This window comes from Chionomys nivalis, chromosome 4 (assembly GCF_950005125.1).
Source record: "Chionomys nivalis chromosome 4, mChiNiv1.1, whole genome shotgun sequence".
NCBI lineage: Eukaryota > Metazoa > Chordata > Mammalia > Rodentia > Cricetidae > Chionomys > Chionomys nivalis.
In genome coordinates this window covers 89,412,192-89,533,435 of record NC_080089.1, presented here as the reverse complement: position 1 = coordinate 89,533,435, position 121,244 = coordinate 89,412,192, and the positions used below count along the sequence as shown (strand labels likewise).

The 121,244-nt window shown below is 38.8% G+C and overlaps 2 protein-coding genes and 1 pseudogene across 3 annotated transcripts; all 3 read right to left on the bottom strand.

Moving 5' to 3' along the window:
• Positions 1-25,957: 25,957 nt before the first annotated feature.
• LOC130873332 (40S ribosomal protein S15a-like) lies at positions 25,958-26,405 on the bottom strand. Its single transcript, XM_057768121.1, has one exon. The coding sequence runs from the start codon at positions 26,387-26,389 to the stop codon at positions 25,997-25,999; it is 393 nt and encodes a 130-aa protein (XP_057624104.1). The 5' UTR covers positions 26,390-26,405; the 3' UTR covers positions 25,958-25,996.
• Positions 26,406-29,806: 3,401 nt separating this feature from the next.
• Positions 29,807-88,711, bottom strand: LOC130873558 (phospholipid scramblase 2-like; annotated as a pseudogene).
• Positions 88,712-90,178: 1,467 nt separating this feature from the next.
• LOC130873021 (phospholipid scramblase 2-like) lies at positions 90,179-115,704 on the bottom strand. 2 transcript variants are annotated; one of them, XM_057767514.1, is made up of 8 exons: positions 115,525-115,704; positions 106,701-106,781; positions 102,621-102,856; positions 101,191-101,233; positions 98,835-99,055; positions 98,558-98,719; positions 93,905-94,066; positions 90,179-90,641 (listed from the first exon to the last, which is right to left on the bottom strand). In XM_057767514.1, exons 2-8 carry the CDS (start codon positions 106,777-106,779, stop codon positions 90,612-90,614), a joined length of 933 nt encoding a protein of 310 aa, XP_057623497.1. In that variant the 5' UTR covers positions 106,780-106,781; positions 115,525-115,704; the 3' UTR covers positions 90,179-90,611. The 2 variants fall into 2 exon arrangements, with proteins under 2 accessions (XP_057623497.1, XP_057623498.1); XM_057767515.1 differs by lacking the exon at positions 115,525-115,704 and adding an exon at positions 108,047-108,173.
• Positions 115,705-121,244: the final 5,540 nt, after the last annotated feature.

Sequence of the window (121,244 nt, the reverse complement as noted above, 5' to 3'; positions counted from 1 at the left end):
CCATTTCTCTTAAAGAAAAAGAAAAGGCCTCCCAGTGATATCAACTGAACATGGCATAAGAAATTACAATAGGACTAGGCATAAACCCTCATATCGAAGCTGTATGAGCAACCCAGTGGGAGGAAAAGGGTCCGAGTGCAGGCAAAAAGTCAGAGACACCCTCACTCCCAATGTTAGGACTCTCACGGGAACACCAAAGGACACAATCCTAGCGAATATGCAGAAAACTTAGCTCAGACCCATACAGTCTCCGTGATGGCTGCTTCAGTCTCTGTGAAGACCAGGAGCCCTGCTAGTTGATTCTGTGGGTTGAGTTCTCATGGTGTCCTTGATCTACTCTGGCTCCTATAGTCCTTCCTCCTCACTTCTGCTGAGTTCCCCAGGAGCCTCCTAAGGTTTGGTTGTGAGTCTCTGCATCTGTTCCTATAGTTGTGGATGATGTCTCTCTGATGACAATTGGGCTAGGCACTGATCTATGAAAATAGGGAAAAATCAGAATATCATTAGAAATAATTTCATTGACTTTTTCCCTTTTTTTTTTTTTTTTTTTTTTTTTGCCGGGGGGAGGGTTAAGTCCATCCTGGATCTCTGAGCTGTACAGCTACATTCAACACTGGCCATTCAGGCAGTGTCAGGCTTGGACTCCCTTTAGTGGTGTGGGTCTCAAATTGGACCAGTCATTAGTTGGCCACTCCCACAAATTTTGTGCCACCCTTACCCAAGTAAATACTGAAGGCAGGGCAGATTGCAGGTCAAAGGTTTTGAGGCTGGGTTGATGTCCCAGTCCCACTGCTGGGAACCTTGACACAGAAGACACAGAACACTGATAGTGCAGGTGCAAAGGAAAACAAACAATAAATGGAGCAAGTGTAACCGAAAAGCTTCAGTAGGTCAAAAGGCACCATCAATAGGACAAAACAGCAGCCTACAGAATGATATAAGATCTCAACCAACCCCACATCTGACAGAGGGCTAATATCCAGAATATATGAAGAACTCAAGAAACTAGACAACAAACCAAGTAATCCAATTAAAAATGGGGTACAGATCTAACCAGAGACATCTTAATAGAGGACTCTCAACTGGTCAAGAAACATATAAAGAAACGTTCAAATCTTTAGCCAGTAGGGAAATGTAAATCAAAACTCCTTTGAGATTCCATCTTATACTTGTCAAAATGCTAAGTAAGAATAAAAAAAAAAGCACAATGACAACTCAAGCTGACAAGAATGCAGAGTGTTCACTACGTTGCTGGTAGAAGTGCAAATTTGTAGAGACACTATGGAAATCAATTTGGCAGTTCTTCAGAAAATTGGGAATCAATCTACCTCAAAACCCAGCTATACCACTCTTGGTCATATACCCAAAGGACATTCCATCCTACCACAAGAACACTTACTCAACTATGTCCATAGCAACTTTATTCACAACAAACAGAAACTAGAAGCAACCTAGATGTCTCTCAACCAAAGAATGTATAAAGAACGTGTGGTACAATTATACAATGAGTGTTACATAGCTGTTAAAAACAATGACATCATGAAATTTTCAGGCAAATGGACTAAATTACAAAATGTCATCCTGAGTGAGGTAATTCAGACGGAGAAAGACAAGCATGGTATGTACTCTCTTATAGGTGCATTTTTATTTTTCTTAATAGAAGAATATTTTCACTATGTAAATATACCATGTTCATTATTCATTCATCAGTTGATGGACACAACTCTACTCCTAACATTTCCTGGCTATTGTGGTGAGAACAGCAAGGAACATTAATCAACAGGTTACAGTTATAGTAAGATGCAGAATTCTTTGAGGATATGCCCAAGAATGGCACCACTGGGTCATGTGATAGATCTATTTTTAGGTTTTAGAGAAACTGATTTCCATAGAGTCTGCACTAATTTGGACATAGTGAATAAATGTTCTCATCTCCTCAAACCACACCCATGCCAGTATTACTTGATCTTAGTCCCTCTAACTGGAGTAAAATGGAATCTCAAAGATTTCCTGATTGTGGAGTGTGTGTGTGTAAGGCATAACTTTACTCTTAATCAAGGAAGAACAAACAAAATAAGAGAAGTGCCCATCCCTGCCCCCTCAACATAGGTGGTTACTGAGCCTTTTCCTCATTGACTGGTGTCTAACCTTATCATCTTTTGAGATTTAGTTTTAAAATAATCAGTACAAAGGGTATAAATGGGGACGAGGGCAGGAGCCATTGCTATCTGTGGCATCCTGAAAGAGTGTGTATTATTGACATCGTGTATGGCCATGTCAAGCACCCAATTCCTCAGGCTGATGAGAAACTGTCAAAGCTTTCACCATAGGCCTGGCTCAGCAGTGGCTATGCCTTACTCTGGTCCAGGTACAAATATTTATGACTGAAAGGCAATGTGTGCAAATACTACAACTGCAGCTTTGATTTGCTGCATGCTTATAGCCTGAGTCTGCTCGCTGCTGAGACAAGCTAATTTCTCCCTGTGTTCCACATAATAAATAAGCTTAGGTTGCAGTGGTAGTTGGTACCCCTTAATCAGAGTGCTCGCACCCCTCCTGACCTCAGCTTTTCTGCGTACGTGTCTATGTAGACACACAGCCCTTTCTTAATTTCCTTTAAATCCCAGCCAAGTTTCCAGAGCCAAGCTCTGCAGGTCACAGTACAATACGACAAGGGGAAAAGGACCATCACATTCCTGGAAAAGAGTAGAAGGCTTTTGAGCAAACAAAGGTTTTAATAAGTGTCCTTTTAAGTTGTTTCCTTAACTGTCAAGAACAAAGAAAACATTTAGAAGTTCCATGTATTCAGTGTAAACGGTTAATGAGAGCAGTGGGTAATAGAACTGAATCACCTGACTGTGCAGAGCCATAGAGATATGTTGACCTCTATCCAGAGATGATTGATGAGGTAAAAAAGAGGCAAGACACCTGCATCAGATGCAGCCTGAGGAAGATTTTCAAAATCCAAATCAGCTAAGGCTTTTCCAAGCAGAGGAGAATGAAAGCCAAGTTATCTATGCATGAGATGCCTAGCCAGTGGGATTATCCAGTTCAGTGAACATGACTCTGTATTTGTTATGGGGCTGTAAGGAGCCAGAGCATGTCTCCTGTGGACCTAGCAGTCCATGAAGATGCTATCAGGTACTTGTGGATGAGACAAAGATGTGTAGGGAGGATTTACTGTGGAGCCAACACGCAGTCAGTCAGCACATTTACAGAGTCCTCTCTTACAGTTCTAGTTATTTCCTTTGTTGAAGTCTTGAGGTTTGTTATGGTTTGTCTCTGAAATTTGCTTTAAAAGTCATGCTGAAGGCATGGACTCCAATGTAACCACGTACAGAGTTGGGGGTCCTGATGGAGATTGGGTTATGAGGGCTCTAACCTCATCAATGGGTTACATGATTGATCAGTTCACAGCTTAGGGACTATTACGAGATGGGGCCTAGTTGGAGGAAGTAGGCTTTAAGTTGATTTTCTCACTTATTTTTTCACAGCAATAGAAAGCTGGCTCCCATAGGGTTGGAAACGGTTTCTTCCTTGCTCCTGTAATACCAATTACTTTGACTTCCACAAACCACAAATGTTTTCAAGGACTTTGAGAACAGTGGATTATTTCCAGAAGGTTTTAATCCCCTATCTATATCTCTAAGAAGAATCAATACCTAGGGTAGCTAAAGCCAAACAAAAGGTGATCTTCACAGCATTCGATGTAAAAGTCAGAATTACTCCTTAGACTGCAGAATGTAAGTTGTATATGGAAACAAGAAAAACATTAACCTTATATCTTCCCATTTTGTGTTCCTCAGTGACCAAGAGAATTATCAGTTGGTGGTAACACTCTCAAAGCAGGCTTTCTTCTGAGCAATATATTTCAATGGTTAATATGTGCAAATCTTTGCTCTAAATAGATGTGCTCTCATCCAGGCTTGGTTTTTCCACTTAGGCAGCGTAGGCACATTAAACTGATTATAATTTTTGAAGTCTTGAGGTTTGTTATGGTTTATCTCTGTCATTTACTTCCAAACTTGTGTTGAAAGCTTAAACCTAAATGTACATAGTCAGGTCCCTAAATGGTAATCAGGTTGTGAGGGTTCTACCCTCATTAATGGGTTATTGGTTGTTGGGGGAACTGTGGGCTGTGTTCCTGCCACCCCAGCTCCTGGTCACCTAACAACACACAAACTGTCTTCTTTTAAACACTGCTTGGCCCATTAGCTCTAGCCCTTACTGGCTAATTCTCATATCCCGATCAACCCATCTCTAATAATCTGTGTAGCATCAGTTTTACTGGGAAAGATTCAGCATGTCTGACCTGTTGGCTTGCTTCATTGCATCTTGCATCTGCCCTGGAGCACAGCCTCATGGCGTCTGTCTCTGAGAGGAGCTGCCCTGCATCTGAGCTCACTTCCTCTTCCTCCCAGCATTCTGTTCTGTTTACTCCACCCACCTAAAGGCTGGCCAATCAACTGGGCCAAGGCAGTTTGTTTATTGACCAATGACCTTCCTCCATCATTTCCCCTTTTTCTGCTTAAACAAAAAAAAGGAAGGCTTTAACTGTTTATAAATGTTCTTTTACATTTAAAGGGGGATATGATATAGATATGAATAATTTGCATTGGTATGGATTTGACTTTATTGATATAAATTTAAGGTCAATTTTGTTATATGTATATGCATTTCTGATCTTGATTAAGGTATTGTGATTATGTAGTTCATGTAAAAATGTAATGTATATAGGTTGTTAATGGGTAATTATCAATAATATTCAAGCTTGTAGTCATGTTAGTTAGATTTTCTAGATGTACATAGATATATTTTAGAAAGGCATTCTTCATATCTTTCAAAGATTATAAAATATGGCATTTTAAGTGTTTTAATAATTTAGGGTTTTTCATGACAATGAGATATGTCTGCTCCTGGCAGCACCAATCTACTTCAAGAAGAAAGAAGATGGGCATTGAAGAGGCACCTTATGGAGTTTGATAGCCATTTGGGCAAGAAACTGCTCTTGCCTGGACTATTGTATAAACTGGACACAGAGAACCCGCAGAAAGAGGACTACTGAACTTGCCTAAAGGTGAGATGATCTTTCGGGGTTCCTGATTCATGAAAGAGTCTGCGAGACATTCTGCAGGACACTGCAGATAGTGACTGAACTGCCTTTGAAATTTCCTGCTTCATGGAAATGTCTGCTGGAAACTAATGTAGGCCGAAGATGGATGCCCCAACGGTACAGAGGAACTTTGGGTGACTGACCAGGCAGCGAGATGTCTCTGTCATTTCTAGAGTTTGAAGTTTCTTATTTCTTGTTTACTTAGGTAATATTATATCCTTCTGGAGTCTTTGATGGAGTTGAAGAATGGTTAGTTATAGTTATAGTTTTCCATTGTTATGATAAAAGATAAAATAGATGTAAATATTGTAGCTGTAATTTTTACTTGATAACTGTTTTGTTATAATTGGTTGATCAGTTCATAGTTTAGGAATTCTTAGGATGTGGGGTCCTTGAATAAGGCTGGGTCATGATGTTCGTCAGTAGGATAAGTCCTAAGATTTTTCATACTAGAAATCATTTGTTTATACTTCAGTTACTGATGCGTTAGTCCTATATCATTTAGTCTGCATGCCTCTGGGACAAAATGCTTGGCATAAGTATTAAGGGAGTAAGGCAGCTCCATCTGAAGTTAGAATGAAAAAAGGAGATAAATAATTGAAGTCAGATGCCCTACAACTATCCTAGTGTGTAGAAGATTAAGGCTGAAAGACTCTGGGCCAAGACCAATCTGTGTGCTTTGGGAGACCCTTTCTCAGAGAGGGGAAGAGGGAGCAGTGTGAGACAAAATGGACCCACAGAATTAAAGTTAGTAGCCATTAAGCCGCGGAAGTTTAAGAGTAGAGGAAGGAGGACAGGATAGGAGTGTCTCTCTCTCTGCTGTCACTTACCTTAAGTCAAGCTCTGGGTATGTCTCACTGGAGTCACTTGCATGGATGTAGCTGCAGTTCGTCTTTGGGTCCTTATATACCTGTCACAGGTTCATATTCTTTCCCTACGTGCCCAGCTGTGGAGGCCCACAGATGTGGATCTGTTCCATCTTTACTAAAGGTCAGAGGGTTCATACCTATTCTTGCTCCTTAAAGGTTATACAACAGAATGTTTTGAACTTCAAAGACCAGCCAACAGGCTGTTTTGACTCAGAGCATGGTTACCAGGCATTTGGAGATGAAGGATAGTAATTATGTTTACTTGTTCTTGGAATCAGCAAAGTCTTTTGCCTTTCCCCTCTTGATTGAGGTATATAAGAACTTTGAGTTATAAACTTGGAGCTCATCACAGTATTAACTGTATGTCCTCATGACTCTATCTTCTGTTTTTCAGCTATTTCTTTCCTCAACCCACACTCCCCTCCTCTGGAACATATGGATCTATTGGGCTGGACTCAACACCTAGCCAAGAGGGCATGGGCACACAGTCCATCTTTGTGCCATCCATTGTTTGAGCATAGGTGCAATTTGTCTATATTATTGCACATTTTCTTCTCTGGCCCCTTGAGTTGGTGCCCTCCAACGGAGACCAAATCTTTGTGGTATTCACTTTCTGTATTGATCTTTGTGGATGCTGCCCTATAACCAGAGCATGTCATTTTCGGGTTGGTTGGTCAGTTTGATTGCTCCAAATGTCTTTCAGTCTCTAGGTACTGGACAGACAGAGCTCTTCTGTGGGACAATGATCTTTTATCCTGTCACTTGTATTATTTTTTAATAAAATGCTAATTGGCCAGTAGTCAGGCAGGAAGTATAAGTGGGGTGACAGTCACCAGGCAGGAAGTAGAGGCGTGGCAATGAGAATTATGGGAAGAGGAAAGTTTCAGTCTGCAGTCATCTCCCAGACACAGAGGAAGCCAGACACAGAGCAAGCAAGATGTGACTGCCTCACGGAAAATGGTACCAAGCCACGTGGTTAATGCAGACAAGAATTATGGGCTAATATAAGTTATAAAAGTTAATAAGAAGCCTGAGCTACTAGGTCAAACAGTTTATAATTAATGTAGACCTCTGTGTGATTTCTTTGGGACTTAATGACTGTGGAAACAAGGCAGGACAGAAACCTCAATCAATAGAGCTCTCAGCTTGCCTGTTTGTGTATATTATTATACCCTATGACCATTAAGCAATTGCCACTGCTCGTCCTTTTTCTGGTGAGTCAGTGAGTCAAACACCAGTCTATAGTTCACACCAGTTGTCCAACACATAGGACACTCTGTAGTTATGACTCAGTTAGACTATCTCTCGGGAAAGTTAACTTTCTGGCCCGGTCTTACTGTATAGTTCTCTGATATTTGCCTTATTTGCCCAGAATGAGCTGTGAGGGGAAGGACTTTTACCTTTGGAACCTATGAGACACCAAAAGCAGAAGTCTTTTGATAATGGCTTCTTGCCACTGCTCTAATGGAGTATTGAAAGGGAATAATTTTTGCTATACCTACATGGCACATGAATTCCAGGATTCCTATCTGGTTGGGCTGTAGAATTGTTCGATAGTAAATTCAATGTTGACAGTGTTTTTGAATATTTGTTCTGTATTATACTGAGACTCCCCCACCTCTCCAGTCCAATTATGCTCTCTAAAGTGCCTAAAGTTTTTGTGCCATTTTAGGTGTCATTGTGTCTGTAAGACATTCTTAAATACTACATAAATGGCATATTTTTAAAAAGTAAAGTCAAATGAAGAAAAGCATAGGAAAATCCTACAACTATCCAACAGCTACGTTTGTAGAGAATTATGTAATTCTAAGTGATTATTGTCAAATGCTATTGGAGAGATTTATGCTAATGGCTACTCACTTTATCTCACAGTAAGATATTAATTTAATAAGTTACTTACTTTCTTTTTACTTAGAACGTTAACTAAATCACTTTGGGAAAATAAAACCTAGAAGCAGAATCTAATTGGAAACACTGTTAAGCAAGGAAGCACTCCTGTATCTGTTGAGGGTTTCATTATGCTTCAGGTGGGGGAAGTTCCATAAAACCCACCTGAAGTCTTCACAGTTCTAGCTAAAATTCATACTTACTAAAGTGGAAGAACGAACCTGGAATTTTACTTCTTTTATTTCAACAAATAATGCATTAAAATTTTCACTAAGTTCCCGGGATCCAAGAATATAAAAGTCAATCAAGCTTGTATTCAAATGCTTATGGAACCTAGCCAGGGAAGTATAAAGAGTGCCTAAGAACACGCTTGCTTATTTATTAAGAAAGACTGTACCATAGAAGTTAAAAAAAATAGACTTTCCAGAGAAATCCTGAGATGTTTTACCAGAAGCAAGAATACTTAAATAAACTTTTTAGCTCAGTGAAAACTAAAAGTGGAATATTGTTTGTTCAAATATTACAAAATTTCCAGGGTAGAAACAGCAGCCCTAATCTGACTCCAGGTCCATTAAGGAACTGAAGATCCAAGAAGTCAATATTGACTTTTCTTTGGTGATATTGCCTTATGCATTGTAGGAGCTGCAATCTTTCTCATTTGGTCTAGAATGGGAAACTACAAGTTTTGAGATATAGTAAATGCAGATCTAAATCCCAGATCCACAAATTACTTATTGCTGGGCAGAGGATAAATTCTAAAATTTACCATTTTCTCTTTGAAACGTGGTCATGAAATTTAAAGTTTCCACCTAAGTTCCATTTTACATAGGAATTCACATACATGTTATCTTCTGATGAAGATGAAAATTAACAAAGAATTGCATTTTAAAAACATGGTTGTGAGCTGCCACATGGTTGCTGGGAACTGAAAACTACCTGATCATCTCATTAGATGCTGAAAAAACCTTCACCAAAATACAATATCCCTTCATGATAAAGGTCTGTACATATCTATCTGAAGGACTCCAAGTCAACATATCAGAGATGCTTGCACATCCATGTTTATTGCAACATTCTTGAGAAGAGCCTAGTTATGCAATCTACTTCACTCTCAACAGATAAACTGATACAGAAAATGTGGCACATGTATGCTCTAGGTTTTTAATCACCTGTGAAGAAGAATAAAATTAGGTTGTTTTCAGAAAAATGGACACAACTGTGAACATCACATTATGTGAAATAATGCTCACTCAGAATGACAAATATCAGATATCTTCACTCATTTGTGGACGCTAGATTTTATACAGATTCACAAAATCATATATATATATACATATACACATGAATATATGTGTACATACATACATATATAAATATATAAATCTATATATAATTTACAGGGGGAGCAGAAGTAAAACTGTGTGCAGAAAGATGAGATGGGAAAAGGAAAGGGGGAAGGTGAGGGAGGTAAATATAAGGAAAACACAGGATGCACTTGAATGAGTGTGCCTTTATGCACGGTATCACTCTAGCAATGAATATATACCAGTTAATGCCCCAGAGAGGAGTAAAAACATGTCCCATTGCAGCCCTAAAGCTGCTGAGCTCTAGTAACTGCTGTCCATTGCATTTGTGGTCAATGGCTCCTTGTTTTGTTCTGTTTCTTGTTGTCATTGTTTTGTTGTACTGAAAGACCCCCAGAGCAGGGAGACTCTCACTCAAGTCTCAGGATAACATGACCCCCCCAGGAACTCACGAGAGACCGTCCTTGCTGCAATCACATGAGGGACGAGTTTTATTGAAAGGACAGGAATCAGTGCACTGGGGCCAAGACTCATATCCCACACAGGGGAGGAGTTCAACCCTGAGTAGCTGGGAGAAGGGGTATGTAAGGGAAGAAACCCTAACCCAGTAATCCAAAAGGGGTAGGGAGGGCGTCATTGGAAAATTCCAAAAATGCCAGTGATAATCACGAGGGGGTAACTCCCCATTTCTCAAAATTATTCTCAAGATTATAATCTAAATTTATGGTCAGCTAATTCCTGGAACAGAGTCACTAAACTGGCTAAACTAGATATTTTGCTCTTCTCTTCCTGCTATATTTTTGGCTCTATTTTTCCTGCTAGAGGGGTCTGGATTTATCTGGGTCTTTTAGTACCTCAAGCTCAGGATCCATGTATGCTCATTTGTTTTTGCAAAAGATCCTGAGAATGTAATAACAGTCTTGAGTGAGCCCGATTCAAAAATTCAAATAGACTTTTGAAGATACCTGGGGACTGTGTAAAATCTTTGCATAGAGGTAGAGGGAAAGTAATGGTGATCATAGAGCAGCCAGAGAGAGAAGGCAGGAAGGGCAGGAAGCACATTGTTTTGCAGGACTTAAAACCATGAGATTGAGTGCAGTTTCAAACTAGGTAAGTAGGAGTTGTTCTAGTTTTGAATGAACATTCAGATGACTTCATTGCTCCCTTGGTGTCACAGCCATCACATGTAAAAAGCTTTGACTGGTCTTCTAGGTGATGAAAGGTCTGTGACCTGTTGTCCCTTCTGCCCTGGCTACAAACAGCTGCATGAACAAGGCCTCTGGGTGAGCTAGTGCCAACCTGTCAGCTGACTGCAGACACACCACGAAGAAGTCAGAACTGGGCTGTAAAATCTTGAGTTGAATATAATAATCACTTACTAAATTTAATGTGGTTTATTTTTTAAGAAAACATGATACTAATAGTTTTTGTGAAATAAAAGTTTAAATATTATTGACAGAGGCTGCTTGTTTATTTCCTGGCCACCCTGAATATACCCAGGCTGAAAGAGATATATAGAGAAAAGAGGCGGAATCAGGAAAAAGCCATGGGGCTTCCAAAAGAGAAAGACCCAAGCCGGAACTTTGCCAGTAGACCACAAGCCTCATGGGAGAGATGGCTTAGTGGTTAAGAGCATTGCCTGCTCTTCCAAAGGTCCTGAGTTCAATTCCCAGCAACCACATGGTGGCTCACAACCATCTGTAATAAGGTCTGGTACCCTCTTCTGGCCTGCAGGCATACACACATATAAACTATTGTATACATAACAAATAAATATAATTTAAAAAGAAAATAATAGAAATTGGTTAATTTAAGATACATGAGCTAGCTAGCAATATGTTTAACTGATTGGCCAAGCAGTGATTTAAATAATATAGTTTCTGTGTGATTATTTTGAATCAGGGTGGCCAAAAAACAAACGAGCAGCCTTCACCAATAAAATATATTTAGATAAAATACTTTAACTTCTTAAAAAAAGATAGATAAAACTTTATGCCAGTAATCATCAACATACTACTTCTGATTAATTCTTAGGGCCAGAGTTCTAGATACATTTAGTCCTAGAATGAAAATTTTAAAAAAATAAATGCAATTCAGTTGATCTAAGAGTACAAATAGACACAGGTGTCAGAAAATCTTTCAGGTTTGTGCTGTAATTACTGTGTTTATTAAAGTTTAAAAACAGAATTCTGAGGATCAAAGCTTCAAGATTCCAACTGACAAGGAACTGTTCTGTTCCTCTAAACCATAAAAGTAACAGTACTGAGTTTAATGGTCCTTAAAGAACAGCAATGATTCACATATATGCATACTTTCATGGATATTCTATTTTAGAAAATTGGGGGAAAGAAAAAAGTTATATTATTCTTGTCCTTAAAAATTAACATTAATATCTTGTTTCTAATTCTTTCCATCCATGATCACTTGATATTTTTACATGTTTTCATGTTGTTACTGTCACTGCAGGATAAAATAGACCGAAGACTCAAGTCATTAAATTTCTTCAAATATTATTATTATGAATATTTGCTAGTTTGTTTTATTCTGTTTAACACAGTGTTTTAGAAATGTGTCAGACAAACTTCAGAGTATTTTAACTTTTTTCTACTTGAGAAACATTTGCTGCATAGGTTTTACATCCGTATTTACTGTAAAGCTTATGAATATTTTTGATCTGCATCTGAAAGGATATAAATATCACACTTCTGGTGTTGGTTCTCAATGTATTTCCTGAAGATTGTACTTGTAGCTTATGGGCATCCAATCCCATCTTCTTTCTTCTGCCTTGAAGGTTCATCATTAGAAACAAAACTACTCTGCACCATAGGTGAAAGGGTGTTCAGTCTTCTCTCTTTTCTTCACTTTGTCAATGGAGATAGTACCATGCTACGTAGCCCTGGCTGGCTTGGTACTATCATTTAGCCTAGGCTGACCTCAAATGCATGGCAATCATTCCTCATGTTTCTGAATACAGGCATTAGAAATGCTTTGCTATTCCTGAATGCCAGTTGTTTTCTTTATGATCCTCTTTACGTAGTTTGGATTCTTTTTCTTATCTTTATAACTTATTTGAATTATTATATTATCTGCCCATTAATGTCAGGAATTTGCTTTTCTGTCTTCTTGTGTAAAATTTGTTAGAATAAAAATTGTACCTCTTGGTTAATTTGTAGAATGCATTTTACCTGTTATTTGCTTTTTAATACTTAATGTTGAGATGTGCTTGGAAGTATAGACATTTAAATAGTGGAATGCAAGAGTCTGTAAAGCATTTTTTTAAATTCTCTTTGGAAACGAAACCATCTGTTCTGTCTTCACTTGGTCAGTGAGCCAGTATTTCCTTCTTTATATTTCCTTTGAGTTGATCCTTTTATTTACTTTTAATCTTTAGCTAGTTAGTATTACCTCATTAATTTTCTAGTTTTCTTCAATGTCAGTTATAACTATAGCCTTTTTGTCTTTAGGAGTTCATCAATAATTTCAAAAGGGAATAATTTAAAATTTATATATTTTGATATATTTAATTTTTCCATTAAGTCATTTTAATTCCTGAGATACTGGCATGTCTTCATACACAGAAAGCATTTAAAATATTAATTTTTATTAATTTTTAATATACTTTGTGACAACTAATGTTTGAATGATACCAGTTCCCAAAAGTTATTGACATGTTTCCTGGCCATCTACGAGATTTGTGTGTGTGTGTGTGTGAACGATGCATGTTGGAAAACAATTGATGTTATTTAGTTGTTTTGTATAAAGTTATATGTATGTTCTCTAAGTCAGTGTTGTTAATTTTGCTGTTCAAACTTAAATGATTTAATATTGCATATCTTTTCTCTGATGAAACCTAAAGATATAAGCAAATTTCTAACTATATTGACTTTGTCAACTCGAACTCCTCAACATCTGTTTTCACAATGCGGACAATGTTAGGGACATGTTTATTTAGAATTACTGTCAATTCTTTTTAAATGGAATGTTTGCCACAAGATGTCTAAAGTAGTTGTCTCTGTGCCTAGGTATTCTATCTCTTCTTGTACCAACCAACAGCTTCTATATTTTTCTTGCCTATTATATTTTAGGACCATTTTTTTTCTTTCAATATTTTGATCATTGATGGAGGTGGGTCATCTTTCTATCTGTTGTTTCATTGGTTAAGTAATAAAGAAACTGCCTTGGCCCCTTTAATAGGACAAAAAATTAGGTAGGCGGAGTAAACAGACAGAATGCTGGGAGAAAGAAGCCGAGTCAGAAGTCGCCATGATTCTCCCATTCCAGACAGACGCAGGTTAAGATCTTCCCTGGTAAGCCAGCTCATGGTGCTACACAGAATATTAGAAATGGGTTAGATCAATATGTAAGAGCTAGCCAATAAGAGGCTGGAACTAATGGGCCAGGCAGTGTTTAAAAGAATACAGTTTCCGTGTAATTATTTTGGGTAAAGCCATGCGGGCAGCTGGGTGCCTGGGACACAGCCCCGCCGCTCTTATTTCAACATAGTGGCACCCAACGTGCTAATGAACTCCACGTAAAACCTGAGAGGGCTTAAAAAGGACACAGAGAGAATTTAAGACAGCTTTTTGCTGTTTGTGGGTTACGTGTGGCAAGGAAATTGTCCTGACTCAGCAGCAGGAATAAACTGACTGTTTTAAAATGCCGGCTTTCTGGGCTGTGCCACCATTGCGATCTCTGTCTGACTCCTGCTGGAGACAGAGCTTTTAAATAGAGCATTTGAAGTAAAGTGCTATGGCTTGCTTGATGGTAATGTGGACTGCTGTGTTCCTGGAACTGTGTGTGGCTCAGGGGCACCAAATGGCTCTGAGGCAGAAGGGCTCAGCTCAGCCATGCTGAACTGTGCTGGTCTCAGGCAGGAACTACCATAATTACCGTAATAACAGTGCAGTTAAGGTTTAGACTGGCTGTAAACAGGCAGTACTGTATTACCCGTACATGATACAACTTAAGTTTTTAAAAAGTGCTTAACATTTTAAAAAATGCTCCTGGATAGTAAAAAAATTACAAATTCACAATAAAACAGATTCAGACATAAAGGACCACAGTGTTGAATAAATGTACATAGGCTTAAAAAAATATATAAAGTTAATGGTTAAAAAAAAGGGTAAAGTCTTTAAAGAGACAAAATACAAATAGTTATAAATTAAAAAAAATAAAAAAATAAGCCACATAAAAATAAAAAATTCACAAAAAATCTAAATTCTTTATATTATTATGTTTTCTTTAAAATTTTTAACTATAAAAGAGCTAACTACAGAGAGACATTTCATTATATGGGCTGCCAAGCTAAACAAAAATAAATATAAGGATATTATAATTTCAAAATATAGGTCTAAGGATATGATGCTTTGGAGAGGGTCTTCTTTTGTTTTCACAGAGGACGAGACCCTGTTAATTGCTTCTATCCCAATATGGTATGATAGACCACGCCCTCCTAAAAGGTTACTGTAAACACCCTCAAAAAATTGCTTCACTCAACTGCCCACTGAGATAAACCTGACACACAGGTTATACCGTAAAAGCCCTAAATAACAGCGCCCCCATTTAACAAAAACCAGTTTAAAAAAAAAACTGCGCCCATATTCCCAAATATTGTTTATAAATGTTCTTTTACATTTAAAGGGGGAAATGATATAGGTATGAATAATTTGCATTGGTATGGATTTTAAGGTCAATTCTGTTATGTGTATATGTATTTCTGATCTTGATTAAGGTATTGTGATTGTGTAGTTCATTTAAAAATGTAATGTATAATTAGGAAATATAGGTTGCTAATGGATAATCATCAATAATAGTCAAATTTGTAGTCATGTTAGTTAGATTTTCTAGATATATAGAGATATATTTCAGTTAGGCATTCTTCATATCTTTCAAAGACTGCAGAATATGGCATTTAAATGTTTTAATAACTTAGGACTTTTCATGACAATGAGACACGTCTGCTCCTGGCAGCACCAATCTACTTCAAGAGGAAGATGGGCATCAAAGAGGCTCCTTATGGAGTTGGTTAGCCATTTGGGCACAAAACTGCTTTTGCCTAGACTGATGCATGAACTGGAAACAAAGAACCCGCAGAAAGAGGACTGCTAAACTTGCCTAAAGGTGAGATGATCTTTCGGGGTTCCTGACTCATAAAAGAGTCTGCGAGACATTCTGCAGGACACAGCAGAAAGTGACTAAACTGTCTTTGGAATTTTCCTGCTTCATGGAAATGTCTGCTGGATTCTATGGACCTGTAGGCTAAAGATGGATGCCCCAACGGTACAGAGGAACTTTGGGTGACTGTCCAGGCAGCGAGATGTCTCTGTCATTTCTAGAGTTTGACGTTTCTTATTTCTTGTTTACTTAGGTAATATTATATCCTTCTGGAGTCTTTGATGGAGTTAAAGAATGGTTAGTTATAGTTATAGTTTTCCTTAGTTATAATAAAAGATAAAATAGATATAAATATTGTAACTGTAATTCTTGCTTGATAACTATTTTGTTATATGTAATCTTACTATGTTAAAGTGAAAGCCATTTTTTGTTTAAACAGAAAAAGGGGAAATGATGGAGGTGGGTCATCTTTCTATCTGTTGTTTCATTGGTTAAGTAATAAAGAAACTGCCTTGGCCCCTTTAATAGGACAAAAAATTAAGTAGGCGGAGTAAACAGACAGAATGCTGGGAGAAAGAAGCCGAGTCAGAAGTCGCCATGATTCTCCCATTCCAGACAGACGCAGGTTAAGATCTTCCCTGGTAAGCCAGCTCATGGTGCTACACAGAATATTAGAAATGGGTTAGATCAATATGTAAGAGCTAGCCAATAAGAGGCTGGAACTAATGGGCCAGGCAGTGTTTAAAAGAATACAGTTTCCGTGTAATTATTTCGGGGCATAAGCTAGCCATGTGGGTGGCTGGGTGCCGGGGACGCAGCCCCGCCGCTCCTATTACAACAGATCATCTTTTAGACATCTCTTACACAGAACCTGTACAATAAAAACAGACTGCTAGGGGCAGGGAGCTGGGAAGATATCTCAGAAACCAAGACCTTTTGTTGCTCCTTTAGGGAACTAGAGTTCGATTCCCAGTAGCAACATGGTACCTTAAAAACCATCTGTAACTCCAACTCCAGGGCATCTGATGCCCTCTTTGACCTCCATAAGTACCAGGCACACAGTGTACCCACACATACAAGCAGGGGAAATATTCATAGGTGTAAAATAAGGCTAATTTTTTTTTGAAAACCTGGTTTAAGGACAAAGATCCCAACATTGATAGGAAGGAGGTCATGAGGTCCTGCTTTGACTAAGAAGTTATTCACAACTGATGGTTTCTGGGAGAGGAAAAGTCAGCTTTCTTCAAGGTTATAGCCTTTTAGAGGCTACCTCCATCCAGTAGATGGCTCTGCAACCGTGTACACACTAGCAGCACTATGTGGACTCGGTGGTTTTAAAAAGGAACACACGAAATTAAGCGGAAATAGCAGTGGGGGCATAGGGAAGCAACTGAGTGGAAGAGGGAAAGGGACTATTTGATCAAAACACATTACAAGAATGTATGAAATGTTCAAAAATAAAAAATTCTCGCTAACAATTGCTATCTACAAACAACACTTTTAGAGGTATGACCTTTAGAAGGTGATTAGTATATAAGCCTTGAGTTCAGTCTCCCTCAAAAAAGAATGGAGCAGGACTCTAAAAATCACCTGCAGTGGACTGACAAATGTGTCCTTCCCACCCTTTCTGCCATTATGTGGACCTTGTGCTAGTTCTTTGAGGAGAACATAGTTTTCATGATGCTGCCAGAGAAGCAAAAGTCAGGTTCCCACTAGACACTCCCCACCCACGCCAATCTTGGACTTTAAGGAGCAGACTAACTCACCTTGATCTGTAAACTGATTGTTAGTGTCTGTCCAGTCAGGACAGAGGAATCTCAATGTCATCTAACATAGGAAACGTATTACAAAGAAGCATGAGCATGTCATTGCAATAGAAAAGTATTGTGACACTATAAAGAAAAAGATACCAAAGGGTGAAGAAGATAGAGGAAGAAGGGGAGGAGGAAAGGAAGAAGGGGAAGAAAAAAGGAGGGAAGGCAGAGACTGGATAATGTGATACTACAAAGACTGGCATTCAGATTTCCTGGAGAGTGTGTGGTAGCAGCTGCCAATGCCAGAGAAGCTGACTGAGTCACACTAATCTGCGCTTGGCAGGGAAGGCAACAAAACATCTCTGCAATGCAGGTGAGCCCTTCTTGAGAGTGGGACTCAGTAAGTAATCGCATTCCTCTGTGGGTATGAGGCTTAAAAGATGCCACACCATATGAGAAGGACTGAGAAAATTATGTAAGTATGCCACAGGTTGTGAGCGCCCTGCAGAGAGAGCAGTAAAGAAGAATTTCCCTCCAATTCCTCTTGCCTGAGTCGTGGCTGACTAGCTGTGTAGGCATCCGGGGATTTACGCTAGAGTTCTTCCCTAGTTCTACACCCAGGCTGTAGAGCACCAATGGAGCCATGCATACCTGGCCCTCAACCATCCCAACAGGGCCTCCTGATGTGGTCAGTGTATTTCCCAAAGCATCCTTTTTTTCACATCAGTCTAGCTGCTCTTGACCTGTGCTCATGAGATTTAACTGCACTCATGTTTAATTATTCTCCCTGAATGGATATATGGTTGATGACACCCCACGCACATGCCCACAATCTATGGTGTACTTACCTTAAAGGATGATTTTCTCTCCTTTCCCCTCTCCTCTCCTGTCCTCTTCTCTTTTCTCTTCCCCTCCTCTCTTCTCTCTTGTTTCTCCCCATCACCTGCCTGTTCCCCCTTTGCTGGTGTGCTGTGCCCTCTGTTGTCCTTTTCCTTATTGCTTCATGATGCTTTTGTACTATAATCTCAAGATTCTTTGTAATATCTTTCCTATTTTAGATGACATTGTTCTGACTGCACATATGCTGGCTAGCCCCTTAATGGTTACCTCAATCAAAACATCTTTTTCCTTGCTCTCCCCTGATGGAGGAATTACTTTCATTTAATAAAGAAACTGCCTTGGCCCATTTATAGGCCAGCCCTTATTGGCTAGCTCTTACATATTGATCTAACCCATTTCGAATATTCTGTGTAGCCCCACGAGCTGGCTTACCAGGAAAGATCTTAACCTGCGTCTGTCTGGAGTGGGAGAATCATGGCGACTCCTTACTCGGCTTCTTTCTCCCAGCATCCTGTCTGTTTACTCCACCCACCTAAGGGCTGGCCTATAAATGGGCCTAGGCAGTTTCTTTATTATTTAACCAATGACCTTCCTCCATCACTCCCCCTCTGTCCTTTTTCCATTTCTACTATCCTGTTCTCAAGTTTTCCTACCCCTCTCCTCTCCTTCCCTTCCACCCTCATTTCTTCTCCCACTACTATGCTCCCAATTTACTCAGGGTATCTTGTCGATATCCCCTTTCCCAGGGGGAATCCATGTTTGTTTCTTTTATGGTTCTCCTTGTTACTTAGCTTCTTTGGGCTTAATTTCCTTTGCTTTATGTCTAATATCTACTTATGAGTGAGTATATGCCATGCTCATCTTTCTGGGTCTGGATTACCTCACTCAGGATAGTTTATTTTAGTTTCATCTGTTTGCATGCAAATTTCAAGATGTCATTGTTTTTTTTTTTTTTTTCCGCTGAGCAGTACTCCATTGTGTAAATGTACCACATTTTCTTTATCCATTCTTTGGTTGTGGGGCATCTAGGTTGTTTCCAGGTTCTGGCTATTACAAATAACGGTGTTATGAACATAGTTGAACAAATGTCCTTGTAGCATGATTACGCACCCTTTGAGTATATGCCCAAGAGTGGTATTGCTGGGTCTTGAGGTAGGTAGATAACCAATTGTCTGAGAAACTGCCATGTTGATTTCAAAAGGTTGTGTTTAACACTAAAAATCCAGCACACACACACACACTCATATACATAGCACGAATATAGGCATACACACCCATATACACCCATGTACTTATTAACACACATGCACACTAATACACATACACACATTCACTCACTCCCCACATATGGACACTGACACACACATATACTTACAAACATCTAGACATATACCAAACATATGCAAATGTGTATATATTTTAAATGCATACACCCATGGTAGAATTTGATGGCAATTTGTTTTGATATTTAGCAGTATATGGAGACACCTGTGACCGTGCTACAGAACTGTAGCATACCTTTAAGTAACTCCATAGTGTTAAATTATATGGCAATGGCATATAATTTATATTATATATGTAATTATATATTTATATATATGTGTGTGTGTTTGTTTTGGAGAGACAGAGAGATTCCCCTCTGTATGCTGTGAATACCATTGGTTAATAAAGAAGTTGTTTTGGGCCTGTGATAAGGTAGAACAGAGCTAGGCGGAGGAAGCTAACTGAATGCTCAGAGAAAGGAAGCAGAGTCAGTGAGAAGCCAAGTAGCCCTGCTGTAGACAGATTCCAGAACTTTATCCAGCAAGCCACAGCCTCATGGCAATACGCAGATTAATGGAGATAGGTTAATTTAAGATATGAGTTAGCCAGAAATGCATTTAAGCTATTTGCCATGCAGTATTGTGTATAATATGATTTCTGTGTGATTATTTTGCGGCTGGGTAGCCTGGAAACAAACAAGCAGCCTCCTACTATATATATATATCGATCGTGAAGTTATAAATGTTAAGCCTGTATCAGAATAACTTGTGCATTTGATCAAGTGGTTTTTCTGTGACGGGACCTCATGTTTTGGTTTTAGCTCTATGCTTGTGGCTCCTTAAATTATTAGTGATTACTGTTATTTCTCTCTTTTGGTTCCCTATGACTATTGTTTACTTCTCTCCCAACTTTTATGACTCCCAACTACATAAAGTTTTTTTTCAATGAAACCATTGCTCTATTTCAAGTAGTTTTAATATCTAATGTAGACTCTTGATGCATCAGTATAATGACAATTTACCATTTTTTAATCATTTTTAATTTATTTTACATACCAACCAGTTTTCCCTCCTTCCTTTCTTCCCTCTCCCTCCCCATACCGCTGCCCTACCTTCCCATCCACTTCTCCTCTGTCTCTGGTGTGGGAAGTCCTTCTGTTTATGTGTTGCTTTTATTGGTTAATGAATAAAGAACCTGCTTTGGCCTGCAGCAGGGCAGAATAGAGCTGGGTGTAGAAACTAAACTGAATGCTGGGAGAAAGAAGACAGAGTAAAAGAGATGCCATGTAGCTGCCACAGGAGACAGACATGCTGGAATCTTGCCAGTAAACCACAAACATCATGGTAAAATATAAAATAACAGAAATTGATTAATTTAAGATGTAAGAGCTCTCTATAAGTATGCTTAAACTGTTGGCCAAGCCATATTGCAAATAATATTGTTTATGTGTGATTATTTCAGGTCTGGGCAGCTGGGAATGAATGAGTAGTCTCCACCAACACATCTCCACTTAGATGAGGTAAGGCCTCCCATGGAAATAAATAAAATATGGCACATCAAGCAGGGACAGGACCAGAATGGTCAAGTTGTGGGTGGCAGAAAGTCAGAGAGTGATGGTGGACATATATTGATAGAGGGGGTCATTTTGGGATTAGGGAGAAGCCTGGTACCAGGAAGGCTCCTAGGAACCCACAAGGATGACCCCAGTTAAGACTCCTAGCAAGAGTGGAGATTGTGCTTGAACTGGCCTTCTCCTATAATCAGATTGAATACCCTGTGATCATAGACCCTTCATCCAGTGCCTGATGGAAGCAGGTGCAGAGATCCACAGCCATGCACTGGGTCGAAGATGGAGAGATTGTATGAGCAAGGGAAGGTGAAAAGCGTCTTCAACAAATGGTGTTGGCATAACTGGATGTCAACATGTGGAAGAATGCAAATAGATTCATATCTATTCCCATGCACAAAATTCAAGTCCAAATGAATTAAAGACCTCAGTATAAATTGGACCACACTGAACCTGATAGAAGAGAAAGTGGGAAGTAGCCTACAATGCATGAGCACAGGAGACCCCTTCCTAAATATACCACCAGTAGCACAGACATTGAGATCAACAATAAATAAATGGAACTTCCTGAAACTGAGAATCTTCTGTAAAGCAAAGGGCACAGTCAATAAGACAAAAAGGCAGCCTACTGAATGGAAAAATATATTTACCAACCTTACATCACACAAAGAACTGACCTCCAAAATATATAAATAATTCAAGAAATCAAACGTCAAAATACCAAATAATCCAATTAAAAATGGGGTACAGACCTAAACAGAGAACTCTCAACAGAGTAATCTAAAATGGCTGAAAGACACTTAAGGAAATGTTCAACATCCTTAGCCATCAAGGAAATGCAAATCAAAATGACTCTGAAATACCATCTTACAGAAATTAGAATGGCTAAGAACAAAAACACCAATGACAGCTTATGCTGGAGAGGATGTGCAATAAGGGGAGCCCTTCTCCATTGCTGGTGGGAATACAAACTTGTATAATCACTTTGGAAATCAGTATGGCAGTTTCTCAGACAGTTGGGAACCAACCTACCTCAACACCCAGCAATACCACTCTTGGGCATATACCCAAAGAATGTTCAATCATACTACAAAGACATTTGCTCATCTATGTTCATAACACCATTATTTGTAATATCCAGAACATGGAAACAACCTAGATGCCCCACAACTAAAGAATGGATAAAGAAAATGTGGTACACAAAGGAGTACTACTCGGTGGTAAAAACAATGACATCTTGAAATTTGCATGCAAATAGATGGAACTAGAAAAAAAGAGCATCCTGAGTGAGGTAACCAGACCCAGAAAGCTAAGCATGGTATGTACTCACTCATAGCTGCATACTAGGATAATGAGCCTAGAGTCCATGACCCCAGAGAAGCTAAGCAACAAGAACCCTAAGAGAAACATATATAGATCCCCTTGGAGGGGGGAATACACAAGGTCTCCTGAGAAAATTGACAGCATTGGAGTGGAGGGAGAAGGGAGGGCAAAAGGGGAGAAGAGGAGGCGGTAGGAGAACTTGAGGGAACTGGATAGTAGAGAGGAAGGACAGAGATGGGAGCAAGGAAAGTGATATCTTGATTGAGGGAGCCATTATGGGGCTAGCAAGAAACCTGGCACTAGAGAAATTTCCGGGAATCCACATGGATGATCTCAGCTAAGACCCTAAGCAACTCTGGAGAGAATGCCTGAACTTGCCTTGCCCTATAGTCATATTGATAATTATCTTAAATGTCATTATAGAATCTTCATCCAACAACTGATGAAAGTAGATGCAGAGATCCACAGCGGAGCACTGGGTTGAGCTCCCAAAATTCAGTCAAAGACTGAGGGGAGTGAGAATACGAGCAAAGGGTTCAAGACCATGATGGGGAACCCATCAAAACATGTTACATGAGCTTTTGGGAGCCCACCAACTCCGCGCTGGCAGCAAGGCAACTAGCATAGGCCCAAAGTGGGCCCTCGGAATGAGAGTGACAGTTCTATGTTGGGGCAGACTATGGGGCCACTGGCAATAAGACCAGCACTTATCCTTACTGCTTGTACTGGCTTTTTGGAATCCATGCTCTTAGGAGGGATACCTTGCTCAACCTAGATATAATAGGAAAGGCCTTGGTCTTGCCTCAAAGCAATGTGCTAGACTTTGTTGACTCTCCATGGGAAGACTTATCCTCTCTGAGGAATAGATGGGAGGTGGGATGGGAGGAAGGTGGAGGGAGCAGGAGTAGGAGAGGGTGTAGGAACTGAGATTGGTATGTAAAATGACAAAAGATAATTTTTTAAATAAGTAAATTAAATTTTTAGAAAAAGGTGATGATGGGGAAACCTGCAGAAACAGTTGACCTGAGTTTGTGGGAGCTCACAGACCCTGGAAGAACAGTGAGCAGGCATGGGACCTACCTAGGCCCTCGGCATCTGGGTAGTTTGGTCTTTTGTGGGTGCCCTAGCAGTGGGACCAGGACCTGCTCCTGATACATGAGCTGGCTCTTTGGAGCCCAGTCCCTATGGCGGGATGTCATTGATGTGGGGAGAAGGGGTGAGGGAAGCTTGGCACTTTAAGTTTATTCAACTCTTACACTTCAGACCAAGACCATCAGGGTAATCGCCAGGTCGGGCTCTTTGATTCTTTCAAAATAGTGAGCTTATGCATTGTTCATACGCTCCTCATTGTAGGAATATTCTATAATAACTGGTCAAATCATTTTAGCATAACAAAACAAAAATAATCACATTGTTTTATAATATACTTAAATTAAAAATCTGCATTAAATGAATTTATAAATGCCTACTACTGTCTTAAACATCTAATGCATATCAAAGATCATCAATGTTTTTTATTTTCATTTATTAAAGTTTCTTCTTCATGAAAAATACTTTTTAAATTAAGTTCACAGAAGGATTAAGAGTTGAATTGCGAGTAACATTTTTTCAGACTTGGGGATGAAACTGAACTTTCTGAACAGTTGCCTGTATTCTGTTTCTACTCTCAGATATCTAGAATAATCCAGACTCATTATTCTTCTGAAATACCTGTATTTGAAGAACTTACATGGGAATCTTATGTCAGGAGTCAGGCCTGTGGATCACATCTGAAGTTTCTGTCAAACTCATCAGTTTTGACCTAACTACAGAAAAGCATTTTGCATATTGAAAACTGAGTATTTCAGTGTATTTAGGTACATGCCTTCCACATCCAAGTTCTTGTGTACTATTAACTGATTTACCTGTTACGAAAGAGAAGTGCCATGAAGCAATCAAACTAGATTTAAGGAGAACATTAGCACACACACACACACACACACACACAAAAAGGATACCCATGTTTAAGATGTTTAGAGTAAATGAAAAATAAGTAATTTGTATAACTTTTGTCACATATCCTTTACAGGATAATATTCTAAAATGAAACTTAAAAAGTTTACCATATAAATAGACATATGCAAACTTGTTGGTTTATCAAAGGTTTTATGTTTTATTTATTTGTAATATACTCAATATGATGGATAACCAATATTTACTAACATATTTTAAATATTATTAGAAATTATTTTGAACTTTAAATAGAAATGTTTATTGCATATTTGAAGTGATCAGCTTGAAATAGTTTTTATCTAAGTCATAAAAGATTTTTTTATTATACATTCTTGTTTTCTAAGGAAAAAAGTTTTCTTTGGCCCACAGTTTTTGAGGGTTCCAACCTTAGTCCTTGTTCTTGTGTCTGTGGAGAAGTAAGCACAACCTGGCAGACAGTGCTTGATAAAATAAAATAAAGCCACTCACCTCAGGGAAAAAAAAAAAATGAGAAAACAAACAAGAGACTATGTCTCACAGTCCTTTGGAAGGCCTGTCCCCAGTGGCCTAAAACTGCCCCAAGATTCCATGTTCTAAAGGTTCTACCTCTTCCTGAAAATGTCACAGGCTAGGGACGAAGTCCTTTTTGGGGAATTTCAGGTACAACTTACAGCAGCATTATGAGTAAAACTATTGGCAATATTCGTGGGCATGTTTTTATGTGGACATGTTTTTGGCTAATTAGATTTTAGATCTAGGAGTTGTTAGTTAAAATTTATATTCATTGTTACAAATACATCATAATCTTTTGAGAGCATAAACAACTCCTTCACCAAGGAAGATTTCATTTTATTAAGTAGTATAAATAAGTTCTGGCCAGTGACTGCAGACATCAGAATTATCTAAGTTAATTACTGATGCTATCTCAGGAAATTAATATTAATAGCATAAACAAACAGCAATTCAATCTCATACAACTCACTGCAGGATAAGACGTTTTGCTAATATGAGTGTCCATGTTTCAAAGTTCAATATTAGGCTTCTAAGACCCAAGTATCAAAACAGCATGAAACTGAACTAGCATTTGTAGAGTTATCTTTAGTTACATTCTCAAAATGCAGTCTATACATTTTTAAAAATCATATTTTTAAATAAATTTCACTACATTCATGAAAATGAAAGTTTAAAGTCAAATAAAACATAAAATATTTTGTTAGACCTATAATGATTTAGTATTCTGAAAAGAACTAAGCTATATTTTCATAGATCAAATGACTTCCAAAACACCTTCGTATACTACAGCCAGATGTTCCAATCCAGATGGATCTTTTCCTGGGTGCCCACAGCCATTGTATTGTGGGTTCTAGATTGTGTGTGTGTGTGTGTGTGTATTAAATTTTATAGAGTGACATAGACTAAATTGATTTAAACATTTAGTTTAAATTTAACACAAACTGAAATAACATGACCAGAGTCAAGAATCAGTGTAAAGATTTTATTTTCTTTTTATGGTATATCATCTATGCTCTATTTAGAAAATGTTCTCCGTGGACATATTTATATTTTGCATTTATATTGTGTACTTGAACTAAAGCCAAAAAAGAATCTTAGGAATACAACATGCTCCAGTTAACCCCATCATTACCAGTTAAGTATATCCTTATCAATATTCCCATGTGATTACTTCAATCTCCATTAATAAAATTGTTTTTCTGTTTCAGAATTATGGGAAAACAGATGAACTCTTTATCCTCTGTAATATCCAATCATAAAGGGCAGACAGGATGACATTTTGTCTAATCAAGAACCAGATAAAACATTTAAAATATGGCTGTGGTAAATATTAACCTTCAGTGCCATTATTCCCATGAATTTATAACTAATCTCCATGGCAACAAGATGCACTATTGACCCTAACTTATGGTTAATCATGCTTTGTTTTTTTTTTTTTTCCACAGTCCATAAAGGCTCTTTATTTATGTTTTACATCTCTAGAAAAAGAATCCCAGGATTTTCCCTCCTGTGTGCTTTCGTCTTGCCTCTTCATGGTCCATGATGCCAGCTGAGGTGGTCAGTACAATGAAGCCAAACTGACGGGACGGGAGCAGGTTGTTCTGCCATTTTTCTAGGTCTTTGAGTTGCACATCAAATCTAGGGCTTATCACTCCACACTTGTTCAACCTGCCTGTGAGGTTCACGACGATCTTCCCAGCTCTGTGGTCATCAATGATTTCAAATTCACTGACGTAACCGTGCTTCATCATCACGGTTAGGAACCAAACGATGACTTTGGAGCAGGGCCTGATGAGGACCTGGCGTTTGCCTCTCTTCTCTGCATTGTTGATGCTTTTGAGAGCGTCGGCCAGGACGTTCATGCGCGCCATGGTGGCGGCGCGGGAAGATGGCCGAAAGCCATGTTTTGTTTTTTTTTGTCTTGTTCAGAATTAGACTTAAGAAATAAATATAGAAACCCAGATTCCAGCTCAATATTTTAGAAGATGATTCTAGCAATGTTCTTACAAACTACTACTAAAGTTTATGCTAAAGTTCTTACAAAATCCACTCTTATAATTTTGGGAACAAATATTGTATGATCAACTCTTTTGCATATTGAAAATTGCAGTCAGACAAATATCTAAGACAACTATGGGTTTTTAAATAAAAATCCCCCCAAAAAGGTTAAACTTGTAAACTTCAGAATTTAGATGCATTATATCATACCTTTTTTTAAAATTTTGCAAACAGAGCAAGAAGCTGCATTAATTTTTTTTTTTTTTTTGTGTGTGTGTGTGTCTAGAATTCCTCCCCAAACTTGCAGGTTTTAAGTGGATTTAGTTAGCCGTGTGGGCTCCAATTTGTTGCAAGGAAACCACTAGTTAGTTGCCGGCTGCTCAGCTCTGAAATAATCACACAGAAACTACATTATTTAAAACACTGCTTGGCCCATTAGCTCTAGCTTCTTATTGGCTAACCCTTACATGTTAATTTTACCCATTTCTAGTAATCTGTGTGTGACCACGTGGCTGTAGTTTACTGGCTACAGTTCTGACATTTGTCTCCAGTAGGGCTACATGACTTCTCTCTGACTCTGCCTTCTTCCTCCCAACATTCAGTTTAGTTTTCCCCACCTACTTCTGTTCTGCCCTGCTCTGCTATAGGCTCAAAGCAGTTCTTTATTAATCAATGGTAATCACAGCATAGAGAGGGAAATTCCACACCAAAACTCATTCACAGCATAGAACTAATTAGTTCAAATCTCTACTTGAAATTAAAGCTCATCTATTCATCCAGGCTATTTGACCAATGAGCTCCAGGAATTGGGATCTCTGCAGGTGCTCTAAATATCTCTATTTCCCTAAATTTACAGGCATGAGCAAGAATACTTATGTGGTTCTTGAGATCTGAACTTAAACACTCATTCTTGAAAGCAAGCACTTTAACTACTAATATCCCCAGTGATAATTAAAAACCTGTAGGGAACCTGAAATGACCCTATCCTATAGCCATACTGATGAATATCTTGCATATCACCATAGAACCTTCATCTGGCGATGGATGGAGATAGAGACAGAGACCCACACTGGAGCACCGGACTGAGCTCCCAAGGTCCCAATGAGAAGCAGAAGGAGGGAGAACATGAGCAAGGAAGTCAGGACCGCGAGGGGTGCACCCACCCACTGAGACAGTGGGGCCGATCTATTGGGAGCTCACCAAGGCCAGCTGGACTGTGACTGAAAAAGCATGGGATGAAACCGGACTCTCTGAACATGGTGGACAATGAGGGCTGATGAGAAGCCAAGGACAATGGCACTGGATTTTGATCCTACTTCATGTTCTGGCTTTGTGGAAGCCTAGGCAGTTTGGATGCTCACCTTTTTAGACCTGGATGGAGGGGGGAGGACCTTGGACTTTCCACAGGGCAGGGAACCCTGACTGCTCTTCGAACTGGAGAGGGAGGGGGAGAGGAGTGGGGGGAGGGGAAGAAGAGAGGAGGGGGAGGGAAATGGGAGGCTGGGAGGAGGCGAAAATTTTTTCAATAAAAAAATAAATAAACCTGTAAAATATATTATCTATTTATTTATGTGCATGCACTCTCATTTCACAGTGCATGTATGAAACTTAAATAATGTTCAAAGTTCTCTTCCTCCAATATGCGTCCTGAGAATTGAACTCAGGTCATCAGCTTTGGCAGCAGCAGATAACTTTATTTGTGGGGTCATCTCATTGGTCCCAAAAAAGCCCCAAAGCTTCTTTAGAGAGAGTAGGATAGAAATCAAGAATAGAGGCAAATAACCAAGAAGATTTTCTACCCAGAATGATCATTTACCATTCATAGATCCTATAGGGGTTAATTTAAAGCTTTGTGGAAACTAATAAATCCAATATTTGTTATGTGAACTATTTTTAAAGCATCTCTGATGACACTTGTGTGTTACATGGATGTATGTTACATAATACTTGGATAAGTCTTATGTTTAAACTACATGGTGAATCTTAATAACTTTGCACATGTGTCAGATTATATATGAGGCTATGGATGCACACACACACACAGAAATGAGGAAGCAAACAGGAATTGGCAGGAGTTGCTTGAGAATTCAGGCTTGGTATGAGCCGATGGGTTCAGTTCACGCAAATCCTTTGGGAAGAGTCATTTTTCTGTTGTTGTAAGCTAGCGATCTGTATCAACTGAGACTCCTTTTTTTAATGAAATGCACATATGGCCCAAACTCCTGGCAAATAGATAGCATAGTCTTCTAATTGAAGAAAGTTGCAGCTGCTCGTAGTCAACAGCAAATACACTCCCATTCTAGACAGCCTTTGGTTTCTCATGCCAGGCATTGTGTTCTTACTCCATGGAGCAAACACTTGGGAGATGGAGAAGAAAATATCAGGAACTGACATGAACAGTAGGCTGCAGAAGATTCTTACTGTATGGCAGAGGGTAATCTGTCAGAGCTCTGTGGCTGGTCTCTTAAGGATCAACATTCTAACCCCATCTCTATCTTTTCCCATTCAAGCCCCGTGTTGTCTAGTGACTTTTAGCCTAGTCCAGATTTTACACTCCCCACTTCAAGGCCTTTAAATTTTTAGGTGTTGAGGGTAAGGGAGGAACATCAGAATGCACAGGAAGCTCTCTTTCTCTTAAAAGGAGAATTAGTGTCTGCCCAGTATTCAGAGTGAATTTGATGCAGATTCAAAGCTACAGAACAGAAATCCTATATTCAAAGTTCTCTTCATTGGCCTGAGCCATTTTCCTGTATTTTGAAATCCCTGGTCTTTACAACGAAGCCTTTTCCCCATTATCTTATATGATTTTAATTTGGGAAACTGCTCATATTCCAGAGCATGCATTAAATTCCCATAGTCCTTACACAGACTTTAAAAGTTTGATATTATTACAATTGGAAAATTTCCTACCAGCAGTTAAGTAAATTAAAGCTCAAGGGTCATCACAGAGCTTGGAAGATAAAGAATCAGGTATGGAAACACTCCTTTCAAGAGTTTTTTTGATGGCAGGATGAGAGCAGGAACAGGAAAGTTTTTAACTCTTATGCTGATTTTCCCAAGGAAAAAAGTGAATATTCCCTATAGTATATGAAAAGGTCTATAATCTAGTGAGCTAGGAAATAAATTATAATAACTTGAAAAGCCAAACACATGATAGTGGAGTTGTGCACATCTTAATTTAATTCAAGGATAGATGCATGACTTCAACAACAACAAAAAATCTTTCCTTTGAGTCTTAACATTCCGGCTTCACATTTTCTAAGGACACATTTATCGATTCATTAAAATAATCATAGTTTTGGTCTCTGGCCTCTACCGGTTTCAAAAAACATGAAGTCCTAGATAAGAAGAAAAGTAATAAAGTCAATTTTCAGCAACAAAAGTGAGGCTACTTTTCAAATTAAGAAAACTGAGGGAATCCAGGAATGAGAGGCAGTAGAGTTTTGAGTTTGATGCCACAGTGGTCTGCATGGTGATAACTTTTCTCAAGCAAAGTAAAGACAAACAAGATAATCAGACAAGCAATAATAATCAAAGTATAAACCAAACCAAAAGGAAATGAAGAATAACCAAGAGAAATGTGGTATGTATACTACAAATGAAATACTTTATATTCATAATAATGAAACCTTTTAATAAACAACAAAATGGATAACCCTGGAAGATGGTATATAACATGAAATGAGCCAGAGAAGAAAATAAAATATAGCATACTCTTCACCTGTGAAGTGTAAAAATGTTGAACTCTTCATTCTAAACAAAGAGAGTAGAATTGTAGCCTGAGGTTGGAAGCTGAGTTGGGGGAATAAGGGTTGTACCAAAGACTATAAATGCTCGTTAATGAAGAATAAATTCTAGTGATTCACACAAGGCACTGGGATTGGAGGTGTATCACTGCACTGTATATTCCAAAATTGCTAAAGAGTAGATATTAAATATTCACATTGCAAAATAAAGACAATCCTTAAGGTGATTGATATTTCAGTTAGTTTGATTATCTCACAACATATACTTTTACTAGAATATCATTTAACCCCATAATTATCAACAGACATAATATTTGTCTGTTGAAGTAAATTAAAATGCTGCAATATTGAAGCTTTAATTAGGAATTAGTTATTGCACATATCTCAAATTTGCGAGAATAGTGTGCTAAATTTAGTGATTGCTAGCCTAGTTTTATAATTCCTAACATGACTATGTTTGGCTAATCTATTATTTCATTTCTTAGATTTTTATGACTTTACTCTCATTATTGAAGAGCAAATTTTTTAAAAATAAAATCTCACCTGTGTTGAAACTCATACCTGAAATTCTAGCACTTAGGAGACTCAGGCAAGAGGATTGCCATAACAGATGCCAGTTTAGACTAAACAAGGATACTTGGTCTCAAAAGAAAATTAAAAGAAAATATGAAATGCCTCGTGTCTTAGGGTTTCTATTACTGTGATAAAACACCATGATCTAAAATTACATGGTTTATTTTAGCTTAGAGCTCACATAATCCTTCACTGAGGAAAGTCAGGTCAGGAACCCAAATACACTAGGGACCTGTAGGCAGGAGCTGATGCAGAGGCCATGAAAGGATGCTGCTTACTGGCTTGCTTGTCATGGTTTAGTTTGCCCTCTTATAGAACCCAGAACCAACACCTCAGAGATAGCACTGTCCCAGTGATCTGGGCCCTCTCACATTTAATTATCAATCAAGAAAATGGATGACTAGAGGCAAATCTGATGGGGGCATTTACTCAGTTGAGGTTCCTTGTTCCAAAATGACTCCAATCTGTGTCACCCTGACATAAAATTAGCCAACATCCCATGATATGTTCCTTCAGATATATATGGACTTCATTAAGTTTATTCACAGCCACAATACCATTGCTGTATTAAAAAATTAATAGTTTATTTTATCAACATATAGCAAGTGTTCATATTTCCCTGAATGCCACACAAAGGTTTCACTAATTTGATAAAATAATCTGTCTCTGTAACCTTTAACTTTGAACACATGGGAGAATTTCCTGTATATTCAACAAACTTCTGATTTTGAGCTTGGAACTTAGTATGGGCACTGAAAAAAATCTTAGGACCACTGCTTTATCCCAAATATTTCCTGTAACATGTTAACTAGATCTAGAGATTTGTTTGAAAGTATATTATTGATGATTACATTTTATTTGTTTGGTATTTAATCAAATAATATGGCAAGATAAAATTCTTTGATTCAGCAACTTCTATTCCATATAAGTATTATTCTTTGAAGTCTCAAGTTAACATTCTGTTTTGTAAAGTCAGAACCTCTCAATAGATGGGCTTTGAATCTTTGATTTGAAACTGTGTGGATTCTTTAAATAGAAGATATGTCCCTGAATCCAAATTTTAAGGAAAACCTGAGATCATCTCAGAGCTGGGGATATACATCACCTCTTCTATAAAACCTAGGAAGTAAGAATGTATTACTTACATTGTTTAGTTTCCTTTTCCCTATTTTTTTTAGAATTGCATACATATATACAATGAAATATAAACATACCCACTTCCCATCTCCCTAACTAAGAAAGAGATCTTTAAGTGTGCAGTTTTCTGCATTATCTCCATATAGTTCTGGGATTCCTTCGGAAACAGTAATCACAAGGATGGTGTTGGAGGTCCTTCTGTCTACATGCTGCTTTTATTGGTTAATGAATAAAGAAACTGTCTTGGCCTGTGATAGGGCAAAAGAACAGAGCTAGGCAGGGAAAACTAAACTGATTGCTGGGGAAAGGAGGCAGAGTCAGGGAGAAGCCAAGGAGCTGCCACCAGAGACAGACATGCTGAAGCTTTGCTGGTAGGCCACGACCTCGTGGTGATGCACAGATTAATGGAAATGGGTTAAATTAAGATGTAAGAGTTAGCCAATAAGAAGCTAGAGCTAATGGGCCAAGCAGTGATTTAAATAATATAGTTTCTGTGTGGTTCTCCCCCTCCAACACAAAGATGGTGCGGGAGAATTGTCTGTATTCTGTCAACCATGTTATAAATAAACGCTGATTGGCCAGGCAGGAAATATAGGCGGAAAAACCAGACAGGAAGTAGAAATGATGTAATGAGAACAGGAGAATTCTGGGAAGGAGGAAGTTGATTCCTCCCACTCCTGTCCAGATAACCTAAGCAGCAGGATGTGATCTACTGCACTGAAAAAAGGTACTGAGTCACATGGCTAACATAGATCACAAAATGGGTTAATCAAGATGTGAGAGTCAGCCAGTGAGAGGCTAGAGCTAATGGGCCAATCAGCTTATAATTTATGGAGACTTATGTGTGATTTTCTTTGGAACTAAACAGTTGTGGGGTACTGGGTGGGACAGAAACACCAATAACAAGCAGGCCCCCTCCATGTTACACAAGGAGTTGACTTACTATGAGGAAACACGCTCCAAGCATCACAGCCTTCATTTTCACATCAAGGTCTAGTGGGAACTGGATCCCAAAACTGTCCACATCTGTTAGTAACTCCTTCAGAAAACCAGACCAATGCTTGGAAATCCTACCAATCACATTTTTTTTGTCGAGAGACGTGATCTGAATTGAAAACAAAAATCAGTGAACCAAAGGAGAAGTTTAAAAAGTTCTAGAAAACTAATAATAAACTACTTTCAGGGATAATATCAGAAATGTGCCATTCAAATCATGCTCTCATGTAACTAAACATTGGAAGGGTTGTTGCATAAAATAGAAATTTTTGGCATTATATATGAAAAATTCACAAGGTTTCCCCAGTATTTTTACTTATTTCCTAAAAGTAAATTGTATGTCAGCTTAAATTTTGTTAATGTTTCTGAAAATAGAAATAATAATAACTTTGCACATATCTAGATGCTTGCTCATATAGATCTAGTTTTACTCCTACCAGTATATAAAGTCTTTGTTGGATGTATTAAATACCCTCACACATGTTCAGACCCTCATACACACATGTTTTGTAAGATCTCTTATAGTATTCATCTGTATTTTTTAGAACTGCTCAGGTTTGTGATTAACCATGCTTTGGTCATTGTAGGCAATGCTTCATGTACACAGAATTGGATTCTAAGGGAAGAATGAAAACTCCACAGTTACCAAGTGTGGGAGACTGCGTGACAGAGTAAACACAGAGACCAGCATTCACTGGCATGGAGAGAGGATTCTAAACATGGAGACCGGGTATCAGGAAGTGGCAATCCTCATCCACTTTAGAGTATTTATGACCGTTCTGTGGAAATGTAGGCCTCATTTGTTTTTAGGTTTTCTGACTTTCAAAGAGAATCAGAGGGTCAAATTCCCCCAGCTTTAAAATGTCCTCCAGGAAGTAAATGTAAAAACATGTTTTCCAATGGACTAACTGAACAGGGAGATCCCAGAGAAGCATGACTGGACAGTAACCACTATACCTGCACTAAGCTTTTTCTTCTAAAAAAAAGATTCACTCATTTTTATTTTATGTATGTGGGTGTTTTGCTTGCATGGAGGTCTATGTAGCATGTGCATGCAGTGCCTGAAGGGTACTGTACCCTTAAAACCCCTTTTCTTTGACCTTGCTTCTTGTCAGGTATTGGTCATAGCAATTTGAGAAGTAGCCAATACAGAAATTTTGGATATTTTTCAGATGACTGCACCTTGTTCTTTAACAGCATCAGCAAGGACCTTTCATTGGACCAGAAAATATTTTTCTGATCACATTATTTCTTTTGAAATGTTTGTACAAAAATCTTTATTTAACACAATTGTAGCTCATTGCAAAATATGTTCTACTTATAAGGAAATGAAGTTCAATAAACATGATCACATCTGTTACCTCAAAATCAATATTTCCTCCAAAGCTGCACGTGATACATGGGCCAGCAATTTTTAGAACAGCCTGTTTTTTCTCATTTTGAACTGTAAATGTTGGAAGACATGGGTGCCAGGTCTGAATAACATAACCTATTGGCACACCAGGAGGAGCTTGGACTTCTATCTAAAAAGAAAAAGAACATTGATAAATGATGTTTATGATCATATTGTCTATTTGTGCCTTCATTTACTAAGAATGGCCCACAGTGTTCCAATCTGCAATGCCCGTTAATTAGATCACTGCTATTTCTTTTCTTAATTCATGGAGGAAGTAACTGTCCCAAAGAAAGATGAATTAAGTTGCATCAGATTCCTCAGCTAATACATAGAAGAAACAAATTGAATGCTTGATAGTTTTCATGTTTCATTTATAAAAATGAAAACTATATATATAAAACTATATGAAACCTCAATAACTTTTTTCCTGTGTTCTTTGTTTGAGCCACACTATAAGGATATTATCGGCTGAATCACTGGGATATGCAGGCAGAACTGGTCATGGGTTAGTGAAATCCAGGCAAGAGCTACCTTCCCTGAAGTCTGTATGCCCTGGTATCTGCTCTAAAAGGCGCCTTTGCAATGATTAGATCACCAAGTAATATGAACCAGACAGCAGGACTTTAGCTGAGGATGTCTCCATCTGGAAAATGTTTACTACAGAGGACATAACTTGCTTTGTTTATTAAAAGAGAAGAAATGAAAAATACAGGAGATGATATTTTTTCTGTTTGTCCCTCAGTGGAGTATTTAAATCATCAGACAAATCATAAGATGAATACATATATCCTTATCCCAGCTCTTCTGTCAATGCACTCTATTTCTGGAAAACTGTTCCAGGACATCCTCAGACATGGAGCTCCATTAGTTTGATCCATACCAGTCATGATCATTTCTGAGAAGAGATGTGACCAAAATGTCTTCCCTTGAACATCAGAAAGTGCTGTTTGAGATATCACTTTGCCACTAAGGGGAGATTAGCCAAGGGCATACGCTTAGTCATTCAACTTCCTTCCTACCATTGAAGAAAGACCAAATATTGCTCATGGGTCACTTTTAAAAATATTAAAAACGTGACAAAAATTCTCACTAAACTATGTTGCAAACTGTGTTGGTAAGTGTTCACAGACCTTTTGGAGGCAGCAGGGGCAGAAACAAGAGCTACATCTTAGTGGTCGATTCAAAAGTATGACTTCGTGACCTGAGTTATCAAGAATCCTTATGGAGAAACTCCTGTAGTCCCCACAGCAATTGCGTGTGAAGAAATTAGACTCCTCCACTGCGTAGTAAACCTTCTGCCCAAGTTGGTTCTGAATTTTGTATTTGTTAGCTGTTTCAAAACCTAAAATGGCTAAAAGAGAAAAAGCATGAAAACATAATCAATGGTGCATTAAAATCCTCAACCTATCCTAGGATCATATAATAGCTAGATATTCTGGGTCTAGATGATATTCTAGATAGCACAAGGAGAGAAAATTGGAAGAAGGGATATATAGACGATTCAGTCTGAAGGAAGGAAAGGCAGAAGAAAAGGAAGAGAGGCCAGCAAACTAAGAAGAAATCGAATAGCTCTGGGAGACACGGAAAACAAAACAGTCATTTTTGATACCGCTATGGTTTAATTCATGAAGGAGACTGTTTCACATGGCAGGCCCAGTGGCTCTAGGTGTGTAGATAAACGTCCACTTCTCAAGCATAGTGTCCATGTATTATAGATAAACTAAAGAAAGGCTGATGTTTTTTAAATCATGTGAGTCAATAAAGCAAATCAGTTGGTTTGAGGCTTTTTTATAAACCGCATTTTTTTTTTTTTGCATTATCATTAAGCAATGGGGAGACTTACTCTTCATGTACCCAGGTAAAATGAGAGCCATTGAAAATGGAAAGGTGAAAAGCAACACAGCACTGAGCCAGGGTCCCCTTGAGGAGGGTAGGGAAATACTGGACAAGGGGTGAGCGTGAGAAAGGTGCATGGCAACTCAGCTCAGATTTCAACTGTCCTATCAAGGTGCCATGTTGTGGGACCACAAAGCCAAAGGCGTCCCAAATGAACGCTGCCTTACTGGTGTTCCTTTCAATGCTAAAAACAGACAGGTTCCAAATGAAGATTCTCAAGTATCATCTAACCAAAGTCTAGCTATAGGGGTCTTCTCTTATTTAGAGACAGAAAGAGTAGTTAATAGTCAAATTTGCCCATAGAAAAATGTCCTTCAGAAGCCCTAGCACTATGGACTCATTTTAGTCTTCGATGAGACTTGAAGATGCCTTGAATTCGGTCTCTTAAAAACTGCCATGGTACAATACCTGCCACAAATATTTTTGTGAAGATTTAAAAAACTGAAAATTATTTTATTTTTACAGAGAGAACATCTGTTATTCAAATAGCGTTCAATTGTGTAGCTTGAACTATACTTGTTGTATTCAACTTCTAGTTTTCTGCCAGCTCATTGGAAAATTAAATCCAACAAAATGAGTCTATGCAGGGCTACAGTGCAGTTCAGTGGTAGCATAATTGCTTACTCTGCAAAAGACCCTAGATTCAAGTCCTAGGAGTGAAAAAAAAAAAAAGATGGAACTCTATCCGTGGCGTCTATTTACTTTTCAATAAGATGAAAGTACAAATGCTGGTTATAAACTCAGATGCTGAAAGTGAACAGAGAATTTATTATCTTTTTATATTATTTGTAATAGTAAAAATGACTCCATTTGAGAGAATAAGTAAAATTTGAAGATGTGGGTTTTTCTTTTCAATCACAAACTGAAGAGCTAGTGAATGTGGATTAATAATACAGTGAGTGTAATTGCTGAGCAAGTAATTTGAAACTTACATATCTAAAATTTAGAAATGTAAGGCTACATAGTATATAAAATCTGACTTTGAGGCTTAAAATTCTCAAAATATATACTGTGGAATTTGAATATTTACAAATATTCAAAGTACAAAACATTATAAAAAAGATAGTGTTAGTTTTCAAAGAAAAACTTGGTTTAGAAAAACATAATATTATACTATAATATGTAATAATATATAATACAATTTAAATGAAATAAGGAAAATTATGTATTTTAATAAATCCAGAAGTGTGCCATACAACACATGACCCAATTTTCCAATGAAAAGTAACTTTGTAGACAGGTGACCATGAATTTAAAAGGTTTATTCTAAATGTCAGCTGTTATCATGTTCTGGTAGATAGATGACACGGTAGCTCACACATCTCCCCACAGTCTCCATCCACTCGGAAATAATCATAATTTTCTAGTAGCTTCTTCAGTTCTTTTTTTGCACCTGGAGACACTGGACCTCTGGAGAGATCTGTAGGCACCTGGCCATGCTCTGCACAGCGTCTCTAAGACAACAGGGCCCTGGGCTGAGCTAGGAAGTGCTGAGGAGCCCTATAACACGTAGATGTCATGGTCTTGCATGGCATTAATAGTGATTTTACAGAACACCGCCACCCTAATTCCAAACATCATTCACTGTATGACCTGAACCATTGCCCGAGGTACTGTGTAAGCCTCACACTGGTTACAACCTGGTAGACAGTAGCTGAGAAACCAAGTAGGGTGGTAAAGCATGGGGCAATTTTTAGATATGAGAGCAAAGGTAAGTTTTTGGTGTTCTTTTTCTTTTTCTTTTTTTTTTTCTTTTCTTTTCTTTTTTTTTTTTTTGGTTTTTCAAGACAGGGTTTCTCTGTGGTTTTGGAGCCTGTCCTGGAACTAGCTCTTGCAGACCAGGCTGGTCTTGAACTCACAGAGATCCGCCTGCCTCTTCGGTGTTCTTTTTCAAATTAGTATCTGTATCATGAGGGCAGTTGGCCATCATAATATTTACCAAGAAATGAAAATTTCTAGACACCACTGCTTGTTTGGAGACTATGAGGAAAGACATTGTAAGCAACCGAGTTCTCCATCCTGCACCCTCCAGAATGCTGTATTTATGGTCTTCAGTGTGCCCTTACTTTCATTGTCTTTCTAGAAATACGAAGAAGAGAACAGAACACACACCTTCCACAAACTCGAACTGCTGGTGAATCAGAATGTGATCTATCTGTCACAGTGAAAAGAAAATGGAGAATTCAGATGCTTTAGCTAACCAACTTTGGATTCATATTTTTAGTATTTATAACCAGCTGCCAACAATTATCAGTATCAAATTCTCACAATTGTTTATATTTTGATAAAACCATATTTAACAACTTTTTCCATTAAAATATATCTACTGAATTAATTTATTATTAATATGTAGAAATTAGGTCAGTTTGGCTTAACCTGAGATATCTACAAATATTAGAAAGTCCTCCCTAGATGATTTTTGTGAAATATGAAAACCTTTTTATCCACATAAAGAGGTTTTTCTGCAAGTCTGAAAATTATTCTCGATATCATTATTTGTGGTACCTGAGGACTTCTATACATCTTATGATCTGTGGCTTTTTGTTGTAGCGGTTTTTCAGGTTTTGAGCAGGGTTTCCTTATGTAGCCCATGATGGCACTGCACTTACGATCTCTCTGACTTGGCTGGATTCAGGGCATGGGTCACCATGGCCTGCATGATGTTGACTCTTAAAAAAAATGTTTCAAAGTATATTTTTTTCAAAATATAAACAAGTACATATTCAGAAGACAGTTCCTTTGCTAAACTCCAGATGCTATCTTGTACAAACACTGAACTGTAGACTCTTATTAAAGCTATCTGACTCATAAAACAAAGCAAGTGTCAACTTAACATTGCTATGTTAAACGACATGCAGTACCCAGAATTTTCTTCTCTTATGGTTGATGTTTGAAACATTGCATGTATCTAATATTAAAAGTGGTCTGAATAAAAGTTGTAATTTTACTAATTACAAAAAGTAGTGGAACACTCCATTCACAGAATATAAATTCATTTTTTTTCAGTACCACTTACTGAATCTGACCTCTATGATTTACTAAGCTGTTTAACACACCAAGACATTTATACAGTATTGTGATTGCGGAGTACAAAATACAGAATCAATGCATGAGGTTTCAGAAGGCAGGTCTGTTTCATAGGCTTATAATGCTGAGCCGCTGAGGTAACTCGAAGGTTTCCACCTATGTAAATGGCTGTAATTATAGTACTTCTGCATCACAAAGGCTCTGTAAAGAAAAAAGAGTTAAGCCTTATAGCCTGTGTATAAGCATGACCCTTCTCCACAGCCATGCCAGATCTTGTCAATTATCTTCTTGAAAGTGGCTCCGGATGAGGTAGAATCTCAAAAATGTTTTTAAGCTATATTTTACAGCTAAGGATAGTGAACACTTTTAGTGATGTTTACTAGCCACATGTATTTCTTCCTTTTGAGAACTTTCTGTTCAATTCTATAGTTTCACTTTTTTTGGTTAGGTGCTTTGTTTTCTTGATGTTTAGGTTTTTGAGTTCTTACTATACTCCATACACTAATCGTCTGTCAAATGTATAGGTAGCAAAGATTCTCTTCTGTTCTCTGGGTTGCCTCTGTACTCATTAACACTTCGTTTGTGATAAGAAGATTTAGTTTCATGAGAAACCATTGGTTAATTTCTGATCTTATGTCCTGTGCAACTGGAGGGAGTCCTATTTAGAAAACCCTTACCATGACTATGTGTAGACGTGAACTCATTAGAAGTCCTATGCAGAAAGCGCTAGCCACGCCTACATGTAGAAGTGCACTCATTACTTCCTTTCCAGCACTTTCAGAGCATCAGATCTTATGATCCTTGGTCCACACTCTTGGCAGGATTGTAATGAATGTAGACACAATGAAAATCAATCTGGAAGTTTTGCAAAAGATTGAAAATAAAACTTCCATATGTTCCGTGTATGTCACTTCTGGACATATACTCAAAGGACTCTACGTTTTATTGCAGGGATGTCTGCACACATATGGTCACTGCTGTGCTTTTCAAATAGCTAAGAAGTGGAATCATCCTAGATGTGCAATAACTGATGCCTAGAAAAGGAAAATGCAGGACAGGCACACAATGGAATTTTATCCATCTGCAAAGAAATGTGAAACAATAAAATTTGAAAGTGAATTGATGGAACTGGAAAATATCAAAGTGAGTGAGGTAATCTCTAATCTGCAAAATCAAACACCATATGTTCTCTCTCAAATGTGAATAGGTTTGGATCTTTATGGATGTGTTTATTTAAATTGTACTGTCTGTAGAAACCCCAAAGAGAGGAGAAGAGGGGCATGGAAGAGCTGTGGGTGATGAAGAAGCCTTACAGAAACTGAGGAAGGTATATAAAAACTGAAGAAATACTGAGAGTGGCAAATTTTAAACAAAAGCCAGGGGTTGAGGAGAACAGGAGGTACAGAGAGAGGGTTAACAGAAACTAAAGATGTATGAAGAATTCACATCAAAACTTACTAATTTATAAGCTTCATTTTTAATTGATTTTATTGACCTATATATTTTTCTCTGTTCCCCTCCCTTCCTTTTCCCTCACCTTCTACTCTCTCCCATAGTCCCCATGCTATTTACTCAGGAGATCTTGTATATTTCTACTTCCCATGTAGATTAGATCCATGTAGCGCTTATCTTAGAAGCCATGGGTTATAAAACTAAAATCCAAGGGCCAAGTGTTGAACATCTTCCTAGGAATTATTGACCAGAAAGTCCCAGAGGTTCCCCAAGCTCTACAGGTTATGACCATTGCTGACTGTACATTTTGATTCCAGAACTCAAGAAAATCATACTTCAATTGAACTGGCAGCTTCCTTCTTGCTGCTAGATTTAATATATTCTCTAACATCATCTTTTCAAGCAAGGTGTTCCTACTGCTGAAATAGCGGCACAGCTCTTCTTTAGGTAAACTACTGCTTTCCTATAGGATCTGAAGTCTGACAAGAGGAAATTCATGCCTTGAACCAGGGACTAGGTTCAAAATCCCATGGCTGGGGAGGTCACAGGCATCAGCAATGAACCTATTATTTTCATTTTGATAGAATGGACATATCATCAAATTTCCTTCAAAGTATTTATATTTATATCAACAGACCAGTGCTGCCCTCAGTCTTGATCAAAGATACTTCTCTCTGCCATGAATGGTGAATTAATGCAGAGACCCACCACTGGCTAAGGTGCTGAGAACAAGTGACTAATGATATGAAACAGCCATGTCTCCATTTCACTGACTCCAAGTCTCAGAGGGCATCACAGAAGATGGGGAAGAGAGGAGGAGCCACACAATGAGAAGAGACCTATGAACTCACAGCAGCTGTGTTTCCCTGGATAGGGTCTACACATTACTGAACTGGTAAACATTTAGTTACAGATGATAAAGTGGTTCATGGTTCTCAACACTTCCTCTGGTCTCAGGCTCTCAGATTGCTGGCGGTGAGGAAGTCATTTTCTTTAGTAATTTAGCCACTAGTACCTTACCCATGCACCTGTTGATAGTGCAATTATCAAGCCCAGGGGTAGGTCTGTTGAAATTCAGTGTTTTTCAAACAAACAGTCAAATACACACACACATACACACACACAGAGAGAGAGAGAGAGAGAGAGAGAGAAAGAGAGAGAGAGAGAGAGAGAGAGAGAGAGAATAAATAAATAAATATAAAGGACAGGAAAGTTGGATGAGGATTTGGCTTGAAAATAGTTGTCAGTGTAGGAGCGAGACAAAAGAAGGTAGGTGGATTAATGTGACCAGAATTTTAATGTAGACATTATGAAATTTTCAAATATCAGTTATTGAGGAATATATTGTATAGTGTATTATAAAAAAAACTAGAAATGTGCTGAATATTTACTAGCATTTGACTATTATCATAAATCACTTCCAAGGTAATAGAAAATACAACTTCCTAAGACATTCACATTTTACTTCATAAAGAAAATAAATCCATAAAAATCAGTGACTCATTTTAGAATAGATATTTTATGGGTCATGTCATAATCTCTACACCTGGAATACTGAGTAAATGAATTAGGAGGAATTCAAAACAGTGGAGCCTAAGCCAGACTATAGCATCGAGTGACACCCTTTGTCAAAAAAAAAAAAATCTGTTTACTGACTCTAATTTTTATGAACCACAGTGATTGCCTACCCATAAGTAAATTAGAAACATGGTCTTGTTTATGAAGCTTTATCTTTTTGAACTTACGTGAATTAAATATTCCAATCCAGGTGGCACTTCCGAAGAGAGGGCGCTAGAATCCATGGGATCACAGCAGGTCTACCTGGCTGGTGAGATTCTGGCTGACTTTGGGTAATAAAGAAGGCTGGGCCTTCATCAGCATAGATGGGTGGTGGGACCGGACAGCCAGCCTGAGGTCCTGAGTAACCAAGATGTCCACTAGTTCCCGAAACAGGAGTGAACCAAATAGTTGTTACTGCACAGAAAAATGGAATAACAAATCCTTTTGGAAATTACCTTAACTAGCTCTTAGTACATTTCAATGAATCTATGAACTTTAAAGTGTCATTGTTATGTTTTATAGCTACTTCAACAAAGTCCATGGGATATTACATCTTCACCTATTTTTGAGAGTTCTGGCTGTGATGAATCAAAAGACAACCTTTCCTTTGGCTCTGTAGCAATTTCCCCAAAACTGACACATTCCTCTCTGGAGGAAAAAGGGGAACTGTAAGCCTGCTTCAGCAAGTAAACAAATCTCACTGATCAAAGAAAGCTGAAATGTACAACAGCAAGGCCCCTCCTCAAAAGTATAGGATCAGTTACCAAAGCCTCTGTGGAGAGACCTCCCTGTTTTTTGGTTTTTTTTTTTTTTTTTTTTTTTTTTTTTTTTTGGTTTTTCGAGACAGGGTTTCTCTGTGGCTTTGGAGCCTGTCCTGGAACTAGCTCTTGTAGACCAGGCTGGTCTCGAACTCACAGAGGTTCACCTGCCTCTGCCTCCCAAGTGCTGGGATTAAAGGCATGCGCAACCACCTCCCTGTTTTTTGAGTTGCCGGCAAGCTGTGCTGAGAGCTGTAGGGATGTACCATGTGTGAGTTGTCAGTCAACAAGGATGGGCTGGGCTTTGCCATACCGCAGTTGCCTAAGAGATGTCCAAGCTCCTATTTGTAATTTTTCACCCACTCTCAGATCCTCAGCTTGGACTTCAGTGAAGTTTTTACTTTGATATGTTAATAGTACCCTCTCTTGAGGGAGAAGACATCTGTTCTTGCCTCCATGGAAAACATTAACACAACAACCTTGCCATTCAGCCTTGAATGTAAAATATGTGAGGCAAAATCATAAATGATTAGAGTTATTTATATGAAGATTTGGCATGAGTTCATGGAAAAAGATGTTAGTGAGAAAACCAAAGCAAAGGATGTAAATTAATATTTCTAGGACCAAAGCATCTTGCGAAAACAAATAATTTGGAAACCTGAACAATAACTTCTCCTATATTCTCCTATATGTATAGAACAGGGGAAGGTTTTCTACTGTAGTGATTGTTAAGTAAAAATAATAAGAAAGGAGGTTCTGCCAGCGCAAGAAATCCAATTAGATCAAATCAAACCAACCCATTTTATTAAGTAAGACGCTCTTGGGTGGCCGAGTGCATGGTGGGGAGACAGGACAGCAGGGAGCCCATGCAGACCCGAAAACCACGTGTTTCTCCTCTAGGAGCCCACTTAAATGCTCTGTGGGAATGGGATGGGGCTGGGCGGGTGGTCAGGACCTGACATGCTGGGATTTGGAGTCTAGACCAATGCAACTCCCAGGCCAGGGGGCTTGGATGGATGCCAGAGGCTGGGGATTATGCTCCCAACTTAACAGTGATATTTGTCAAGGTCTAGAGTCATTTGTCTATTTTTCACAACTTATGAGAAAGGTGGCACTGAAATGTGGTGGGTGAAAGCCAGGAATGCCACCACCATTCCTACTTGCCCAGAGTAACTTACTTGAAAATAAAGAATTCTCTATTCCAAATATTATAGTTCTATATGCAGTAATATGTATGACTGAAATTAAGTTTCACAGGCTTATTTTTATAGTTTATAGAAGAGCGGTTTCTAGGCTCCATGATATAATAGCACTGATAGCTATGGGGAACCTAATCCTCAGAATAGGTAACACATTTAAGTAGAACACAGATGAGGAAATCCACACATCATTAAAAGTAGGGTTGAGCAAAAAGAAAATATATAAATGTCTCATAAACATAGCTTTTATTGTCAATTTCTTCTAAATAAATGAACATTCACAGATGATCTATCATGTGATTGTATCTGTTGTACAATAAAGAGAAACAATCATCAAGAAGATAATTTGCACTTAAGCAACTTACAATTAACTTCCAGGAGAAAGAAAATGTTTCTAAAATAAAGTTTTCAGACACAAGGCAGCCACTTCAGACAGATATAGCTTAAATGGAGAAGGAAATGTCAGGAAGGAAGAAGCTTTACGAGATGCTGGAGGGAGAAACAGTGGAAAAGGAAAGGGAAGGAAAAGTGAGAGCTGATTTAGGATGGGACTCTGGCACGTCTACCAAGAGAGATATCCAAAGAAGAATAGAAAGCTCTGATCGTAACAGGAGCATACAATTTACCTCCAGAAGTGTACTGTAAGGAGTTTTCACTTACAAAGTTTGCTTGACAACGAAAGACTCTGGGGAGAAGGATGAGTTCATGACACCATTTATATCTTAAAAATGTTGAGCATTCAAATTCCCATTGTGAAAAACAAATTGAAATGATAACCTTTAAAAAAAAAGTAACAGATATACCTGAGAAGGGACAAGCTAGCAATTTGCTACTATAGGGAGGAAAGGAGAACAAAACAAAACAACAAAGAAAAACTGTTGCTTGGTGTAGGAGGTTCTTCTGTCTATGTGTTGCTTTCATTGGTTGAATAAAGAAATTGCCTTGGCCTTTTGATAGGGCAGCACTTAGGTATGTGGAATAGACAGAACTGAATGCTGGGAAGAAGGGCAGACAGAGAGCTGCTATGAAGCTGCCAGGTCAGACATGCTGAATCTTTCCTGGTAAGCCACGATGTCATGGTAACATACAGGTTATTAAAAATGGGTTGAATCAAGATGTGGGAGTTAGCCAATAAGAGGCTAGAACTAATGGGTCAGTCAGTATTTCTGGGTGATTATTTCAGGGGTTAAGCTAGCCGGGAGGCTGGGACAAAAAACAGGCCCTCTCTCCCTCAAGAGTTGCTCTTTCTAATTGGTCTTAATAATAAAAACTCAGAGTCAGATATCAGGGTAAATGCAGAAAGAACAGAGAAGTAAAGGAATCAGTTTTACCTCTATGAAGTCCTCAAATCAAGGGAGCAAGATCCTGTATCTACAAGTCCCCAGACTGAATGCCTTGAGGTCCTATCTCCTGCCACTTTATAGTCCTTTCTCTGCCCAGTCAGATCTTGTTCTGTCTTAGAGAGCAGCAGAAACAGAGATAAATTTTAGATAGACAGGTGATCTTCAGACATTTCAGAGATCTACAGAACATGGTGTAGTGATATTTCATTTTTATTTTAACAAATCAAACTTGCTTAAAGATCAGAGAATAAAACAGCCCCATTGGTCAGCCTTACACTCCAGGCAGTGGTGACACACACCTTTAATCCCAGTAGCCATGCTAGTTTGCCATAGAAACTCAGCAGTAGTGGTGCACGCCTTTAATCCCAGGCCTAGAGAGGAATATAAAAGGAGATATCTCTTAGACACAGTCTCATTCTGCGATTCCTGGAAGTAGGATTGCCATTTCAGACTGAGGTAGAGGTAAGAGCCAGTAGCTGGCTATCTTGCTTTTCTGACTTTCAGGTTGAACCCCAATATTTATCTCTGGGTTTTTATTAATCATGCTAATCATGTGGCATTTAAGATGTTTTAATAACATAAGTTCCTTTTCCATGACAGTGAGACATGTCTGCTCCTGGTAGTACCAATCTACTTCAGAGTAGAAGATGGGCATTACAGAAACTCCAAAAGGAATTTACGTTCTTTGTGGCAAAAGTAAGCCACCAGGCAAGAAAGTGTTCTTGCCTCAACTGTTGACAGTATGCAGTCCATATTTAACAAGCAGGACACAAAAGAGAGTGAGTGCCAAACCTTGCCAAAATAAAGAGGGACAGTTCTTCAAATATTCTGCTTTATAGAAAAATTTGTTGAATATTCTAGGCCTTTAGACTGAAGATGGATGCCCCAATATTGCAAAAGAACCTTGAATGACTGTCCAGGCAGCCAGTTGTTTCTGTCATTTCTCACATTTTGGAAGTCGATTGCTTGCCCTTCCAGATTACTTAGTTATTATTATTTCCTTCTCAGGTCTCTGAGGCAGTTGAAGACTAGATAGTTATAGTTTTCTTTGTTCACCAGACTCAGAATAGAAACTCACTAAAGTGGTATGATGTGTATAAAGATGAGAGACACTGAGATAAAGGTTTAGTAATGCAAGTTTGTATAGAAATTTAATTAGGTACAATTCTTTGAACTCACCAAGATATGACCGATCATGGAGTATTTTCTCTGAATTTTTCAAATGCAAAAAGTAGACATTGTTGATATACTTTTTGCCTGTATATATTTTGTACAGTTATTGTACTTATTGTGTATGGTTTTTCTTATATTAGTTATAACTTTTTTTATTTTAGAAAAAAAGTGGGAATTGTGGTGATTTTTTGTTTGTGCTTGCCTGAAGATCAAAGTGTGGAACTAGCAGTTAGTCATAGAGGTCAGGCAGTGGTGGCACACACATTCAATCCCAGTTCTCAGAAGACAGAGAAAGATGGATCTCTGTGAATTCAAGGCTACCCTGGGCTATACAAAATTGCTCCAGTCTAAAAGAAAATCAGAGTCAGATAGTAAGCCCAGTACTTGGGAGCCACACACCTTTAATGCCAGCACTAGAGAGATGGAGATAGAGAGTGATATAGCTGGGTAGAGAGAAGAATATAAAATGAGAGGAGACAGGAACTCACAGCATTCAGTCTGAGGTTTTGCAGAGACCCATTCAATCTGAGGACTTGTAGAAACAGGATACCCCATTCATTCTGAGGTTTTCATAGAGGTGAAAACTAGTGGATGACTGTTCAGCTTTTCTGATCTTTCAGCTTTCACCAATATCTTCCATATAGTCTAGACTTGGGGCTTGATCATCATTCACTTGCTGTTTATTGAAAGGATTTCAGAAGCCCTTGGCCAACCCATGATGGTGACACCTCTTTTAAAAAATCTTTGAAGAATATATACAATAAAGCAGAAATTCAAGAAGGAACATCATAAACCTAAAATCCCAAATGACAGCCAAGGCAAAAACTACAACCGTCACAATCCACACATCTAAAGAAAGTTTTGGCTCAGTTCTCAGCGTTAGTGCAGGGCTCCTGGAGTCATTGAGCAGGATATCAAGAATGGAACTCCAATTGAACCATGATTGTGTCTGGAATTCAAAGACTTGGTCTGTTCAACTCGAGCAGCCATTGAGAAGGTCTGACATCCAGATGTGTCTGATAAAATACCTGCCTTAAATTCTCAAAATGTTTGCCTGGTCTGTTCTCAGGGACCATTTCTTTTTGCATAGACATCCCCAGAAGAAAACTGAATGTATTCTAAACAGTGCTCACTTGTTCATGCTTTCTTGTTTTTTCCTACTTTTTAAACCTTAGATCTTAAGGTACAGTTAGCGAGGACGAGTACCTTCTGGCAAAACAGCTGCAGGATAAATTTTTAGTTCTCATCAGATACACACACACACACACATACACACACAATTTCCCTATATTTTACATAATTATAACATGGCCTTGCCTGCTTACTCAGCCTAGTCCAACATTCCAGAGGCGTGTTTGTTGCCTTTGAGAGCCATGCACATTGCCCCATTTTTAGGCACACAGCAGGTCTATGTCTCCATTAAGCAAGTTGTAGCACTCTGCTCACAGACCCCCATTTAAATGCTTGGTCTTGTGAAAGAGCCAGAGTTTGTGTTGGCAGCATGTCCCAGGAAACTGCCATCTTGAAACCACATGAATATTTTTTCTGCTACTGCTGAGTCAAGAAGACCTCTCTTAAAGAAACCACAGCATGCCGCCAGCAAGCAGAACCCATCTGAAAAAAATGTGGCTAAACTTTGCTTTTTAGTGTCTAGAATTTCTTTCAAGCCCTCTCAGGTTTTATGTGGATTCAGTTACTCATGCTGGGCACCAATTTGTAGTAGGAGGCTGCTTGTTTATTTCCCAGTCACTCAGACTTCTGAAATAACCAAACAGAAATTGTATTAAGTAAATCACTGCTAGGCCCATTAGCTCTAGATTCTTATTAGCTAACTCTTACATATAAATTTAACCCATTTTTAATTAATTGGTGTATCTCAACAAAACTATGGCTTACCAGGTAAAGTTCCAGCATTTGTCTCTGCAGGGGGCTACATGGCTTCTCTCAACTCCATCTCCTTCCTCCCAGCATCCAGCTTAGCTTTCCCTGCCTAGCTCTACTCTTTTGCTTTATTACAGGCCAAGACAATCTCTTTATTAACCAAAGGTATTCACAGCTTACAGAAGGGAATCCCACATCAATTGTTTGTTTGTTTTCTCACTTGCTCAGATACATTCTTATATAGCCCAGGCATACCTGCCAATGGATGACACTACCCACAGTGGCTTAAGACTCCTGTGTCAGTTAGCAATTTGCAAATGTCCTGACAAACATGCTCACAGGTCAGTTTGATGGAAGCAGTTCATGAATAGAGGTTTTCTCCACAGGTAACTATTGTGTCTAGTTGACCCAAACTTCCTGGCACAGTTGACCCCTTGTAAACTTGACACACAAATGCTTCACTGTTCAACCATGTTTCCTTGCTTGTTTGCCCTCAAGATGTCAAGTAATATCACAACATAAGACAGTCCTTGGAACTCGTTCAAGATTTTATGGGTGCTAAAGGGTTTGGGTATCCCCACCTCTCTTACTCTTACATCTGGAGCATACAACTTGTCTTGTAGGCTTGGGTTTTCACCACTCCACACCTGCCTTTGTCTTTGGTACATGTTCTACTTTCTCTGATATGCTAGTGTCTCCACTGCAGCTGAGAATATATCTTTAACAATGACTTCTCAACCTCCAATAGTGCCAAGCTTCAGTTTTTCTTAGTGACCCCTTCAAGCCTTTCAAAACCAGACTATGTGGGAGACTCTTATACATTATCATATTCAACTTCCAGATTGAGATATGTCCTTGGTCACTTCCGTGAGTCACAGATTCTGTGCACTGACCTTGAGGAAATACTTTCCAAAATATTTCACCTTAGTGAAATTAATAAGTGGTCTCTTATTAATCACAATTGATTTTTTTTTAGCTCTAGATAATCACCATCAATAGTCCCAGTAAAGCAAAGATTTCAGTTCAGTTGTGTGGTCACTTTTTAATCATAGTCAATTAGAGACTAGATTATCAGATTATTTCAAATTATCATAAGACCATCCCTCACAGTGTTTAAGGGATTCTCAATATTTACTCTGGAACTCCATGCCCTAAGCCTCTCTTTCATGTAGTGATCCAAGCATTGTCTTCAATGTTCCAGTAATAGCTTACTAAGCTCTAAACTCTCAATGGCTTTTCCAGGCAAAAGCTCAAAATTTCTCCATCATTTTCCATAAAACATTCCAAGGCCTAAAAGTCTGGACAGATTCTACACCAATATGCTATTCTCTAGTAACAGTCTCCACCATGGTTCACTTTCTACTGCTGTGATAAGCAACATGACCAAAAACAATGTTGTGGAAGAAAGGGGTTGTTAGTTCTACACATCCTAATCTTAGACCATCATTGAGGGAACACGGGGCAAGAACTCTGGTAGATGCCAGAAACATGAAGAAAAGCTGAATATCGTCATACTTTACCTGGCTTTTTCTGTTACCTTCCTTATACATTCCAGGTATATCTGCAAAGGTGTGGTACCAGCCCACAGTGGTTCAAGTCCTCACACTTGCATCAGTAATCAATCAATCATTCCATAAAAAAAATGTTGTATACACATGCCCACAGGCCAATCTAATAGAGGTAATTCTTTAATTAAAGTTCTCTTTAATTAAAGACTCTAGTTTCTGTCATGGTGAGAAAACTAACCTTGCCTTTTTTTAAAGTTAAGTATAGTTAAAATTAGATGTATGCAAATAACACAAAATATCTAGGATTAACTCTAACAAAACAAGTGGAAGACCTGTATGATGAAACTTTTAAATATTTGAAGAAAGAAATTAAAGAAGACACCAGAAAATGGAAAGACCGCCCATGTTCTTGGGTATGTAGAATTAACATAGTAAAAAATGACAATCTTCCAAAACCAATTTACAGATTCAATGCAATGCCAATCAAAATCCCAGCAAAATTTTCTTCACAAACCTTGAAAGAACAATACTCAACTTCATATGAAAAAGCAAAAATCCCAGGATAGCCAAAACAATCCTGTACAATAAAGGAACTTCTGGAGGCATCACAATCTCTGGCTTCACACTCTATTACAGAACTACAGTACTGAAAACAGCCTGGCATTGGCATAAAAACAGACAGGAGGACAAATGGAACCCAATTGAAGACCTGGATATCAATCCTCATGCCTACAAACTCCTGATTTTTGACAAAGAATCTAAAATGGAAAAAAAGAAATAATATTTAATAACTGGATATTAACATGTAGAAGAATGAAAATAGATCCGTATCTATCATCATGCACAAAACTCACTTCCAAATGGATCAAAGACCTCAACATAAAACCACCCACACTGAGCCTCATAGAAGAGAAAGTGGGAAGTATATTTGAACACATTGGCACAGAAAACCACTTCCTAAATATAACCCCAGTAGCACAGACACTGAGAAAAACAATAAATGGAACATCTTGAAACTCAGAAGCTTCTGTAAAGCAAAGGACACGGTCAACAAGACAAAATGGAAGCCTACAGAATGGAAAAATATCTTCACCAAGTCCCACATCGAACAGAGGGTTGATCTCCAAATATACAAAAAACTCAAGAAATTGGTGATCAAAATACCAAATAATCCAATTAAAAAATGAGGCACAGATCTAAACATTGAACTCTCAACAGAGGAATCTAAAATGTCTGAAAGACACTTAAGGAAATGTTCAACATCCTTAGCCATCAGAGAAATGAAAATCAAAACAACTCTGAGATTCCATCTTACTTTTGTATGAATAGCCAAGATAAAAAACACTGATAACAACTTATGCTGAAAAGGATGTTGGGTAAGGGAACACTTCTTCATTGCTGGTGGGAGTTCAAGCTAGTACAGCCACTTTGGAAGTCAGTACAGTGATTTCTCAGAAAATTAAGAAACAATCAACCTCAAGACCCAGCAATACCACTTTTGGGTATATACCCAAAGAATGCTCAATCATACTACAAGGACATTTGTTCAACTATGTTCATAGCATCATTGTTTGTCATAGCCAGAACCTGGAAACAACCTGAATGCTCCTCTACCAAAGAATGGATGTGGAAAATGTGGTACATTTACACAATGGAGTACTCACAGCGAAAAAAAAAAATAATGACATCTTGAAATTTGTAGACAAATGAATGGATCTAGAAAAAAACATATTGAGTGAGGTAGCCCAGGCACAGAAAGACAAATATCTAAGTGGCTTTTAGACATAAATAAAGCAAAGAAAACCCAGTCTACAATTAACAGTCCTAGAGAACCTAGACAACAAAGAGAACCCGAAGAGAGAGAGAGACATACCTGGATCTAATCTACATGGGAAGTAGAAAAAGACAAAATCTTCTGAGTAAATTGGGAGCATGGGGAACATGGGAGAGGGTAGAAGACGGGAGAGAAATTGGGAGGGGGCAGAGAAAAATATATAGTTCAATAAAAACAATTTTTAAAAAAGTAGATGTATGGCTCAAAAAGTAGATGTATGGCTCATGGTGTTTAATTCTGTCAACCTAATAATGGTCACAGCATATTCAAACACAATTTCAACCTGATGTCTTCCAGGTTGAGATGAGCATTTGAATATGTGAACTAAATAGCTAGGTTTCCCCATCCTATGTAGATAGGCTTGCTCTACTCTTTTGAGAGTATAAACAATGGAGAAGAGAAATCTCTGAAGCTTTTCTTGGCTTAGAAAATGAGTATTCTGCTCTTAATACTCCTGGTTTTGGGATCTGTAGACCCAAAATGGACTCTAATTCACTGGTTTCCCTGATTCTTGGATAGAATTAAACAATGGAATGCTTTTGGTTTCCTGTTTAGAATTAACTTTGACTCTTAAACTTTGTGTAAAAGTAATTTATAGCTTTGTGTCTCTTTTTAAACTTACTTTTACTTACTTTTAGTGTAATGTATGTGTGCATGTGTGAAAATGTTCATGTACCAAGGGGACTTTGTGAATTTCGGAGGAGAGCTTTAGTTAAACAGTATCCCTCTTCAACATGTGTGCCCTAGGGACCAAACTTAAGTCATCAGGCTTGAGGCCATGAAACCTACGTGCTGAACAATCTCACCAGCCCAACCTCATATCTCAAGCTACATATTTCCCACTGCTCTTTTCTCTAGAGGACTCTGACTAATTTAATGGATCTTCTCCAAGACGTAGCATCACACAGTTGGAAAAATGATTGGACTGTGTTATAGTTGGGTTAATTAAACATAGCCAGATAACTGTTTCCTCATTCTTGTATTTTTAAAGATGCCAAAAGACACAGAAGCATTTATACTTTACGAAAAAATAAAAAAGTCTGAACAAAACAATGTTCACAAATTCATGCTGTATAATTTTTCTTAAGAATGATAATCACTCTAGAACATACACAGAATTTCACATCACAATTTGATTAGCATATGCTCCTTTCCAACAGTTGAGTGAAGTTCTAGGAGTGAGAACCATCACACCTAATATACATTTAACATTTATGTACTCCTTTGTTGAACTCATTCCATCAGAAATCACAAATCAGCTTTGTTACTGATCTATTTAATCACCATGTCCCTTTACTACTAGGGGAAGAAGAAGCTGTGCAGTTGGTAGACCAAGTTGACCTCCTAATTTATATGGATACAGGATTTTGAAAGAGAGAAAAAAATTAATGGTGATTTGAGAAGGAGAAGGAGATTTTAACCACAGATTCTGACTGACACCTCTTTCCAGCTGGGACAGTAGGAATTTGAACACAGTTACCTTCCCAATCCTAAACCTAACAGTTGTCTAGGAATATAGCCAACAACACCCTAGATTCAATACCATGATTAAATGGAACAGAGAAGAAAGTGTTTATTTTGGCTTAGAGTTCCAGAGGTGACACAGTCCATCATGAAAGGAAGGGCAGGAGCAAGAGGTCAATGTGATGGTATAGGAACCAAGTGATCATACTCCATCAGCACACAGGAGACAGAGAGAAAGAGAAAACAGTAAATACAGCTAGGCTATAAAATTTCAAAGCCTACCCCAGTGATATACTTCCTCCAGCGAAGCTCCATCTCCTAAAGGTTCCAGAACCTTCTCAAACAGTCCTGCCAGCTAGGTACCAAGTGTTCAAAATCATGAACCTATGAAAGATATTTTGCATCCAAATCATAACTTAAGGTTTATATTTATACACACATTTAATTATGTATGTGTGGATTACTTGCATATACACAAATTATATAAGACTATGTCAAGTGACAGAAAATTTAAAAGCCTAAGTACTTCAGTTAACTAGCAATATTGAATTTTCATATTATAAATATTCTTTTTACAAATGTTTAGAAAAAATGTATTGTTTCTCAGAGTAAAATTTATATGGACAGAAGAGTAAATTGAAATTCAAGACTTTCAGTCTTACCAATAAAAAAAATAGCACTGGCACATGAGCTGCTGGAGCCAGAAGATTATGAATTCAAGGCCTGTCTCCAACACAAAGAGTAAATCAAATATCTTAAAGAGAGACATTAATAAACGTTGTCTCTAACATAACCTTCCGGAAACGTGAGGAAGTTGAGAGGTTTAATTTCACCTGAGTCATCTTCGTTCACTTGGTTGCAGCATTGTTCAGTATCAAAGCAACTTTCTTGTTGTTGCCTTCGCTTGCTTCTACATCAATGAGAGGGAATAGGGCAGAATAGCTAGAGAGCACAGTAGGTCAGAGAGGCCGTCCGTGACCCCACAGCAAGCAGAGGAGAGTTACAGGCTTGGAAGAGCAGCTGTTTGGCCATTGTCTGTGGTTTGCTTGTTAGTTTTGGAAAACATTTAGCCAATTAACGTTTGATCTGTTGTTTTACGTACAGTTGAGTAAAATACTATATAAAGCTGTCTGTAATTAGTTCTTACCCTACATGTCTTGTTTTTTTTGACATAAAATGTAATTTTTTTCAGGCAGACTGTCTTATAGTCCACTCCACCACAGCAGTTTTGACTTGCGTTCTTCATTTCAGTCTGCAGTGTTATCCGTGACATGGTTGTCTACAAGTTCTTCATTTAACTCTGCCCTTGATCTTGATCTTGGGTTCTAGATTCCTATAATTCCTTCCCCCCCCCCCTTTATTTGAGACAGGAACCAAACCCAATTTAGGGGTGAATATTCAAAAAGGAGGCCTGTAAAACAACCTTAATCTCCTTCATTCATCTGCCATTTACTTATTTCCAGCATCCTTAAAGAGCTTCTGGGTGTCCCCTCCTGGGTGTTTAGTTCTGTTATATCAGAGAACAGGGTACAGCACGCCTACTCCATCTCTCCTAGGTCTGGAACTTTGCCTGTGTTTTTGAAGCTCTGATTCCATTTGTACTATACTGTCTATTAGATATGCATGCACATGCATGAGCTAAGACCTATGCACAAATATATGTTTTATAAAGATTGATTGCAATTCATATGAATTGAAAATATTTGACAGTTGCAGAGAATTATACTTCATGACCTGTATTTGGGGTGAATGTTACATACACAGAGGGAAGAGTTTCAATGAATCAAAGATTGTTTTTCAAATATTTCAGACTTGGTTCAAAAGAGATGGCTTTTAGTTAATAGGTCATAGTGCTCTTGCAGAAGACCTGAATACACCTGTGGAAGACGGCTCTCGAGTGCCTGTGATTATGGATCCAAGCCATCAAACACCCTCTTTCAGTTTCTACAGGCAGCGTCGTTCACATACACTCATGTTCTCCTCTCTCTCTTTCTCTCTGTTTCTCTCTGTCTCTCTGTCTGTCTCTGTCTCTGACTCTCTCCCTCTCTCTCTCTCTCTCACACACACACACAAATACAGACACACACAGGCACACGAGAGAGAGAGAGAGAGAAAGAGAGAGAGAGAAAGAATGTAAGACAAGGGTCGTTCCTAACTATAATAAAAGCTATTTATAGCAAGCCGTCAGCTAACATCAAATTAAATGGAGAGAAACTCAAAGCTATTCCACTAAAATCAGGAACACGACAAGGTTGTCCACTCTCTCCATACCTCTTTAATATAGTGCTTGAAATTCTAGCAATAGCAATAAGACAACATAAGGGGATCAAAGGGATTCAAATCGGAAAGAAAGAAGTTAAACTTTCATTATTTGCAGACGATATGATAGTGTACATAAGCGACCCCAAAAACTCCAGCAAAGAACTCCTTCAGCTGATAAACACCTTTAGTAGCGTTGCAGGATACAAGATCAATTCCAAAAAATCAGTTGCCCTCCTATACACAAAGGATAAGGAAGCAGAGATGGAAATCAGAGAAGCATCACCCTTCACGATAGCCACAAATAGCATAAAATATCTTGGGGTAACCCTAACCAAGGAAGTAAAGGATCTATTTGACAAGAACTTTAAGTCAATGAAGAAAGAAATTGAGGAGGATACCAGAAAATGGAAGGATCTCCCTTGCTCTTGGATAGGGAGGATCAACATAGTAAAAATGGCAATTCTACCAAGGGCAATTTATAGATTCAATGCAATCCCCATCAAAATCCCATCAAAATTCTTCACAGATCTTGAGAGGACAATAATCAACTTTATATGGAGAAACAAAAAACCCAGGATAGCCAAAACAATCTTATATAATAAAGGATCGTCTGGAGGCATTACCATCCCTGACCTCAAACTCTATTACAGAGCCTCAGTATTGAAAACAGTTTGGTATTGGCATAAAAACAGAGAAGTCGACCAATGGAACCGAGTAGAAGACCCTGATTTTAACCCACAAACTTATGAACACCTAATTTTTGATAAAGGAGCTAAAAGTATTCAATGGAAAAAAGAGAGCATCTTCAACAAATGGTGCTGGCAGAACTGGTTGTCAACGTGTAGAAGAATGAAAATAGATCCATATCTATCACCATGCACAAAACTCAAGTCCAAATGGATTAAAGACCTCAATATTAGTCTGAACACACTGAACCTGATAGAAGAAAAAGTTGGAAGTACTCTACAACATATGGGTACAGGAGATCACTTCCTACGTTTATCCCCAGCAGCACAGACATTAAGGGCAACATTGAATAAATGGGACCTCCTGAAACTGAGTAGCTTCTGTAAAGCAAAGGACACTGTCACTAAGACAAAAAGGCAACCCACTGACTGGGAGAAGATCTTCACCAACCCTGCAACAGACAAAGGTCTGATCACCAAAATATATAAAGAACTCAAGAAACTAAACTTTAAAATGCAAATGAACCCAATAAAAAAATGGGGCACAGATCTGAACAGAGAATTCTCAACAGAAGAAATTCAAATGGCCAAAAGACACCTAAGGTCATGCTCAACCTCCTTAGCGATAAGGGAAATGCAAATTAAAACAACTTTGAGATACCATCTTACACCTGTCAGAATGGCTAAAATCAAGAACACCAATGATAGCCTTTGCTGGAGAGGTTGTGGAGAAAGAGGCACACTCATTCATTGCTGGTGGGAATGCAAACTTGTGCAACCACTTTGGAAATCAGTGTGGCGATTTCTCAGGAAATTTGGGATCAACCTACCCCAAGATCCAGTAATACCACTATTGGGAATATACCCAAGAGATGCCACATCAAATGACAAAAGTATCTGTTCAACTATGTTCATAGCAGCATTGTTTGTAATAGCCAAAACCTGGAAACAACCTAGATGCCCTTCAATGGAGGAATGGATGAAGAAAGTGTGGAATATATACATATTAGAGTACTACTCAGCAGTAAAAAACAATGACTTCTCGAATTTTGCGTGCAAATGGATGGAAATAGAAAACACTATCCTGAGTGAGGTATCCCAGACTCAAAAAGAGGAACATGGGATGTACTCACTCATAATCGGTTTCTAGCCATAAAATAAAAGACATTAAGCATATAATGTGTGATCCTATAGAAGCTAAATAAGAAAGTGAACCCAAAGAAAATCATATAGTCATCCGCATGGAGAGGGGGAAGTAGACAAGATTCCAGGGCAAAAACTGGGAACTTGCGGGTGAGGTGGCATGGGGCAAAGGGGAAATGGGATGAGAAATATGAGAAGGGGAGGATGGGAGGAGCTCGGAGGATTGGGATGGTTGGGATATAGGAAGGATGGATACGGGAGCAGCGAAGTATATATCCTATCTAAGGGAGCCATCTTAGGGTTGGCAAGAGACTTGACTCTTGAGGGGTTCGCAGGTGTCCAGGAATATGTCCCCAGCTGGTACCTTGGGCAACTAAGGAGAGGGAACCTGAAATGACCCTATCCTATACTGATGAATATCTTGCATATCACCTTAGAACCTTCATCTGGCGATGGATCGAGGTAGAGACAGAGTCTCAATTTGGAGCAACGGTCTGAGCTCTTAAGGTCCAAATGAGGAGCAGAAGGAGGGAGAACATGAGCAAAAAATCAGGACCACGAGGGATGCACCCACCCACTGTGACAGTGGAACTGATTTATTGGGAGCCCACCAAGGCCAGCTGGTCTGGGACTGAATAAGCATGGGTTGATTCCGGACTCTCTGAGCATGGCGGTCAATGAAGACTGATGAGAAGCCAAGGACAATGGCACTAGGTTTCGATCCTAATACATGAACTGGCTTTGTGGGAGCTTAGCCTGTTTGGACGCTCACCTTTCTGGACGTAGATAGAAGGACCTTGGTCTTCCCGCAGGGCAGGGAATTTGGACTGCTCTTCAGTATCGAGAGGGAGGGGGAATGGAGTGGGGGGAGGAGAAGAGGAGTGGGGATAGGGGGAGGGAAGTGGGGGGAGGGCAATATTTGGGAGGAGGGGAGGGAAATGGGAAATGGGGAGCAGGTGGAAATTTTAATTAAAAAAGAATAAAAATAAATAAATAAGTAAAAAAAAATAAGAATGTAATTCATAAGCACTGTTTTATAAATGTAAATCTGATTCCTGACCACTAGAGGGCTCCGTGTAAACTTGAACTTGACTCCTTTTCTTATTGGATTGAACTGGTTCTACCATTCTGCCTCAGATTCTTTCACTGTGATCTCATTTCTTTAGCACTGATAACAAAGAATAAGGATTTCAGAATGAAGACTGAGTGCTTAGCGTATTTCCTGATCCAGCAGAAGTACTTGGTGACTGTCAGCACTGGCATAATTATTACAGAAAGATCTGCTTAGGGTTTTGTTCATTTCTTATGTCCTTACTATTTTTCACCCATACATGTTTTGAAATAAGGTATTTGCTCTACACTAAATCATTTTCCACCATGGAAAAATTCAATTGTCTGGCATCTTAAGGAATGAGCTTATGCTTCTACAGAGATGCACTACCTGGAAACTTGGCCCAGTGTCATTTGAATGACACTCTTTAAAATCTTTGTTTGGGGGTAAAATTATAGGAATTAGATTTTGCCGGGCGGTGGTGGCGCACGCCTTTAATCCCAGCACTCGGGAGGCAGAGGCAGGCGGATCTCTGGGAGTTAAAGGCCAGCCTGGTCTACAAGAGCTAGTTCCAGGACAGGAACCAAAAAGCTACTGAGAAACCCTGTCTCAAAAAAAAAAAAAAAAAAAAAAAAAGGAATTAGATTTTGAAATGCTTATATAGTTCTGCTTGCTATAATCTAAACGATGCATCCGTGAGATCTGCTTGGTCTTCCCTGATATTAGACTTCTGCTTAGACACTGCCTCTGCCTTCTGATTTTCTGTCCTCAGTGGATTCATTAACTCCTCCCACGGTGGGGGACAGATATGAGTGTGCTCCCCTTTCTCTTATTTATTAGTTTATTTTTATTTTGTTCTTTGTCATGTAGTTTAGAATTCAGAGGTTCTAAATGAGCTGACATTGATTAAGTCAAAAGAATCAAGCTTAGACATTTTCAAATTGACCCTTTCAGCTAATTGAACTCCTTAGGAGTTTTGAACCCATATTTAATGCAGATCCTAATAGATGCAGCCATGTTGATCATTTCAGGGTCTACTCACAATTATTCACAATCAGATGGGGTAACAAAAGATATTACTCAGCATTAAATACTTCCTGTTTCTGTAGGATTTATTTCATTCATTGCCAGGGAATAGATGCAAACAATAAATAACAAATACACACACACACATATATGTATATATTTTCTGGAATGGGCATCAAGTTGACTTTCAGTGGGAAAGTCACTTGCAGGCTTCCTTCATAATCAAGAGTCTATGAAAAGCTTTGGTTTTCACAGTTTAAAAGGAGCCCTGGTCTAATGCTGGGAAACAGAAAGTGTGGACAGAGGCTTGAAAGAACATACTGGCATGAATGAAAAGTGACCTGTTTACGTCGGCTCCCTGTAGATTACCATGGTAAAGTCAAGGTAACCTTTAAAAACTGAGTATAAGTTACACTTTTTGCCCCTTGTTTGTGGCTAGTTAAGGATTTCAGCTTTTGAAAATTGCTATGCATATTTTGGAAAATTTTAAGAAATTTCTATCTTGTTTTCTGCAATGACTACACACGAAGAGTGTGCCAGGCTTCCCTTCTCTGCACATCCCTGCCACACCTGCCATTTTCAGTCTTCTGGATAAGAACAGCTCTTGCTCGGGGATTAGACGTCTCTTACTGAATCCTGGGAGCGATGCTAGCTCCACTGAATAGGCTGGGAGGGGTTCATCCCTCTCAGACTTCTTTTTTAAGAACTGCTGTTATTTTTAAAGAGACTTTAGGATATGATCACATTTCACTATATACATGTTCAAAAGCACCAAAAATAAATTTTACTTAGAAAGTTTTTAAAAATTTGTTTTGGAACCATCTGGTCCTTAGTTTCTCTTTGTCAAGGAATTGATTCAACCTACTATTGCTACAAGTCTATTCAGACGTTTATGTCCTTCTCGTTTCATTTGTATAGGTCAAACATGCCAGAATTTTATTTATCACTTCTAAATTTTCCAGTTTGTTGCACACAGGTGTTTGTACCAATACCTAATAAATGATGATTTTCATTTCTGTGGTATTAGTTTCAATGTCTACATTTTCTTACTTAATTTTAATTATTTGAGACTATTTTTCATTTATTATGGTATCCCTCCCTGTTCCTCCCCCACCTCCCTTTAATCTGGATCCACCCCCTTTCTGTCTCTCATTAGAAAACAAACAAGATTCTAAAGGATAACAATAAAATAATAAGGTTAAACAAAAATGAATACATGGGAATAGGACAGAATTAATATCCAAAAGGAAAAGAACCCAAGAAAAGGCACAGGAAATAGTTATAAACTCGGAAATGCACTTGTTCACACACTCAGGAGTCCCCTAAAATTACTAAACTAGAAGTCATAATAAATATGCAAATGACTTATAGGGTAAAAAAGGTGTGTGCATATATATGTATATATAATATATAATAAGATAAAATCATATAAAATAAAATATAAAAAAAAACAAGATAGAATTTTTTTTAAAGAAATGCCCTGGCACAATATTATGGGACAAGGTAAGATGCCATTGAGTTTGTTTTCTGTTGACTGCCTACTGCTGGGCATGCAGCCTACCCTTAAGAGTAGTTTGTTTCCCTAGTAAGCCTCCTTTGTGGAAAATTGGATTTTCATTTGCAAGTGGCTTTCAATTGGCAATAGCTTCTGGGTTAGGGCTGGGGACATTATTTTCTTTCAGACATTCTTTTCTTTTATCTTGGTGAGTCTGACTAGCGGTTTGCCAATTTTGTTTGTTTTTACAATAGCCTACTTTTTAAGTTCATGTTTTATTTTTAGTATCTTATTCTCATATTTTTGCTTTTTTCTGTTATTTCTTTCCTATTACTAATTTGGGATTTGATTTATTCCTTGTTATCTATTTCTCTGAAATCAGTTCAGTATGTTCTGTATCTGGAATCTTTCTATTTTTGATACAGGAAGTTACTGCTATACACCCTCCCTCAGTAGGAACTTGCTGTATCCTGCAAGTTTTCAAATGTATTTTCATTTATTCTGGGAACTTTAAAACATTAGATTTGTTTGGTTGGTTTTTTTATGATGATCAATTGTTCTTTCAAAAATATGGTGCTCATATGTTTGGGCAATTTCAAACTTTATATCGTATTGTTGACTTCTAGTTTTATGAATTGGGATTAAAACATTTCCTGGATGTGTCAAGAAATTGGGTGTGGCATGATAGCATATGTCTTTAATCCCAGTACTCAGGAGGCAGAGGCAGATCTCTGTGAGTTCAAGGCCAGATTGGTCTACAAAGAAAGTTCCAGGCCAACTAAAGATGCACAGAGAAACCCTGTCTCAGAAAACAAAACAAAACAAAACAAAAAACATAAAAAAAGAAATTGAATGAATGTCTTAAACCCCACTCATGACCTAATATATTCTGTAGTCTAGAGAAAGTTACCTATGCTAATGAAAGCCATGTGAGCTCCAGCCACTGGCTGTAATAAATGTCTTATCTATTTAAAGTTTAACAATTTCTCTGCTGAAATGTATACTGATCAAAGTCAGATGCTGACCCCTCAATTATTTTACATTGGAGCATATTTCCCCCTTTCAGGTTAAAGGTTTTGTTTTATAAAGTTAGGCATATCCATATTAGATGGACACAGATATATGTCATTATATCTTCTTGCTGAACTGATCCGTTGAACATTATGCAGTAGTCTGTTTTTTTCTTGAAGTTTGACCTAGAAGTAGAGCAGAAATGTAGGTATTTCAGGGTTATGTTTTCTTTGAATATCATTTCCCATTCTTGTATTTTCTGTACATGGTTTTCCTGACTCAGTGTGTAATTTTATTGCATTGCTAGTTTTTTTTTCTTCATCTGTTAATTGAGCCTGGGTAATTTCACTTCAGAATTTTATCTATTTACATTCAATGTATTATCTATATAGAAAGATTAACTTAGGGGGCAATTTTCTTCTAAGATTTTTTTCCCCTTTTCTATTGTTGTCATATGTGGCTTGATGGTTGTCTGGATAACATTTGATACTTTGTATTTATATCCTGCCCAACTTATTTCCTGGTGAGATGTTTCAAGAGCTTTGAAATGTTATTCAATATCCTCTGCTTCTAAATACAGTATGCTTTCAAGTATATGTTCTAAGCTCTTTGCTGATCATGGATTCTCAGATTTTGTTTTGAAAGATCTTTATTTACTAATTATTGTTGATACTTTCCCCCCAAATAGTATTCTTATGTGGTAGTTATTTTCCTTCAGCATTTTATAATATATTTTTAAATTTTCTAAACCTTTGTGTTCTTTGTGGTACTAATCTAATGAGGATATCCTCAGTGTGACAATGTTTTGATTTTTTCCATTTGAGAACATTTTATCTTGTACTTTGGAGAATTTGACTGTCACATAGTATGATGAAGATCGTTTCCATTTTATCTTTTTGTGATCCTATGGGCTTTTTGTCTAAGAATATCCATGACTTTCTCCCCAAATAAGAATGGTTCTGTTATTTCATTGAATAGGTTTTAGATGTATTTAATCTTTAAATCTTTTCCTTCAGTATTCCAAAAATGTAGACATTTTATATACTAGTGTGGGTTTGAAAGATCTGTTCAATTCTTCTCCTTTTCTTCTTTCTCCTTCCTTCTTTTCTTCCTTGTTTTCTTTCCTTCTTTCTTTCTTTCATTCTTTCCTTCCTTCCTTCCTTCCTTCCTTCCTTCCTTCCTTCCTTCCTTCCTTCCTTCCTTCCTTCCTTCCTTCTCCTCCTCCTCCTCCTCCTCCTTCTTCCTCTTCCTCCTTTTTCTCCTTCCTCTCCTCCTCTTCCTCCTCCTTTTGGTCTCAGGATTACTTATTTCCATATTGTGCTGATAGGATATGACCAATGTAATTTACAGAGGAAAGAGTTGCTTTGGGTTTACAGGTCCAAGAGTGAGAATTCCAGTAACATCCCAGTTGGAAAGATGAAAGCAGGAGAACATGGTGGCTGGAGCAGCAAGCTGAAAGCTCACATCTTAAGCCACAAGCAGAAAACAGGATTGAACTGGGAAAGCTATGTAGCTTTTTAAAACTCAAAGTTGGCTTGAATTACATACTTCTTTTTTTTACATTCACAATGCTCAGTTTATTTATATTTGGCATATTCAGAGAAAATATTTTCTATATTATCTTGAATTTAAAGGTTTTTTTATTGATATTTATTTAACTCTACATTTTTCTCTGCTCCCCTTCCTGCCTCACCCCTCCCCTTCAACCTTCCCCCAAAGTCCTCATGCTCCCAGTTTACTCAGGAGATCTTGTCTTTATCTACTTCCCATGTAGATTAGATCTATGTAAGTCTCTCTTAGTGTCCTCATTGTTGTCTAAATTCTCTGGGATTGTGGTTTGTAGTCTGGTTTTCTTTGCTTTATGTTTAAAAACCACCCATGAGTCAGTATATGTGATAATTGTCTTTCTGTATTTGGGTTACATCACTCAAAATAATGTTTTCTAGCTCCATCCATTTTCCCACAAAATTCAAGATGTCGGGGTTTTTTTCTGCTGTGTAGTACTCTGTTGTGTAAATATACCACATTTTCCTTATCCATTCTTCGGTAGAGAGGCATTTAGGTTGTTTCCAGGTTCTGGCTATGACAAACAAAGCTGCTATGAGCATAGCTGAGCACATGTTCTTGTGGCACGATTGAACAACCTTTGGATATATACCCAAAAGTGGTATTACTGGGTCTTGAGGAAGGTTGTTTCCTAATTTCCTAAGAAATCGCCACACTGACATCCAAAGGGGTTGTAACAGATTGCATTCCTACCAGCAATGCAGAAGTGTTCCCTTTTCCCCACAACCTCTCCAGCATAAGTTGTCATCAGTGTTTTTGATCTTGGTCATTCTCACAGGTCTAAGGTGGAATCTCAGAGCTGTTTTGATTTGCATTTCTTTGATGACTAAGGATGTTGAACATTTCCTTAAGTGTCTTTCAGCCATTTTTTAGATTCCTCTGTTGAGAGTTCTCTGTTTAGGTCTGTATTCCATTTTTTTTTTATTGGTTATGTGTTCTTTTGATGACCAATTTCTTGAGTTCTTTGTATATTTTGGAGATCAGACCTCTGTCTGATGTGGGGTTAGTGAAGATCTTTTCCCATTTTGTAGACTGCAATGACATACTTCTAAACCTCACATATGTGCTCAGATAGCTTTACCAACAGGAGACCAAGTGTTCCACCATCTAGGCTTCTGGGAGGGCCGTTCTCACTCAAACCACCATAATCTGTCTAGACTATTGTAAAGGATCTGCCTCTAAGTTCAACTATTCTTGCTTCTGCTTGATGGGATCTGTTTGTATGTGTTCTGGTTATTGATATATTTTGTTCTTTGTTATAATTTTTATCTCTGCTCAATTTCACATTCCAATCTAGTACATACTTGCTTCCTAGTTTTACTTACTGTTCACTTGCATCTTTTATCAGACACTTTGCCTATGCTGAGTTCTTTGAGAATACAGAGATTCTCCAGCAGCACCTACTTGCTTTTCCATACTTTCTAAGTACAACTTGTCTATCTGGTGGATGGATTATCCCCACCATTTTGTTGGGGGGGGAGAGGGTAGCATTCTTAGTAACACCTTTCCTATTAAGATACGTTTTGGAGCATCAGTTGTTACACGGTGCTGGCAAGACATCCTTCTTGTAGCCTCCACAATGTGAAACCTGTAGTACAGTCAGATATATTTACTGTCTCTATGGACCACGCAACACTGGAGATACTAGCAAAGCAGGCAACTGAGTATGGCTAAACGATGATATGTAGCTCACATTGTGAGGACCCCTGTGAAGAGAGTCGTTACAGTAGCTAGAGGGGCCAGTACCTGCACAGAGTGTTACAGTAGAGTAGCTAAAGGGAACAGTATCTGCACAGTGTGATACAGTAGCAGTAGTGAGAGGGACCCAGTATCTGCACAGTGTGTTACAGTAGAGAAAGAGGCCAGTATCTGCACAGACTGTTCCTTCTTTCCTTCTTTCTTTTCTTCCTTTCTTCCTTTCTTCCTTTCTTCCTTTCTTCCTTTCTTCCTTTCTTCCTTTCTTCCTTCCTTCCTTCCTTCCTTCCTTCCTTCCTTCCTTCCTTCCTTCCTTTTCTTCTTTAATTCTCCCTGCTTTCTATGTTGTCACAGGTTACTACATATGACAAGGTTGCCATGACTCACTTGCTGATTTCCAGTATTTTTCAATGGTTGCTCATCTCAAAATATGTCATACATATTACTTTAGGGATTCTCGTGTGGAGGAGGAAATTAATTTGGGGCATCCTTAAATCCTTAAATTCAGCCACCTCAGATTGCTACAGCATGATCAATCATGATTTTTATGTGGAGCTCTTACATATTTATTTTGTTATTTATCTTACAGCATTTTTAGTAGTACCAGTAAATTTTAAATGAATTATTTATTATTATTTTAATTTCTTAAATAGTATTTTCTTTTTGTTTGTTTGTTTTGTTTTGTTTTGTTTTTCAAGACATTTCTCTGTAGCTTTGGAGCCTGTCCTGGAACAAGCTCTTGTAGACCAGGCTTGCCCTGAACTCAGAGATCTGCCTGCCTCTGCCTCTTGGGTGTTAGGATAAAAGGCGTGTGCTACCACAGCCAGGCTCAATTCATATTATTTTCAAAAAAATAATCTTTTAGAGTATATTAAAAATCTTATTGTATTATAATTATTTGATCTTTTCTAAAAGTCAGGCAGCAATCTGAAATCATGTCAATCTTGTGTCTTTTTTCAAATATACCCATTTAGTCCTTTTTCCAATTCTGCTTGTTGTTTAGAACTTTAAAATTTTGGTAAACTATTTTTATCCTTTGAACATGCTTCTATATTTTATTCTTACCTGTGAGAGGGATGATTCTGATACATAAGCATGTATGATGCTTTCCAATGAATTTTATCATGATCTAAAGTTGCTTTCTTACAAATGTTATCTAGGAGAGGTATAAAATTAACAGATAACCTTCTGAAATGGAAACATGTTTCTTCTTGGTTTAATTACGAATGGAAAATTCATACTATTTCCAAATACAGGATCTTCAGTTCTTTTCTCTTGTAATAAATTTTAACTTCAACAAGAGTTGTTGTGTACTAAGGGAATCAGGAGTAAACAGTGGAATTTTCCTTTTCAATACAGAATTATTTGACCTAATTTTAAGCCATTCTGCTCTTAAAATACTTTCTCTATCCCTTATAATAACCTTAGTTAAAAGATATTTAAAATATATAAAATAATTTATTTTAATGCTATTTTAGAAAGAATATTTATTTTTAAAGAGTTGGAAAAGCTAGGGTTTCATTTGATTATCAAGTATTTTTGTGTTCTGCTTGAAAGCTGCTGCACTGGAAACTGGGAAAGGTCTTACAGAATACTAACATGGCATCCCTCATCCTTGGTGTCACATAATGGAAGGAAGATTGACTCTACATCTCATCATTACATCATTCATGTCATTAAAGTGTTTGTAAACCTTAATCCTGAAAACCTCAAGCTCCATGCTTTGGGAACAACTGTTCACCTGCTAGTCTCTCCATTACACTGGCAACAACAATGGTTTTGTCTATAGTCTATACATAGCTTGGAACATTAAAACTCCAATAAAAATGTAATTACCACCCAAACAAATGTCACTGGTGTTTATTGCCACTTCTAATTAACTCTGGATAGAGCTGATCGTGGAGTCTTCAGGTGCTTTCTTAAGATTAGCCGCATCTGTGTTGTATGAGCTCTGTCTTGTCTCTTTACATTTTACTTTCACAATATTTCTACATTTTATGTTTACAATTTCCTCCAGACTTAATTATTCCCTAAAGCTTCAACTCCACCAGATGAGATTAAAAATGAAACAGATATAAGGAGAGCAAATTTAAAATAGGTGGCAGTTTTCTCACATTTGTATTTTAATTTCCTTCCTTTTATGCTCTTTGTGAATTCCTGATATCTTCCTCCACACTCGCCCTGTTATTCTCTATCCCACATAGGACACAGAAGCTTGGTTGGTTTTTGTCAACTTGACACAAGCATAGACCTATCTGGGGTGGGAGGATCTTGACTGAGAAATGTCTCCATCAAAATTGACTATAGGCAAGTCTGTGGGGAATTTCTTGATTAATGACTGAGTTCGGGAGGGCTCAGGCCACTGTTGGTTCTGCAACCCCTGGGCAAGTGGGGTTTATAAGAAAGCAAACTGACAAAGTCAATAAAGCAGCATCCCTCTGTGACTTCTGCTGCATTTATTGTCTTGATGTCCTTTAGTGATAGAGTATGACCTGAGAGCTATAAGAAACCTGAGTGATGCCCAAGAAAAAATGAACATAAGGCAGAATGAAATGACAAAGACAGGATTTTAAACAATCATCCCAGTAAAGAGGCATAAATATTGAAGCAAACTCAAGCTGAAATGAAGATTGAAAACTCAAGCTGAAATGAAAATTGAATTGAAAAAACACAGTCACAATTAGAAAAGTCAGGGTAAAGTCTTACATGTAGAATGGATTGGATAAAGATAGAATATAAGGACTCAAACACAAATTATCAAAGTTAGATGACTCAACCAAAGGAAATGTTTTTTAAGTCACAGTAAAGGAACATACAGGAACTGTGTGATGAGTAAAAAACCACAAATGTTAACGTTTAAAGACAGAGATGAAGAAGAAGAATTCCAGGTCAATGGATAGACCTTATCTTTGTTGTAGAAGAGAACTTCCCCAAACTAAGGAATTCTGCTACAAGATGCACATAGAATACCAAGTAGACAGGATCCAAACAAAAGCCACTTCCCTATAGTATATCACAGTTAAAACAGAACAAATAAAGAGTCAAAACCTGCAGAAGTAAATATGAATTATATACAAATGAAAATCCTTGAGAATACCGACTGATTTCTCAATAGAAACTTTGAAAGCCAGAAGATCCTAGAGCAATGCACTCCACATTCTGAAACACCAAGGATTATAGCCTAAGTTACCACATACCTGGGAGAATGATCTGCCACTGAAGAAGGGGAAAGAAAAACTTTTGTGATACAAACAGATTAAAAGAATACATGTTCACAAAACCAGTCCCACAGAAAATATTAAAAGCAACACTTCTAACTGAAGACAGGAATAAGCATAGCAACAAGACTATGGGAAGAAAATGAATCTGGGCTAGAAAGATGGCTCAAAAGTTAAGAAGACTAGCTGCTTTTCCAAAGTCCCTGAGTTCAACTCCCAGCTCACAACTATCTATAACTGTAGTCCTGTGCTATCTAATGACCCATTCTGGTTTACAAATATACATGAAGATAAAGTATCCATGAAGATGAAGTATCCATATACATTAAAAACATGAATAAATAAGTATTTTTAAAAAGAAAACAATAAAGCTGTAATTACTGAAACACAAAGTATGACAAAGAACACAAACAGCAGAATAAATCAATAAAATGACTACAATCAAAACTCACTTTTCAATAATAACTATAAGTTATTAAGGGCTTCAACTCTTCAGTCAAAAGACATTTGTTGGTTGAATGAGCAAAGAAACAAAAGCCACCTTTCTGTTATGTAAAGAAACTCATCTTAAGTTTAAAGACAGAAGTCACCTTAAAGTAAAGGGGTGAAAAAATATATACAAAGCAAATGCACCGTGTAATAAGCAGGTTTCCTGCCCTAATATCTGAGAAAATAGACTTCAAAATAAAAGTAATCGCAATAGATAACAAAGGACACTCCATCCTAATTGAGGAAACAATCAACCTAGAAGACATTACAATTATGAACCAAATTCTGATGCTTAACATTTCTTTTAAAAATTACTGCTGGAAACAAAGACACAGATAAACACCAATCCAATAATAGATGATCTTGATACCCCAATTATTCAGGTAGGCAAGTCATCTGAAAAAAATTAAGAGAAATATTAAAATTAAACGATACCATACATCAAATGTACCTAACATATCTACAGAATATTTTATCCACGAACCAAGGAATGTATTTCATATTCAGCATTCCGTGGAAAATTTTTCCATGGAAAATAGACCACATTCTGGGACACAAAACAAAGCTCACCAAATTCAGAAAGGTTGAAATAACTCGATGTATCCTATCTGATCATAATTCAATAAAACTTAACAGCAAATAAATCTCTGGTAAGTTCACAAACTCATGGCGATTAAACATTTGTTTAAGGAGTAATGAATGGGAAAAGACAAAAATCAATAAAGAAATTTAAAAGTCCTAGAATTAAATAAAAACGAACACAACAAAACAAAACCTCTGGAGCACATTAACAGCAGTCCTGCCAGGGAAATTTATAGCTCTAAGAGCATACATTTATCAAAATCAAAAGGAACATAAAATGACTTGAGATGCAATGTAAGAATTTGGAAAACATCAAAAAGTTAAATCCAATTCCAGTTGATGACAAGAGAGACTAAAAATCAGAGCAGGAGATAATAAAATGGAAACAAATAAACTAATGAAAAGAATCAGTGAATCTAAGTCTGGGTCCTTGAGAAGCCAAATTATTTACAGATCTTTGGCTGAACTAACCAAAAAAAAAAAAAGATGGCCAAATTCACAAATCAAACAGGAACCATTACAACAAACACTAAAAAAATTCAGAATATTATAAAGGGATAACTTAAAATATGTACTCAATTAAATCAGAAAATCTAGAAAAGGAAATAGTAATAAAAGGCCTTCTGGCTGAGAAAAGCACAGACTGAGATTTATTCACAAAGAATTCTACCAGACTTTCACAGAAGATCTACAGCTAATAGTACTTCAATTTTTCAAAGAAAAAATTAGGACTTCTAAGCCCCTTATATGAAGCTAGGATTACTCTAATACCAAAAACAAGCAAACAACAACGACAAAACGATGATTACAGGCCAATATCTGATTAACATAGATCCAATAATCAAACCACAGCAAAATATTTGGAAATAGAGATATACTAAAGTGAACATTCACCATGTTCAAGTTAGCTTATCCCAGAGATATAGGAATGGTTAAACGTATATAAATAAACACTATAATAAATCATAAAAATTGACATGAATAAAAATCTTTTGATCATCACAACATATGCAGAAAACAGCAAAATCCAACATACCTTCATGATGAAAATCCTAGAGAAAGTAGGACAAAAGGGAACATACACCAACATAATGAAGGTTACATATGAAAAACTCTCAGCCAACACCATCCTAAACGGAGAGAAACTGAAGCAATTCTGTTAAAATCAGGCACATGACAGGGCTGTCCACTATCTCTAGTCCTTTTCGATATAGTAATGAAGGCACTCGCTGGAGCAATAAAGCAAGAAAAGAAATGTAAAGGAATATAAATAAGAGAAGGAAAAAATCAAATTAGTCTTACTTGCAGACTATGTGCTATTACACATAAGAGATCTAAAACAGTTCCACCAGAAAACTTCTACAAGTGTTTAACAGTTTCAGCATGGAAAGTATACAAATTGACTTTCCAAAGCAATATCCTTTGCCTTACAGAAGCTTTTCAGTTTCAGGTGGTCCCATTTATTAATTGTTTCAATATCTGTGCTACTGGTATTATCTTTAGAAAGTGGTCTCCTGTGCCAGTGCATTCAAGGCTACTTTTCACTTTCTCTTCTATCAGGTTCAGCGTAACTGGATTTATGTTGAAGTCTTTGATCCACTTTGAACTTGAGTTTTGTGCACGGCAAAGACACTTGCTCAACAATGTTCATAGCAGCATTATTCATAATAACCAGAACTTGGAAATAACCTCTACTGAAGAATAGATAAAAGAATATATGGAGTATTATTCAGCTGTAAAAAACAATGGCATCAAGAAATTTGTAGGCAAATGGATGAAAGTAGAAAAAAAAATCATCTTGAATGGGATAGCCCAGATCCAGAAAGACAAACATAACAATGTACTCACTCATAAATGGGTAGTAGATGTAAAGCAAAGGGTAACCAGACTACAATCTACAGCTCCAGGAAAGCTAGGTAATAAGAAGGACCCTAATATGAATGCATGAATTGTCCTGGGAAGGGGAATTAGATAAGATCTCCTGAGTAAACTGGAGGGGGTGGCAGTAGAGAGAAGAGGATGGGGTATGAGAACATGAGGGAACAGGATGGTCAAGTTGGAAGAGGGACAGACTGGGAGAACAAAGAAAGAGATATCTTGGTAGAGGGAGCCGTTGTGGGGTTAGGGAGAAAGCTGGGTGCTAGGAAAATTCCCAAGAATCCACAATGATGATGAGCTAAGGCTCCTAGCAATAGTGGAGAGGGTGTCTGAACTGGCCTTCCTCTGTGATCAGATTGGCGAATACCCCAACTATCATCATAAAGCCAGATGCCAAGATCCACAACCAAGCACCAGGACAAGCTCCAGAAATCCAGTCAAAGAGAGGGAGGAGGGATTATCATCATATATGAGCAAAAGAAGTCAAGAGCATGATGGAGAAATTACAGGAACAGCCAAATCAAGCTCGTCGAAACTAAAGCACTCTCCAAAAACAGCCGTGAACCCTGCGTGGTACCAAACTAGACCCTCTGCATGTGGGAGACAGTTGTGTAGTTTGGTCTATTTGAGGGGCCCTGGCGGTGGAACCAGGATCTATTCCTGATGCACGAGCTCGCTTTTTGGAGCCCATTCCTTATGGTGGGATCCCTTGCTCAACCTTGAAGTGGCAGAGAAGGGCTTGATCCTGCTTCAACTTAATATGCCAAGATTTGTTGACTTCCCATAGGAGGTCTTTCCCTTTAGGAAAAGTGAATGGAGGTTGGACTGAGGGAGAGGCATGTGGGGAGGGTGGAAGGAGGGGTGGAAGGGAGAACTTTGATTGAAATGTAAAATGAAATTTAAAAAAATAAAGCAGTAACCTTTACATACACTGAACACAAATAAGCTAAGAAAGAGTTCATGGGTGCTTTCCTATTGACAAGAGCCTAAAAGCAAGTAAATATCTAGGAATAAGTCTAACGAAGGAGGTAAAATGAAAATGTCAAAATTACAATTAAAATGTCAAATCTCTGAGGAATAAGACTGAGATGGGTGTTAGGAAATGGAAAGTCCCATGAATTAATAGTGTAAAAGAAAAATGACAGTCACAGATTCAATGTAATCCCAGTCAAATTTCCAACATTTTACACAGAAATGGGGGTGGGGGGTTGGAGACCTAAAATTTATTTAGGACCACAAAAAAATTCCCATTAGTCAAATTATTCCTGAGGCAAAGAAACAAGAGGACAACATTGTTGGAGGGCTTACCATTCCAAATTGATGGAGGTGGGTCTTGTATTTATCTGTTGCTTTCATTGGTTAATTAATAAAGAAAACTGCTTGGCCCTGATAGGACAGAAAATTAGGTAGGCAGAGTAGACAGAACAGAATGCTGGGAGAAAGAAACCGAGTCAGTGAGTCACCATGATTCTTCCACCCCACACAGATGCAGGTTAGGATCTTACCGGTAAGCTACCACATCATGGTGGTACACAAAATATTAGAAATGGGTTATATCAATATGTAAGAGCTAGCCAATAAGAGGTTAAAACTAATGGGCCAGGCAGTGTTCAAAAGAATACAGTTTCCGTGTAATTATTCCTGGTAAAGCTAACCGGGTGGCGGGACGCTGCCCTGCCGCTCCACCAACAGAGTGGCACCCAATGTACTAATGAACTCCACGTAAAACCTGAGAGGGCTTAAAAAGGACAGAGAGAGAACTTAAGACAGCTTTTTGCTGTTTGCGGGTTGCGTACTGCAAAGAAATTGTCCTGACTCAGCAGCAGGAAAAAACTGTTTTAAAATGCCAGCTTTCTGGGCTGTGCCGCCATTGCGATCTCTGTCTGGCTCCTGCGGGAGACAGAGCTTTTGAATGGAGCATTTGGAGTAAAGTGCTACGGCTTGCTTGATGGCAATGTAGAATGCTATGTGCCTGGAACTGTGAGTGGCTCAGGGACACCAAATGGCTCTGAGGCAGGAGCGGCTCAGCTCTGCCTTGCTGAACTGTGCTGGTCTCAGGCAGGAACTACTGTAATTACTGTAATAACAGCGCAGTTAAGGTTTAGACTGGGCAGGAAATGGGCAGTACCATATTACTTGTACATGGTGCAACTTAAGTTTTTAAGAACTACTTAACATTTTAAGAAATGCTCCTGGATAGTAAAAAAATTACAGATTCACAATAAAACAGATTCAGACATAAAAGACCACTAAATGAGTCACAATGTTGGATGAATGTACTTAGGCTTGAGAGAGAGAGAAAAAAATATATAGAGAGAATAAAGTTAATACCCTTTAAAAAGGGGGATAAAGTCTTTAAAGAGACAGAGTACAGATAGTTATAGATTAAAAGAAATAAAGAAAAATAAGCCACGTAAAAATGGAAAATTCACAGAGAGTCTGGATTATGTACATTGTGTTTTCTTTAAAATTTTTGACTGTGAAGGAGCTAAGTACAGAGAAACATTTCATTATATGAGCTGCCAAGTGGAACCAGAATGGATATCATGAGAGTATGACTTCAGAATTTGGGTCTAAGGATATGATGCTTTGGAAAGGGTCTTCTTTTGTTTTCACAGAGGATGAGACCCTGTGGATTGTTTCTATCCCAATATGGTATGATAGACCACACCCTCCTGAAAGGTAGCTGTGAACACCTTCAAAAAAATTGCTTCGCTCAACCGCCAACTGAGATGAGACTAGCACACAGGTTATCCCATAAAAGACCTGAATAACAGCGCCCCCATTCAGCAGGAAGCAGTTTGAAAAGAAAAAAACCGTGCCCATGTTCCCAAATATTGTTTATAAATGTTCTTTTTTACATTTAAAGCGGAATAGGATATAGATATGAATAATTTGCATTGATATAGATTTTAAGGTCAATTTTGTTATATGTATGTATTTTTGATCTTGATTAAGGTATTGTGATTGTGTAGTTCATTTAAAAATGTAACGTATAATTAGAAAATATAGGTTGTTGATGGATAAATAATAGTCAAGCTTGTAGTCATGATAGTTAGATTTTCTAGATATATAGAGATATATTTCAGTTAGATAGGCATTCTTCATATCCTTCAAAGACTGCAGAATAAGGCATTTTAAATGTTTTAATAACTTAGGGTTTTTCATGGCAATGAGACATGTCTGCTCCTGGCAGCACCAATCTACTTCAAGAGGAAAATGGGCATTGAAGAGGCTCCTTATGAAGTTTGATAGCCATTTGAGCAAGAAACTGCTCTTTCCTGGACTGTTGCATAAACTGGACACAAAGAACCTGCAGAAAGAGGACTGCTGAACTTGCTTAAAGGTGAGATGATCTTTCGGGGTTCCTGACTCATGAAAGAGTCTGCGAGACATTCTGCAGGACACAACAAAAAATGACTGAACTGTCTTTGGAATTTCCTGCTTCATGGAAATGTCTGCTGGATACTATGGGCCTGTAGGCTAAAGATGAATGCCCCAACAGTACAAAAGAACTTTGGGTGACTGTCCAGTCAGCAAGATGTCTCTGTCATTTCTAGAGTTTGAAGTTTCTTTTTTTTTTTTTTTTTTGGTTTTTCGAGACAGGGTTTCTCTGTGGTTTTGGAGCCTGTCCTGGAACTAGCTCTTGTAGACCAGGCTGGTCTCGAACTCACAGAGATCCGCCTGCCTCTGCCTCCCAAGTGCTGGGATTAAAGGCGTGCGCCACCACCGCCCAGCTGAGTTTGAAGTTTCTTATTTCTTATTTACTTAGGTAATATTATATCCTTCTGGAGTCTTTGATGGAGTTGAAGAATGGTTAGTTATAGTTATAGTTTTCCATTGTTATGATAAAAGATAAAATAGATGTAAATATTGTAACTGTAATTTTTACTTGATAACATGGCCTTTTTAGACATCAAAGGCCACTCCGGTGATACATCTCCTCCAACAAGGCCACACCTCCAAATCCTTCCCAAACAGCTTCATTAACTTGAGACCAAGCATTCAAATATGAACCTATGCAGGCCATTCTCATTCAAGCTACCGTATTACTATAATTTTCCTATGGGGACTTCCTTGCTTGTATCTTGTAGATACCATGTTTTCTTTTATATTTAATTCCAGCGCATTTTTATTTCTTGATTTCTTGAAAGATCCATTCATTCCTTAAAGAGCAGCAATAATCACATAATTATTTCTACTAAAATACTGTTGGAGAGATGCCTCAGCCAGAGATAAAATTTTCTTAATTTTGAAGATATTTTTGACTTTGTCCCATGAGATTATTAATGGATGTCTAGTAACTGCTGTTTCTGAAAAATCATTCATTTATCACTTAGCCCATAGTATAGAGATAAGCAGAACAAAGTCTTGGCATTTCTAATTTCACTTGTATCTTTACTTTGGGGTAAGCTTACAGAGTTCTGTACAAAATATGATAATTTATAGATAGTCTCAACTCTTATGAAATCTAACTTATTCCATCCTCCTTCAAGATTTATGGTATAAAGATAATAGTAGCTCAGGTAATTAGTTTTGGAATTTAGTATTATCTAGCTCTAGATTGTAGAAATATCTCCTGAAAGCATCCAGTCATTGTTCTAAATCTATAGCCTCCTTGGATTCTAGGACTATTAAAGCTTTGAGATTCCCCCTCTCCCTATGCCCAGTAGGAGGTGTAATCTCCTGGGAGACAACTTGTCCCATTAAAATACTTCATTAGGAGCATTTTACAGAACCCAAACCGAGATGATCATCACCACACCAGTTTGATCAAGACTGCTCAACTATGTATACTCTCACTCCCTACCTAATTCTCCTTAATGTTAAAGCTCACAACTATCCCAAAGAGGCTCTTCGAAGTTTAATTTTCTCCTTTCTAAATTGTACATTTTACATAAAGTCCCGCCTTGATTCTTCATCATCACTTTTGTTTGCTTCCTTGGGGACCAATGCCTAGTCTTTACATATTGGAATCCTAGAATTGAGCCTCTGACTTAGGTTCTGGTTGTATAATCGTATACCTGCTAAGTATTATATCACTGAAAAGATTGTTGGTTAAAATTGAGAACTTCTTGTTCATTTCTCGGTCAAGTATTACTTTCTTTTTAAAGACTGAAACATAATGCTAAGAAATGTCTTTTCACATTAAATTTGTATGTGGAACAGTTGAGAGATGAACCCATATGTCCCAAGGAAGATGGTGAGAACGGGAGCATTTGACTTAGACCTTTGCATGAGTGTGAAGAGTATGGAAAGATAACAGAAAAGCATAAGACCTCTTGAGGGTCATGTAAGTTTAATATATATTATTATTATTTATATGTCAGAAGTAAAACATGTTTGGAGGCATTTGTTATAATCTAACTAGGGCATTTAATTCTTTTTACTTTAGACAGAAACATAAAAGCCTGATTCCTAATTAAGAGACTAAATTCCAAAATAGAAACTTAAGAACTCAGAATCTTAGACAGTGTCTCCAAAAAAAACTTCAATATTATCACCCATACCACACTAGCATCAATGAGACATCAACAGAATATGATTTCTTTTGTCTGAACACTAGTTTCTTAGGTCAATAGCCTGAATATATATCTGTCAAATAGCAAGAAATGAAACCCATAAAGTGATGAATTTATGAAGAAATGATTAATTCCTGAAGAAAGAACCTTCATGGATGAGATTTGGGTATTATAAAATAGACCTCCGAGAGACATTTTCCCTTAAACCATATGAGGATCCAGGAGAAGTTAGAGATTATGAGGGAACATGGTCATATTCTTATCAGATATCAAATCTCAGCACCTTAATCTTGGGTTCCCGTCCTCCAGACTTTAAGAAGTCATTTTCTATTATTATGACCTATCCATATGTGGTCTTGTTATAATGGCCATAAAAAGAAAAAGAAAAAAGAAAACCCAATACACCTGATATGAGTTTTAAAGACTGGTATGGATGAGATCCTAGGCATAAATGTACATAGTTAGTTATGATTGTCAATATTTCAAAGTCTCTGAAAGATACATATGAAATGATTACCTTAGACACCAGTGCAAAGAAGATTGGACCTTCATCTGGCTCAGTCCTTTCAAGTTGCTATTAGGAACAGTCTAGGATGGGCAGGTCTCCGCAGCTACAACAATTAACATTCCATTCAGAACCTGGAACCTAACTAGTTCTATGGACACATGGAGGTGCTTAGGGATGTATAGGTATTAAGTTTTTGTGATCTTGGAGCAATTTGCTTTCAAATAGTTGAGCAAATTTCTGTCATATCTCCATGAGTTTGTGAAAGTTAAAGGCATTACTATTGTAGGACAAGCAACATGGATATGAAATATTTATAACACATGACATGATTGATAGGCATTGCATGTTGTCTTCCATTTTAGCAATTCTGAAAGATGAGCTCATCCTGTCCCAAAGGATTCATATCTCTCATGCAGCTGACTTCTCCATAGAGAAGAGAAGGCTGGCTAAATATGTCATATGCAATCAGCAATCTTACAAACTTCCCAATCAAATCAACATATTGAACACTTTCTCTTGAGCATGAAGGTAACAAATTAACACTGAACTATGCCCTCTTTGTTCCCAGTAATAAGGGCTGTATGTTTCAAGTAACTAACAGAAATAAGTGACTAAAACAAATAGGGATGCATTGTGCCACTCCAAAATCTAGTATATCCAGATGTTTGAATGCCTCTTCATCTAGAACTTTCCTTTTAATTTTCTTTCATGAGAGTAAATGAAAATATGGCACAATTCCTGCTTTTACAGAATCACAAAGTTATACAAAATTTTAAAAATAATAAAAATTATTCAGAATTGCCTACAGTGAGCTTTACCATGACACATCTCAGTAATAGTGACCCCTCAATTTTGTTGTCTTTGAAATGAAGCTCCATTCTTCTTGTTATAAAGATATATGTCATGAACTTTTCTCAGGTTAAGAATTTTGGTTTCTGAATAAAGTGTTTATGTTTAAATAAATAACTATCAAACTGAATTAACATTATTAGTTCACAATTTAAGGCAAAATCTCATTGTTCTTTTAAAAATTTAATCTCTGAAATAACACACTATTTCATCAGAAAAATGTTTTTAAGAAAACACCTTTTATTATTAGTAATAGTATTGTTGTTGTTGGTATGAGATCTTCGGGAGTTTCATACATGATTAAATAATATTTATCCCTCCTGCTGCAAGCTACAACCCCATTTTTCTCTCCACCCAGTTTTGTGGTCTATTTTTTAAATCCCATAACAAGTCATGCTACCCAAATATCCTTGGATGTGTAGCCTTCCACTGGAAGAACATGATCAGATTATCAAGGGCTACACTCTCAGATAAAAATACTTTCTCTCCGCCCATCAGCCAGGAATTGCCTACAGTGAACAACCCCTGCTCCTCTCTGACTGCTTTACGATAACCATAAAGTGAGCAAATTTCTCCTTTATGATGCTCTGCTATAATATGTGCCTCGAAACAATGGAACCAGTTAAACATACATGGAAAGTTCTGAAATTACAAGCCAAGCTAAACTATTTTTCTCAGGCATTTAATGCAGGGAAGAAGAATCTAACATAATGTTGCAGATCCTAAACGCTACCTTTTAAGCACATAGTAATTGTATTTGTAAAATTACATTTATATATGTATATATGAGTTGGGTGCATGTATAGGAAAAAATGAGTCTATTGTATATACTTCTATATTTCTTCCCTTAAAACTATTAGACTCTGTTGTTAACACAGAAGTCCCAAAGTCTCATCAGCATCAGTATTGCAGTCAGGATGTTAGAGAAAATGATGAAGTTTGAGGAGCAAACCATGGAGACACATAGTTCTCAGGAGATTTATTGGAGGAAGTATTGGTAAGGATTCGAAGGGGGACTCAGTCCAACAAGACAAAGCAGGATTTCCAGCCTCTTATGTTTCAGAGGTAAGGGAAAGTCCCATGGTATCAGGTTGATAGCCTTTAGAAGCCTGCTTGCAGTCAGGTGGGACATCAAGTGCACAGGAGAAATTGCTTTCTTGCTCCCTGAAGCTCTCTGAAGGAGTCCTTCATAGGGGAGAGGTTTCAGGGTGTTGTACAAACAAAGTACAGCCTGGAGAGCAAGTGTTCTTCTATAGCTTCTGCTTCCAGGTTCCTGCCCTGTTTGAGTTCCAGCTGTGATTTTGCTTGGTGAGGGACTGTTACCAAGAGGTGTAAGCTGAAATACAAATTCTTCCTCAACTTGCTTTTGGCCATGGTCTTTATCACAGCAATAGAACCTTAAGACAGGGACATTTATTATGGTTGCTATGGGTACCCTTAAGGTTAGTTAATGACTACTTTTGGAATGCTCAACAGGAAAGTAGATTGGCAGGATTCAGCAGAAAATTGACACCTGTGAGTCAGAGATACTTCTTTTTTTTTTTTTTGGTTTTTCGAGACAGGGTTTCTCTGTAGCTTTGGTGCCTGTCCCGGAACTAGCTCTTGTAGACCAGGCTGGCCTCGAACTCCCAGAGATCCGCCTGCCTCTGCCTCCCGAGTGCTGGGATTAAAGGCGTGCGCCACCACCGCCTGGCTCAGAGGTACTTCTTTACTTATTCAAAGGGGAGTTCGTTGTGCATTGCATTATATATGTGAACAATTATAAAGTGAAAGGGACAGAGAATTCAAAGTAAGGTTTCTGTACTTGCGATATTGAAAGTCAGTGGAAAGATCAGCTAAGGTAAGACTTGAGGCACAAAAGACTACGTTAACCCCAGAGGAATCCTCCCCACTCATAAACAGGCAGAAATGCTAAGACTTGTGAAATTATCTTAGGTACTTACATTTTGTTCCTAAATCATCTGTTTACGGAGAGTATTTCTTGGGTGTTGAGACAGCCCCATGCAGGGAACAAAAGTCCTTAATGGTCAGTTTATGTTTAGATACCATGATACTGATATGGATATCTGACATGAGGCAACATGGCTGATATTGGACATTCAGGGGACCAGGAGTCAGCGAATGATGGCTTAATTGGACTTACAACTTCATAATATTAGCCTGTGATGGCACAGTGAGTAAATATTTGAGAACTTATATCTTGATCTACAAGTATGAAGCAGCAAGAGATCGCTGGGAATAACACCCAAAGTGCCCACCCCTACCCCAGTGACACACCTTTTGTAACAAGGCCATATCTCCTAATCCTTCTCAAATAGTTCTACCCTCCAGGAACCAAGTATTCAAATATGAGCCTACAGAAGCCATTCTCATTCAAACCACCTTACTGGCTAACCTGGGTGTCTGGAGATACCCAGATACTCATAGTAAATGGGGATATAATTGGTTAAGTAGTGTTTTTGTTTGTTTGTTTGTTTGTTTTTGGAAAAAAGACCACTTTGGGGTGCTTTTGTATAAATATGGCTTTAAAGTCTGAAGTGAGTGATTTTAGCTTTTTAGCAGCCAATGGGTGAAGGTCTGTGTGTGCCTACCTGCTGCCTATGTATGGGCCTGCGTATGTAGGTATGCCCATTGGTGTGTGCCTGAGTGCCTGACCGTGTCTACCTGCCTATGGTCTGTGTGTTGGTGAATGAAGCAAGTCTTATCTGCTAAGACTCCATCCACTCCCTTCAACCTACTGGACTCCCATGACCCTACATTGCTTTTGGCTTGGACCTCACATCTTGGCATGTAGGTAGGGATGGCAACCTATTCAGGCAGTCTGCAGGTGAGAGTGCTTGCTTTAGCCTGGGAGGCACCAGCACAGGTTCACTGTGGCTCCTGCTTTCCTAATCTGGAGTATGATTCTCCGGCAACACTGGACATTGAACTCAATTAGCTGCCCCTGCAGTAGCTGAGCCATGAGCCCCAACAGGTTCAGGACACCAGTCAAATGAGTCCCAAGCAAAAGTCTTAATCTGCCCATGGGGTAGATAGTCGTTTTCACCTTTATAAATTCTGGTGGCCTCATGTTTGCTTTGATTGGGTCTGGATCCGGTCCACAGGAGGAATTTCCTTGTGGGAACTTCACTGTCTTCCATTGTTAGCGTGTAAAGTGACCTGAGTGACGGGAATAGAGAAGCAAAGAGGAATTGGCAGAAGTTGCTTTAGAATTCAGGTTCTTGGGCACACGCTGTTTATATGCGTCACAGCTGAAGCATGAGCCAGTTAGCTCAGTTCATGCAGTCCCAGAGGAAGGTTTTGTTGTTGTTGTTTGTAATTTTAAATGTTTTTGTTATCTATTATAGTAAAATCTCTGTTTCCCGTCCACTCAAAGCCCAGTTTGCCTCAGAACAGCAACAATGCTTAGAATAAAGGTTATGGGGGGGGGGGTACTCTCACTGCAGGCCAACTCAGAGATGCCATCAGGAAATAGACTTAACCCTTCTCAGTTTGGTGTATGGGATGGAACTGGAACAGAATGCTGGACTGGACTTTGTGACGCCTGTGATCGAATAACAGTGAACAGAAACAGGAATTGAATCTTAAGCTGATCTAATCACAGAGCCAGCAATCTGGTAAACAGATTATCCATTAACCATCCTCAAATTCTGCCTTCTCTTCATCCCAGCTACACATTTTAGTAGGAGTTGGAACACAGACACTCAATCATTAAAAGTCTCGTCCAGAATGAGCTTTGTTTCTGAGATCCACGCTGCTGCTGCTGCCGGGTCTCTTCTGCTGCACTCTCCCTGTCAGGATGGTTTTGCCTAGAGTGGAGTCCACACATATGGCCAAGGTTACTGAGCCTCACATCACTGCCAAGACATCAAGTAGGTTAAAGGTTGACTCCGAGCAAACATAATGTCAGTTGTGCAAGTGTGCTGAGATGTTTACACTGCATATGTGCTTAATACAATATGAAGTACAAATGTAGAATGTAAAGGTCTCCCTATCCCTGGAAAGGGATATATGTGTAATGTGGACATAGTTTATTAACCTTGGTGAACTGCCTTTAATTGAGTTGTATTTTAATTTACTTGTGTATAACACTGATAACCTACATTAACACAAGAGTTGGTCTCATATCAATTCCATCTGTAGCACATAACACCTTAGGTCCCACTTATATTAGTTAAGGGCTGTAAAATGAAATTTCCTTATGAATCATATAAAGCAGTTGTTCTTTAAAGTCTACAAAGAGTGGATGTGTCACTCTGTTTTCACCTAGACATCACTTTTGTCATAGTACTAAAGTTGTATGCTGTCTTCTATCGTTATTTCTTACTGTAAAGCAACTTGCATTTTTAGAAACAAAACCAACGCTACGATTTAAGTAGATAACTTGGTACTAAAACAAGTCCTTTCCAGCTAGCAGGATATTAAATGATCTCTGTATTATTCTTCCTCTTTTGCTTATTGTATCATCCATAGATAAGGGAAAACTCACATAAGATAAGAGCTCACATAAAATAATCAGCACTTATTTACAGATCCCTAAGTCAACAGAATGGGAGAGGAAACCTAGAAATATACCATTCCCCACAGCACCCCCAAAATGCCATGAGCACATGGATGCTGGTAGAGTAGCATTTCAGATCACTGGCAAAGATGGACTCCCATTGAAACTGAGGAAGTTAGCTGTTGTATAAAAGTCAGTGTCTACTCAAATTATATAAAAAGCAAATTAATGGCCTACAAGGAAAAAGAAACTTTCAAAGCAAGAACAAGAAAACAAACTGCAAAGCACTCATAACAATTAGTAATTATAGCTATAATTCCCATACTAAATTGCCATCACAAGTCAGATAAACTAAAAGACATAACTGAGAAAATAACGGCAGTACTGCTAACTTATGAACAACCTGATAATCAGAAAAGAACTTTTATGAATCAGCAAAAATAAAGCAAATCAGCAGGAAAAGTTACTTAGTATGGAAAAGGATTGTTACTATTTCAGTAAACTTGAACATGCAAACAAGATGCAAAACCATGTGCAGTGCTACTGGAAATTTCAGAAATGGAATTAAAGGCGAAAGTGAAACTTCCTATTAACATGTCACAAAGTCAACAATACCAAGAAGTCATGAGCACAGCACTTCGCGCTGTTGAGAAGGGATAAACACTTAATGTCTTCTCTGCACTTCGCCTTTGTGTGACAAACTTGTGTAGTCTGAGTTACCTCCTATAAAAATAATTCCTGATTCAGCAATAAACTTCTTCCATACCTGAACAGCTGTCAGTGTCTTCTGGGAAAGAACATTTATTAGTCCCACAGTGTTAGCTGTTGTAAACATAGGATGGATTTATGTGACCATTAATTAGTGATTTTATCTCATAAATCCATTAAATTTTAAGCTTTAATCTGTTATTTCAGTTCTAATAAATGGATACCACAAATGTATTTATATGAATTAAATGAATCTATTTTCTTAACAAAAAACAAAATAGGTTACCAAAGCAAATGAGGGAGAAAGAGAAGAGAGCAAAATTATGTAAGAAAAGGTAATTATACTTTGTAGGTTATATTTTGTTTTCTTTTTGGTATCAGTTCCAGAAAATTTATAATTCTGTTCTATTACTCAATTTGACGCTTTTAAGAGAGGGCATTACTGATTTGTAGAGTCCAGTTCTAACGAATACATTTACAAAACATTCCCTCACAAGGCTCAGTGAATATCACGGAAGAAGGGGTAGAAAGATGACAAGAACCGGCGGACCAGAGAGTTTACTGTTATTGTGTCTTCTAGAAACTACACCCATAAGTCTCACTGAAACGACTGCTCAAATGTGAGCTGAACAAGGATGACACACAAGGACATGTCAAAGTGGGCGAGGAAACCTCCGCGGAGGCCTCAGTGCTATAGAAAGAACTAGAGAAGAACTAGAGGCAAGGGACACGTGAATTGGTTGTCTAGTGACAAAATAGCCCTGAAGCATACGGAGAAGTGACATTATATATACTGAGGTTATATTTAGCAATATATATGTATATACCGGTGAGTATATGCATGTAATAATAAGGCCATAAAATAGAAAGAGAGCAGAGTAGGGTATATGAAAGGGCTTGGGGCAGGTGGGAATAGAGGAAAATGATGTAATTATAATCTCAAAAATAAAGGAGAGAGAGACAGAGAAAGAGAGAGGGAGAGAGCACATTTAGGAAGTGATTAAGTCATGGGGCTCTTCCTTTAAGGATGAGAATGAGTGAGGCCCCATGCTGCCATGTGAGATGCAACATTTGTTTCTCTGTTCTTGGTCTTTCTGCCATGTGAAAATACAGCATGTCGACCCCTCTAGGAACCCAAAACAAAGCTCTTACAGAAAAGAGTTACCACTTCTCAGCCCCCAGTCATGTGAGCAGATTTTGGGTTTTTGTTTATAAATGAATTAATCTACTGTATGTGGCTGCAGCTTCAATAATGGGACTGAAACAAATGTTGGTGTCCTAGTTTCATTTCTGTTGCCATGGTAAAGCACCCTGAGAAAAGCAGCATAGGAGAGAAAGGGTTTTTTTTTTTTTTTTTTTTCAGCTCATAGTTCCAAATAGAGCCCATCCTTATGGGGCTGTTAACAGTGGCAGGAGATTGAAACAGCTAGTCACATCCATAATCAAGAGCAGAAAGAAACCTTCACATGATTGCTTTCTGTGCTCAGCTCAATTTTTCTAATCCTTTGCCTAGGGAATGGTGCCACCCACATTGGACTGGGTCTTCCCACAACCACAAACCTAATTGTGACAATTCTTTACAAAAGGAAGTCTCCCCCACCTTGTGCATTTTGTTGAGATAGAAAAAACAAAAAGTTGGTTGGGTAGGATGGTGAGAAGGATTTGTCACGAGTTGGGGAAAGGAGAAGAATATGACCAAAATATTTTGTCTGGAAAAAAATTAAAAATATCGGGAGGCAGAGGCAGGAGGATCTCTGTGAGTTCGAGGCCAGCCTGGTCTAGAAGAGCTAGTTCCAGGACAGGAACCAAAAAGCTACGGAGAAACCCTGTCTCAAAAAATCAAAAAAAAAAAATAAATAAAATAAAAATAATAAAAATGTAATGCAATAACAACAACAAAAAAAGACAATCCTTTTCACAGTCCAATCAAATGTTTTCACAGTCCAATCAAATGTAGGTGGTTTCTCACTGGGAATTTTATACCAGGTGATTCTTGGTTATATTAACTTGGCAATTTAAGCTAGCCCTCGCCTTTGCCCTGGAGAAGTTGGTGTTACTGTGTTCAATGAATAGAAGCCACAAGGTCAGTTTGCAACTGCTTAATAGGTAAGTTTATTGGCACTTACCTATTAGGAAGGAGGGAGAGGGGAGGGGAGCTGCAGTGGAATTTTCTCAGTGGTTATAAAACTATGTTGGGAAAAAATTAAACAGTAAAGGAAAATTCTAGTCAAGGACAAAATATCTTAAACAAAAATGAGGAACTAGGTATTAGAACCGAGAGAAAAATCCACCTTCTCACAAGGCAAGAACGAAATTGACTGGATAGTGTTTGTGTCGGATGACTTCATAAAAGGCAGACCTTTAGAGTAAAGCACTAAAGTATTTAATAGAGGAAAATATCTCAGCTAAGTATTGAGGGTGTAGCATGAGTTATAGCAAAAGTATGTAATTGGAAAACATATTAAAGATAGGTGGTATAATCAAATGATAGGCATAATATAAAGGGGTGGAAATTTATTAAGCCTGTAAGAAAATAAAGATGGAGCCGGGCGGTGGTGGCGCACGCCTTTAATCCCAGCACTCGGGAGGCAGAGGCAGGCGGATCTCTGTGAGTTCGAGACCAGCCTGGTTTACAGAGCTAGTTCCAGGACAGGCTCCAAAGCCACAGAGAAACCCTGTCTCGAAAAACCAAAAAAAAAAAAAAAAAAAAAAAAAAAAAGAAAATAAAGATGGAGGGTGTGGGACCGAGACTGATAAGCGCTGATAAAGTCGCATGCTATTATTCACCAAGACAGTAGTAGAAGGTCTCACTTCAGAGACTTCCAATGCTGCCACATTAGAGACTCAACATACCAAACCCGTGAGAGCGGAACATTTCCAAGAGAGGTTCCTGAGGTGTCTGTGGAAACTTGCCCACCGTTGCTGGTGGTCTCAGCTCCTACATTCTGGCACACTGCTCCTTAAATGCTCTACCTGTGGTTCAAGTGGGCCTGGGTGTTCTGGGATGCCCTTCCACATGGCACAGAAATAACTATGAACAATACTTATGCAGTGCTGAATCTGATGTTGTGTCTACTGCACAACTATGGAGTTATGGCGACCTTCATCTGGACTCCATGTGAAACTTGGGCAGTTGAGGGCAGTATCCTGAGGACCTATGGTTAAGAGGTCCTTGTAGAACGCTTTCACTGCAATATTGTCTACAGAATGTAGAAATGGAGTCCCAAGATCTGGTATGCTCCCTGAATTGCAGAAGTATAGAGCCTGGAACTCTGAATAGGAGGAACCCCAAATATAATATGTAACTGAAAATCATATAAACACTAACTTGAGACATTTCCAATAAATTCATAAGACATGCCTTCCTTGAGCCTTGGAGACCCAGTACTCTTCTAGAGTATACAGAAGGCAAAACAGATAGAGTTTTTTCTCAAGTCTTAAAATTTAATGTTTAGACTTACTGAGAACCATGTTAGCTCTTTGTTCTTTTTCTTTCTTTGGAAGTACAGAACTTTTTTGACCTCTTGGGTTCACAGCCATAAGGAAATTTGCCCCTCCAAAGAATCAGCTTTACAGTTTTATCTTCATCTGCTTCAGATGATACTTAGGTGAGAGATGCATACAGATTTTAAAGTTGATGTTGGAAATGATTTGTGAATCTTCTATTTGTAAAGATAGAATTTCATATATGAATTTTTGGTTGCATGTGGCAACCTGTTGCAGCTTACATTCTCACACTGAAGCCTAAAGTATGAAGAGATGGAATATGTAGGACAAGATTAAGTGATGTGTTCTTTACTTTTGTGAATGGGATTACTATCTCTATGAAAATACTTCAGGGAACCAATCAGGCCACATTTGTCTTTTTGGCTCTCCAACATTGAATAATGCAGCCATAAGGGAACAATAGGATCACAGAGACTGAGGACTCTCAGGACACTGAATCAGCTGTGTCCTTCACCATGGTCTTCAATCTTCAAAGCTGTAAGACATAAATACCTGTACTTTGTAAACCACATAGTCTAATGCATCCTGTTGTGAGTAGGATCTAGAGAGGATTAAGAAATCAACTGGGATCCAACTTACTCTGTAAAGTTCAGGTAAGAAGAAATTTCTCTGCATTAGTCTTACAGGATTCATTTTCCTTGAAATGTGTAACTAAAGTTGAAATGTTCCCTAGCGAAAATATTTCAATCATGTACACACACACCATAACTAAACAAAATTTTATTTCCCTTTCACAAATGTGCCACAGTTGTTCTCTATCCCTGCCAGACAGAATGTTAATGATATAAACCCATAATCCACAGTTAAAAATCACATTTTCATTAGTAGAGAAACAGAATTAAGCATTAGTGTTCCAGATCTAGTCGGTTTCCAACTTTGGTAAATTTTTAAACTATTTTTGGGCACAAATAGGGACATTTAAAATCAGACAAACACAGAAAATAGGTTGAAGATTAACTCGAATGTGTGACAAGAAACAGAGCACTAGTGCTCAGCTCATTTCTCTCATTTCCACAGTGCAGGCTTCCATGACAAGGTCATGGTCCTGCCGCAGTCAAGACGAGGCTTTAGACATCAATTAACATAGCTAAGAAAATCCCATGTAGGTGCACTAAGTCCATTTCCCGAGTTATTCTAAATTCTGTGACATTGACAATTAACCTTAACTGTCACAGTGGTAGCCCTTGTCAACTTGGCATTCAAATACATCAAGTTTAATCCAAACCCTACAACCTCACACGTCTATAAATTCATAACCATGTTATAATACCTAATCTATGCATTCTTACAGCAAAAAGCCCAGTCATTAATAGGTTCAATACTTTAAAAGTCTAAACTCTCTTAACTTTCAGCTCTCATAAAACCAAAAGGGAGATGCATATTTTCAGCACACAATAGCAGAATAAACATTTCTGTTCCAAAAGTGAAAGTCATAGCAGGAACAGTCACACCAAACAAAATCAAACAAATTACCTATCCTAAAATCTTCATGTCTGGCACCTGGGGCTTCTGGTATAATAAACTGGATTCCAAAGTGCTTGGAAGGCCTCGTCATCTACTTCTGCTGCCTTCCGCACCTCTAGCCTGGCTTCATTCTACACCTGAAGAATGTACCTGCTCGGTACACACTCCATTTTCCCAGAACCTTCAATACCCTGGGATTTCCTCTAGTAACTTAAGCTTAACACTTTAAGCTCCATGACACAGCCCATCACTCTGAACTTGTTCCACATTGGTTAGCCTGAGCTGCTTTCCATTATACTGCAATCTTTTAGCTTCCATTCCTTTAAAACTATTAATACATGGATGACACTGCCAAGTTCTGCTACAAGTGGGAAACATAGTCTTCCCTTCCCTTCCTTGAAGCCCACACTACATTATCAAGTTCTCTGTGTTGGCATAAGAAATCTTTCTTAAGGCAGTGATTTGAGAGAAGAGGAGACCTCTTCCCATCCTCCCGAGATATATTCTCAGTTCAGGCTCTCCTTTTCTGAAGTTTCCATTTTCACAAGCCTTTGATTAGAGGACTCTTGCCCTAGAGTCACCTGGTGCAGAGAAGGAGGGTTGTTGTTGATGAGCTTGATGTCTTTAACAATTGTAAACACTTTGTTATGTGTTCTCTGCTGTTCACAGTTCTGTTTAGATGCTTTTCCTCGTGGAGCTGCCCATTGTTTGTTTCTTTTCATTGAACCCCTTGCTTTCTCTCACAGAAGATCTGAATGTTTGTGATGAGAAAGCACAGTAAAACAGTCTCAGCACCCTGACTTGAAATGTGCCCTTCCCTACAAGGTAGGCCGTTACTTTTGAATTCAGGTTAACTCAAGTTCTCTGGATACTGTCCAACTAAAGCCAGGCTCTTTGTCAGAATAGAACATGAATGCCTCAGTCCTGATCTTAAGTGTCCATGTCGCTCCATGAAACTAGGCTTTTAGAGTTCAAATTTTCCACTGCCTTTTGGTCATTGAAACAGTCACTACAATGGCCAGTTCAAGACTGCTAACAGCATTTTTGTATTTTTTCTAGCCCAAAATTTCAAACTTTTCCACATTCCTCCTACAAACCAGGCACAAAGACTTAAGAGGCAGGTAATAAGTTTTACCAAAGGAACAGCCCCAAATTTTGGTAAAACTCCCTGATGTTATGGTTAGTTATCATGGTTAACTTGACATAAACTAGAATCACCTGGAAAGACTGAACCTCACTTGAAGAACAGCCAAGATCAAAGTGTCCATGGGTCATATCCATGATCGGGTCTCTTGATAAATAATTGAATATAAATGTCAAATAGTATACCAACAGTAAAGTAGTTGAGAGTGAGTCCTAAAAGTTAGAGTTTCTTACCAGGAAAACATGTCGTTGTTCATCAAGAAAGCATTTAAAATTGGTAAGTTATGGACTTCTCAGTATGAAAATTTATAATAGAAATTATAAAAGAGCATTTAATGTTATTTCCTACAGATAGAAGAAAATACAAGCTACTTTTTCTTATTTGCATTTATTTTATTGAGAAATATTTCCAAGCCAACAAAAATAGTAACATTTAAAAAATTTTCAAACTATTTATTTTCAAAATAATATCAGGTTTCTTGTAAGAAACTAACGAACAAGATTTGACAGAATCAAGTGTAACTTTATAATTAATACTAGCAAGGTTTAAATTTAACAACAGATGAAAAATAAACTACAATTAGGATGCAACTTTTCCATAAAACGCTATTTCTAAATATATATTTTTATTTTTATCGTGAATTTAGTGAATATTTTAGGTGTGTATAAAGATATGCACCCATGTCTATTTCAAACATGTAGAAAATCAACTATCATTCAGAAAACACAACTGTACACATTAAAGAAAAATAAAGCCATCTGTTTCTCATTTACACGATCTCATCACATAGACATCAGATATTCTCTGTCTTCTTTCATTCTTTCCACCATGCTACTGAGTTTTGTTCCTACTCACAGCCTTCAAAAAACATGTAATCCTAGGTGGAAACAAAACCAGAGAGTTTTTCAGAGACAAAGAGTGAGAATAGGTACAGAAAGCTAAGGGCACTCAATGCCCAATGATGTAATGTCATCCATGTAATGAGTAAATGAATAAATGTTGGAAAGTATAAAAAGCATGACCTTTCCCTTCTGATTACAATAGCAATTAAATTCCATAATTCAATTTATTTTTCCATGTCTGTATCAATTTAATAAATTCCCATGTACTTTCTCTAAATATTTCTTTTCATATTTCCCTTGAAATCTATCCATCTTTCTTCCTAAGTTGCAATTTTTTTCATCAATGATATGAGTTTATGTTTGTCAATGTTGTGTTTCCATGCATTTCTGTGCTCATGGAGGCCTGAAGAGGGCATCAGATCCCCTTTAACTGGACTAAAAGGTGGTAGTGAGTTGCCATGTGGTACTGGAATTCAAACCAGGTCCTCTGGAAGAACTACCAATGCCCATGACCTCCTGCCCATTCCTTCACTTTTTCTAGTTTCCTTCTAATAATGTAATGTCTCAAGTAACATGCTCAGCTTTAGACTTGGGGCTAATGAAGACTCTTCATTCAGAATAAAATACAGATCAAGCTTTCCGTTGAGGGTCAGCAACTCTCTTCTAAATCTGCCTAGTGTTTCCCATACTGTTTCCTTTCTATAACTATTAAATCTTACATAATTTGTTACTTTCCCATTTTTCCTGTTCTATTATATCACCAACAGTAATAACTCAGCTCTTTTGCTGATCACTTATATATTACGACGCCTGTGTTGCTGCTTTTTTCAACCTGTTCCTCACAGTTCCCTCAATATTTCTCTTCAAACCTGTATTCACAGCTATTTTATTCTGCTAGCTTTGAACCAAGAAATATCCAATTTTAAATAACTTACTCAATATTTATAGAAAACTTCCTGATGTTTAAAAGATTTTTAAAACAATTTTCTTTTAATTGACACAAAAATGTGATTATAGGGCTGGAGAGATGGCTCAGGGGTTAAGAGCACTGCCTGCTCTTCCAAAGGTCCTGAGTTCAATTCTCAGCAACCACATGGTGGCTCACAACCATCTGAAATGAGATCTGATGCCCTCTTCTGGCCTGCAGGCAGACACACAAGACAGAATGTTGTATACATAATAAATAAATAAATAAATAAATATTTTTAAAAAATGTGATTATATTTATGGAATATGGGTGATGTTTCAATGTGTGTGCATAATGTATAAAGTTTAATAATTATATTGTCATAAAACAAAAAAAATATTTATTATATATTGTAGTGGAAATTTTTGAAATTCCTTTCCATGGTTTTGAAGTCAATGCTACATTGTAGCCTCTTCTTTGCCATAACATTCAGAATTTTATTTTTCCAGCAATAACATTTCTTCTAGAGAAAACAATTGCCATTCCTTTTCCAGTCCTGTTTCACATCAACATAAACTCTGCAGACTGTAGTCTTTCATACATGAAGGGTCTTTCACATCCACGGACTCTGATTTAAAATGATTCCCCAAAATTAAAGCCAAACCTACCTTTTCGTTGTAAAGAACACTTAACACACACACACACACACACACACCTTCTTAACATAAAATGTTGGTTATATTTAACCTTTTGGCAAACAAACAAACATAAAACAAAGCATAACTCAAAGAACAGTTCTGTAAAAAAAAAATCTCAGCACCTACTCATTTTGTTTCAATAACGACTATGAGCAAGCTATGTCTACCTGTTCCTTTACTATATAAAGAATAGGCAACCCCATTCTCCTAGCCACATTATTTAAAAGCGAAAAATCTTTTATTAAACCAGCTCCTATTCAAGGGACAGCTATGGACAATTGTTTTTAACTAACACACCAAAATAATTCCTTCATACAATCAAATAGCCAGTCATTGTTTGTATTTACTTGAATTCTCATGAATGGCTTTTATAGTTTCCCTTGAAATGACATCCAAACACGACTCCCAGTAGGTATTATGGCTACATCCTGTTTTCTTTTAGCTTTATTTTACTTTGAATCTGCTTATTAAAAGAACAGACTGTAGGGCTATACAGGATCTTGTTTTGTTCTTACTGCATCTCCAAACAATGTTTAAGATATCTCATGCTTCAAACCTTGCTACATAGTGGAACCACCTAGGAACTCTACCCAGACTATAAAAGCTTGGATAAAACCTCAGAGAGTTTAATTTAGTAGAGTTGGGGGCAGTCTGTGCAGGGAGAGTTTGAAGTCTCCTAAGTGTTTGTACTGGGTAGCTAAGGCTGGGAACTACTGCTTTCGTCCAGTAATGGTCAATCTTGGTTGCATATGAGAATCCACGTGGGTACTATGAAACTACTGATCACGAATTTTTGATTTATTTGAACTGCCAAGATACCTGGGTATATAAATATATAAATTAATTTTTCTTATCAATCCAGGAATACTCTAGAAATTGAAGTTAAAGGCATGACTAGATATATAACTTTATTGTAATTTATGGTTATATATTACATGATAATTTAATGATTGGACAAAATTTACATTTTAATTAGACATTTTTCTAATTAAGTACAGATTTAACACTTTGCCTAATCTCTAATTTTATGTTTTATTAAGAAAAAAAATCCTGAAAGACAAGAATCCCTGAATAACAAAATTTGTATTTTGTCTTATGACAAGGTATAGTCTTCTCAGAGAGAAAGTAGTGAAATCCACATCTGGATTTCAGGATTACATGCAATTAAAGAGCTATAACAAAGCAGAATTGCATATGAAACCCATTAGTGTAATAACGTCACTTTGGATACACAGTATGCCCAGATATTATGTGTGGTGATATCTTGTTAATGTTTTAACAAATAAAACACTCTGGTGATCAGAGTGCAGAGCTAAGCCACTAGAGGCCAGGAAGTGGTGGCACACACCTTTAATCTCAAGAGTTGGGGGACAGACAGATATGTTAGTTCAAGGCCAACCTGGGCCACACAAAATTGATCCAGTCTGAAAGAGAAACAGAGCTCATACAAAGGTGATCCCAGAACGTGGGATCCCACACCTTTAATCCTAGCACTAAGGAGCTGGAAACAGGAGATCAGTGCAATCTGAGGAGCAATGCAGTTTGAGAAGCAGTGCAGTCTGAGGGAGTCAGTTTGAAGAGAAAATCTGAGAAAAGGATCACCCCTTTGGTCTGAGTATTGTTAAAGATCAATCAGAATTTGTGCTTACAATTATGGAACAATTCTGCCAAGGATTAGCAGGGACAGACTTACTATGAGGAAACACGCTCCGAGAGTCACAGCCTTCATCTTCACATCAAGGTCAAGCGGGAACTGGATCCCAAAGTTATCTGAGTCTGTGAAGGCCTCTTTCACACACCCCGACCACTGCTTGGAGATCTTGCCGATTCTGGATTGTTCATCTAGAGATCTGATCTACAGATGAAAATAAAAACATAAGGATTTGTGGAATGCGTATAGCAAACCTACTTTCAAAACTGGAGTAAAGTCAGACAAATATTTTATTAAAATTATGTTCAAAAGTGTTTCTCTTCTGAAATTTCTAGAGGTTAGTAGATGAAACTCCTGTTCTATATAATCTGCTTTGAGAAGCATAGCTTTCACGCAGGCTGACCACACAAATGTGGCGGAGGCTCATTGCCACCTATGGGTGGTAGACAGGGGGAGCATGGAATACATAAAGCCATGAAAAACCTAAAGAATAGCTGGCTACTGGAAGAGACCAACAAGAAGCTCCATGGAAAGATCTCAAGGCAGAGATGGGGTTGGACTTGATAACAAGTGGGGAGTAAAGAATACAAGAAGAAAAGTGTGTGAAATCAGATTTCCAATGCAAAAAAGGTTCTGATTTGGGGGCTCTGTGGGAGGAAGACACAGTGCCACATTTTACAGTAGAATGAGTAGGACACAAACTAAAGCCACCCCACAGAGGGTGCGTGAATGCTCACCAAAATATGTACACACAGACTTAAGTCAAAGCAGGAGGACGTGTGTCCTTTCCAAACCTACAAAAGGCATCAGAGGAGGAATCAGCCTCCTTTAAAGTTCTTGTCTCTGATAGGATCTCAGGTGGGATTGCTTTCTGTATGCTATAAATATGTTTTATTACCATTGGTTATTAAAGAAGCTGTTTGGCCTATGGTTTGGTAGAGTAAAGCCAGAGGGGAAATCCGAACAGAGTTTAAAGAGAGAAAGTAGGCAAAGTCAGGGAGACACCATGTAGCTGCTGAAGGAGTAACATGCCAGCACCGGTAAGCCACAGTCTAGTGGTGATACACAGATGAATAGAAATGGGTTAATTTAAGATGTAAGAGTTAACTAGAAAAATGTATAAGCTATTGGCCAAATAGTGTTGTAATTAATGTAGTATGATTATTTGGGTCTGAGTGGCCAGGAAACAAACGCATAGTCTCTTACTACAAGGATTCACCAAGCAAACATGGGGACATTCAGAGGCAGTCAACATCTTAGTATGGCTGGGGGAGGATGGCACCTTACATGCTCTGATGTTTATCTCTAACTTGAATGAAAAGTCATAAACGATTGCTCACAGAGTAGTTCTTTCATTCCACACCCACACTGGTCAGAGTGCACTTTCTCTTCCTTGAGAACTAGGTTTTCTCCTATGTCTAATTTGATGCCAGGGTGTGGCAGATGACTTGAGAGTTCGCCAAGGCTAACTTGCTTGGCCTTGATGTGCATCCAATGAGCAGTATCACCCACTGAGCTGCTGTGGGTAGTCCTGGAACATACTTTCCTTGAGTAGATGGGAGGTCACTTCCTGTTCCACGTGAGAGCCATCTACATGAACTTCCATCAATGCACAGAAAGTCGGATGGACGAAAGGCCATGATGTGAGCATAGCGATGTCAGTTTGTAGTCATGAATCATTAGAGTTGTATCAGATATGACACGGTGATAAGCTGCCCTAAAGCAAACGCTCTTTTGTAACATCTTAGCATCTTATATGCAATAGCTGTCCTAAGCATTTATAGTCAGTCATAAAAACTTCACATAGATGTTTGAAGTGTGAATTAAATTATGGAAGATAAACAGTAACTTATTAATATCATAAACCCAAAACTAAGATAAACACATGAGTATTTACCATAGCTTTACAAAGAAATAACTAAGTTAGCTGACTTTATTTTCAAATGTACATGTAATTTTATTGGAGGGATGATCAGAAAAGTAAATTGCAAATTACAGACAAAAGTAACCAGAACAAAAGGACTTTTAGCTAAATTTGAGAAGTTTTGTTTTGTTTTTCATCAAGAGAGTGTGTGATTGTGTGCATGTGAACTTGCAGATCTTGGTGCAGGTGCAGGAGTCTGAGAACAACTTGAGGATGTCATTTTTCTCCTTCCACGACTTTAGTCCTGTGGGTAGAACTCAACTGGCCAACCTGGTAGTTGCTAAGCCACGCCTCCATACTCAGGCACGTTTTCAAGGAGACACCTGAACATCTTCGAACTAATGCACTGGCCTAAGGACAACTGTAACTGTTCTACTCACAGTTCTAATGCGATTGTTAGGGGCTCGTAATATTTCCCATTTCTAAGACATGAACACTGCCAACACATACTCTGCAGGAAACAGAACAAGTGGGTGTTTCTAAGTTCTGTCAAAGACAGGACAGATGGCATTCTAAATATATCATAAAGGAAGCAAGTCATTTAAGACAAGGCGTATTGGGAGGCATCATGAAGACGGAGGGCACAATAAAATTTAAAATCTTTAAGAATATCACAAAACTCCATTTTTCAATTAAGCACATGACAGCAAAATTTCCCTTAATAGTGTTTCTTGATTAAAAACAGAAAAAAAATCTATCATATGTTGTAACTACTTACTACCTTCTCTGGTGCTCACACAAGCATAATGTTCTGCATAAAGAATTATCATTACAAATGCACTTGAGTGTTTTTATACACACACATATCATATACATATTTTTCTGTCACAGGTATTTTCTTGAAATTCTCAGCTCTGCCCTTATCCATGGATTCTGTAAGAGGAGAAAACTACCTATCCACACCCAAATTCTCAGAGAAATCAAATTCATAGGAATGGAGGAAGAGGCGGTAAAAACTGAACGAACCTGTAAAACAGAAACCTTGGGGAGACTGGGATTGGGGTACCAGAGTTTCCACAAAGGGTCAGCTCTACTCAGCCTTAGAGAATCTTTCCTTGTTGGGAAATTAAGCTCAGGTTTGCCTCATTTTGATTTTCTAAGAAAAATACGTGGATTTTAGATTTAACAAATTCCCCATCCTTAAATACTTGCCAGTAAAATGGAGCAATGAGGCTGGTTAGGACATTTGTTGTAGAAACCTTATAATGTCAGACATATTAAAGTACCAGTGACCTAATTTGTTCCAAAGGTTTATCAGAACCTAGAGAAGCAGAACTATGCCTTATGCAAGGGCCGCATGACCAAGCCCTGCTGGAGGCCTATAGATGCAAACACTACTGAGTTCTATGTATGTGAAATTCCTATTAATGTATTTCTGGTATAGAGTTTATTTTTATTGGGATGGGAGAACTGACCTGCTTTTTTTTATAAAGAAAAAAAAACCCTGCTAGTGAAACAGAAAATAGAAAATATAATACTCTTTGAAAAACGTTATGGGAATGGGTGTCCCCCTCAAAAGATCTTATTCTTTGTTTACTCTTCCTTGATGAAGTAAGTTGAATTGTGCCAGGCAGTAAGAGGAGTCATGTGGCTCCTTTAGGCGACTGAGAGAAGACTGCTTGCCCACTGTGCTGAGAAAGCACAAGAGTGGCTTGGAGACGGCCCCTCAGAGGCTGTTGTGAAAGACCCTGTGGAGGGTGTACAGGAAGATGACTCACATCCAGGCAGGATGGAGCAGGACAGCCTGAGGTTAGTTCACACTACTGGGAATAGAGCGTGATTTACAACTCAAGTCCTGTTTATTTGAGGAATATTCTATTTCAGAGTTTCAAGCCACAGTTCAATAGTTCAAATGGAAAATTTGGAATCTGAAACAGCAGAGAAGAGAAAAGACATGACTTCTACTCACTACACTGAAACTTCACTACATCAGTGGGGTTTTGGCAGGAATTCCAAGTGACAAAATTTGTGTACTTTCCCAAGAGCTGGTGAGGTTTATAATGCAGAATGAGGGAGGAAAGGACCCTAGAATTATTTTAAGTGTTTTGGTTACTCTTAGGTGAATAATACTGTGTTAACAAAAGGAAGAGTTGCTCTGCTTTTGTTTCTCTGTGTCTCTCTGTCTCTCTCTCTCTCGTGTGTGTGTGTGTGTGTGTGTGTGTGTGTGTGTATGTATTCATGTTTGTGCATGAGTAGGCATACTATGTATGACATGCTGGGTACAGAGGTCAGAGGTCAAAGTTAGGTGTTTTCTATTATTGACCACCTTATTGAGACCCGGTCTCTCTCATTGAGCCAGGCTTTTCTTTTTCTTTTTTTTGAGCTAGAATGGCTGGCCAGCAAGTCTTAGGAAGCGTCCCCCCTCACACATACCTGAACTGGGGGTAGAGGTGGATATCGGCACACTAGGGTTTTCCTGTGGTTGTTGGAATCCCCTTTCAGGTCCTCATATTGTACACTAAACAGGGTAGCCATTCAGCAAATCACTAGCAAAACCTATAGAATTTTTAAATGCTTGAAGGTTTTCTTTTCCTTTTTATTTATCTGAATTGACCTCTGTTTTCAAAACACTGAGGATACTCTACATTAACCTTAAATCAGAGTAATGATCTTTGCTCTGAATAATCAAATGACCATTATCTAGATGGATACACATCAGCTCACACTAGGTAACACATTAAGAACATCCTTAGGACTACATTCCTTTTGTTAGGAATATATTCTTGTCATGTCAGGAAAGCACATCCTAGGAATATTGTGATATTTCTTACCTCAAAGTCAATGTCTGTACAGCAGGTACATGCAACACACGGACCAACAATTTTTAGAACATTCTCCTTCTTCTCATTTTGAAGAGTCAATTTTGGCAGACATGGATGCCAGTTCTGAGTCACATAACCTATGGGCACACCAGGAGGAGCTTGAATTTCTATCTACAAAAACAAGAGTGCATGATGAATGGAACCATAGCCATACCATCCAGGGTTAATGGATTCTTGAAAACTCTGTTGCTCTCCTTCTCAGTTGATAGGGGAATTCCACACTGACCTCCTGGAGACAGCAGGGAAAGCAACAGCTACTGCATCTCAGGGGTCTCTCCAGAGTCATGACCTCTTGGCCCAGATTGTCCAGGATCCTCAAGGTGAAAGGTCTAGCTGCTTCACAGCAGTTCCGAGTGCAGCAGTCAGTATCTTCCACAGCTAGGTAAACCATCTGCCCGAGGCTGTTCTTAATTTCAAATTTATTATTTGTTTCAAAGCCTGTTAAGACTGAAAGCACACAGGGGAAGTTCCATTCACCACTTTGTTAGGAACAGCGACTCTCTCCTAGCAATGGGAAGGGTGCCTGAGACTGCAGGGAGCAGCAGGAAGTGGGAGGGAAGCAGTGGAGAGATGTTCTGGACCTGAACACTTAGGACACAGCAGTGGGAAAGGAGAACAATAAGGTATGAAGGAAAGATGGAAGACATCCGTATGTGAGACTTCCTAAGGGATGAAGCTGCAAGTTCACCTCCGTGGACTACATCACAAAGGAGCTTCAGTGTCTGTGAGGTGCAGTGCTGAGGGGGACGATGTGTGCATAAAAAATGCCCAGTCATCTTTTCTGGCAGAGTGTTGCTTTAGGACTGAGAGGGACTTTTCTAAAAGCACAGATGGAATAGTAGTAGTAGTAGTAGTAGTATGTATGTATGTATATTCTGTTAAGTTCTTTGGACTCTTTTGGGGAACCCACCACCCAGCTCCCAAACGAATCACACACAGAGGCTTATTCTTAGTTACAAACATCCAGCCTTAGCTTGGCTTGTTTCTTGCCCACTTTTCTTAACTTATATTATCCCTTTTGTCTTTTACCACTGGGCTTTCCTATTCTCTTACTTCTGTAAATCTTATTCTTACTCTGTGGATTGCTGGCCCCTGATGTCCTCCTCCTTCTCTGGTTACATCCCCAGCAGCCCCTTCTCTCAGCTTTCTCCTTCTATTTATTCTCTCTGCCTGCCAGCCCCACCTATCCTTTCTCCTGCCTCTCCTATTGGCCATTCAGATCTTTATTAGACCATCAGGTGTTCTAGACATGCAAATATTCCCAACATAGAGATGTGAAAATGAAGAGTGAAACTGGAAAGAAATCAGAAGAATCAGAAGAGGACATTGGCTCAAGTAATCAGGAAACAGGCTGTTATATATTAAGTCTGCTTGCCCTAACAAAAATAGCCTATAGATTATTTGAAATACAGCTATGGGACTATGATAAAAGCAAAATCAATTCTATCTGTACTTAAGTAATTGTAACTGACCTTAAAACCCGGGACATGTTATAGAAAATCAAACAAATATGATATAATCTACATATATCCTTTGAAAACTCATTGAATCTGTCTTTGTCTTATGAACTTGTATAAATAAAGACGCAACCTGATTGTTATTCAGTCAGAACTGCAAAATTTCCCCCACCATCAAGCCAGACCCACTTCTTTTCCTTCCTGACACCTTATCTGCTGTCCAGACCTGTGAAGGTGTTTTCTAGAATCGAGCCAACTTTTCATAATGCCCTGCTAGTTAGAAGACAACACGGGTTCATACATCCTTCCCGGCTGCTTTCTGGAGGGTGTGGTGATGCACCTAGCGGCGTCTTAAGTTCTTGCATCTGGGGACACTGGACCCAAAGAGGCTTCTGAAAGCTCTTTTCCCACTCATATCAGGTGTGTTCTGTGAGGAGCGCCTTGGGGGTCTGTGTTCAGTCCCCCTGAGACCACACGGCCGTTTCCTTCAGCTGGGAATCTACAGCTCACATGTACAGATTCTCTAAGACTCCACTGTACTTCCAGCAGAAGCTGGGGTTACTAACAATTTTGTTGTTGTTGTTGTTGTTTGAGACAGGGTTTCTCTGTAGCGCTGGAGCCTGTCCTGGAACTAGCTCTTGTAGACCAGGCTGGCCTCAAACTCACAGAGATCCGCCTACCTCTGCCTCCCAAGTGCTGGGATTAAAGGCGTGTGCTACTAACAATGATTTTACAAATGATCCCTGTCCTAATTCCTACAGACCATTCACTGTGGGAGCCAAACCACTGTCCAAGGCTCAGCTCAAGTCTCATAGGTCTCGGGCTGGCAGAGAGTGGCAAAGAGGTAGGAGTCAGGTGAAGGGCAAGGAGAGTTTAGTGCAAGCAGAGAAAGAGAGCATAAGCATCGCCTGATTCCTTTCTAAGGCATGGGAACACACATCTTCACAGGAAGTTTGATCACCTGACTCCTACTAGAAGTGGTCAGGAAATTATGTTCATAATCTCTTTACAGTGAAGAGAAACCACTGTAGCCTCCTGGCTGAACATCCCACAGAAGAGTGCTATAGGAGAGGCAACTCGCAAGCTCCTGTTTCTAGAAATACCATCAATAGAAGGGATACACACCTTCCAGAAGTTCAGTTTGCTGATGAATCAGAATCTGATCTATCTGTTACAGAAAAGAGAATGAGCATGGGATTATTTATCAAGTCTCAGTTGGATCAACATTTCACAATTTGCATTTTATTGCACATAGCATTAAATTTTTATATTTCAATGGCAAATGTTTATTTAAAGATGTATTTATTTTATGTATATGAATGTTTTTGCCTACATGTATGTAAGGGTGCCCCTTATATGCAGTACTTTCAGAGGCCAGAAATGGAAGTCAGACTTTCTGGAACTGGGGCTGAAGATAGTTGTGAGGGGCCATCTGGGAGCTGGGAATCAAGCTCCCAGATTGCCCCTTACTTGATGTGTGTGAATTGATAACACACACTTTACAGCTGAGTATTCACAACAATGAAACATTTCTAACCCTGACTTTGAAATCACATAGGACATGTTAGTGCCATGTGTGCAAGACAGACTGGAGATGGCTTAGATATCACAGGGTCGTCTGGGGTGTTCATAGACTGAGTACATCCACAGCCCTTTTACTCCATTGACTTTTCATACCAAGCTATTATTAAACTTCATATTTTTGTTAAAATTTATTATCACTGAACTATAGTTCAGAAAGACCCAGGCTTTCCTCCCTCACTGGAGGCATTTATAATATTTGGCTTTCTAAACAATAAAAGCAGCTTTGTAGTCTATAAAAGTACATATATGAAAAACTTACTCTTGCCAGGCAGTGGTAGCCCAGGCCTTTCATTCCTGCACTGGAGAAATAGAGGCAGGCAGATCTCATGTTTAAGGCCAGCCTGATCTACAAAGTGAGTTCCAGGATAGCCAGAGTATGCAGAGAAACCCTGTCTCAAACACAAAACAAAACAAAAATGAAAAAAGAGAAAAATTTTTAAATTGTTCTTTTTTATGTACCACTATAGATAATAACTAAAAAAAAATTTTTTTTTTACACTTTGTTTTCTCAAATTCCAAGGCTGTGGGGTCAATCTTGGGGGAAAACGTCTTTGTGCTCATTACCAAAGTTCACATATATAAAGTAAATTGTAATGACTGCTCCTTGGTTTTGAGGCTCAACATAGCAGTTAAGAACCTCTGACACTAGTTTCTCCTTCCAAAGAACAGTGGCAATTGTCTTGTGCACACATCATAGATTATCTGTAAGGATTTACTTGGGACAATGAGTAGAATAATGTATAACAAATTCTGCCTGTTGACTGTTATCAGAGGCTGAACTCACAGGAAAGAAAACACAATTATCTCACACATTGATAATTTGCTTAACTGAACTTCATTTGGGGGAACTGAGTAACTAGAAGACACAGAGGCAAATGCTACACTCTGGGGAATTATCCATTTGTTGTCCAAGCACATTAGAAGTAGAAACACAGTTTTGTCTTTTGTGAGTGCTGAGCATGTGAATTTACCTGACTTAAGTATTCTAGCCCAGGTGGGCAGTTCTGAAGAGGTGGCGGTGCTGGCATCCACTGGGTATTCACGAGAATGATAGCCTGGCTTCTTTGAATAGGAAGCTGGGCTGCATTATAACCTCCACTGCCAGCTGTTGCGACTGTGTAGCCAAGCTGAGGCCCCGGGTAAGCAGACTGGGGACCTTGGTAGCCAGTCTGGAGTGCAGCAGGGTGTCCAGTATGTGCCGAAGGTCCTGAAATAGGAGCAAAACAAAAACAAAAGACTTGCAACTTCATAGAGAAAAAGAATCATCAGTTCATATAGACTTGTCTTGTGACCTCTCTACTCACAAGGTCTGGTCTATGGCATTTAAGGCTTCTCAAAACAGTATCTGTGGCTTATCCCTGCTTCTAATTATAAATATGAAGGATAAACAGCCAAGTTTATTGTTACACTAGTCACATCAGCCAAGATGTGGAGTCAGCGTACATACCTACTGACGGATGATGAAGAAAATTTAACATACACGCCTACACAGATATAGATAGCGATGTAGAAACAGGTATTATGGATCTAGATATGGATAATGGTGGATTCAGCCATAAAGAAGCATGAAATCATTTGTAGGAGGAAGTATGAAACTAGACATCACCATATAATGAGACACAAATCAGATGCACAGGTGTTTCTGTCACCAAGGCGTGACTCTGGATCATAGTGATTTTCTGTTTGTTAGGTTTTTAGATAATTTTTTTAATCTGAACTCCGAAATGAATTATAATATGATATTTCTACTTGTGTATCACCCCTGGGGTGCGTGCAGACACACGTGCACACAAAATTTAGAACAACAGAGCAAAGCTCACAACAATTTTAAAAATTAAATTAGCAGACCAAGTAACACATTGCACTGTGACACCAATATACCTGAATATCATGTCCTTTGCTCACAATTCATCTCCCATCATCCTGTGTACCACCCTGTATCTTCCCACTGGGTTCTGACCAGTCCCCAAAATAGTGCAGTTTGCTTTTGATCTTATACAGACACGTTTTTTTAAATCTAGATTCCACAAAAATATTATTTTAAATAAATAGGATATCTCTCTTTGGAAATCTGGCTTGTATCTCTAACTCTGTTTTTGTTGTTGTTATTATTTTACTTTTTGGTATTTGTTTGTTGAAATGGTTCTACTATACTGCCCTGGCTGGCAGGTCTTTAACTTGCTATGTAGGCCAAACTGGTGCCAAACTCACAGAGCTCCATCTGCCTCCCAAGTGTTGGGATTAAAGGTAGACACCACCACACCCAGCCTGGTTTGTATCTCTTAATATGGTACTGTCCACTTTCATCCATCTTCTACAAATGACATAATTTTCACTCTTCTTTCTGACTGAATAAAACCTGTGTGTGTATGTATGTCTGTCTATGAGTGCATATTCATGGGCTTATTGAGTGTTGTTCAGTTATCTGTTGATAAGCACCTAGGATGATTCCATATTTTGGCTATTACGAACAGTATAGTAATAAGCATGGATAAATATTTGCCTGTGGTATGTTGACAGATTCCTTTATGAGGGGATCATGTGATAATCCCATTTTAATCTTTGGAGGGACCTCAAATGCTATTTTTTTTTATTGACTGTGTTACTTTCCCGGAACTACAATAAGTCCCCATCCCCCATCATTAAAGAGGATTGAGGGGGCCCCTGCAGGTGTTATACAGAGAAGGGAACCATGCAAAAGAAAGATGAAAACCCAGTGCATGTTGACTTCATCAACCTGCATCAGACTTCCAAGTGATGTGGGAAGGTCATATGTCTATCTGTTGCTTTTATTGGTTAATTAATAAAGAAACTGCTTGGCCCAATAGGTCAGAACATAGGTGGGTGGAGTAGGCAGAATAGAATCCTGGGAAGAAGGGCAGTGAGGTCAGACATGATGGAGCCAGCCGCCAGGTCAGACATGCTGAATCTTTCCCGGTAAGACACCACCTCATGGTGCTACACAGATTATTATAAATGGGTTAAGCAAGATATGAGAGTTAGCCAAGAAGAGACTAGATATAATGGGCCAGGCAGTGTTTATATGAATACAGTTTGTGTGTTGTTATTTCGGGGCATAAGCTAGCCAGGCAGACGGGAGCCGGGCCCCAGGAACGCAGCCCACTGCTCCTTCTACATCTAGGACTCTGTTAAAAGGCAATTTATTTCCAAGGTATTTAAGCCAAGTATTGTGGGATATTTGTACACTGTGATAATGTATTGTTGTAATTGGTGTAATAAAAAGCTGAACGACTAATAGCTAGGCAGGCAGGAGAGGTGGGTGGGACTTTCAGGCAGTACAGAGAGGTGAGGTATCAAGTCACTCAATGAAACATAGATTTAAAAACATGGGTTAAGTTATAAGAACTGGTTAGGGGGAAAAGCTAAGCTAAGGCCAGGCTTTCATAATGAATAATTAAGTCTCTCGTGTCGTTATTTGTAAGCTGGCGGCCCAAAGAAGAATCCATCTGCACAGTACAATATGAGGAAAGTTTCCTGATAATACAGCTCTACTGAACAAGAAAGCAGAATTACTTTGAAACTCAACTCAGGAAATGTGTCATTTCTTCAAAAAAATGGATTCTAGAGATAGACTTCCTGTATCTTAAGGGCCTATGGAAGGGTCTGGCCTGTCTCGATGATAAAGATGCTTAGAAATCATGTAGGCTATTAGCCACCTCTGGTCCTAATTATGGGAGTTGGGGGAGACTCTGGCTATAAGGGTCATTTAGATTATTAGTCACCTCCTGGTTGTAGGAGCTTGATATGGCCTGGCCTGACAAGATCACAAAGCAGTTAATCATTTCCACTTCTCAGGTTTCTGGATGGAAGAACAGGTTTTTCATCTTTCCGAAACCAAGCTACCTTTTCTAACACACTTCGTGCCTGATACAAACTGAATTTATCATGTACCCCAATTTTAAGTTAGCTGTAAGGCTAATTAAACTGTTCTATGGGTGCCTATGTTAAATTATGAACAATCTAGGAATTCTCCAAGTATTTTATCTAGGAGAACTCAGAACAGCGTTCTCAACCCGGGCCCCACATTACCAACACCTGGCTTTTCGGAAATTATCAGTCATTGTTCAGAGGTGTGGTTTAATTTCCCTGTGAATGTTCTCTGTATTAGTATTTTTAAATGAAAATTAATGACAGCCATGGTTGTGAACTGCTGCCTTAGAGCTTTGGAGCTTAGCCAGTTCCTATGCCTTTAATTGACAACATCTGGATTAGATCGGAGACCCCTGGGGAGTTTTCTAAGACAATTACACAGGCTATTCAGCTCCCAAGCCAATCTGTTTACTCAGAAAAGAAAACCGAACGCTTGTACCCTTCTGCCCAACCAGAACACCTTTGATATGAAGCCCCAGGGTGCTCTTTGAGGATCTGGAGAGCCTGTTACTGGTAAATCCAGGTATGCCATCAACATTGGCCTTGACAAAAGTCCAGTAATGCTGACATTTGCATTTGCTTAGATCTCTGAAATAGTTTACTGTTGGAAAAGATAAATGAACATCTAGTGTGTATTGTATGTGACTAAAGAACGGGGCAGCATATATGAAGTCTTTGCATGTGTTGCAAAAGTAAATGAGGCTTACTATGAAGTGGGGACATTTTTGCTGTATGTAGCTTCCAGTTTTATGTTTTTATTATTGTTCATGGAGTACAATTAATTCTAAATACATGGTTCAAAAACACCCACAGTTAAATCTTCTAGACATCATAACATGAAGGACTTTCAGCACCGATGAGCAGCCAACAAACATTTTACTTACTATCTTATCAATATTTATTGTCAACATTGTATTTCACGAGTAAATATAAAATGTGCATTGCATTAGTTCTTCCCAATGTTTACTGTCCTTCATAAATAAAAATCATTTCTTTGGAAAGCATGTATCATCTAAAAGCAAAACCTAGGTCACTAACATTTTTTAATCCAATTTTTAAAAAAAAATTACTAAAATAAAGACATAGTCACCACCTTTCTCTCTCTCTTGGGAACATCAATTGATTAGTGCTATATATTTTTTTTTCTTCAAGTATTTTACCTTGGAATGCTGCTGGTGGATACTGAGGGACATACCCAGCTGGCAAGTGTGTTCCTGGGCGGGGAGCCTCCATTGGCATGCCTGCAGTTCAGAGAGAGTACATGTTTATGTGTTTAAATGAGACATGCACTGGGAAGATGTGTGATGTTGAACTGAAACATGCAAAGACAATTCAGCACATTAAGCTGTGCCTGTAAAAGAACCAGCACAGGGAACAGAATCCTGTGTGCAGCAACTTCTCTTCTAGGTAGCTTGAGGCAGTTGTGACCGGGGCTGAATTCCCAAGATTTGTCATTTGTGACATTAGACCAAAGATAATTTTAAAAGCATACATAGCCTGGCGGTGGTGGCACACGCCTTTAATCCCAGCACTTGGGAGGCAGAGGCAGGTGGATCTCTGTGAGTTCGAGACCAGCCTGGTCTACAAGAGCTAGTTCCAGGACAGGCTCCAAAACCACAGAGAAACCCTGTCTCGAAAAAACAAAACAAAACAAAAAAAGCATACATAGATAGACAATGTAGAAAACAATAGAACTCCCTGTATGTGGTGATGGTAATAGCTAGAAATGTGGGACTGTTTTTTAATAACTATTTTCACTAATTCTTCGAGAATTTCATACATAGTATTTTTGACATATTCGCTCCAATTCCTCACTGAACTCCTCCCAGAAGAGCTCAAACTGGAGGCAATGGTTTACTAAACTATGAATGAAGAGTCTGTAATCATTGCCCTGAGACTTAATTTTAGGGTCCTCATGCCTTCTGCTAAGAGCACTTGCTGCTGTTCAGAGGGCTCAGTTCGGCTCCCAGCACTCACCCTGGGCAGTTCACAACTTCCTATGAAGCGGGTTCCAGTGGCTGAACACTGTTGGCCTCTGGGGGTATCTGCTCACATAGTCTCTCTCTCTCTCTCTCTCTCTCTCTCTCTCTCTCTCTCTCTCTCTCTCTCTCTCTCTCTCTCTCTCTCTCACACACACACACACACACACACACACACACACACGAAAACAAATCTTTAGTACATACACTTCTGTGCTACCGTTTTGATGCTTACCCAGAACCTGTACTACTGGGGCTGTATTGTTACATGTTTGGTTTTGTTGTCGCTGTTTCTTTGTGCTTTGTTTCGTTTTGTTTAGCGAGGGGTGTTTGGGACAGGATTTCTTTGCGTAACTTTATGAAACCAGTCCTGGAACTCCCTCTGTAGACCAGGCTGGCCTTAATTGTCCACAGTCGCTGCTCCTTACGCAATTCAAGGGCAGCTTTCTGAGTGGGATTCTGTTCCCTCAGGCACCTACTCTTTCAAAACTACCAAGGAAAGCTTTATCTAAATCTAAAGAACTCACAATTTAAGGCTTGAGATGGAATTCTTCTCGGTCAGAGAAGCTGAAGAGCAAGCAGCTAATCTTCTCCCTTGGCAGGCGTCTTCCAAACAATGCCGCCGTCCTTTTCTCCGCTCCCACTTAAAAATCCTTCCTACGCCTGGTTCCTCCCTACCGCTTCCTGCCAGATACTTGCTGATGAAGCCTCCTGCTCGCGGGTTAATTTTATTTTAATCAAACACACCTTTTAATTGTTAACAAAAGCGGCAGGGAAAGAAATGCAACACACTTTAAAATAATATTCCCCAACAGGGCTGAAGTGTACAAAGTTTCTGTTTGAGTGAGAACTTCACCCCAGCCGCTGGCATCCATATATCTACAGTCTAAAATAAAATGTTCAGGAGGAAGCTCCACTCCAAGTCCCCTCCCCCATCCCTCTCCAAACCTTGCTTCATCTTAGAAAACCTGCCAAATGATGATCCCCTCCCCCAGAGATGCTCAAGATCACTCCACGGGGTATTTAAACTGCCCCCCAGAAAACAGACGTGTGGTTTTCCGGTCTTCTTTTCTGTCTCCTCTTTTGGGGGCTGGAAAATCATCCCGGAGCGTTGAATCCATTAAACCCAGGCTTTTTCTAATTCGGTCTGATTTGGATTGTGTCATCGGCAGAAAGACTATCAGGGCAGAGAAACTTTTCAGTTTCTAAATCATAATTAAATGACTTCTACAAACTATGCTATTCACTGACAGTCAAGTAACACATTACAATGCTATCTTCTATATATTATGTCTTGAATCATCTTACTATGCGCACAAATGTTTTAGTCCACTACTTCTTTATAGACACATCTCTCTGGTGAGTCATTTACCCACCTCAAGCAGTCAATAGACATAAAGTAAACATCTTTTATGCTACTTTTGGTTACACTCTTGGTGACGATGGCTCTGTCATTACAGAAATTATGATCTAGTAGACATTACACTTACTTTATTTTCTTCTCCATTTCTTGCTGGGTTCTTGACCATAAATTCAAATGTTTCCATTGTTGAATTATAGAAACATAGAAGAAAGCATTCTGGCTTTCAAACTAATATTTTTGACATGTCGCCCTTCTGTGGACTTTTAAATATCACTCAACTCATTCATTTATGTGTGCTCATGAGAAAGGCTAGATTGAAGTCATTCTCCTTTTTGAAACCAATAGGAAAGTCTTTATTAGCAGGCCAGAGTGGTTTTCAGGGTTCTACTGGGTGATCAGTTTCCAGATATAGAACCGAGAGCCTTTCTCAGGGTGAGCTTTTAAGCACAAAAATCACATCTTGGGTTCGCATACTTTAATTAACAAGAACAGTTAGACAGAAGCAGAATTGAAGAAGTCAAAAAGCAAGGTTAGTACATTTAGAGGATTTCCCAGTTCTCTAGGATGCAATTCAACTCCACTGATCAGACTGCTGTAGCGATGAGCCTGACCCAGAGAAGGACCCACACCCCTCTACGCCTTCCAACTTCCCAATGCTCGTACATCCCTGAGGTTCCCTTTAGTTTACTCCTCTAGACCCCTATGGCAGGCATGCTATATTAGGCCAGTAGTCTCCACATCATTTAAGAGAATCAAGCAAGGTATGTTCTTTGTACTAGAGGATAGAAGATTACCAGGTGTTAAGTTGGGAGCATAACCCCCAGCCCCTGGCCTCAGTCCCGCCAACCTGACCTGGGAGTTGCTTTGCTCTGGACTCCAAATCCCAGCATGCCAGGTCCTGACCCCAAACAGGGTATTTAAGTGGGCCCCCAGTGGAGAAACACATGGTCTTCTGGTGTGCATGGGCTCCCTGCTGTCCTGTCTCCCCCACCACGTACTTGGCCACCTGAGAGCGTCATTCTTAATAAAATGATGGGCATTTTGATTTGGTTTGATTCGACCTAATTGAATTTCTTGTGCCGACAGAGCTGCCCTTTTCTTATTATTTTTTACTTAACACCAGGGAGGTGGCTATACAAGTGCATCTATATGTAAATATGCCGCTAGGTTGTATACTTGTCATCGTATGATTTTATTTTTTGAAAGTTTTCCTGGCCAGGAAAGATTGTAGCAGGTGATGAGTGTTATTGTTGACCTCTGGAGATAGGTAGATTTATACAAATTCCCTAAAGCATTTGATAGTTTGTATCCTAAAATTTCTAACAAATATAGCCCAACTGAAATGTTAGTTCATAGAAAATAGTGATTGCATTAGTAGTCTCTTTTCTGCAGCCGTGAACGAGTACCCTCCAGTACAATCTAGAGGAGGAAAAGGTTTCCTTTAGCTTATGATTCCAGGTTGCATCCACTCTTCTTTTTCAATTGTTCCATAACACTTCAGCAGTATAGAGTCCACGGCAGCCATAAATTCAGGAAACAAAGAATTCCTTGCCCAGATTCCTGTAACAGACCCTAAGATGTCTCAGATCTCTGAAATAACAAACTATTCCCTTCTGCTTCTCAGTGGTAGATGCTTAGTCCTCTGTGCTTAGTCCTCCCATCTGTTAAAGCCATACCTGTAGCCCCACTCCCACCCTGGGTCTCAGAGCACATCTAAAGGAAACACTCCAACTCTGATGAGACATATCTGAACTGGAATGACACAGGTTAGTGCCCTGTAACAATCACTGTTTCAACAATATAAACGGCACACCTATAACTCAAAACAGATGGACTCAGCAGGTTTCTGAGGTTCCTGAGGTCTCTGGGGTTTAGGTAGCAAAGAAAGGATTCTAATTTTAGGAGTCCCAAGAGGAATTCATGTGAAGAGAAATTAAGATAATGGGCAGATGTTCCCATATACCAAAAACATAATAATTACAGTTTAATTTCTGTATTAGCAACATAAAAATAATAGGATTATTAGAGTATCTGGAAGATAGCACCTTCCTTTTACATACGTTTATTTCTATTTATACACTATTTGCAAAATTATTCTCATTTATGCAGAACTTATATTTAGACATACAAATACACATACTTATATATATATACGTGTATATATATGCACGTGTGTAAAACAAAAAATTAAATGTGACCTTAGCCAAGTGCATCTTTCTAAATTGAATTGAGCCATTGTGAAGCTTCTAACATATAAAGTAACTTAAGTCAACATGCATTTACATTATAAAACTTTTCTGAAATTTTATACAAAGTCAATCAATGTTGCAGTTGTTAATAATGATCAACTCCTTGGGGAAAATCTAAGGGCGATGGTTTAATATATTTATCAAGGTCAACTTGATTTGAGACACATCTTTTTTTTTCTTTTCTTTTTTTGCTATTTCTACAAAGGCAGAAGGAAGGAAAAGAAAAATCAAGATCATTTCAGAAAAGCCTCCTTTTTTTTCTCTAACAAGGCAAAATCGTTTTTAAACATGTAATAGAGGTGCTGGAGAGATGGCTCAAAGGTTAACAGCACCAGCTACTCTTCCAGAGGTCCTGAGTTCAATTTCCAGGCACCACATGGTGGCTCACAACCATCTGTAATGAGATCTGATGCTCTCTTTTGGCCTGCAGGCAGAACACCGTATACATAAAAATAAATAAATAAAAATCTTAAAAAAAAAAAAAAGCGTGATAGATTACACATTTTCTTTAAAAATTTCTGCGGAGGAAAAGCACAGAACGTTATGATGGGTGCTCACTTAAGTCAATCAGTGTGATGAAAATTTGCAAAGGTGTGTCTGAGGACTTGTTAGAATGGACTGGTTGTTTAGAGTTATCATTTTTTAATTTGTGTGACGAGAATAAGCCTTGTGTATGTAAATTGTACACAGAAGCATAAAGCTGTTCCATCTGAAATGTATTCTACATATACAATCTGTTTACCAACAAACCTAATATTTAGCTTTCTCAAGGGTTTTAAGGTAAAAATGTATAGCATTGGATATTGTTGCAATATCATCATCATCTCTGTTACTATAGTATCGAAAATAGCATTGGATTCTGTAGCATAAAAAAACACAAGGTAAGAATAAAGGATAAAACACTGTGGCAGAAAACATAACTAGATTTAACTTAATAGCGGGAATATTGAAGTTGTTTATAGTCTTTGTCCATGGTTTAAACAGTTCTAGAATAGAAGACCTTTGTTAACATGCCACACACTGACAGGCTGACAGGCTCAGCGCAAGCAAGGTGTCCTGGAGCTACACAGCCAGACTCATGGGCTAGTCTTCTTCACCTATCTGGTGTAGCTTCATCTAGCCAGGCAAACTTTTGCACTTGACTCTCTTTCCATAGTGTGTTTTTCAGAAAGATTAGAAATGGGTGGCCTACAATGGTTACCAATCTTCTGAAAGCATTTGGGGAGAGCTCAGTGAACCAAAGGTAGAAATGGGTAGTGCCCCTTATGAACACACATATTCGACCTGTCTGTAAGGTTTCAATCTGTCCCATTTTTTTTTTTTAATAAGACAGTTTTCTTTACTGAAGGTCCTTGGCTAGTGAAGGTTTTGCAAATTTCAACAGAAATTTTAAGGGTAACTGCCCGTCATTCTCATCTTGCCTCCGTGGCGGAAAAGTACCAAAGTCTATCTTCTGCAAGGAGAGGTGGAGGTAAGTTGTTTTTTTTTTTTTATTTTATATTTAAAATTTTTTTTTTACATTTTCAATTCAGTTAACAGTTGAATTAGAATGAAAATTGTGAGACTTTATAACCACATATATGAGATGGAAATATTTTTCTTCTATTTTAAAAATCTCTTAGGTTTAGCTATGCTCAGCTGAGAGGTCTATTGCAAGTTAGAAACTGAGAATATGATGAAAGGAGGGGAATCTGTTAATTGTGTGTTTTGGAACTCACTCTGTAGACCAGGCTGGACTCAAACTCAGAGATCCACCTGCCTCTCTCTCCCATGTGCTGGGATTCAAGGCCTTTGCCACCACTGCCTGGCAGTTTTCACCATCTTAATGGTTCTATTCTCAGGCATGTTGCTCAGGTTTGAAAGCAGTTGGGTCTGGCTTAGCGAATTAGTTAATAATCTATGTCATCATTATGGAAATAATTCTTCTAAAAGAAAAGAATCACAAAAAGGCTTTAGGAAAAGAAGAAATATTCATGTTGTATTACTAAAGTTTCTAGTAAAGTTAGGTTCCATGCCATGTGAATTGCCATAGCAGCAGAACAGAATTTTAGGCACAATCTGATGGTGATTACATACATCTTCTTAACTATGGACGATGCTCATGGGAAGCTAAAAACCACAAGGCTGCACTGGCATCCTGAAGTACTGGATAGCTGCCACACTTTCCCAGCAAGGAGAGAGAAATTGCGTTGGGGATAGTGACAGTTCATAGTTTAGTAAAAGCTTTTAACCCATACCCCTGAGGTCAGAAAATTCTCTTATAACTTTCAAAAAGTATTGCTGAAATATCATAAAACCATTATGCTAACCAAGTAAGTAAAAACTAGGTTTTGGCTACTTAATGAGAAAATTACTTATTTTCATTAATTTTGCCTCAATTTCTGACCTACTTTCTACTCTTCCCTCAACAGAGTGTCTCATTCTCACTAACTGATAGGACATTGGAGACTTAGAATTCTGGTGATGGCCTCTGGAACAGATCAGTGTTGGGAAATTAACGTGGCTTACAAACTTTAAGCCCTAATCATGTAAACTAGTTCATCTTGTGTAGTGAATGATTTGGGGTTCAGTCAGTCCTGGCAATGTTTGTAGACACATTTTGTGCATTCGAGAGGTTAACATCTAAAAAGACATGCACTTGAGCTGCTGAGCTGTGTTTTGGGTAATGTTCTATGCAGCCAGAAGAGTTGTGCTTGCACGAATTTGGGCTCGAAGATGTCAGTGAGCTCTTGGGGACACTGTGCAAGCTAGAAGTACCAGAATGGAGAGAACTGGCTAAATGTGGTGTATTCTTTGAAAGAGTAAGACTTTCTACCAAAATCCACTTTGGCAATCAAGGATAAAGAAAACCTGCTTAGGAACATTTATGGAAAGCATCTTAGAGAATTTTATTCATAAACTTTGGATGCAGATTTTATAACAACTAGTACAAATGGGCATGCATGCACTAACACACTTATTTGCAGAAACACTCTCTAATCAGCATTTAAATATTTGCATAATAAAAACTACTCAGTCCCTTATGAGGTGGTAGCATCTACTCTAACAACTTATATTAGCTGATGCAAAATCATTTTAATACTTTAAGTCTGTGCTACTTAAATTTCTAAAACAAGCTGACTTAGGGGCCATCCGCAGATAGGAAGCAAAGGAGAGGGCTACACTCAGACAGCCTGAGTGGGCAGCTGGTGAGCTATTTTTCTCTGCCTTCTCCTGCTGGTCCTTTCTTTGCTGTGCATCCGGTATTCTAGAATGCCAAGCACAGTTTGGGCTTCAAGTAGTATTTATCGCTCAGTAGCTAGCAGGACCTGTGACTTGTTCCTCTAATATACCTCCTTGATTCAGGGTTCCACGGACTTGTGAAGGAGTGTGTGCCTGATGATCTTTGCAAATTATGGAAGGCTAGGCGTAAAGAGAGAAGAATGAAGAGAAAAGAGTCATCTACTTCCTAACCATTATTTATGACATGTCCATATTAGGTTCCTGTGCTACAAATGGCATGGGGTATGTCTGAAAACACCTGCACAAACCGTAGGGTCAGGGTAATGACAAGCAGAAGTATGAGGTAGAAGCAATCACCGGACCAGAATTGATATTTTAAACATGTTTAATAACATCTGCTTTGAGAGACAGAAGCAAGCAGATTCTCAGAGAGAATGACCCTCCTGAGCGGGATAAGGTGTCTGAAAGAGATAAGAACAATTGCTGGGTCTTAGTGCATGTGGGCTCTTTGCATTTCAGTTGTGGGCACTCCATTGTCTTGTTAAGTAAGACGATTTATAGCATGAACAGTCCTTCTTGAGAGTGGTCCTTGAAGGTGAGGTTGTCTGGGACACTAGAAGTTAATCTCTAATATTTGTGTGACAAATTTCACAAGTACTAGGTCCAGCTACTAGCAGTCAAGGGCTGATTATTTGAGTTGTGAGGGGGGTGTTTTTTATTTTTGGCCTTTTGTCTCTGTAATAAATATTTTTACAAATGTAGACAGATGCCTCCCATATCAGGACAAGGCTTATGACCTCCGTTGAGATAGAACTCTTCTCCGAATTAAACAGGAAATCTTGTTGACAACCTAAAGACCAGCCTCAAGTAGAAAGACAAAGAACACCTCTAAATACATGCTAGAAAATGGAAGACCGGTCTCCTTGTTAAAAGACGCACGAAAAATTACCCTAAACCCCTACCTGCCTGCAGGCAAACCTTGTAGAGCTTCATTTTACCTCTCCAGCAAGAGTCCCTTCCTTGCCCCTGGGCCCACTTTCACTTTCCAGGCCTCTAGGAACTTTTCCCAACCTCTAGCCCACATCTCCACCCTCAGATTCCTCTTCCCGGGGCTTCCGAATTTTTGTGTCCTGCGAGGGCCACAGATTCTCTTAGGACAGATAGGGCTTACCGTCGTTAAGCAGCAAATCCTGGAACCCGCACTGGCGCTGCTCTCCAGACCCCTCTGTGAAGTGCAAGGGTGCTGCACTCCACTAAAGTGGGGAGAAAAGCTCCCTGAAGTGACTCAGCTGTGGGTGCCTAAGGTTTTGTTTTCCTGAGTTTTGCGTAGAAAATGATTTCCTTTCCCCACCGGAAAGTTACGCCCCTGTACTCTAGGTAAAGTTCAACCAAATAGCGAGCTGAGCTCTGGGGCCCTTACTGCCCCTCCCGCTCCCAGCTCTGGGCTAGAAGTGATCTGGTCTGTGCATTTTTCTGGAACTCTGAGAGCACTCGTGGAATTTCCTTTACTCTGACCTCCACTGCTTTCTTCAGACTCTGGGACTCAGGAATGCTTTCGCTACTTCTCTGTTTAGATTTGTTTTGCTTGGTTTATTTGTTTGGGGATGGGAGAGTTTGAGTATTTATCCCAGAAGCCCTCAAATCCCCAAGTTCCCCCAGAATACTAATTCAGGTCACCGTAACCAACCAATATTGTTTTTCTTTATGGTGTTTTTGTCATTGAAAAGCCCAGTAAAATGAAGTGTACGGTTTTACCCAATACTCATATTTCCCACTGATAGCGGCTTTCACTCTGCCTTGCATTCTCTCAGACAAGGAAAAGGCAACGTAAACATCTTGAATTAACACCCTGTAATGAGAGACTGTAAACCCCAGCTCTTGGGATGCACTCCCCAAGGGGTCGCACATCCAAAGAGCTGCACTGTCCTACGAGCCCCTCTTACCCTAGGTCATAAATCTCAACTCCAGGAACCATACTGCCCAGAGGCTGAAAATCCTGCACCCCTACACATGGCCCTTCTCTCTGAAAGGATATTCAATGCCCCTTTTTGGGGTCACAGAACCAAATAATTTTTTTAAATAAAATTGCTTCTGGTTTATATGAAAGACCCCTGGAGTGGGGAGATTCTCACTCAAGTCTAGGGATAACACGGCCCCCCAGGAACTCAGGAGAGACCGTCCTTGCTATAATCACATGAGGTTTATTGATAGGACAGGAACCAGTGCCCTGGGGCCGAAACTCATTCCCCACACAGGGGTAGAGGGTTCTACCCTGAGTAGTTGGGAGAAGGGGTACTTAAGGGGAAGAAACCATAACCCAATAACCCAAAGTGGGTAGGGAAGGTGTCATTGGAAAATTCAGAAAATACTAGTGATAATCACAAGGGGTAACTCCCTGTTTCTCAAGATTATAATCTAACTTTATAGTCATCTAGTTCCTGGATTAGAGTCACTAAACCGCTCAACCTAGATTTTTGGTTCTTTTCTCCCCGCTAGACATTTTTTGGCGCTACTCTTTCTGCTAGGGGGGTCTGAATTTATCCGGGTCTTTCATATAGACTTCGGTGATCTGCTCCCTGTTATTTGTGCAATTCCAGGACCCAACAGTCATAATCACGAGAAAGGTTTTGTTCACATTGGGATGAATGGGTCTCTCTGACATGGAGTCTCCCCATAATTGTAATGGGTCTGGATCACTCAAAGATTGATTCAACTTGACCATGAATTAATTTTAACAAGAGGAGGATTTATTAAATACTGGTGTTGGATACTGTTGGTGACAGGACTATAGCTTCTAGTCATATCAACCCAGCACAAAACCACAAGATTACATGTATTTTGTCTACTTGTAGGCAGAGTCTAATTTTAACATAGTACGCATTGCAGTTGTCCTAGTCTTTGAGCAAAGTAAGCAAGTTTGATTACAAGGGCAGAAATAGCAGTTCAGACTTTTTGTTGAGTCTCAAACACAGGACAAAGCTGAGATTCTATTAATATATCAAAGCTGATGCTGGCCTCCAGGATCTCTCTTTATACCTCATCCCTCAGAGTATGACTGGCATACTCGGCCCACTATCCTTAAACTTCTCCAGCCAGTGATCTGAGCTGCCCTTCCCTGATGTGGGAGTGTCATATATCAATCTGTTGATTTCATTGGTTAATTAATAAAGAAACTGCTTGGTCTGATAGGTTAGAACATAGGTAGGTGGAGTAGACAGAACAGAATGCTGGGAGGAAGAGGAAGTGAGGCAGACACCATGCCTCTCCTCTCCAGGGCAGACACGATGGAGCCAGCCGCCAGGTCTTACATGCTGAATCTTTCCTGGCAAGACACAGATTATTAGAAATGGGTTAAGCAAGATAAGAGAATTAGTCAGTAAGGGCTAGAGCCAATGGGCCAAGCAGTGTTTAAAAGAATAGTTTGTGTGTTGTTATTTCGGGGCATAAGCTAGCCAAGCAGCTGGGAGCTGGGAGGCAGGAAGCGGCCTGCAGCTCCATTCTACACTTCCCTATATAGTCCAACCATTTTAGTTACCTGGTCCATTCTTTGGTCTAACCTTTACCTCTTGGTCAGTCTCTTAGCCCAGGATGCCCCTCTTGGTTGGCAGCCCCTATTTCCTCCCCTTTCTCTTCACGTGGCCCAGCTCAGTCTAGCCCTGTTCACTATGAACTCTTCCAGATGTCTCTGCCTCTGGCTTGTGCTCTCCCCCTTATCTATAAAAAACCTTCTCCAACATACCAAGGAGCAGCCAGGACATTTTTATTTCTTTTTCTTTTTATTCACGTATGACCTCCTATCTTGCTAGAACAGCAAAATTTACAAGATCTGCAGGAATCTAGGGGAAAACTAGACTGCTAAGGTACAGTCTGTTTGGTGTTTTAACCATAGTAAGTCTAAACTTTAAATGTAGTTGTTTACCATCACAGTTCTTGTTAAGTCCACTAAGTAATTGTGGGCTGTTTTTCCTATTTCCTTTTACTCCTCCCCATAGAAAATGACTACAGAATTCTTTTAATTTCTAAACAGATAAAAATTCTAGAGAGGGGATCCTAGTTAGATTCCCTGACTGGCACACACAGGGAGCAAGGTCAATGACTACATAATAGAGAGGCAAACTTACAAAGGGCTGTTTTCTTTCTCACCTGCCTGACCCCAAACAAAATCCTGGCAGCTTAAAACAAGGTACTGGGGGCCATTTTCTCTTACTGTGAGAGCCAAAGTTACATTTTGAGTTTAAATTGCTGTGCATTAGAGATCTGTGAAACAAAAATCCGTCTGACCAGCGAGCCCAAGGATAGACGTTGCCTGAAATGCAAGAGGCTGGCGGTCAAGGGAGGTAACAAACCAGGCGTTTCTACTCCCTAAACAAGTTTGTTTGACCTGTCTGTACTGGACATGCTTGATCACACATGGGCGGGAGGTTTACAGGCAGGAAATATCCAGGCTGTACACCTGCCCCAGATTGAACCTGATAGGACATACTCAAGCCTCTGCAAACTGTGACTTGGGCCACTTTTCTGGAAAACCAGAGATGAACATGACCAGAATTCATCCACCTGGCCAGTATTTAATTAATACTTGCTTCAAATTTGGCTTTAAATTATGGTAGTGGTCTTAGTCTCGAATAGTTGGATTAAGGCTATCCTTAGGCCCCTTGCTGATGAACTTGCTTAACAAGTTCAAAGCCTAATCAGTACTTGTTTACCCAGCAGCTTTGGGCCAGTCCTTCCTCCTGTCTTTCTTCAAACTGACAAACCCTTAATTAAGAAAGAAGGACTCTTTAGAGACTTAAAAAACCCAGGCCTTGGGAGGAGAGTGGATTTTTGGCTTCCTGAGTTCCCCCTCTCCATTTTGGAGTATCTTTTCCTCCTCGTGTCTGCTAGAATGCTGTGTTTTCCTTACCCCCAATAACCAGCAGCCTTTCCTAAAAGGCTGATTCTGCCTGCTGTGTTTGAATTTTCTTCCTGGCTACCTGTCAAGCTTGCGATTTTTCCTGTCTGTTAGTTTTTTAACTGACATTGAAAATGAACCCCATCAAGGTGCCTAGCTGGTGACACTAGTGTGTAGCAATGGGGCAGATTTTACTCCATAAAGAGTAAGTCATACCCTTAACTAAATTGATAGACCACATTTCATTTGGAAAGGAAAGCCATGCCAAGGATGTAGTGGAATTGGTAGAGGGCATAGTGTACAGGCCTGTCCTGCCCCTTTAAGAGACAAGCCCTGCCCATTCCCTCCCCTGTCCACCAAGGCAAGCAGATCTTCCTTCTGCTTCCAGCCTGAGCTCTCTTTTCCCATCTCTTTCCAGAAAAGGTAGCTTCTCCTCTTTTCCCCCACTTTTCTCTCTTTCTCTCTTTCTTTCTTTCTTTCTTTCTTTCTTTCTTTCTTTCTTTCTTTCTTTCTTTCTTTCTCTCTCTGCCTCTTTCTGCTCTCCCCCTCTTCTCTCCTTCCCCTTTTACTTCCATAATCCACTAAAGAAATACCCACTTTCTCTGCATGGCATGCCTATCTGTGTCAGTCTCTCACTTGCCACATCTCCACATGGGACTGGTCTCTTACCCTCCTGGGACCCACAGAGGCCTCAGTTGGTGGTACCAGCTGCCCCTTATGGTCTCCCTCCCTCCACTGCCCTAAACCACCTGCAGTGGCTGGCTGCTGCCTCTTTTACCTTTTTTTTTTTTTTTTTTTTTTTTTTTTTTTGGTTTTTTGAGACAGGGTTTCTCTGCGGTTTTGGAGCCTGTCCTGGAACTAGCTCTTGTAGACCAGGCTGGTCTCCAGTCTTTTACCTTTGCACATAGCTCTCTAAAAGGCTCCAGGTTCCACCCTCAACACCCCAGATGTTAGGAATATTTCCTAATGCGAGCTCCCTGCTGACACAAAAATTCCCATTCAAGCCAAATCAAAACAAGCCGAATTAAGAAATACTCAGGTTTAATGGGAGATCTGCGCTCTTGGGTGGCCCCAAGGGGGAACCGGAAAGCCGCAGAAATGCAACCCTCCCCCCAGGAAGAAAGGGAGACCATGCGGTCCTCTTTTGGGGAATCACTTAAATACCCTGGGGAGTGATCCTGACCCCACCCCCAGGGAGGGGGTCAGGACCTGGCCTGCTGGGATTTGGAGTCCAGACCAGGCCTGGGGGCTGGGATATATGCCAGGGGCAAGGGCCTAGGCTCCCAACCTGACACCAGAGATGGGGAAAACTAAGCTAGGGTGTAATGAAACCATGCAACTAGATCACTCTGTGGGTAGGTAAAAGATTTATTGAAAAATCAAACTGCTGGATCTGTCTCTGGGTAATTAGAACTGCAAATGGCAGAAAGAGCCTTGCCAGTTTAAGGACACAGGCAGGAGACAAAGAACAGCCTGGGAATTTGAGCAGGGCAGGGGGAAAAGAGAACTCTAACAGCCTAGGAGCAAGATGGGGACTTTGATCATTTGCAGACTCCTTTGGGTTAATCAGGAACTACATGGTCATTGAGGGGGTGGATTGTTGTGAGCCACCTTTTTGAGGTGAGTCCTGCTGTAATCCTAGCCACAGCGGGTTTGTATGTTCCAGGGTAGGGGCTTGAGGATTAGAGATGTTAGATATGAACAGGGATAAGAAAGAAACACAGAGACACAGCACAGTACCTGGAGGGCAACTCAGCAGATACTGAATGCTGAATTCTGAGTTCTGAGTTCGCCCATGTTTAATTCTCCATACACTTCTCTGCCCCAATACAGAAGGGGGGAAAAGAAAGCAAAAGATTGCTTAACAGGATACAAAGGACAACCAGAACAGTTCCTTGCTCCAATCCTGAGACATCAAGGCATTAATTCCAAAGTAAAATATTTGATGTCTGGAGCAGTGAGCCCACCCTTAGACTAAATTTAGGCAGCCACTCCCTAAG

Excerpts from the sequence above, each read along its gene's own strand:
- LOC130873332 (XM_057768121.1), bottom strand. The coding sequence starts at position 26,389 with ATGGCGCGCATGAACGTCCTGGCCGACGCTCTCAAAAGCATCAACAAT.
- LOC130873021 (XM_057767514.1), bottom strand. The coding sequence starts at position 106,779 with ATGCCAATGGAGGCTCCCCGCCCAGGAACACACTTGCCAGCTGGGTAT. Across the intron at positions 102,857-106,700 it reads TCCACCAGCAGCATTCCAAG|GACCTTCGGCACATACTGGA; the intron begins GTAAAATACTTG and ends CTCCTATTTCAG. Across the intron at positions 98,720-98,834 it reads TTCCCTGCTGTCTCCAGGAG|ATAGAAATTCAAGCTCCTCC; the intron begins GTCAGTGTGGAA and ends TTGTTTTTGTAG.